Source organism: Carlito syrichta, unplaced genomic scaffold, assembly GCF_000164805.1.
Source record: "Carlito syrichta isolate Samal-C Ts95f unplaced genomic scaffold, Tarsius_syrichta-2.0.1 Scaffold166458, whole genome shotgun sequence".
NCBI classification, from domain to species: domain Eukaryota; kingdom Metazoa; phylum Chordata; class Mammalia; order Primates; family Tarsiidae; genus Carlito; species Carlito syrichta.
In genome coordinates, this window is record NW_007110554.1 from 7,753 (window position 1) to 150,684 (window position 142,932).

Genomic DNA, 142,932 nt, shown 5'->3' on the forward strand with positions numbered 1-142,932 from the left:
AGGACTCTGGGGCCTGGTGAACAATGCTGGCATCTCTGTGCCCTTGGGCCCCAATAAGTGGCTGACGAGAGAGGACTTTTAGAGCATCCTGGACGTGAACGATGCTGCCCTTAGTGAGGAAGGCAAGGCGCCACATGGTCAATGTGTCCAGCATCATGGGCCAGGTGTCCCTTTTTGGTGGAGGCTCTTGCATCTCCAAGTACAGCATGGAAGCTTTCACAGACTTCCTCAGGCAATGAACCTGTGTTCTCCTGCTCTTATTCCTCAGGGAAAGACTACCTGGGATTCACTTAGTCATAGCCTTTGGAGACCCTTATCAATATCTTTCTCTTATTTCATTTGTGACCCCTCTCTTCCTCCTCTTTCTGGACATGGCTGGCTACTCACCATGTGCACATTTCTGTGTAAAAGGTGGCTGGAACAGACCAGGCCACAGAGTTTAGTTAATGATCCCTCTGCCCTGAAAGAGGCCCTCGGGCAGAATTAGACCCAGACAGTCTGGTTTCAGAGCTAGTCCCAAGGGTAGAACAATATTTGTGAAGGACTACTCTAGGGGAGGCCTCTAAATACTTCCTTCCAGTGCATCTAGGTATCCGACTCACAACCGAATCTACCCAGTTAGTGCTGGATGGAACGAGGTTTCCCTCGCTTCCAGAAGAAACACAGCAAGATCAGCTACAATAGTGTGCCTTGGTTTCCAGGCTCTGGCAGCATCTCCTAGGAACACTCAGTCTGAAAGACATTCTCACCCAAGGAAATGAGCCCTGCCCAGGATTGTGAGCTCCTCTTTTCTAGGAAAAGATTGTTCCAGGCCCAAGTCCCATCCGTATGTGACTGAGCAGGAAAAGATGACATGCAGACACCACTTTTCCCAGAATATTCCACGTCCATAGCTCCCATGACATTCAATTGCAGGGAGTCCTTGCAGGGGTGGGTGGAGCTTCTGACTCAATACCACACATACTTTTAGACACTCATTTGAGTGACCAAGAAATGTGTCTGAGGTTTTGTCCCTGACCTTAATCTCTGAGACCTGGGAGAAGGACAAGGAGATCCAGAATCATTTTTGTCAACCCTTATAGGAGTGTGACCAAATCAGCCATGGTGGCTGTGGCAGCCACAAGACTTAGGGAGGGTCCTGGAGAAGGGGTGTGAGCTGAGTGAGGATCTTACATGGCAACTTGGTAGGAGGGTGGGAAAGGCTCCTGGATGAGGGAATGGCGTCAGCCTGGGCCCAGGGTTAGCATGAGCCGATTGCCTATGCTTGTGGAGTACTCCTGTAAAAGACAAGACCAGACCTGGGGGGGAGGTAAGATGAGGCAGGTAGGAATGGGAGGGCTTAAGGAGGGTCTGTAGGCCCTGGACAGGGTCTATTCTTCATGCTATTGTCAGTGGAACTCCATGGAAGGGATTCACTCAGGGCAGCCATTTGGTCTCATGGGCATCTAGACACCCCACTGACTATAGGGAGCAGCATGGTTGTGAGTGTGGGGAGCTAAGAATAGGGCAGAGGGTGCTCCTCAGAGGACAGTTGGAGTCATCCAGCTAAGAGATGTCCAGGGAATTTCCTGGGGAGTTGGAGAGACAAGGGATGAGGGAACTGAGGAGTGCAGAGGAGGTAAAATGTGCAAGGCCAATTGACTCATTGGATGAGAGGGATAGAAGTAGATGGGACTGAAGTGGTGTCTTGCTGGAGAATATGTAGAATTAAAGCTAGTGACCTTAACATGAACATTTTACATAGAGGCAACGTCATCATCATAAATGTTGCCCGTTAGTCCATGCAAAACTTTCTAGCTTATCCCACCACCATCCTGTGTTGGGTTACTGGGTTTCCTTATTTGTTGTGAATTCCTGCCCAGATCTTTGAAGTCTTGCCTCTGCCTGTCTGACTTACAGGAGGGAATTGTCCTCCTTTGAGGTGAAGGTGGCTATGACTGAACCCAGTTTTTTCAAGACCAACATGACCAAAACTCACAGCATTTTGTAGAACATCCAGGAGTCAGGGGACTGGGCCAGCCCCGAAGTCCAGGAGATCTATGGCGAGAAGTTTCTGACATCCTGTAACTGAGCTGTGGACATCAAGAGAGAAGCAAACCCTTGTCTGCACCTGGGTCTATCATGAGGCCTCCAATACCATGAGGGTCTGTTCTTCTGGGGTTAGGATGAAGAACATCTGCTCCCCCAATTTGGGAACCTTTAGCCCCATTTCCATTATCCCTGTGGTCAACCAGTCACCTAAAGAAAAGGTTCAAGCTTCTTATAACTTGAGACCTGTATCAATCTGAACACCTCATTATTTTGAGGAGAAAAGTGGAGCTTCCCATGACCTCATAGGAAGCTGGAACAAGAACCAGCTGGTTTGAAGCTGCTGAGATTTGAAGTGTGGGTAGACACCTTCAATTTGTGCAGCCCGAATATCTCATCAAAAAACAACAGTGATGGTTGAGTATGGAGCAGTTGTTCCTCATGAGGATGGGACTTCCCTCAGGGAATCTGGATGAATTAGATATGGGGCATTGATGTGTTGGGGAGGGCTGAGTTCTTAGAAATTTTCTCTTTAAGTTAAATCCAAAGAATACTGTTTTTGGATGGAAGTAGGCATGGATCGTTTCTCATTTGAACAGACATGAAATATTCTGAATTAATAGAGAAAAAGTGCACAGAGGATTCGTTCTTGGTGATGAACTGCATGGAGCATATGCTGACCACTTGCCACTCCTGCACACACTACTCCGCTGGCTGGGATGCCAAACTTCTCTATCTTCCCATTAGCTACATGCCCACCTTCTTGGGGATGCCATGGTCTACTGGAGCTTTCCAAGGCCAGCCAAGGACCTGTGAAGTCAAGACCAGGTTGCATTGGAGGTAGTGTTGGGTGCTGTGTGAGGGATGATGCATCAGGGGTTTGCATGGGGTGGAGGGAGGTAGCAGAGCGTTTAGTCCATCCTCTTCTTCATCCCCTGCACAGGATTTGGCTGCGATCTTACTCCAGACTTTGGCAATATTGCGTGTAAGTGACCAAGGTATTCTGCTGAAGAATTGGGACCCAGTAGCACTCATTGGTCCCCTGATTCCTTGGGCAGACACTCAAGGCTTTGAGTCTCTCAGTCAAGTCTGAAGAATCCACATTACTGAGGACAGTGAGGGCCGAGGCTCATTCCACACTGTCCCTGCCTCCTGTCTGCTACCCGGGGTGTGTTTTTGCAGGACCAGTCTCTACTTCTCACCTGGATGGAAATGGTCCGGAGGAAGTGAAGGCTCATCATTTGCAGTACCCAGGGTGGAGCTGAGAAGACCACCTCAGCCTGACCCTCAACTTAGGTGCCAGGGCCAGAAACATTGGCTGGGAGATGGAGTCTTCAACAGGGATCCTGAGAGAAGACACAGGAACCCATTTTTGATCTCTCCGGAAGCCATGCATTTCCTTTTATTTAAGAATAAAAGTTCACCCATTCACTGTGGTTCATACTATGGCCTTGGGATGAGTAGGATTGGACCTATGAGGGGAAGAAGAAGGTGCCTTCATGGAGGTCGGGGGTGAGGAGAGGGTTGAGGTGGGGAGGGATTTGACAAGAAGAGCAGGATTATCCATGCATCTCTCAGCCCTTCCTGTCACAGAGTTGAGGGCAGTCATATCATTTCCTGGGGTCAGAAGAAAGACAGAAGATTGAGCAGGTAAGGAGATGCCAATAAGGGACTGCCAGGCCCCAGATGACTTCCATGGGGATACTGACAACTTCATTCCCTCAACAGAACACTCTCCATGGTCCTCAGTGTCTGGTCCTCACTTTAGAGTCATTGCACTTCCCTCTTGTGCCATCCCACAGGTCCCACACCCAAGATGCCTCATAACCACCCTCCACTGGCAAGAACGACAGTCACTTCTGAAATCATCTTTTATTTTCTGCTGATCTTGTTGAGGGTCTGCAGCTGCTGGACAAAGTGCTGGACAGAAATTCCCAGCTCTTTCTGAGGCCATGGTTCTCAATTTCTTCAGTTTTCTGATGATGGTGTAAGCATGCACTCTCAGAGAATACATTAGCAGACAGTGATGTGGATTCCGGGGCTCAGAACAAATTATAGTTGGGAGGCGTCTCTCCAGGTGTCTTGGTTTACTTTCATTATCATAAAAAGTGAGGGTTTGGATTCTTCAAGGAAATTTGTGTTGTTGAACAAATCGGTGTTCATTGTACAAACAGAGAGGGTGGTTGGATTCATGGAAAGCATGAAGTGAGTTAGTGTTGGGCATGTGAATGCTGAAGATACAAAGATGACCAAGAAGGGTCCTCAAGGAGGTCTAAGCCTGTGTGTCCTCTAGTGTTAGGACGCTGCGTGTTCCACTGCGTGTCCACCTGAGTTGCCCCACCTGGACGCAAAACAAGAGTTCCACTTGTAGTTGGAGCCTCCAGACTTTCGTAATCTTCTGTCTAGTTACACTCACACACACACACACACACACACACACACACACACACACACACACACACACAGAGAGAGAGAGAGAACTAACTAAAATGAAATAAAAGATTGCCAATTTATTTTTTATTTTTCATTTTGAGACAGAGTCTCACTTTACTGCCCAGTCTGGAGTGTAGTGATGATGCAATCATGGATCACTGCACCCTTGAACTTCTGAGCTCAAAATATCTTCCCATCTCAGTCTCTTGATTAGCTGGGACTACGTGTGGGTGCCACCATGTCCTGCTATTTTTAAAAAAACTTTTTGTAGAGACAGGGTCTCATTATGTTGCTCAGGCTGATCTGGAACTCCTGGCCACCATCAATCCTGCCATCAGTGTGTAAAATGTGCTGGGTTTACAGACGCCAGTCACCCTATCAAGACAAAGATTGCCAATTCAATTTATGTCCCACTGAGGCAAGTGTTCATAAGGATTGATTCACGTCCAGGAGTCTTCTCCCAGGTATTAGATGGCTGAGGGTACAATCCCCTGGCCTTCCATATGAGGAGCTGCACCAAGGCTGAACCTAGCCTCCCCAACATGCCCTGTGAGTCAAGGAAGCCAACTTGACCACCACAAAACTCTAATGCTTATATAAGTGCAATGTAAGCCAATCCACTCCCTTCCCTAGACTCTTGGCAAATCTCCCACTTTTTCATCTTCCAGTTTTCTTTCCTCAGTGAGGGAGCCTGGTCCAGACCCATGAGCCCACTTTGGGACTGGAGCCCAATTCCACAGAACCTGTGGGAACCACAGAATCTGCTTTGCTCCTTAACGGTCCTGGTCCTCCTGAGAAGAACAAGGCCATTGTGTCCCAACCTCAAGTCTGCCCTCCAAATCTTGATCTCCAGCAACTGCAGGGTGTGTGTGGCCCTTGCTTCCTGGGACTTCACCCTATGATTAGGGCTGCATGGCTGTAGCACTGAAAACAGGTTGCACGATGAAACTCACTTAACCTGTCTTTTCTGGGTCTGCTTCTTCTTGTCTATACCACCCCTATTCGTAAGATCCATGTTGGATGGAGGACGAATAATGAGTGGGGACACTTTGACACAGGTGAGAGAGGTCACCAGGTGGGTGAGCGAACCCCAGCCGGAGTTCCCGCGGAGAACAGGCATGACACCACCAGGGGGCGTATGTCCACCCGTGTGCGCTGAGGCCAAGAGCAGCCCTGTAGCCTGGCCAAGCTCTCTCCTCTCCCAGGGAGTGCGTGGGGTTGTCACTGTAAGGACGTCTTGTGCAGGAATCTCTGTGGAAGGTGTAAAGAAAAAGAAAATTCTCAGAATCTCCCAATTAAGCCTGGAGGGCGAGACATGCCACACACCCTCTTGCAAGTAAATATCTGTTCCTCAAGTTGAGCCCAGCCTGTTCCCAGGAAGAGGCAAAGGTCCCCAGGCACCTACACAGGGCTGCCAACAGGTCACTCAGAAGCCAATTCTTGCTGACTTCCCATGAGCAAAGGACAGGCCAGCGGTATCTTTAGTTCTACAACCTAAGTCTAACTCCTAAAGCTCATGTCTGTTCAAGTCTACACTGATAACATTGATACAAACTTATCTTTCCAGGCACAGAACAAGTCAGGACTCTTCACCTTTCCAGAGACATCTGTGTGATGACTCTTCCTTTCAAACTGTTTTGATCATGCGCCTCTTCCTATTAAAAATGTAGATTTAAGGGCACTAACAAAAGTTGCACAGGAATGTGAGACCATTGCTCCTCTTCTAACATACCTTTTCCACTTTCAAGAAACGTATAAGCACTAAACTTCCTAAAACCTCCTCTAATAGGAGTCTCTGACTCTTATTTTTCCTGGACACACCCTTGTGTTTGAGTGGGACCCCCTTAGGGACCTGCAACACTCCCTCCCGACTTGCAAATAAAGAAACATTTTGAGTTCCTTCAAATAACATTCCAGGACCACTTTTGGAGCAAGAAGGGAATCGTTACTTAAAACTACAGTTAAGGAGATTGTGTCTCGAGATATTTGGTTCCCTGTAGATACTAGAGTTAACATCTTAATATGTGCCCTGGCTGCTTTTAAGAAACCCAGATGCCCACCGAGGGGCTCCTCTGCCACATAGATCTCAGATAAGGTGCAGGGAGGGTTGGACTCACACCACTGTTCTTGGTTCTCAGTTTCCTTCAGTAGGACCTGGAGGAGATCACGCCCATGAGACAGAGCTAACATTCTTTTTGCGCAACCCAAGTTTTTGGCAAAGCTTTGCCTCCTTAACCAATCATGTCAGAACTTCTTTGAATCCACCTAAGGCCTGTGGGCTCTACTAGGAGGAGTCCTGACTTCTTAGGTAAAGCAATGCAAATGCTCCATGGCTTGCTGCAAGGCTTTGCCTACAACCTCTCCCTTCCACCTTTAAAACTCTTACTTGTGCCTGAGCCCGCGGGTTCGTGACTCGTCTAGGCAACTTGGCGAGACCTCATCTCTACAATAAATCAAAAATTAGCTGGCGTGGTAGCGCGCACCTGTAGTTCCAGTTACTTGGAAGGCTGAGGCGGAAGGATCGCCAGAGCCCAGCAGGTAAGGCTGCGGTGGCCGGGAGTGGCCACTGCACTCCAGTCTGGGTGACTCCAACTCAAAAACAAAACAAAACAAAAAAACTCTTACTTGTGTGTCATCAGGGAGCTTCTTTTTAAAAAAATTTATTTATTTATTATGAAGATTTGGGGTACAATTCAGTGTCAGGTATACAAACATTGATCATGCAGGTACCCTTGTTGATGAGGTTTGTCCATCCCTCCCCTAGCAGTTTCCCTCAATTGCCAGTCCCACCCCCCCTTACCCTGATAGTTTTCCGCTACTGCCAATCACTTTCTTATAGCATTATAATTGTTCAAGGTCACCCTATGAGTGAGAACATATGGAACTCAGTTCTTTTTTTTGTGATAAATCACTGACTATGATCGACTCCAAATCCATCCAATTTGCTGCAAAGTTCACATATTTACCCTTCTTCATGGCTGCATAATATTCCATTGTGTATCTGAATAGACACTTCTCATCAAGGAGCTTCTGTCTTAACCCCGAGTGAACGACTCTCCTTGCTTGGTGCCCTGCAGTGCATGTCTCACTTCCCCTCACTGCTATCCCAATATCAGTGCCTGAGTTTTCTGTGCTGGGTAAGAGGACCAAGTTTGGTTTGGTAACCCTAAATTTGGCTTAATAAACCTTGATGATTGAGATTTGTGTCTCAGTTACTCATTTCGGTTGTTAACGATTGGAAGTGGGGAGCAGATTCTCCAAACTAAAGAAGATTGAAGAATTTCACCTTCTTTTGGGTCCAGGTGAGGGAGTGTCACCCTCACTCCTCCTCCTCTGACTGCCCACTCTGGGACTTCCTGGGATTGACTGCTCCAGACTCATGTGGATTGGGACTCACCTGCCTGCCCAGGAAAGGATCCTCTTACTCTTAGGATGAACAAGAGAGAAGCAGTAGGTATGGGGATTAGGAAATGTCTCTGTGCATGGCCCATGAAGATTCATGGTTGAAGGAGACTCTGGTCACCGAGAATGTTCTGGTTGTGTGAACATACAGGGAAGGGCAGAGGGCAATGGACCCAGCACCCAGAGCTGGGGAAAGGGCATTTTCAGGGTTGTAAACAGTGAGGTTGTAAACACTGTCTCACCTACTTTGTGCAAGTCATTTCATTCCTCCCTCCCAGCAGCCCTGGGAGTTTCCTTCCTGTGGGTTTCGTGTCCCCATTCCTTCTTTCCCCTTTCTTTTCTTCTGAGGTCAGAACCCTCCTTAGGATCCTGTCCTACTTTCTGGAAAGAAGCTACTATAGCAAGACGGGACATATCCTGTCCACTCTTTGGTCATCTTTTTCTAACCTTAGAGAGACTGAGAGAGACCTACTCTTCTGCAGAGTGATGCTGAGTGCTGACCGAGAAGAAGAAATCTAGACAAAGAGATGGCTTTCAATATAATGTGCCCCCAAACCGACTATCGCTTCCCGGTAAGATCTCCCTGTGTTCAGCACGACCAAGGTCCAAACATTTTGGTTAAAGAGATGTGGAAAGAGAGTTTTGAGCCTTGTTCTTAGATCACAGTGGTGTGTGTTATGGTGTGTGTGTGGGTACCTGTGTTTACAACTGCCTGGACACCTGTGTGTGCATAGCAGGACAGAGAGATCAGGGAAAATGGCAGCATTGCTGAGCGGTGATATGTCCCTATTGACAGGACATGGGATTTTCAAGCATGTGTGTGGGTATTTGGTAAGGAGTTCAGAGAGCAGAGAGGTGGAGCCAAAATAAAAAGCATAGCAAAAGATAGTGTTCAGGAGCGGAGGACGCGATGCCAGAGAACCTATAGGCTTAGCTGCCACGGTAACCCTCGTGTACTTAAGTCCTCCTGTGTGAACAGGAATTAGACTCTCATTTCACCCCAGATTGTGTGTGTCTGTCCTCTGCAAAGCCATGTGGCTCTACCTGGCGGCTCTCACAGGCCTGTTCTATATTGTGCGCTGGTACCGGGAGAGGCAGGTGGTGAGCCACCTCCCAGACAAGTATGTGTTCATCACAGGCTGTGACTCAGGCTTTGGGAACCTGCTAGCCAGACAGCTGGATGCGCGAGGCTTGAGGGTGCTGGCTGCGTGTCTGACGGAGAAGGGGGCCAAGCAGCTGAGGGGCCAGACGTCAAACAGGTTGGAGACGGTGACCCTGGATGTCACCAAGACAGACAGCGTCACTTCAGCAGCCCAGTGGGTGAAGGAGCACGTGGGGGACAGAGGTACCACCCAGGTTTCTCAAGTATGTCTGTTCTTCCTTTGGTGTGAAGAGGAAGCCTCCTGTCTGCTCTCTGGGAAGATTCCTAGAGTGTTTGGGTTAAAGTTACACTGCTGTACAGTAATTCTCAGTGACCAGGCCAGTCTGAGCCCCTTCGCTTTCTATTTTCAAGTCCCTCTTTACCTTGGAGAGGTCTAGTTTTGGAAAGCGTGTGCACTGCTGAGAATTTGCCCTCTAGAATTCCTCTCTGTCATCTCACCTTGTTTGAAGTCCTGGGTCGCTTGATGTTGAGGCCCTGGGTTGGAGAAGTGGAGACTCTCTGGAGAGGGTGGAGTTCGGGGCTGTGTGCTGGTGGTGTGCATAATTGGGTGGGTCAGAGCTGGAACCAGGCCCATGCTCTTAGGAGTTCAGCTTGTTCCTGCGAGAGCCATCAATGTCCACCCAGAGCTAAGACCATCCTCATTTCTAAAGGAGGACACAAATTTAAGGACTGGTTTAGGAAGGCACAATTTGTAAGAGGTTACCTTTTCTTTCTTTTTTAAAATTATACTTGTTTTCCTTTCTTATTATGAGAGAAAAGAAAATTGATTTATTTTATCTAAGAATAAATGCAGAGCATGATCACTATGGAAAATATTGAAAAATGTAAAGTTAAAAACTCAGTTCACCCTGAAATAGCTATCCACACATAAATACTTTGTACTTTTTACTCAATTGGGAATTTACTAAATTTATGGTTTGCATTATGTTCTATCCTCTCAGAGAAGATGAACATTTTCCCAACATAATGAAAAATTTGAAGCTGTATTATTTAATGATTTAGAATAATCTTTCATTGATATAGCATTATTTATTTAAACCATACTGAGTGACTGCATTTTGGAATTTTTTCCTACTTTTCATTGTCATTAATGCCATTTGAGTCTCCTTTTATTTACTTGCACCCCTTTAAAGGTGAATATTGATTGGACTCTTAGAAAAAGGATATTTTGTTGGTGGAATGTCATTTTCTATAAAGGCAGGTGAAGTGTCTGAGCAGGGAAGGACTGGTTTCCCTTGGCCAGTTCTTTCAGACCAACAGTCCTCTCCTGCCCTAACTCAAGGGATGATCTTTTCTGGCTCACTGAGGTCTGGAGCTTGAAATGTCTGTGACCTCTAAGCCTTGAAATCGTGTATTTGCATCTTCCAGAGAGATTCTCCCAGAGCTGAGTGAAAGGGAAGGCTGGAGGTTGGCCTTCTGTTGGGGTGGGAGGACAGGGGGACATTTTCTGGCTCACAGGGTAGAGTCTGTGTCCTAGTGGTTGAGGTGCAGTGGCCTTGCCTCCCCCACAAAGCCTGTGCACTGGCATTCCCAAGAGCTTTCTGTAGAAATGCTGTTCATATTGAAGGAGATGTCTCCAGGCCAGTTCCTGAGGTCAAATACAGGACAATTCTCCACCTTTTCCCAAACCTGGGACTTCAGGACTGTTTCCCAAGAGAACTCTACTCAGATATTGACCTTGTCTTTTCTATTCTTATGTCTTTTTCTCTTCCTGTCTTTCATCACTTCCTCATTTTCTTCTCTCCTGTCTGTCTTATTCCATTAACTGATAGTTACTGAATACTCACTATATAGGGTGTCCAGGAAAATCTGAAAATGTAGGTGAACGTAGCATCTGCAAGGACAACGTTAATGTGTAAATCACAAACATTGGTCTCCATATTTCCAGAGTTGCAACAGCACAATATTTCTTCAACCTGAGTCCCTGCAGCCCTCAAATATGAGGTGAAATGCCTGTTGTCCACCAGGCTGTGGGCTGGGCTCCAAGGAATCCAAGGACTGAGGTTTGGGTTCTGTCCTCCACATGCTGCAGGGTGTGCAGCTCCCAACCCTGCAAACCCCATGTCGTCTTTGTTCTACCTCTTCCCCATTCCACACCTATCACGAAGCCCTTACTCTCCTGGGGTGTGAACTTGCGCCCTAATGTGTCCATACTGCATTGACACAATACAGTGTTGCTCTCTCCTCTTCCCACTATCCAGGACTCTGGGGCCTGGTGAATAATGCTGGCGTCTCCATGCCCATTGCACCCAATGAATGGCTGACGAAAGAGGACTTTGCGACCGTCTTGGACGTGAACCTGTTGGGGCTGATCGATGTGACTCTGAACCTGCTGCCCTTAGTAAGGAAGGCGAGGGGCCGTGTGGTCAACGTCTCCAGCATCATGGGCCGGGTGTCACTTTGTGGTGGGGGCTACAGCATCTCCAAGTATGGCGTGGAGGCCTTCTCGGACTCCCTCAGGTACTGAACTGGAATAGGGTCCGCCCTGAGTCCTTCTGCCCTTGTTCATCAGGAAAGTCTTGTTCAGGGGCTTTATGTAATCACAATTTTTGAAGAACCTTTTCAAGATTCTTTGCTGACTTGACTTGTGACCCTTCTTTTTCCTCTTTCTGGATTTGGCTGGCCATTCCTGGCCATTTATGTGAGTCTCAGGTCACAGAGTTTAGCTAATTTTTCCTCTGTCCTGGAAGAGACCTTCAGTCAGAAACTTTCTTTAGTAGATTGGACCTGGTTAGTTTTGCTCCAGAGTCGACCAAGTAGAACACAATCCCAGAGCTGGAACACCATGTACTGAGTATTTTCTAGGGGCAGACACTTCTTACCAATGCATCTTGGTGTCAGACTCACATAGGAAACATTGCAGTCAGTGATTGATAAACAAGGCTTTCATCACATCAAGAAGAATCAGAGCAAGATCAGCTACAACAGCATGCCTTGATTCCAAAGGGCAGAGAGTGTCTCTCTGCAGCTGTGACCTAGCCTTGGCTTGGCCAGTCCTCTCTCTTGCTGTGTAGATGAGCCTCCTGACCCCTCTGTCCTGGAATCAGAGGACTAATAGTTGGCACATGCCTTAAGGCCATGGACACACACATGCGGAGGCAGAACCCAGGGAAACTCACTGTGTCTGAGCCAGGAAAGACATTCTCACAAAAGATGAGCCCTACCAGCCTTGTGGGCTCCCCTTTTCTAGGGAAGGAGTGTTCCCAGCCCCGGGCCCATCCTTATATGGCCGAGCAAGCTTCAAAGGACGGCATGCAGGGACCACCTTTCCCAGCAGAGCCCATGTCCAAAGCTATCGTGACATACAGTTGCAGGGACCCCTTGTGGGATTGGGTAGAGCATCTACTTAATACCACACATGCTTTTAGATACTTGTCTGAGTGCCAAAGAAATGTGACCAAGTACAAGAAGGTTTTGTCCCTGACCTAAAAATAGTGCAATTGAGAGAGGGACAAAGAGATCTAGAATTTTTGTCACGAATCTTTATAGGTAACAAGCCAGCCATGGAGGCCATGGTAGCCACTTGGGGAGGGGCCTAGAGATGGGGTGTGAGCTGAGGAGTGATGAACTCCACTTGGCAGCCTGGTGAGGAAGGTGGGAAGGGCTCCTGGATGAGGGAGTGGCATCAGCACAGGCCCAAGGAGAGTGTGAGCCGACTGCCTGTGCGATGGGGTCCTCCTGGGGTAATGGTCAAGGCCAAGCCTGGATGGGGAGGCAGGGCAGGGGGCACAAGTGGACTCATGGAGGGTCTGTGGCCCCAAATGCCCTCTGTAGTCCTGGCAGTGGAACCCCATGGAAGGGATTTGCCTAGAGTAGCCACTTGGTCTCACAGGCATCTAGATTCCCACTGACTGCAGGGAACAGCATGGCTGTGAGTGTAGGGAACTCAGACTAGGGCACAAGGTGTGCCTCAGAGGACAGTTGCAACTGCCCAGCTCAGAGATGATGGGGGAGTTTCCTAGGATGAAAGAGGGAGGGAGGGGACTGGTGGGCATAGAGGAGGTGAAATAGGTGAGTTCTGGTGATGCATTGGATGTGAGATGGCACTGAAGTGGCACCTTGCTGCAGAATCCATAGGTGTTGGAGCTAGTGAGTTCAGGTATAGAAAACATGTCAACCCTAGAGAAAGTGAATGCCACTATCAAAATGTTTATTTACATCCTGACTCAGTACATTAAATATCCCAAGTGTTCTAGCTTATGTCACTGTAATCATATAGTATGGTATATCATTTTATTATTTTTGTTTGTGTGTTGCCTTCCAAGACCTCAGAAGTTTGCCCTCTGTCTCTGTGTCTTGCAGAAGGGAGCTGTCCTACTTTGGGGTGAAGGTTTCCATGATCGAGCCTGGTTACTTCAAGACTGGTATGACCAGTGTTCAGAGACTCATAAAGAATCTCCAGGAGATATGGAACCGTGCCAAGCCAGAGATCAAGCAGATCTATGGAGAAAAGTTTTTTGCATTCTGTGAGTGCGTTGTGGACAGTGAGGAGGGAAGCAAACCCTTGTCTGCCATTCTTAGCCGACCATTACTACCTCCAGCAACATAGGAGTTTGTCCTCCAGGCTCTGGCTTCCCCATACAGTCAGGGTATTTAGCCCCACTCTCATGATGGGTGCTGGGTAGTCAATTGGTCACACCCAGCAAGTGCCCAGCTTATTGGAACTTGGGACCAGTGTCTCTCTGAACCCTTCATTATCTTGAGGAGCAAAGTGAAGCCAGCCTTGTGGCCTCAGGGAAGCTGGCACTAGAGACAACTGGTTTGCATGTGCTTAGATTTCGAGTGTGGGAAGAGACCTTCCATTTGTGCAGTCCTGATATCACAGGAAGAGAGTCAGAGGTGGGTTAGTATGGTACAGTTGTTCCTTGGGAAGGTGGGGGCTCTCATCAGGAAATTTGGGTGAATTTGGTTTTGGGGCATTAATTTTGTGCAGGAGGGCACGAGTTCTTAGAAACTTTCCAGTTTAGTTGACCCCTAACCAGGACCATTTGCAGGGGGAAGTAGACATGGGTCATTTCTCATTCTGAGCAGACATGAAAGCAACTGAATTAATGGAGCCACAGTACTGGCAGGATCTGCCCTTGGTGACGGACTGCATGGAGCATGCGCTGATTGCCTGCCACCCCCGCACGCGCTACTCCCCTGGCTGGGATGCCAAGCTTCTCTACCTTCCCATGAGTTACATGCCCACCTTCCTGGTAGATGCTTTGTTCTACTTAGGCAGTCCAAGGCCAGCAAAGGCCCTGTGAAGCCAAGATTGTGGTGCATGGTGAGTGATGTTGGGTGCTGTGTAAGGGGTGATGTATCATAGGGAAAGAAATGGGGTGAAAGGAGCTCTCATATCAGCAGGGCACCTATCCTCTGTCTTTTTCATCCCCTCCACAGTACTGTGCTGGGAGACTACTCAAGACTCTGGCAATCGCAGGTGGAATGAACCAAGGCATTCTGCTGAAGACTGGAGACCCAGTAGCCTTCACTGGTGCCCTGTTTCCTTGGGCAACCACTCAAGGCTTTGGGTCTTTCAACCAATTCTGAGGATTGTGTGAGCAGGTGGAAGGAGCCTCCATCTACCTCGTCTCTTCTTCCTGCTTAAAACACAAAATCAGTTTTCCTGTTGGGCATGTGAATGTTTAAGACACAAAGATGACCAGAAAGGGCCCTCAAAGAGCTTGGAGTCCCAAGACACTCCAGGGCCAGCCCCCTCCAGGTCAATCCATGTTGTCCCTCCAAGCAATCCAAGAGCTTCATATTCACTCTGAAGCCTCCACACTTGTCTTTCACTCTCTCGACATACATTTGCAAGTGTGTGGGCACAAGTAGAGACACACAAACGTACAGCAGACCACGTGCTAAGAAGAAACTAAGTTGGCCTAACAGATCGATGACTTAAAGTGCATCCGTCTGGGGTAGGTGTTCGTGAGGACTGAATCACCTCAGGGGCCCTCTCCTGAGTGTGAGACAGCTGGGACGGTACAAAGCCCAGACCCTCCATGCTGGGCCCACGTGCAGTGTGGCACTGTGCCAATGCTGGACCTACCCTCCTCATCATGGCCTGTGATCAAGGTGGACAATTTGTTGCCAACAGAGAATAATGATAACCATAAAATAAATAAATAAATAAACTCCCACAGAGCCCATGGAAGTCACAGAAGCTGCCTCCACTCCTTGTCTTCTCTGTCCTGGTCCTCTTGAAGAGTACAGGGCCAGTGAGTCCTAACCTCAAGTCTCTTCCCCTCCAAATCCTGATTTCCAATGCCTGCAGAGCGTGGGTGGCCCTTCCTTTCTGGTACCTCACTCCAGGGTTAGTAGGGACTGCATGCCTGTGGTACTAGAAACCAGTTGCACGATGAACCTCACTTCCTGTCTTTTTTTGCTCCGAGTGTCCTTTCCTACACCTGCCCATCTTCAGAAGACCCATACTGGATGGAAAAGGGGCCATAGGTGGGGTCATCAGGACGCTGGAAAGAGTGGTTTCCCGGTATCTGAGCTGGGCTCCCCTGGTTCACTGGTCCCAACAGGCTTCCTCCCAGACAGCAGGACGAGCACCACTGGGTAGCACACATTCACCAGCATGCACAGGAGCTCAGGAGAGTAGCCCTGGAGCCTGGCCAAGCTCTCCCCCCCGCCCCCCAGGGGGACTGCAAGGGTTTATCACTGTCGGGGCATCATGTGCAGGAGTCTCACTTGAAGGTGTAAAGGAAAACAACAACAACAACAATCTCAGGACCCACCAATCTTTTAAGTGTCAAAGCAGGAGTTACTGAGAGGACAGGAAAGCCCCCACAGCGAGAGGGGACCCGAGGGGATTGCCCAGGACCCCCAATCTTAAACCCAGAGGATGAGTCAAGCAACACCCTCTTGCAAATGAACACATGTGTAACAGCCGGATCCCAGGGAAAGGGAAAGGGAAAGGCTCCCAGGCACCTACACAGGGTTGCCTACAGACCACTCATAAGCCAATCAATTGTTTCTGGTCTCTCACAAACATGGACATGTCAGTTGTATCTTTAGGTCTCCAACCTAGCTGACTTTTAAATTTCAAATCTGTTAGATTCCACACTGATAATATTGACCAGAAGCTTATTTCCCCAGCTGTAGCACGAAGACAGGACCTATTCCTTCACCTGCCCAGGGACATCTGCGGGAATGCTTCTTCCTTTACTCCCTTGTTCTCGTCAAACATTCCCCGTACTCTATTGAAAATGTAGGTTTGGCCTGGCTTGGTGGCTCAACCTGTAATCCCAGCACCTTGAGAGGCCAACGTGAGTGAATTGCCTGAGCCCGAGGGCTCGAGATCAGCCCGGGCAACTTGGCAAGTCGTCATCTCTACAATAAATAAAAAATTAGCTGGATGTGGTAGTGTGTGCCTGTAGTTCTGGGTACTTGCAAGGCTGAGGCGGAAGGATCACCTGAGACCAGCAGGTTAACACTGAGGAGGCTGTGGAGGTGTGTGCCACTGCACTCCAGCCTGGGTGACAGAGTAAGACTTCAACTCAAAAAAATAAAATAAAATGAATAAAATAAAATAAAATGTAGGTTTGCTGGGCACTAACGAAGTTCTCACAGGAATGTAACTTTCAGCCTTACTGCCCACCTGCTTTCCCCCACTTTCAGGAAACTTATAAATATTAAACCCCCTAAAACCTCTAAAGAAAACAACCAAGATATGACTGCAGCTCTTTTCTTTTCTGTTTCTTTTTTGAGTTGGAGTCTCACTCTGTTACCCAGGTGAAGTTCAGTGGCATGCTCCCAGCCATTTCAGTATAGTCCTGCTGGGCTCTGGCAATCCTTCCGCCTCAACCTTCCAAGTAGCCTGAACTACAGGCGCGAGCTACCATATCCGGCTAATTTTTTTATTTATTGTAGAGACGAGGTCTCACCACATTGTCTGGGCTGGTCTCAAACCCATGGGCTCAAGCAATCTACTCGCCTCGGCCTCCCAACATGCTGGAATTACAGGCAGAGCCAACGTGCCTGACCTGCGGCTCATTTGCATCTCAGACATAAACTTGAGATTTAGCAGGGAACTTTCTTAGGGGCCTACTCATCACTGCTTCGGCAAACAAAGGAACATTTCACAGAAAATTCTAGGCATCTAGCTAGTCCTGAGAAGCAAATGAGCAACTTGAGGAGCAAGGAGGGAATAATAACTTAAAACAACAGCCAAGGAAGTTATAGATCCTTGTAGACATGAAAGTTAACATCTTAACATATGTCCCTGGGATTGTTTTTCAGAAATCCGGACCTCCACCAAAGAGATCCTCCCCATGTAGACCTTAGGTGAGGGGCAGGGAAAGTTGGATTCAAACCACTGTTCTTGGTTCTCAGTTTCTTCCTGCAGGGCCTGGAGGAGGTCACGCCCATGAGCCAGACGTAACATTATTTTCTGCTCATCCCAAATTCTTGGACAAAGCTTTGTCTTCTTAACCAAGTACAAATCAGAACTCCTTTGTATCCACCGATGACCTGTGAGCCCCCTCCTTGAGATGGCCCCCTTAGGTAGACCAAAGTATACCCTCCATGGATTGATGTATGACTTTGCCTCTAACCTCTGTCTCCCCACCTGCAAAAACCTTTACCTGGGAGCCATTGGGAATTAACCCTAAATAGTCAATTCTCCTTGCTTGGCAACCTGCAGTAAGTACCTCACTTCCTCTCCCTGCCACCCCAAATCAGTTTCGCTTTGTGTTGCCAAGAGGACAGACCACAGTTTGGTTTGGTAATGCTCTACAGGTGGCTTAATAAACCTTGATGATTGAGACATGCCTCAGTCCCTCATTTCAGTTGTCAAAGGATTCTGGGTGTAGCTGGGGGGGGGGGGAGGATCTCCCAGCAGAAGGAGTCCTTGAAGAATTTCATGTTTTGCCTTTGGGTCCAGATAAGGGAGTGTCACCCTGACTCCTCCTCCCTCTGGTTGCCTTCTCTGGGTCTTCCTGGAATTCATTGCTACAGACACTGGAGTGAACTGGAGTGGACTGGGAAGCACCTGCCTGCCCAGGAAAGGGCCCTCTCAGGATGAACAAGAGAGAAGAAGTAGGTGTGGGGATTGGGAAGTATCTCTGCACGTGACCCTTGAAGATTCTTGGTTGAAGGAGATGCTGATCACTGAGAAGGTTCTGGATGTGTGAGGGCAGAGGGCAATGGACCCAGCACCCAGGCTGGGGAAAGGACATCTTCAGGAGGTGAAAGGGTGAGCACTGTTTTCTGCTTTCTGTGAGTCAAACCATGCTTACTTCTCAGCAGCTCTGGGAGTTTCCGTCCTGTGGGTTCCCAACCCCCTTCCCTTCTTTTTCCTTTCTTTGTCTCTGAGCTCAGACTCCCCGTTTGGGATCTTGTCCTTCTTTCTGCCCCAGGAAACTACTATAGCAGAAAGGGACGATTCCTGTCCACTGTTTTGCTTCTTGTTCTTCCTCTAGAGGGACTGACAGTGACCAATTTTCTGCAGCTTGATACTGGGTACTGAGCTAGATGAGAAAACCTAGGCTCAGAGAGAGATGTCAATCTAATGTGTCTTGAAACCAAGTGTAGCTTCCCAGTATACTCCTTCTCTGTTCAGGAGACCTAGGTCCAGGAGCGTTGCCATCGGAGATATGGAGGGACAATTTCGACCCTTATACTTAGATCAGAGTCGTGTGTGTTATGGTGTGTGTATGTGTGTGGAGGAGAGGACCTGTTGGACGCCTGTGTGTGCACAGCAAGGCAAAGAAACCAGGAGACAAGGAAAGCATTGCTGAAGGGTGATATGTTCCTACTCGGCAGAACATGGAATTTTCAAGGTGATGTATGAATACTTACATAATCGGTTCAAAGAGGAGAGAGGAGGAGCAAGAATAAAAAGCCTCTTTGCAGAAAGACAGTGATCAGGAAGGAAGTGAGGACTCCATGCTAGAGAACCTGGAGGCTTAATGGCCATTGTAGCCCTTTGTGTACTTAAATTCTTCTATCTGAACAGGGATCAGACTCTGGTATCCCAGTCTGAGTGTGTCGGTCCTCGGCAAAGCCATGTGGCTCTACCTGGCGACCCTCGTGGGCCTGTTCTACCTTGTGCGCTGGTACTGGGAGAGGCAAATGGTGAGCCACCTTGCAAACAAGTATCTGTTCACCACGGCTGTGACTCGGGTTTTGGGAACCTACTGGCCAGACAGCTGGGCACGTGAGGCTTGAGGGTGCTGGCTGTATGTCTGACGGAGAAGGGGGTAAAATGGCTGAGGGACTAGACATCAGGCAGTCTGTGGACAGTGATCCTGGAAGTCACCGAGACAGAGAGCATCACAGCAGCCACCCAGTGGGTGAAGGAGCATGTGGGGAACAGAGGTACCACCTAGGTTTCGCAAGTGTGTGTCTGTTCTTCCCTCTGTGTGAAAGGGACACTACCTGTCAGCTCCTTGGAAAGAGTCCTAGGTGTCTTTGGGTTGAAGTAGCACTTGCTGTCTCCTATTTCCCACCCACCAGGCCATCCTGAGCCCCTTCTTCTTCTCTTCTCCGGCCCCCTGACCTTGGAGTGCTCTAGTCTTGAGGAGAGTGTGCCCTGTGGAGAATTTTCCCTCCAGATTTCTCTGTCTTCTCCTCTCCTTTGTAAGCAGAAGTTCTGAAGTGCTTCGTACTGAGTGCCTGGGAAGATAAGGGGTGACTTTCTGGAGGGAGTGGAGAAGGGGTAAGTGGGCTGGAAGTATGGATGGGTGGCAGGAGTTGGGGGACAAGCTGGAACCCAGCCAAGTTCTCAGGACTTCCTTGTTCCTACAGGTGCCACCACCCTCCAGCAGCTAAGTCTGTCCCTGCTTTTGGAGGACACCAGATAAGGACTGGCTTAGGAAAGCACAACTAGTAAAGGGTTGCTTTTTCTTTCCTTTATCTTTTATCTACACTATTTGTCTGTCTTACTAGGGGAAGAAATGAATATTTATCTTGTTTATCTAAGAATGAATGTACCACACGATGATTGTGGAAAATAATGAAGAGTTTAAAGGTAAAAACAAAATTTGTCCTTAAATTGGAAGGTAAATGTCCCCCAAATAAATGCATAAATCTTTTCAAATTTGTATGGAATTGAAATATTTCCTGCATGGTTGGTGTCACATTCTATTCTCTCAGAGAAGATGAACATTTTTCAATAATAAAAAAATTTTAATGTATTATTTAATGATCTAGAGTACTCTGTCCTTGATACAGCAGCACTTATATAAGCCATACAGCAGCACTTATATAAGCCATACAGCAGCACTTATATAAGCCATACAAGGACTGACAATTAAACTTGTGAACTCGTCCCAGAAAAAGGGCTACATAGTTCATTGCTGAATATCACTCTGGTCACCTTCAAAGTACTCTTCCTGGGAAGATATGCACCAACGCCAGTGCCTAGTCTACCTGTCAAAGCAATTTTTGAACTCTTTTTCTGGAACGGCCATCAGAGCTGCTGTCATATTATCCTTGATGTCCTGAATGTCATCAGAATGTCTTCCTTTCAATGTTTCTTTTATCTTCAGGCAAGGAAAAAACTCACTGGGGCCAGATTAGGTTGACTAGGGAGGGTATTCCAATACAGTGATTTGTTAACTGGCTAAAAGCTCCCTCACAGAGAGTATTGTGTGAACTGGTGCATTGTCATGATGAAGAGCTCCTTCGGGACCATTTTTACACACACGTATCTCATGCCAAAATTAAAGTTTTCCTAACTGTTTCTCTATCAATGTTTATTTGGTCTGTTATGCTTCTCACAGTCAGCTGACATTTACAGGCAGTGCTAAAGGAGGGTAGGGATAAGGCAATTTCCCTTTCCAAATCCCTCCCCAGCTCTTCCTTCTCATCCACTGACCACCATGAAGGTACGTGCCTCCTCCTCTTATACTTCCATACCCCGAATTTATTCTAAAGCAAAGAAATCTGGAGAAATCCGTGGTTTCAACAGAAATCAAAAACTGCTTTCTGTATCCTCTGTCAGGGTCCCCGTTAAAGACACCACCACCCAGCCAGTATCTGCATAGTTGCCACATGAGGTCTGAGGGAATCAGACTGACGGCTATCTTCTAACTTTCATTCAGGGTATCTCAGAGGTGGGGGATCCACCAGGTCATTTCCTCCAGGTCATTTCCATCCAGAAGGAGATGTAGACTGGCCTAGCTATGACATACTCCAGGAGGCAGGGACGGTGTGGGCCGAGACTCCTTCCACTTGCTCACATCCTCTCCACATATCACTTCTTACACAGCACCCAACTCCACCCACCATGCACCAATTTCACACCCTCTGCCCTAGCCTGAACTTCCCACCCTCACAGTCAAACTGCTCCCAGCAGTCAGTGGGTGTCTGGATGCCCATGAGACCCAGTGGCTGCCCTGAGGAGGGTTCCACTGCCAATAGTATGAAGGGCAGCACCTGTCCACAGACCACAGACTTTCCCTGAACTCTACCTGCCCAACTGCCCAGCATTACCTTCTAGGCCTGGCCTTGTCTTTAACCCCAGGAGGACACCGCAGCACAAGCAGTCAGTTTGTGCTCACCCTGGGACTGGGTTGAGGCCACTCCCTCATCCAGGGGCCCCTCCCACCCTCCTCACCAGGCTACCAAGTGGAGTTCTTCTCTCCTCAGCTCAGATCCATCTCCAGGACCCGCCTCAATTCTGGTGGCTGCCATAACCGCCATGGCTGGTCACACACTTATAAAGGTTGGCAAAGCCGGGCTCGGTGGCTCAGCCTGTAATCCTGCACCTTGGGAAGCTGGGGTGAGTGGATTACCTGAGCCCGTGGGTTCGAGACCCGCCTGGACAACTTGGAGAGACCTCATCTCTACAATAAATCAAAAAATTAGCTGGGAGTGGTAGTGCGCACCTGTAGTTCCAGCTACTTGGAAGGCTGAGGCAGAAGGATCGCCGGAGCCTAGCAGGTCGAGGTTGTGGTGGCTGGGAGCAGCCTCTGCACTCCAATCTGGGTGACAGAGTGAGACTCCAAATAAAAAATAAAATAAAATAAAATAAAAGTTGGCAAAATGATACTGGACCTGATTGTCTCTCTCTCAGTTCTCAGACTTTGAAGTCAGGGACAAAACCTTATTGTTGTTCTTGCACCCATTTCTTGGGCACTTAGACAGGTATCCAAAAGGGTGAACGTGATATTGAGTCAGATGCTCTACCCACCCCCTCAAGGGCTCCCCGCAATTGAATATCAGGGTGGTTATGTACATGGGCTGTATTGGGCTAGACAATTTCCTGTATGTGGTCTTTTCACCACTGCTCAGCCACATATGGATGGGCCTGGGGCCTGGAACATTCCTTTCCTAGGGAGGAGTAGCCCAGAAGCTTTGTGCGTGTGGGTGGGTGGGGGTGAGGGATCAACTCTTTGTGTGTTCATGTCTTTCCAGGCTCAGATCAGTGATTGTTCAAGGGTTCTGCTTCAGAATATGTGTGTCTATGGCCCTTAGACTTACCCAACTTTAGTATTTCAGGCTCCAGGGGAGAGAGGTCAAGTTCTTCTGTGCAGCAGAGAGAGAAGTGACCAGGCCAAGACCTGATCAGAGGCGGGAGAGACTCCCTGTCATGGACCAAGCCATACTATTGGAGCTAATCTTGATCTGTTTCTTCTGGATGTCAGGAAATCCATGTTCCATCCAGCAATGACTGTGTGGTTTCCATTGGTGAGTTCGACACCAAGGGGCATTGGGAAGATGAATTTAGAGACTGTCCCTAGAGTAGTACTTGGTACATGGTGTTCTCCCCCTGGGTCTAGTAACATGAGCACTGTGTTCTGCTTAGCAGGTTCTGAAGTCAAATAATGTGTCCAATGTTGCCTTAGACAGTTTCTGACTGAGGACCTCTTCCAGGGCAGAGAGGTGATTAAATAAACCTTATACCCTGGGGCCCTCCTGCCACCCTTCACACAGAAATGTGCTTCCCAGTGAATGGCCAGTCACATCCTGAAAGAGGAAGAGGAGAGAGGTCACAAATGAAGTTAGAGAATGATCTCAATAAAGAGCCTTCAAAGGCTTTAATAACGTGATTGCCCAGGAAAAGTCTTCTCCAGAAGAACAAAAGCAGGAGGACTCAGAGAGGGCCCTATCCTAGTCTAATACCTGAGGAAGTCTCCGAAGGCCTCCACGCCATACTTGGAGATGCAGTAGCCCCCACCGAAAAGGGACAACTGGCCTGTGGCACTGGAGACGTTGAACACATGGTCCCTGGCTTTCCTCACTAAGGATAGCAGGCTCAGGTTTACATCAACCATCCCCAACAGGTTCACGCCCAGTATGGTCACAAAGTCCTCTTGGTCAGTCACTCACTGGGGCCCGAAGGCTTGCCAATGCCAGCGTTATTCACCAGGCCTCAGAGTGGGACAGTGGGAAGATGAGAGAACAACATTGTGTTGTGCCCGTGTAGGGTGGACACATTAGTGCTCAAGTTCACACCCCAGTAGAGTGAGGGCTTCATGATAGGTAAGGGAAGGAGAGTGGTTAGAACAGAGACAACACGGGGTCTACAGGGCTGGGAGTTGCACACCCTGAAGCAGGTGGAGAGCCATGAGCCTTGCTTCTTGGATTCCTCAGGGTCCAGCCCACGGCCTGGTGGACAATGGGCATTTCACCCCATATTTGATTGTGGAAGCTCAGGTTGAAGAAATGATGTCCAGTTATTACTCTGGAAACACTGGCACTAATGTTCGTTGTTTACACATTAAAGTTGTCCTTGCAGACTTTGGCTACATTCACCTGCATTTTCAATTTTCTGGACACCTTATACAGTGAGTATGCAACAATTGTTGTTGGAATAAGAGAGACGGGAGAGAGGGAGAATGATGAAGAGAGGGAAGAGAAGAGAAAGACAAAAGAAATTAAAAAGATAAGTCTAATGTCTGGGTACAGTTGGATTGGAAAGACAACCTTAATTCCTAGATTTGGAAAACTTGGAACACAGTCTTGTATCTGAGTTCTGACTATTAAGTTCATTAATTTATCCTAGAGCAAGTGCTACCTACCTCATTGCTGAATATCACTGCGGTTACCTTCCAAGTACTTCCTTTGGGAAGTTGTGTACCAAGGTCAGTGCCTAGTTCACCTGTCTAAGCAGTTTTGGAACTCTTTTTCTGGAATGGCCATCAAAGTTTTCGTCATATTACCCTTGATGTTCTGAATGTCATAAAAATGCCTTCCTGTCAATATTTTCTTTATCTTGGGTAAAGAAAAAAGTCTCTGGGGCCAGATCAGGTGAGTAGGGAATGTTCTAATACAGTGATTTGTTTACTAGCTAAAAACATCCTCACAGACAGCACCATGTGAGCTGGTGCATTGTTGTGATACAAGAGCTCCTTTGGGACCATTTTTGCACACACCATTCTCATGCCAAGATTTTCAGTTAACATTTTCCTAACTGCTTCTCTATTGATGGTTTTTGGCCTGCTATGATTCTCACAGTCAGCCGATGATTTTAATGCATAATTTGACAAATTTTTTGCAGTGTTTTCATCAGTTCTGCTCATTACTGGCTGTCCTGACCTCTCTTCATCAGTGACACTTTCTCTCCACTCAGAAAAACACTCAATCCATTTTTACATTGCCATTTTTCTTAATGGCATTATCCTCAGAAACCTGGACTAATGTGACCCTGATTTCAATCTACTCTTGCCAAGTTTAACAAGAAATGCAATGTTTGTTTATTACACTAATTTAAGCTGCAACATTCTCATGACAGCCCCCCCAAAACACGAAATAACAATAATGAACGCTCTCAGCAAGATGCTGCCATGTGTCAATATAAACACAGCTGTGAGACATTGCTATACTAAAGTTATGAAACCTTATCAAGTTATTTGTACAGTGCTGCCAATGTAAGCGCACAGTGGCAAGTTCACAAACTTAAATAGTCAGACTTTATAATAGTTTGATATAGACCCTTTTCCCTACTTTTTATTGTCACTAATGTCATTCTGGTCTACTTTTATTTACCCAGATCTCTATAAAGATGTAGATTGATTGGATTCTTTGAAAAAAGATATTTTGGTGGGGAACTAGGATTCCCCATAAGACCTGGGCATGTTTCTCATCAGGAAAGGCATTTGCCTTCCTGGGTCAGTTCTTCCAGATCAAAAATTGTCACCTCATATCCTCACTCAAGGGATCCTTTGCTTCTCTGTGAAGTCTGAAGGTTGGAAACTCTGTTGACTCTAAGTCCTTGGGATCATTTATTTGTATCTTCCTGAGAGATTTTCTCAGAACTGAGTGCACCTGCTACTGAAGAAGGTGGGAGGGTGACTTTCGAGTTGATTGGGAGGAGAGGGTGACATTTTCTTTCTTTCTTTGTAGAAAGCAGAAGTTATTGAGAGGACAGAAAAGTTCCCACAGTGGGAGGGGACAAGAAGGGGTTGTCCCTCCACCCCTTTTTTTGAGTTGGAGTCTCACTCTGTTGCCCAGGCCGGAGTGCAGTGGCACACTCACCCCAGTATCGACCTGCTGGGCTCTAGCGATCCTTCCACCTCAGCTTTCCAAGTAGCTGAAACTACAGGCGCACACTACCACACCCAGCTAATTTTTTATTTATTGTAGAGACGAGGTCTCGCCAAGTTGCCTGGGCTGTTCTCTAACCCGTGGGCTCAGGCAATCCACTTACCTCGGCCTTCCAAAGTGCTGGGATTACAGGCCGAGTCACTAAGCCAGGCCGTGGGTGATATTTTCTAGGTCAGATGCATAAAGTGCTACGTGGTGAGTTAAGGCTGTCTTGCCCCATCCCAAAAGAGTGTCCATGGAACTCCCAAGTGCCTTCTGTGGAAATGTTGCTCAATATTGATATAGGATCTTTCTTTTTTTAAAACTTTTTAATTCTGAAGATGTGGGGTACAATTCAGGGTTAGGCAGACAAATGTTCATTATGCAGGGACCCTTGTTGATGAGGTATGCCCCACCCTCCCCTGGCAGTTTCCCACTACTGCCCATCCCGCCCCCCCCCCCCCCGCCCCGACTGTTTCCCATTACTGGATACAGAAGCTTTCAAAACCAGTCCCCTAAGGTCATACGTGGGCTGCCAATTAAGTTTGTGAACTTGCCACCAGGCATTTACGTTGGCAGCACTGTACAAACAACTCGGTGAGATTTCATAACCTTGATATATCAGTGTCTCTCAGCTCTGTTCATGTCGACATGTGGCAGTGTCTTGCGGAGTGGCGTTCATTATCGCTGTTGCATGTTTTTGTGTGTAGTTGCGAGAGTGTCGGAACTTGAACTAGAGAAATGGGCAAACATTAAATTTCTTGTTAAACTTGTCAAGGGTGGAAGTGAAATCAGGGACATAGTAGTCCAAGTTTCTGGGGACAATGCCATTAAGAAAACGGCCGTGCACAAATGGATTAAATGTTTTTCTGAGGGGAAAGGAAGCGTCACTGATGAAGAGCAGTCAAGACAGCCAGTATTAAGCAGAACTGATGAAAACATTGCAAAACTTTGTCAGATTGTGAGTCAAGATTGTCGACTTGCTGTGAGAATCACAGCAGACCAAAAAACACTGACAGAAAAATGGTTAAATGGTCGTGAAGGAGCTCTTGCATCATGACAGTGCACCAGTTCACACAACACTGTCTGTGAGGGCGTTTTTAGCCAGTAAACAAATCACTGTATTGGCACACCCTCCCTGCTCACCTGATCTGGCCCCAGTGACTTTTTTCTTAAACTGAAGATAAACAAAATATTGACAGGAAGGCATTTTGATGACGTTCAGAATGTCAAAGGTAATATGACAAAAACTCCAATAACCGTTCCAGAAAAAAAAGAGTTCCAAAACTGCTTAGACTGGTGGACTAGGCACCGACAGTGCACAGCTTCCCAAAGGGAGTACTTTGAAGGTGACTATAGTGATATTTAGCAATGAGGTATGTAGCACTTTTAAAAGAATAAGTTCGTGAACTTAATTGTCAGATATTTTATACAGGACTGTGCTCTGAGTTTTCCAAATCTAAGAATTCTGATTGTCTTTCCAATCAAATTATGTCCAGATATTAGACTTGTCTTTTTACTTTTTTCAGTCTTTCTCTTCCTCTCTTCCTCATTCTTTCTCTCTCCCATCTTTTTTATTCTATCCGCAACTGCTGAATACTCACTATATAATGTGTTCAGAAAAAGCTGAAATTGCAGGTGAATGTAGCTAAAGTCTGCAAGGACAAAATTAATGTATAGACAACAAACACTGGTGTCTTTGTTTCCAGAGTCATAAGCGGGCAACATGTCTTCAACCTGAGTTCCTGCAACCCTCAAATATGGGGTGAAATGCCCATTGTCCATCAGGCAATGGGCTGGGCCCTGAGGAATCCAAAGAGTGAGGCTTGGGTTCTGTCCTCCACCTGCTGCAGGGTGTGCAGGTCCCAGCCCTGCAGCCCCCATGTTTTCTCTGTTCTAGCCACTCCCCATCCCTCACCTATCCTGAGGCCACCACTCAACTGGGGTGTGAACTTGTACCCTAATGTGTCCACACTGGATAGGCACAACACAGTGTGGCTCTCTCATCTTCTCATTGTCCAGGACCCTGAGGCCTGGTGAATAATGCTGGTATCGGCATGCCTTCGGGCCCCAGTAAGTGACTGACCAAGGAGACTTTGTGACCATACTGGATATGAACCTGTTGAGATGACTGATGTGACCCTGAGCCTGCTACCCTTAGTGAGGAAGGCCAGGGACCAGATGGTCAACATCTCCAGTGTCATGGGCCAGGTGTCCCTTCGCGGTGGGAGCTACTGCATCTCCAAATATGGCGTGGAGGCCTTCTCAGGCTCCCTCAGGTATTAGACTGGGATAGGGCCCTCTCTGAGTCCTCCTGCTTCTATTCTTCTGGGGAAGACTGTTCCTGGGAGATCACTTAATTAAAGCCTCTGAAGGCCCTTTATCGAGTCCTTCTCTGACGTCATTTGTGACCCCTCTCCTCTTTCTCTTTCTGGACGTGGCTGGCCATTCACTGGGAAGCACATTTCTGTGTGAAGAGTGAGGAGAGCCCCAGGTCATAAGGTTTATTTAATCACCTCTCTGCCCTGGAAGAGGTCCTCAGTCAGAAACTGTCTGAGGCAACACTGAACACTTATCATTTGGCTTTAGAACCTACTAAGCAGAACACAGTGTTCATGTTACTAGACCCAGGGGGAGAGCACCATGTACTGAGTACTGCTCTAGGGAACATCTCTAAATTCTTCTTCCCAATGCCCCTTGGTGTCGAACTCACCAATGGAAACCACACGGTCAGTGCTGGATGGAATGTGGATTTCCTGATGCCCAGAAGAAACAGGTCAAGATCAGCTGCAATAGTGTGCCTTGGTCCCCATGGCCAGGGAGTCTCTCCCAGCCTCTGATATCAGCTCTTGGCAAGGTCACTTCCCTCTCTGCAGCACAGAAGAACTCGAGCCCTCCTCCCTGGAACCTGAACTACTAAAGCTGGGTAAGCCTAAGGGCCGTGGACACACACATGTTGAAGCAGAACCCTTGAACAATCACTAATCTGAGCCTGGAAAGACATGACCACACAAGGAGATGATCCCCTCCCACCCACACACACAAGGCTTCTGGGCTACTCCTCCCTAGGGAAGGAGTGTTCCAGGCGCCAGGACCATCCTTATGTGGCTGAGTGGTGGTGAAAAGACCACCACATACAGGAGACTGTCTAACCCAACACAGCCCATGTCCATAGCCGCCTTGACAATCAGTTGCGGGGAGCCCTTGAGGGGGTGGGTAGAACCTCTGACTCAATATCACACACACCCTTTTAGACACTTGTCTGAGTACCCAAGAAATGTGTGCAAGAGTGAAAATAAGGCTTTTATCTCTGACTTAAAAGTTTGAGAACAGGCAGAGAGACAAGTAGATGCAGAATCATTTTTGTCAACCGTTATAGAGGTGAGAGCAAGTCAGTCATTTGGCCATGCAACTACCAGAATTGAAGAACTCTGCTTGGCAGCCTGGTGAGGAGGGTGGGAGGGGCTCCTGCGTGAGGGAGGCGTCAGCCCAGGCACGGGGTGAGCATGAGGCAACTGCCTGTACTGTGGGGTCCCCCTGGGGTCAAGGACAAAGCCAGTCCTGGAAGGTGATGTTGGGCAGGAGGGCAGGGAGGCCTCAGGGAGGATCTCTGACCTGTGGACAAAGGCTGCCCTTCACTCTGTTGGCAGTGGAACCCCACAGAAGGGGTTGACTCAGAACACCCACTAGGTCTCATGGACATCTTAGATACCCACTGACTGCAGGGAGCAGCTTGGCTGTGAGTGTGGGGAGCTAAGACTAGGGCAGAGGGTGTGAAACAGGAGATTCATTGAATGTGAAGAGTGGGAGGAGATGACACTGACATGGAAACTTGCTGCAGAAAACAGGATTTGGAGCTGGTGAGCTCAGGTATCAAAAACATGAAAATCCTAAAGAGAGGTAAAGCCACCATCATAATTTTTACTCCCAGACTGTTGTACATGATACATCCCAAGTTTTTTTTAGCTTATCTCAACCCAATGCTATGTTTTAATGTTTTTGTTTCAATGTTATTATTTGAGTGTTTCCTTCTAAGTCGCTTTAAGTTTGTCCCAGGTCTCTATGTCCTGAAGGAGGGAGCTGTTCTTCTTTGGGGTGAAGTTTTCCACACTTGAGCCTGCTTTTTTCAAAACTGGTGCTATCAGCAAGGAAAGAGCCTTAAAGAACTTATGGGAGGTGTGGGACTGTGCAGGTCAAAGGTTAAGCAGATCTATGGTGAGAAGTTTCTAGCATCCAGTGTGTGAACTATGAACAGTGGGGGACACAAACCGTCATCTGCAATTCTTGGTTGACCATTGGTGCCTCCAATAATATTGGGGATTGTCCTTCAGGCTCTGTCTTGCCCACAGAGTCAGGACCTTCAGGTCCACTCTTATTTGGGGTGCTGGGAAATACATTGGTTTTGATCAGCAAGTGCCCAGGCTTATTAGAGCTTGGGACTAGGCTGGGCATGGTGGCTCACACCTGTAATCTCAACACTTTGGAAGGCTGACACAGGAGGATTGCTTGAGTCCAGGATTCAAGACTAGCCTGAACAACATAATGAGACTGTCTCTACAAGAATTAAATATATTAGCTAAGTGTGGTGGTATGCACCTGTAGTCACAATTACTTGGGAGGATAAAGCAAAGGGATCACCTGAGCCCAGGATGTCGAGGTTGCAGTGAGCCAGGATCATGTTACTGCACTCCAGCCTGGGTGACAGAGTGAGATCTGGACTCTAAAAAATTTTTTAAAAAGAACTTGGGACCGTGTCTATCTGAAATCCACGTTACTGCCTCCTGGGAAGCTGCCTTTAGTCCCACAGATGGTTGCATGTGATTAGATTTCTAGTGCGAGTTGAAGGCTTCAATTTGGGAAGTCCAGATTTCCTAGGAAGAGAGCCAGATGTGGTTCAATGAAAACAGTTTTCCCAGCCAGAGCCAGCTTCACTCAAATCGATTTGAGTGAAATCGATTTGGGCAGTGCTTTGGTGGAAGGGAGAATAAAATCTTAGACACTTTCTGCTCAGTGTTGACCCCAAAGTAGGACTGCTTGCAGGAGTACATATGGATAGTTTCTCATTCCTAACAGACATGAAAAGAATCCATTGAACAAAAGCGCTCAGAGGATCTGTCCTTGGTGACAAACTGCATGGAGCACGCACCAACTGCCCGCCACCCCTGCACGCGCTACTCCACTGGCTGTGATACCAAACTTCTCTACCTCCCCATCAGCTACATGCCCTCCTTGCTGGTGGATGCCGTGTTCTACTAGGACTTTCCAAGGCCAGCCAAGATCCTGTGAAACTGTGACCGGACACATGGTGGGTAGAGTTGGGAGCTGTGTGAGGAGTGATATGTTATGGGGAGATAAGTAGGGTGGAGGGAGGGAGCTCCACTGTCATGAGGGGACTTAACACACCTTCACTCTCATCCCCTTCCCAAGCTTGTGCTGAGATACTACTCAAGACTGACACCATTTGTTGAAAAGAACCAAGGTATTGTACTGAAGAATGGGAACACAATAGCACTCATGGTGCCCTGTTGGCTTGGACAGCCACTCAAGCTATAAGTCTCTCTCAGTCAGTTCTGAAGAATCCACTTAACTGGGGATGATGTGAGCAGGTGATAGGGTCCTCACCTCACCCTGCACAGTCCCTGCTTCTTACCTGCCTCCTGGAGCATCCTGCTGGATGGAAATGACCTGGAGGAAATGGGGATTCTCCTTTGAGATATACTGAAGAGGGAGTGAAAAGACCACCATCAGCCTGACCCCTCAGACCACAGTTGGCAGATATGTAGGCACTGACTCGAGGTAGTGTCAGGGGTCCTGACAGAGGAACCAGAAACCAATTTTTGATTTCTTCTGAAACCATGGATTTCTTCAGATTTTGTTTCAGAATAAATGTATTCATGTACCTGGTTTAAACCGTGGCCTTCGGGAATGGTGGAGTGCAGACCTATGGAAGGAGGAGACAGGTGCCTTCATGGAGGTCAGTGGAGGAGAGGGAAGAGCTGAGGGGGGATTTGGAGATGGAAATTGGGTTATCCTTGCCTCCTTCAGCCCTGCCTGCCACAGAGTTGAGGGTGGTTGTTTCTCGGTCATGGTTTATTAAGTTTCTTGAGTCCCTGGAATCGAAAGGAGAACAAGCAGGCAAGGAGACACCAACACAAGATGCCTTTCCTGGGGACTATGACGCCTTCCTTCCCTCACCACCACCCTCTCTGTGGCCCTCAGTGCCCACCCTCACCTTAAAGTCACTGCACTTCCCTCTTGTGCCCTCCCTCAAGTCTCCCACCCCAGATGCCCCCCTTCCTCCCCCTCAGTGTCAGGGAGTGACAGTCACTTCCTGACCCATATTTCTTGCACAAAATACAGTTGGGAGGTGCCTGCCCGGTGTCTTGGTTTTCTTCCCTCAGGATAAAATCAGGGATGCGAATTCTTTGGGGTGTCCTTGTGTTGCCGCACAAGTCAGTGTTCATTTTCAAAGCAAAAATTGAGAGAAGATGTTTCAGAGTCTTTCAGTTTAAAACATGAAATCAGTTATCCTGTCTGGCATGTGAAGGTTTAAGATGCAAAGATGTCCAAGAAGGGCCCTCGAGGAGCTCCAAGTCCCAGGATGCTCCAGTGCCAGCCCCCTCCAGGTCAATCCATGTTGTCCCTCCAAGCAATCCGAGAGCTTCATATTCACTCTGAAGCCTCCACACTTGTCTTTCACTCTCTTGACGTACATTTGCAAGTGTGTGGGCACAAGTACACACACACACACACACACACACACACACACACACACACACACACAAATCATGTGCAGAGAAGAAACTAAGTTGACATAATAGATTGACGACTTTAAGAACATTCCTCTGGGGTAGATGTTCTTGAGGATTGAATCATCTCAGGAACCCTCTCCTGAGTGTGAGATAGCTGGGAAGGTCCAAAGCCCAGATCCTCCATGCTGGGGTCACATGTGGTATGGCACTGTGCCAAGGCTGGACCTACCCTCCCCATCTTGACCTGTGAGTCAAGGTGGTCAATGTTGTCACTACAGAATAGGATGGCCATAAAAAGAAATCCAATGTAACCCAGTCCATGCCCTTCCCCTAGACTCTTGGTGAAGTCCTCCTCTGTCCTCTTTCCATGCTTCTCTCTTCAGTGAGGGAGCCTGGTCCAACCTGTGGACCTGTTCAGGGCAAGGAGCCCAATCCCACAGTGCCCATAAGAGCCACAGAACCTGCCCTCACTCTTCCTCTTAGTTGTCCTGGTCCTTCTGAGGGGCACAGAGTCAGTAAGTCCTCACCTCAAGTCTCTTTCTCTCCAAATCCTGATCTCCAGCATCTGGAGGTGTTTGTGGCTCTTCCTTTCTGGGACCCTGCTCCAGGGTTGGTAGGGGCTGCATGCCTTCTGAGCTGAAAACAGGTTGCACGATATACTCCACTTCTTGTCTTTTCCTGCTCTGCATTTCTTTCTCCACACCTGCCCACCATCAGAAGACCAATGCTGGATGGAGAAGGGGAAACAGGTGGGGTCATCAGAAAGTTGGAAAGAGGGATTTCCAGGTGACTGAGCTGCACTCCCCTAGAACACTGGTCTCGAAGCGGGTAGCTGCTTCCAGAGGGCGCATTTTCACCAGGGCCTCAGGCATGCAAAAGCGCAGTCCTGGAACCAGGTCAGGTTTTCCCTCCCTGGGAGTGCACGGGGTTATTGCTGTCAGGACATCATGGGCAGGAGTTCATTTGAAAGGTGTAAAGGAAAATGTAAAAAATCTTAACCCCCAATCTCAGGCCCGGAGGGTGAGCCATGCAACACCCTCTTACCCGTGAATAGCTGTTCCTAACATCATATAACAGCTGGATCCCAGGGAAAGGTAAAGAACCCAGGTGTCTACCCAGGGCTGACCACAGGTCATCATAAGTCTGTTTTCACTGGTCTCTCACAAAAACATTCTCATTGTATCTCTAGATCTACAACCTAAGTCTGGTTCCTACATTTCAAATCTGTCCGAATCCACACAGATAATGTTTAGAGGCTTATCTTCCCAGGAACAAGCAAAGTCAGGACTCATTCCTCTACCTGTCTGGAGACATCTGTCTGTATGATCGCCTCTTCCTTTCCTCCCTTATTCTCTTCAAACGTTCCCCTCATTTTATGGAAAGTGTAGTATTACTGAGAACTAACGGATATCTCACAGGAATGAAATCATCAGCTTTGCCACCAACCTGCTCCTCATCCAGCAGGCCTTCCACCACGTTCAGGAAACATATAAATACGAAAACTCCAAAAATCTCTTTTTTTATTATAAAGATGTGGGGTACAATTCAGGTGGGAATGCAAAAATCTCTTTTGAAAAGCAGCCATGAGCCGGCTCGGTGGCTCAGCCTGCAATCCCAACACTTTGGGAGGCCAAGGCGAGTGGATTGCCTGCGTCTGCAGGTTCAAGACCAGCCTGGGTACCTTGGTGAGACCCCGTCTCTACAAATAAATCACAAAAACAAGCAGGGGATAGTGTCGCACATCTGTAATTCTGGCTACTTGGAAGACTGAGGCAGAAGGATTACCTAAGGCCAGCAGGTCAAGGCTGCGATGGCCATGAGCGCACCATTGTACTCCAGACTGGGCGACAAGAGTGAGACTCCAACTCAGAAAAAAAAAGCAACCATGGATGTGTTGTGGCTCCTGTTTTTCTAGAACACACAAATGAGACTGAGAAAGGATCTCTCTTTTGGGTTCACATACCCCTGCCCCATAAATAAAGAAAATATTTGCATTCTTTAAAAAAAATTCCGGGCACCTACTAGTCCTGAGAAGTAAATGAGTTACTTGAGGAACAAGAAGGGCATAGCAACTTAAAACAGCGGCGGAGTCGTTTAGAGCCATGAGGATGTTTGGTTCCCTGAAGACAAAATAGTGTCCATTTTAACAAATAACCCTGGGTTATTTTTCAGAAACCCTGGCACTCAACAAACGGAGCCTCTGCCACGTAGACCACAGATAAGGGGCACTGAAGGTTGAGTTCAAATCACGGTTCTTGGTTCTCAGTTTCTTCCTGCAACCTGGGGAAGATCATGCCATGACCAGAGCTAACATTCTCTTCTGCTCTTCCCAAATTTTTAGACAAATATTTGCCTCCCTAATCACTTGAAAATCAGTGCCAGTCTCGGTGGCTCAGCCTGTAATACCAGCACTTTGGGAGGCTGAGGCTAGTAGATTGCCTAAGCCTGTGGGTTTAGAACAGCCCGGGCAACTTGGTGAGACCTCATCTCTACAATAAATAAAAAATTAGCCAGTTGTGATAGCACATGCCTATAGTTCCAGTTGCTTGGAAGGCTAAGGTGGAAGACTCACCAGAGCCCAGCAGGTCGACACTGGGGTGGCTGTGAGTGTGCCATTGTATTCCAGCCTGGGTGACGGAGTGAGACTCCAACAAGAAAGAAAAAGAAAGAAAGAAAGAAAGAAAGAAAGAAAGAAAGAAAGAAAGAAAGAAAGGAAGGAAGGAAGGAAGGAAGGAAGGAAGGAAGGAAGAAATAAAGAAAACCCGAACATCTTTGACTCCATCTATGAACTGTGAGCACCCCTTTGAGATGGTCCCCCTTTTTAGGTAAACCAAGGTACACCCTCCGTGGATTGATATATGACTTTGCTTCTAAACTCTGTTTCCCCGCTTTATTTATTTATTTATTTTATTTTTTGAGTTGGAGTCTCACTCTGTCACCCAGACTGGAGTGCAGTGGCCGGTCCCGGGCACCACAGTCTCGTCCTGCTGGGTTCCGGTGATCCTTCCACGTCAGCGTTCCAAGTAGCCGGAATTACAAGCGTGCGCTATCACACCCGGCTAATTTTTTTATTTATTGCAGAGATGAGGTCTCACCAAGTTGCCCAGGCGGGTCTCGAACCCGTGGGCTTAGGCAATCCACTCACCTTGCCCTCCCAAAGTGCAGGATTATAGGCTGAGCCACCGAGCCCAACCTCCCTCGCTTTAAACACCTTTACCTGGGAGCCACTGGGGAGTTGGGGTCTTAACCCTGAGCAGTAAATTCTCTTTGCTTGGCACCCTGCAGTAAGTGCCTCACTTCCTCTCCCTGCCATCCCAAATCAGTGTTTCCCCTTGTGCTGCCAAGAGGGCAGACCCCAGATTGCCTTGGTAACATCCTGCAGTTGGCTTAGGAAACCTCGATGATAGAGACTTATGCTTCAGTCGCTCATTTCAGTTGTCAAAGAAAGAAGAGTCCCATGCTATCCCCATGGGACCAGATGAGGAAGTGTTCCCCTGACTCCTACTCCCTCTGACTGTCCTCCCTAGGGCTTCCTGGGGTGCCTCCAGAGTCCGGAGTAGAGTTGGAATCAGTTGCCTCCCCAGGAAAGAGTCCTATTACTCTCAAGATGAGCAGGAGAGAAGCACAGGTGTGGGGATTGGGTAATGTGTCTGCATGTGGCCTCTTGGGTGAAGAAGACTCTGGTCACAGAGAAAGTTCTGGATGTGTGACTTGGCAGAGGAGGACTGAGGGCAATGAATCCAGCATCCAGGGCTGAGGAATGGGCATCTTCAGGGGGTGAGAGGGTGAACAACACTTCACCTACTTTCTGTCACTCATTCCCCTCTTCCTTGCGGCAGCACCTGGAATTTCCTTCCAGTGGTATCCCTGCCACCCTTCCCTTCTTTCCGCTTTCTTTTCCTTCTCTGAGGTCAGACTACACCTTTGGGATCTTGCCCTCCTTTCTGCCCCAGGAGGGGGCAGGAGGGGATCTAGTCCTGTCCACTCCTTTGCCTTCTCCTACTTGTAGAGAGATTGACTGGGACCAATTTTCCACAGCGTGATTCTGGGTACGGAGCCAGAGTTTACTCATCTGGCTCAACTAGATTGAGAGATCTCAACCTAATGGGTCTTGAAACCAAGTGTAGCTTTCCAGGATGACCTCTCTCTGTTCAGAAAGACCGAGGTCCAGGATCATTGGTATAGGAGATGTGGAGAGATAGTTCTGAAACTTGTACTTAGATCTGAGTGGGGTGTGTTTTGGTATGTTAGTGGGCACCTATGTGTGTACCTGCCTGGACACCTGTGTGTGCACAGCAAGGCACAGAGAAGCCAGAGAACAAGATAAGCATTGCAGAATGGTGATATGTCCATACTGGCCAGGACATAGACTTTTTTGCATTGTATGAAAATTTGTATAATCAGTTCAAGGAGGAAGGATAAGAATAAGCAAAACTTTGCATAAAAACTGATCGGGAGGGGAGGACTCGATGCCAGAGAGCCTGGGGCTTAGCTGCCACTGCAGCCCTCATGTACTTAAGTCCCTCTGTGTGACCAGGAATTTGACTCACAATTCACCCCAGTGTATGCGTGTCTATTCTCTGCAAAACCATGTGGCTCTACCTGGCAACCCTCGTGACCCTGTTCTACCTTGTGCGCTGGTACCGGGAGAGGCAGTTGGTGAGCTACCTCCCAGACAAGTATGTGCTCATCACAGGCTGTGACACAGGCTTCGGAAACCTGCTGGCTAGAAAGCTGGACACGCGAGGCTTGAGGGTGCTGGCTGCGTGTCTGACGGAGAAGGGAGCTGAGCAGCTGAGGGGCCAGACATCAGACAGACTGGAGACGGTGATTCTGGATGTCACCAAGCCAGAGAGTGTCGCAGCAGCTGCCCAGTGGGTGAAGGAGTGCGTAGGGGACAGAGGTAATACCCAGGTCCTCAAGTGTGTCTGTTCTTCTCTCTGTGTGAAAGGGATTCCTCCTGTGTGCTCTCTGGGAAGATTCTTGGAGTGTAATTTGGGTTGGAATAACACTTGTCTAGTATTTCTCACCCACCAGGCCAGCCTGAACACCTTCTCTTTCTATTCCCAGGCCCCTTCTGAAACTGGAGAACTTTAGTGTTGGGGAGAGTGTGCCCTGATGAGAATCTGCCCTCCAGATTTCCTCTCTGTCCTCAACTCTACTTTGCAAGCACATGTTCTGGATTGCTTGATGCTGAGTGACTGGCTTTGATAACGGGTGACTTTCTGGAGGGTGTAGAGAAGGGTGCAGCAGGCAGGGAGTGCATGGGTGGTGAAGTCATGGGCGAGCTGTAGCCTGGACATGATCTCAGGACTTCAGCTTGTTCTTACCGGTGCCATCACCCCCCAGATAGCTAAGTCCTTCCCCTTTTTCAAATGACGACTCCAGACTAAGGACTAGATTAAGAAGGCACAACAGGCAAAGGCTTTCTTTTTCTTTCCTTCATCTTTCACCTACACTTACTTTGCCTAATTACAGGAGGACTTAGACATTTATTTTGTTTTATTTTGAAGCAAAATATGTGCCACATGTTGATTATGGAAAATAATGAAAAGTTTAAATGTAACAATTTACCCTTAAATTGGAAGATGAATACTCCAAATGAATACAGACATACTTTTGGCATGTTTATGAAATTGAAATATTTTCTGCATAACTTGTGTCTCATTCTGTTCTCTAAGAGAAGGGGAACTTTTTTTCAACATAATGCAAATGTATAAGATGTAGTATTTTATGACTTAAAACACCTTCTCCTTGATACAGCACTATTTATTTAAGCCATTGTTAGTAGTTCTAGATCAATCTTTTTTCTACATTTTACTGTCATAAATGTCATTTTGGTCTACATTTATTTAAGTGGATCTCTATAAAGTTGTATATTGATTGATTTCTTTGACAAAAGAAATCTTGGTGAAGGAATAGGGTTTCCCTTAAGACCTGGGCATGTTTCCCTGCAGGGAAGGTATTTGCATCCCTGTTCTGCCAGATCAGCAACTTGTCACCTCCTGCCCTCACTCAGGGGATCCTCTGATCCTGCTGGATGAGGTCTGGAAACTTTATTCTTTAAGTCCTTGGGAATCATGTATTTGTGTCTTCCAGAGAGACTTTTCCAGAACTGAGTGAACTTGGTACTGAAGAGGAAGGAGGGAGAATAACCTTTCAATTGGTTGGGAGGAGAGGGTGACATTTGCTAGGTAACAGGGGAGTCTGTGAATTAGGGGGTGAGGTGAGGCGGCCTCGCCTCTTCCCAAAGAGTTCCATTGGGATTCCCAACTACTCAGTATTGATATAGGTCCCCCAAGGGACTGTGCTCCAAGTTCTCTAAGCGTAAGATTTCAGGTCATTTTTCCTACCAAACTAAACCCAGACATTAGATTCTCTTTTTAAATTCTTTTGTCTTCTCTTCCCCGACTTCCTCATTCTCCCTCTCTCTTATTCCATCCACAGATAATTGTTGAACACTCACTATATAACATGTCCAGAAAATCTGAAAATGTGGGCGAATACAGTATCTGCAAGGTCAACTTTAATGTGTAAAAAACAAACATTGGTCTTGTGCTCCAGAGTAGTAACTACACAAAATTTCTTCAACCGGAGTTCCTGTAATCCTCAAATATGGGATGAAATGTCTGTTGTCTACTAGGCAGTGGACCGGGCCCTGAGGAATCCAAGGAGCAAGACTCAGATTCTGTCCTCCACTCGCCGCAGGGTGTACAGGCCCCAGTCCTTCAGACCCGTGTCATTCCTGCTCTACCTACTCTTTGTCCCACACCCTTATTGAAACCCTCACTCTCCTGAAGTGTGAACTTCACTGCATGGGCACAACATGGTGTTACTCTCTTGTCTTCCCACTGTCAGGACTCTGGGGCCTGGTCAATAATGCTGGCATCACCATATTCTCAATTCCCAATGAATGGCAGACCAAAGAGGACTTTGCGACTGTCTTGGACGTGAACCTGTTGGGGCTGATCGATGTGACTCTGAACCTGCTGCCCTTAGTGAGGAAGGCGAGAGGCCGCGTGGTCAACCTCTCCAGCGTTGCTGGCCGGTTGTCCACTTTTGGTGGGGGCTACTGCATCTCCAAGTTTGGCGTGGAGGCTTTCTCAGACTCCCTCAGGTATTGAATAGGGATAGGGCCCGTCCTGAGTTCTCCTCTTTCTAGGGAATACTTTTCCAGGGTGATCACCTCATCACAGCCTTTGAAGATCATTTTCAAGATTCTTCTCTGGCTTCATTCATGATGTCCCCATCCTCTTCTTTCTGGATGTGGCTGGTCATTCACTGGGAAGCATATTTCTGTGTGAAGGGTGGCAGGAGGGTCCCAGGTCACTCACTTAAGTTATCATACCCCTGGCCTGAAAGAGGCCTTCGAGGTTGGGGGTCAAGGGGTGGAAAGAAAGAGGCCCTCAATCAGAAAGGGTCTAACCCTGAATAGTACCACACTTCTTTAAAATGAAAAAAGATGAGAAAAAAAGAAAGAAATGGTCTAAGGCAGATTTGGACACTGATAATTTGTCCCCAGAGCCTGCTAAGCAGAACATGGTGCTCATGTTACCAGTCCCAAGGTTAGAACACCTTAAAAAGAGTCCTTCTATAGGTGGACTCTTAAACTTCTTCCCAGTATACATTGGCATCAAACTCACCTATGGAAACTACAGTCAGTGCTGGGTGGAATGAGGACTTCCCATTGTACAGAAGAAACAGTGAGATCAGCTGCAAAAGCATGCCATGGTCCCCATGTTCAGGGAAGTCTCTCTCTGCCTCTGAGATCAGGTCTTGGCATGGTCACTTCCCTCTCTGCAACATAGAAGACCTCAACTCCTCCCTCGAACCTGAAATACAAAAACTTGTGAGCCAGAGGGCTATGGACACACTCATACTGAAGCAGAGCCCTGGAACAATCACTGATCTGTGCCTGGAAAGACATGATCACACAAGATGACTCACACAGGCTTGTGGGCTGCTCTTCTCTAGGGAAGGAATATTCCAGGTCCTAGGCCCATTCTTAGGTGACTGAGCAGTGGCAAAAAACCATATACAAGAGACTGTCTAACCCAATGCAGCCCTTGTGGGGGTGGGTAGAGCATCTACTTAATATCACACACACACTTTTAGACACTTGTCTGAGTGTCCAAGAAATGTGTGCAGAAACAACATTAAGGTTTCGTCCCTGACGTAAAACTCTGGGAACTGAGGGAGAGACAATCAGATCCAGATACACTTTTGCCCAACTTTATATGTGTGTGACTAGCCACGTTGGCTATGGCAGCCACCAGAATTGAGGCAGGTTCTGGAGATGGGTCTGAGATGAGGAGTGTAGATCTCAACCTGGCAGCCTGGTGAGGAGGGTGGGAGGGCTCCTGGGTAAGGGAGTGACTTCAACCCAGGCCCAGGAGGTGCATGAGCTGACTGCCTGTGCTGTAGTCTGTAGGGTCCTCATAGGTAAAGACGAGGCCAGACCTATAAGGTGGTGCTGGGCAGGTGGGCAGGGAGATCTCATGGAGGGTGAACAGGTGCTGCCCTTCATACTGGGGGGAGTGGAACCCCATGGAAGGAATGTACTCAGGGCAGCCACTGGGTCTCATGGGCATCTAGAACCCCACTGACTGCTGGGAACAACTTGACTTTGAGTGTGGGAGCTAAGACTAGGACAGAGGGTGTGAAATGGATGAATTCTGGTGGTCCATTGGATGTGAGGGATAAGAGTGAGATGATACTGACATGGTGCCTTGCTGCAGAAAACAGGATTTGGAGCTAGTGAGCCTGGGAATGGAAAACATGAAAATTCTATAGAGTGGCAAAGCCACCATCATAATTTTTACTCCCAGACAGATGTACATTATACATTCCTTGTTTTGTTTAGCTTATCCCAACCCAGTGCTACATTTTAGTGTTTTTGTTTTAATGTTATTGTTTGTGTGTTTCCTTCTAAGTCGCTAGAAGTTTTCCCAGAGCCTCTGTGTCTTGCAGGAGAGAGCTGTCCTACTTTGGGGTGAAGGTTTCCATAATCGAGCCTGGTTTCTTCAAGACTGAAATGTTAAGTAAGGAGAGATTCTTAAAGACCCTTCAGGAGTTTTGGGACCGTGCCACACCGGAGGTCAAGAAGATCTATGGCGAGAAGTTTCTGGCATCCAGTGAGTGATCTGTGGACAACGGGGAGGGACGCAAACCCTCATCAGCAATCCTTGGTCGACCATTGGTGCCTCCAGTAGGATTCGGGCTTGTCCTTCAGGCTCTACCTTCCCCACAGACTAGCAACCTTTAGCTGCACTCTCATGGTGGGTGCTGTGACATATGGTCACGGCCAGCAAGTGTCTGGGTTTATTAGAACATGGGGCCAGGCCAGGCATGGTGGCACACACCTGTACCTTTGGAAAGCCAATGCAGGAGGATTGCTTGAGCCCAGGATTTGAGACCAACCTGGGCAACAAAATGAGGCCTCATTTTACAAAAATAGAACTATTACATAGGTATGGTGATGCATGCCTATAGCCCCAGTTACTTGGGAGACTAAAACAGAAGGATCACCTGATCCCAGGAATTTGAGGTTGTAGTATGCCCTGTTCATGTTGCTGCACACAGCACACTGAGTGGCACAGTGAGCTTTGGACTAAATAAAAAGAACCTGGGACCTGTGTCTAACTGTTCCCCTTGTTATTTCAAGGAGCAAGGTGAGTCAGTGAGGGAAGATACCCGTGTCCTCATGGGAAGCTGGCTTTAGAGAAAGATGGTTGCATGTGCTCAGTTTTGAGTGTGGGTAGAGAGCTTCAATTTGTGGAGTCCAGATGCCCCAGGGAGCCAGGTATGGCTCAGTGAAAACAGTATTCCTTGCCAGGGTGAGCTCCCCTCAGAGAATTTGAAGGAATCTGACTTGGGGCATTGCTTGGGTGGAAGAGGGGAATCCGAACTCAGGCATTTTCCACTCTATGTAGACCTCCAAGTAGGACTGCTTGCAGGTGGGTGTAGACATGGATTGTTTCTCATTCCTAACAGACGTGAAAAGAGTCGAAAAACTCGAGCAAAGGTGCACAAAGGATCTGTCCTTGGTGACGAATTGCATGGAGCATGCGCTGACTGCCCGCTACCCCCGCACGCGCTATTCTGAAGCTTGGGATGCCAAGCTTCTCTACCTTCCCATGAGCTACTTGCCCTCCTTGCTGGTGGATGCCGTGATCTCCTGGGGCTCTCCAAGGCCAGCCAAGGCCCTGTGAAGCCAAGGCCAGGTGCATGGTGGGTGGAGTTGGGTGCTGTGTGAGAGTGATATGTTATCGGGAAATAAAAATGGGGTGGAGGGAGGGAGCTCCACTGTCATGAGGGGACTTTAAACATTCAGTCTCATCTCCTCCACAGGCTTGTGTTGAGATATTATTCATCTGATAATATTAGATGGAAAGAACCAAGGTATTGCTGAAGAATGGGGCTCCCATAGCATTCAAGTGTCCTGTTGGCGTGGGCAACCACTCAAGCTTTGAATCTCTCAGCCAGTTCTGAGAAATTCACCCAACTGGGGCGGGTGTGAGCAAGTGGAAGGAGCCACATCTCACACTGTCCCTGGCTCCTGCCCACCTCCTGGGGTGTACATTGGCCAGGCCAGTCGACACCTCCTTCTGATGGAAATGACCTGGAGGAAGTGGATCCCCACCTCTGAGATATCCTGAGTGGACGTTTGAAGATAACCATCAGTCTGACCCCTCAGACCTCAGGTGGCAGCGACACAACACTGGCTGGGAGGGATCCTGACAGAGGACACAGAAACCAGCTTTTGATTTTTGTTAAAACCATGGATTTCTTCAGATCTTTTGCTTTAGAATAAATGTGGACCTGGTTTAAACTGCAGCCTTTGGGAGTGGTGGTTGTAGACCTATGGGAGGAGGAGGCAGGTGCCTTCAGAGAAGTCAGTGGATTAGAGGAAAGAGCTGAGAGGGATTTGGAGAGGGAAGTTGGATTATCCTTACCCTTCTTCAGCCCTGCCTGCCATAGCTGTGAGGATGGTTGTTTCTCTTCCATGATTTATGAAGTGCCCTGAGTCCCTGGCATAGAAAGAAGGATGGGCAGGCAAGGAGATGTCAATATGACACTTCAAGGTCCCAGATCCCTTCCTCAGGGACTATGATGTCTTACTCTCCTTGCCAGCACCCTCTCTGTAGCCCTCAGTGCCCTTCCTCAGCTTAAAGTTATTGCACTTCCCTCTTGTGCCAACCCTGAGATCTCTCACCCAGATGCCTACCTACCTCCCCCTTAGTGGCAGGGAGTGGCAGTCACTTCCTGACCCATATTTCATGCACAAAGTACAGTTGGGAGGTGCCTCTCCCCACGTATCATGGTTTTCCTCCTTCAGGATAAAAATCAAGGATGCGGATCCTTTGGGGTGTCCTTGTGTTACTGCAGAAGTCGTCCATTTTCAAAGCAAAAACTGAGGGAAGATGTTTCAGGACCTTTCCATTTAAAACATGAAATGGGTTTTCCTGTCATGCCCATGAATATTTTACATCAAAGATAACCAAGATACATATACACAATGGAATAGTATGCAGTCATAAAGAAGGACAAACATATGGGCTTTGCAGCAACTTGGATAAATTTAGAGTCTGTCATACTCAGTGATCTATCACAGCAACAAAGAACTGAATACCATATGTTCTCACTCATAAGTGGACCCTGAACATTTACCATAATACTGTAAGAAAGGGATTGGCAATAGCAGGATACTGCCGGGGTGGCAGGCGGGTGGGGGGAGCACAACATCTATAAGGGTCCCTGAGGTCAAACCAGGCCAAGTGGGGACCAAAGGAAAGCTCAAACTTTACCTGTACGATGACCACTTGTATACCTAATCCTGAATTGTACCCTACATCTTTAAAATTAAAAAAGATGACTAAGAAGAGTCCTCAAGGAGCTCTAAGTCCCCTGATGCTCTTGTGCCAGCCCACTCCCGGTCAGTCCTTGTTGCCCCCTCAAAGCAATGGAAGATCTTTATATTTACTCTTCACACTTTTCTTTCACTCTCTCAGCATATATTTGTAAGTGTCTCCACACAAGGACAGACACACAGTCATATAGCCAACCATGTACAGATGAATGTACAGCCCACTGGAGTAAAGTAGGTGTTTATGCAGTTTTACTCACTTCCAGGAGTCCGCTCCCGAGTGCGAGACTGTTGTGAGTGTACAAACCCCTAGCCCTCCATGCTGACCTCCACTGGGCATCTGGCTACACAGAAGCTGGACCTACCCTCCCTCATCATGGCCTGTGAGTCTAGGGGGCCATCTTTGCCACCACATGTCCATGAAACTATCCTTCTGAAATAGGGACCGAGCAGACACCAACACCAAAAGTACAAGTTATAAAAAAGGAGAGGTTTTTATTAGCCAAGAGCTGGGCTGGCGGCCACTTGCCTGCTGGACATAACAGTCCCACAGCAAGGGGCGCTCATTAGCTGTAGGGGCTTGCTTAAATGGGGCTCAACCACATTGGGACTTTCCAAGTGGGCCAAATTGCAACATCCTGGAGGCCTAGGCACCTTTCAAGCAATGCAAGCGGGGTTCACAGAAGCAGGAAAAAAAGCTGTTAAACAGTTTAACCTAGCCAGCAGGTGATGTTGCCAGTTTCCAGGAAGGGAACTCTTTTAACTGTGCAAAGGCTGAGTACATGCTTAACTGTACAAAGGCTGAGTTTATGCTTAGCCTGATGTTTGACATTGTAGATGTCTTTTTAAGCCCCCTTCCACACTTCAACCTAGAAAAGTCCCCCTCTATGTTCCTCCGCCGGCGAGGGAGCCTGGTCCAGACCTATGGGCCTGTGAATGGCTGGAGCCCACCCCCACAGAGCCCACAGCGGCCACAGTAGTTGCCTTCACACATTCTCTTTACTGTCCTGGTCCTCCTGAGTGGCACAGGGTCACTGATTCCTAGCTTCATGTCCCTTCCCCTTAACTCCTTATCTGCAAGGGGGTGGGTGACCCTTTCTTTTTGGGACCCTACCCCAGACTTAGTAGGGGCTGCATGCCTGCAGAGCTGCAAACAGGTTGCATATGAACCCCACTTCCTCTCTTCCAATTCCACTTTTTCTTTCCTACACCCGCCCCTCTTTGGAAGAGTCACACTGGAAGAGAAGGGGCAATGGGTGGGTCGCCATGACACCGAGAAGAGTGGCGACCGGGCTGCTGATCTGGGCTCCCCTGGGAGGGACACCAATCCCAACAGGCGCCCCCGCGGAGATCCGGCGAGGCTCCTCCAGGGGACACACGTCCGCCGCAGCGCGCAGGAGCTCCGAAGTGCAGCCCTGGAACCGGGCGAAGCTCTCTCCTTTCTCGGGAGTGCGCGGGCTGTCACTGTGGGACGTCTTGTGCAGGTATCTCAGTGGAAGTTGTACAGGAAAATAGAAAATGTCACGAGCCTCAAACTTAAACCTGGAGGTTTAAGTTTGCAAATGAATAGCTGGCGCCGCCCCACCCCTTCCTGATTACTTTGGTGGCCTGCTGGCTGCGCCGCTGTCGCCGCCGCCTCTGCCCGCCCTCGCTGCCCCCCCCAGGGGACCAAAGAGGGAATGAGGGAGAGGACTCCTTCAGGGCTTCATCCCTGCCACCCGCAGGTCGGTGAGGGAGAGAAGAGACGGGCCACTTCTGTGCGCCCACAAAACGGAGGCCGCAGCCACCCACTGCCGCGCGGCTCCCTGCAGGTGGGGTCTCCTGGCACCCCGCAGCTGCCTCTGCCCTGCCTGAACATGGCAGCGGGTCAGCGCTGCCCTGAGGACGCGAGGAGGAGAAAACATTACGAAGCCCATCCCAACGAGAAACTTTAAAAAACAAAAAGAGAAGAGTCTGCCCGCACAGGAAAGAAGGGAACGCTGCAAGAACACGGGCAAACCTGAATGCCAAGTTGTTTCCAGAACTACAAAGGATCCTGCCAGCTTCCGACCCATGGATCCTAACCAGAACGAACTGTCCCTAATGATAAATACAGGAATGTAAGCGTTATACTCAAGGGATATATGCATAGGTTTGTTACCTAGGTATATTGTGTGATGGTGAGGTTTGTGCTTCTATCAAGCCCATCACCCAGGTGGTGGACAGGGTACCCAGTGGGTGGTTTTTCCACTCACCCACACTTCCCCTCTTTAGGAGTCCCCAGTGTGTGTGTTGTCCCTATTCATATGCCCATGTGTATTCAGTATTTAGCTCCCACTTAAAGTGAGAACACGCAGTATTCAGTCATCTGTTTTTGTGATAATTCACTTAGCTGCATCCATGTTTTTTCTTGTCAATTCTTTTAATTCCTTATTTGAGGGGGATTCCCCCCCCAAAAAATGGACTTGTGTTTATTTTTTGGAGGGCAGGCTCCTTGTAGTACAGACTTTCCCCACTAGGTAAGTGTTCTAGGAATCCAATCCATTGATTTTTATGTGGACATTCATCTGGGATTTGAGGAAGAAACGTCCTGGGCTGTGGCAAACAGGTGACTGGTTCTTCCACCATGACAATGCACCTGCTTACACCACACTGAATGCTCAGCAGTTTTTGACCAAAATGGCATTACCTCCATGCCCCACCCTCCCTATTTATCTGATCTCTCCCTGAGCAACTTTATTTTTTTGTTTCCTCGGATGAAAAAAAGTCCTCAAAGGGAAACGTTTTGCTAGTGTGGGAGAGGTGAAATTAAAAATGGCAGAAGCACTAAAAGGCATCAAAATTGATGAATTCAAAAATTGTTTTGAGCAGTGGAAAAGCATGTTGATAGATATATTGCATCAAACGGATGGTACTTTGAAGGTGACTAAAGTTTAGACATGTAAGAATAAATATATGCTTAAATAAATAAATTCCAGGTTTTTTGGAGTCCCCCTCATAGATTCTGGTTATCAATCCTTTGTCAGATGCATAGTTTGCAAATATTTACCCCATTCTGTGGGTTGTCTCTTTACCCTGTTAATAGTTTCCTTTGCTGTCAGAAGCTTTTTAACTTGATAAGGTCCCACTTGTCAGTTTTAGTTTTTGCTGCATTTGCTTTTGAGGACTTGGTCATGAATTCATTGCCTAGGCTGATGTCCCAGAGAGTGTTTGTTAGATTTTTCTGGGGTGTCTATACTTTGGAGTCTTATGTTTAAGTCTTTAACCCATTTTGAGTTAATTTTTTGTATATGGTGATAGGTAGGGGGTCCAGCTTCCTTCTGTATATGGTTAGCCAGTTTTCCTAGCACCATTTGTAAAATAGAGAGTCCTTTCTCCAATGTTTGGTTTGTCAACTTTCTCAAGGATGAGTTGGTGGTAGGTCAACGGTTTTATATCTGAGTTATCTATTCTATTCTGTTGGTCTGTGTGTCTCTTTTTGTAACAGTACTGTGCTGTTTTAACTCCCAAACACTTAATAAACCCTAGAAAGGACAAAAAATTACCCTCACTGGCAGGAAGTGCTGAGAGAGGGCAAGGCTAATCAATCTTTCCTCTTCAAATCCCTCCCCAGCTCACCCCTGTCATTCCCTGACCTCCATGAAGGCACCTGCCTCCTCTTCTCAAGGTCCACACCCCAAGGCCACTGTTTGAACCACAGGTCGTGAGTGACTTTTGAATTTTATTCCAAAATGAAGGTAATGCAAAAAAACAAAAAAACCCCATTGTTTCAAGAAAAATCAAAAATTAGTTTCGGTGTCCTCTGTCAGGATCCCTATTGAGAACACCATCCCCCAGCCAATGCCCATGGAGCTGGCACAAGTTCTGAGGGCAGTCTTCTCACCACCCCCTCCCCACACCACAGGCACAAGAATCTCAGGGGAGAGGCCCCATTTCTTCCAGGCCATTTCCATCCGACAACAGATATAGACTGGCCCAGCTAATGCACACCCTAGGAGGCAGACAAGAGGCAGAAGTGGTGAGGAGTGGGCTGAGTCTCCTTCCACTTGCTAACACAATCCTCAGTTGTGTGGGTTCCTCAGATTTGACTGAGAGACTCAAAGTCTTGAGCGGCCGCCCAAGGCAACGGCACCAATGAGTGCTATTGGGTCCCCATTCTTCAGCAGAATACCTTGGGTTTTTTACACCTGATAGCCAGAGTCTTGAGTAACATCTCTGCAGAATCCTGTGGAGGGAATGAGGAAGAAGGTGGAATGGGTGTCCTGCTGACATGAGAACTCCCTCCATTCCATGTCTCTCCCCATGATATATCATGCCTCACACAGCACCCAACTCCACACACCACATATCCCAGGCTTGACTTCACGGAGTCTTGGCCGGCCATGGAGAACCCCAGAGGGTCACAGGTGGATTCAAATATGTTCTGATTAGTAATCAGTTAAGGAGGAGAAAGTCTGTCTAAAAATGTGTGATAAGTAGAAAACAATGTCAACTCTGGCTCATGGGTGTGACCACCTCCGGGTCCCACAGGAAGAAATTGAGAATCAAGATCAGTGGTATGAATTCAACCCTCAGCTCCCTCATCTGAGGTCTGCATGCCAGCAGATTGCCTTGGTGGAGGGTTGGGTTTCTGACATACAACCCAGGGACATATGTGAAGATGCTAACTTTAGTGTCTACAGGGAACCAAACAACCTCTGGCTCCAACCTCCTTGGCTGGTGTTAGAAGTTACTATTGTCTTCTTGCTCTTCAAGGTGTTCAGTTACTCCTCAGGGCTTGCTAGGTGCCTGGAATTTCCCTATAAGGAACTCAAGATTCTCCTGTATTTCCTGATTGAAAGATGCTCGCAGGCCTCCAAGAGGGTTCTCTGCTCCATCTTAGTGGTGTATCCAGGAAAAAGAGGAGACACAACACATATGAGTCTTTTTTCCAAAAGAAGCTTAGGAGGTTTAGCATTTGTATGGTTCCTGAAAGTGAGGGAAGGGTGAAGGGCACTAGGTGGTAAGGCCGATGGTGACATTCTTGTGAGACTTCAGTTCGTGCCTGTTAATTCTACATTTTTCCACAGGATACTGTAAATGTTTGCAGAGAAAACAAGAGTAAAGGAAGATTCAATCATGCAGATATCTCTGGGTAGGTGGAGGAAAGAGTCCGGCTTTGTTCTGTACCTGGGAAGACGAGCTTGTAATCCATATGATCAGTGTAGAATAGAACAGACTTGAGCTTTAGGGTTAAACTTAGGTTGCAACCCTAAAGTTACAGCTGCATGTTCATGTTGGTGGGAGACCAGGTAAACCGACTTATGAGTGATCTGTGTAGGTGCCTGGGGTCCTTTCTCTTTCCCTGGGTATCTGGCTGTTGCATAACGTAGGGAACTGCTATTCATTTGTAAGAGGGTGTAGCACGACTCACCCTCCAGGCTTAGGTTGGGAGGTCTTAAGATTTTTTTCGTTTCCTTTACACTGTCCACTAATACTTCTGCAAAGATGTCCTTACAGTGAGAATCCCGAGTACTCCTGGGGAGGGAGAGCTTAACCAGGCTCTAGGGCTGCACTTCTGAGTTACTGCACGCTCTCATGCAAGTGCGCACTCCGATGGTGCCCTGCCTGATCTCCCGCCGGGGTGCCTGCTGGGATCATCTCAGCCTCTGGTGACCACTCTTTCCAGCATCATGACAACCCCACACATTACCCTGTCGCAGTCCAGCATGGATCTTTCAAAGAGGGGTAGGTATAAAAAAGAAAAAGCAGAACTGGAAAACACAGGAAGTGGGGTTCATTGGGCAACCTGTTCCCAGCTCCACAGGCATGCAGCCTTTACCAAGCCTGGGGAAGGGTCACAGAAAGGGAGAGCCACCCACACCCTGCAGGTTCTGGAGATCAGGAATGGGAGGGGAGGAGGTTGAAGTTGGGGCTCAACGACCCTGTGTGCCTCAGGAGGACCAGGGCAGCTAAGAGAAGGAGTGAAGCAGCTTCTTTGGCTCCCGTGGGCTCTGTGGGAATGGGCTCCAGGTCAAGCATAAGCCCATGGGTCTGGAGCAGGCTTCCTCGTTGAGGAAAGAAGCCTAGAAGTAGGACAAAGCAGGAGCTTTACCAAGGGTCTAGGGGAGACATGTGGGCTGATTTTCACTGCATTTTTTAACGGGCATTAATGTTCTGTGGTGACAAAGTTGGCCCCCTGGAATCATAGGCCATGATGAGGAGCATACATCCAGCATCACTGTAGCTTCCCAAACAGATTCAAGTCACTGGCCATGGGTGAACTCACAGTTCTTTCTAGAGCAAAATAATCAGTGGAAAGCCACAATTTCTAGACTGATATAAGTTTAGCTCATTTGTCCTCTTCAGAGATACCTATGGAAGGCACCACCTTCTTGCAATGCCTGCTAAGTTGACACCTGAGGCCTATGGGCCGGGTGATGAGTACCCTTCAAAGTCCCACCCTATGGACATAGGATGCCCAGACTGTCTCAGAATATACCCATCCTGCAGGAATTAGACTGGCCAATGTACACCACGGGAGGCAGAAGGAGGCAGAGCAGGTGTGGGTTGAGCCCCCTTCCACCTGCTCATACAATCCCCAGCTGTGCAAACTCCTCAAAATTGGCTGGGAGACTCAAGGCCCCGAGTGACAGCCCAAGGCAACAGAACACCAAGCTCTTGGGTCCCTGTTCCTCAGCTGCATAACTTGGCACTTTCCTGCAAATATGTCCCAGTGCTGAATAGTATCTCAGGAGAATAATGGCCAGGAGGTAAGAAAAGAGGGGGAACAGGTGCCCTGATGGCATGAGAGCACCCTCCCTCCACCCATTTATCTCCCCATGATACATCACTCCTCACACAGCACCCAACTCCACCCACCATGCATTCCGGTAGTGGCTTCATAGAGCCTTGGTTGGCCTTGGAGAGCCCCAGTAGAACATGACATCCACAAGAAAGGTGGGCATGTAGCTAATGGGTACGTAGAGATACTTGGTGTGCCAGCCGGGGGAGTAGCGGGTATGGGGGTGGAAGGAGGTCAACGCATGCTCCATGCAGTCCGTTGCCAATGGCAGATCCTCTTTACATTGTTGCTCCAGGAATTCAACTGATCTAACGTCTGTTCAGAACGAGAAACAATCCATGCAACTTCTCTTACTGTTGGGTCAACTTAGAGTGGAAAGTTTCTAAGAACTCATGCTCCCCCCCACCAAAAGCAATGCTCTGAAACTAATTCATTTCAATTCCCTGAGGAGATCCCCACTACGTGGGAACAACTGTTCCACACTAAATCCCCTCTGCCTCTCTTCCTGGGATATCAGGACTGCACAAATTGAAGGTTCCTACCCATACTCAAAATATCAGCATGTGCAAACCAGCTGTCTCTGGTGCTGGCTTCCCACGAAACTACAATGGTCTTCACTTGCTGGATCTACCTTCCTCCTCAAAATAACGAGGTGTTCAGATCAACACTGCTCCCAAGTTATAGGAAGCTTGCATTCTTACTTCAGGTGATTAAAAACTGTGAAAATGGGGCTAAAGGGACCCCCTTTGTGGGGAGGCTGTGCTGCTTCCCAGCACCGGGAGAACAGACCCTCATAGTGTTGGAGCCTCCTGATGCCCATAGTTTACTTACAGGATGTCAGAAACTTCTCGCTGTAGGTCTCCTGGACCTCGGGGCTGGTCCAGTCTCATAACTCCTGATAGTTCTGCCAAATTCTCTGAATGTTGCTTAGGTTGGTCTTAAAATAACCAGGCTTAATAAGGGCAACCTTCACCCCAAAGAAGGAAACTCCCTCCTACAAGACAGACAGGCAGAGACAGGACTTTAAAGGTGTAGGGAGACAAAATACAGGAAACAAACCCAACATGAGATGGTGATGGGATAAGCTAGAAAGCTTGGTGAGTTGGGAAGTGCAGCAGCTAGCTGGAAACATTTATGATAATGGTGTTGCCCGTGTATAGGGGGTACATATTTCCCATACCAGAGCTTACCAGATCTAAAACCTACACTTTCTGGAGGAAGGAGCCACTTCAGTGCCATCTCCTCCTATTCTTACATCTAATGGACCACCAGGACTCACTCATTTCACCTCCCCTGCATTCCTTAGTCCTCTCTCATACCAGAAAACTCCCTGGTCATGTCTCAGCTGAGTGATTCCAACTGTCCTCTGCGGCGCACTCTCTGCTCTAGTCTTAGCTCCCCACATTCACAACCACTCTGTTCCCTGCAGTCAGCGGGTGTCTAGATACCCGTGAGACCAAGTGGCTGCCCTGCGTAAATCCCTTCCACGGGGTTCCACCACCACCAGCATGAAGAGCAGTACCTGTCCAGGACCCACAGATCCTCCTTGAGTCCTCTCATGTTCACCTGCCCAGCTGTCCCCACCCGGGCCTGTCTTTGTCCTTTACCCTAGGGGGACCCCACAGCAGAGGCAGCAAACTCAGCCTTCCCCTGGACCTGGGCTGATGCCATTCCCTCCTCCAGGAGCCCCTCTAACCCTCCTCACCAGTTGCAGGTGGCATTTCTCACTCCTTAGCTCACATCCATCTCCAGGCTTCTCCCCAATTCTGGTGGCTGCAAGGGCACACCACCATGGCTGGTTTACACACCTTAAAAAGTTGGCTAAAATGATTCTGGATCTCCTTTTTCCTCTCTCAGTTGCCAGACTTTTAGGTCAGGGAAAAAACCGTGTAGTCTTCCTGGGACAAATTTCTTGAGCACTCATTCAAGTACCTAAAAGTGTGTGAGAGATTGAGTTAGATGCTCTACCCACCCCTCAAGGGCTTCCTGCAACTGAATGTCAAGGTGGTTATGGATATAGGCTCTGCTATGAAAAGTTGTCTCCTGCATGCTATTATCCTTTGCTCGGCCACATAATGATGGTCTGGAACACTCCTTCCCTGGAGAAGAGGAGCCTACAATCCTGGGCAGGGCTCATGTTTTAAGGGGGGGGGTGTCTTTCTGTTTGAGACTCAGTGAGTGTTTGTGGGAGACTCCCTGGCTATGGGGACCAAGGCACTCTATTGTAGCTGATCTTGGTCTGTTTCTTCTGGATATGAGGAAAGCCTTGTCCCTCCAGCATTGACTGTATGGTTTCCACCTATTAGTTTCAGACCAAGGTGAGTTGTGAAGAAGTGGCTAGAGTCCTTGCCTAGGGTAGTACTCAGTACACCATATTCTACAGCTGGGACTGGTAACATAAGCACCGTGTTCTGATTAACAGACTTTGGAGCCAAATTATCAGTGTCCAATTCTGCCTCGGATAGTTTCTGACTGAAGGCCTCCTCCAGGGCAGAGGGATAATTAATTAAACTGTATGGATGAGTCCTCCTGCTACTCTTCACACAGAAATGTGAATGGCCAGCCACATCTAGGAAGAGGAAGATGAGAGGGGTCACAAATAAAGTCAGAGAATGATCTCAAAAAAGGACCTAGCCAGAGCAATCAGGCAAGAAAAAGAAATAAAGCATATTCACATTGGAAAAGAAGAAATTAAAATATCTCTGTATCCCAACAGTATGATCCTATACCTACTGAATCTTGAAGACTCCTCCAAAAGTCTCCTGGACTTGATACGTGAATTTGGTAAAGTTTCAGGATACAAAATCAGTACTCACAAATCAGTAGCACTGCTATACACCAATAGTGACCGAGTTGAGAATCAAATCAAGAACTCAATTCCATTTACAATAGCAGTCAAAAAGCTAAAATACTTAGGAGTATATTTAATCAAGGAGGTGAAGGGTCTGTACAAGGAGAACTACAAAATCCTGATGAAAGAAATTGCAGAGAACACAGATGAATGGAGAAACATTCCATGCTCATGGACTGGAAGAATCAACATTGTTAAAATGACCATATTATCCAAAACAATCTACATATTCAATACTGTCCTTATCAAACTACCATTATTTTTCACAGAATGAGAAAAAATAATCCTAAAATTCACATGGAACCAAAAAAGAGCCAGAATAGCCAAAGCAGTCCTAAGTCAAAAGAATAAAACTGGAGGCATCACATACCTGACTTTAAACTATACTACTACTGTAGTAACCGAAACAGCATGGTACTGGTACAAAAGCAGACAGAGCAAAAAATCCAGAAATAAACCCAAATACCTACAACCAATTGATCTTTGAAAAAGCAGACAAGACTGGGCTCTGTGGCTCAAGCCTGTAATCCCAGCACTTTGGGAGGCCAAGGCAAGAGGATTGCCTGAGCCCGCGGATTCAAGAACAGCCTGGGCCACATGATGGGGCTTTGTCTCTAGAGTAAATCAAAAAAATCAGCCAGGCATGGTAGTGCACACCTTTAGTTCCAGTTACTTGGTAGGCTTAGGCGGAATGATCACCAGAGCCCAACAGGTCGACACTTGGATGGTCATGAGCATATCACTGCACTCCAACCTGGGCAATTGAGTGAGACTCCAACTAAAAAAAAGCAAGAAAAAATGATAAAAACATACACTGGGGAAGGGACATTCTATTCAACAAATGGTTGAAATAAAACAGAATCACTGAATAGCTACATGCAGAGAAATGAAATTTCATCCCTATCTCTGCCAGTATGCAAAAAATTAACTCAATGGATTAAAGACTTATATGTCAGGTCTGAAACCATAAAAATCCTAGAAGAAAACCTAGGAAAAACTCTTCTGGAAATTGGCCAAGGTAAAGTATTTATAGCTAAAGCCCCAAAAGCAAAAGAAATAATCAACAGAGCAAATAGGCAACCTACACAATGGAAGAAGATACAAACTGTATATCTGACAAAGGACTAATATTCAGATCTACAAAGACTTCAAACAAATCAGCAAGAAAAAATCAAATCGCCCCATTAAAAAGTGGGCAAATAACATGAACAGACACTTTTCAAAAGAAGATATACAGATGGCTAAAAACCATATGAAAAAATGTCCAACATCACTCATAATGAGGGAAATGCAAATTAAAACCACAATGAGATACTACCTTACACCAGTCAGGATGGCCATTACTTTTAAAAAATTTAAAAACAATAGATGCTAGTATGAGTGTGGAGAAAAGGGAACACTTATACACTGTTAGTAGGAGTGCAAATTAGTACAATCTCTATGGAAAGTGGTATGGAGATTTCTCAAACAACTAAAAGCAGATTTTAGTTGATCCAGCAATCTCACTACTAGGTATCTACCCAAAGGAACCGAGATCATTATATTAAAAAGACATCTGCACTCGGATGTTCATCACAGCACAATTCAGAATTGCAAAGATATTGAATCAATCCAAATGCCCATCAACCAATCAGTGGATAATGAAAATATGCTCTATATACACCATGGAATACTATTCAGCTATCAAAAAGAATGAAATGTCTTTTCCAGCAACTTGGATGGAATTGTCCAAGTGAACTAACTCAGGAACAGAAAACCAAACACCGCATGACCTCACTTATAATTGAGAGCTAAACCAAGGATATGCAAAAAACATAGAGAATGGTATACTGAACACTGGAGACTCAGAAGGGAGATGGGGGTTTAAAAAATCACCTATTTGGGTACAATGTGCACAGGTGGGGGGTGGGTACTCTTAAAACCCAGACCCAAACTATTTGCTCCCTCCAAAGCTATTACAATAAAAATAAAATTTTAAAAGAATTATATAACTTGTGAAGAGATATAGTTTAGCCTCCTCTCTTCCTATTTGGATACCTCTAATTTCTTTCTATTGCCTGATTGCTCTGGCTAGAATTTCCAGTGCTATGTTAAATAGGAGTGGTGAGAGTGAGCATCCTTGTCTTATTCCAGTTGTTCGAGGGAATGCTTCCAGCTTCTGCCTGTTAAGTATGATATTGGCTATGAGTTTGTCATAGATGGCTCTGATTATTTTGAAGAATGTTGTTTTGATGTCTAGATACTTGAGGGTTTTTATCATGAGGGCATGTTGGATTTTATTAAGTGGCTTTTTTCCTGCATCTGTTGGTGATAATAATCATGTGGTTCTTGGTTTTACTTCTGTTTATGTGGTGGATTGCATTTATTGATTTGCCTATCTTCAACCAGCCTTTCATCCTTGGAATAAAGCCCACTGTGCTGTTGAATATGGACTGCTAGTATTTTGCTAGTATTTTGCTAGTATTTTGTTGAGAATTTTCTGCTAGCATTTCGTTGAGAATTCTGTGCTAATTAGAGATTTTGGCCTGTTGTTTTCTGTCTTTGTTTTGTCTTTTTTTAAAAATTAGGATGATATTGATATGGGTTTTTAATGCAATCGGCTGGCAAGCTGGGCCCCCAAGGGATGTTGCAGAAACCGGAGCCACACTGCCAACCCAGAATTCGCTTGAAAGCTAGGGACGCGATGGCCTCCAAATGGAAAAACGTGGTGGCACCCAATGTGAGGGGCCCTCAAAGAATGTTGCAGATTTCTTGGTTTGGAGGTCAATGAGCCGAGCCCTTAGAAAGTGTCTGCTCGATGGGCTGGCAAGCTAGGCCCCCAAAAGTGCAGCAGCTCTGCTCATTTGCTGGTTCACTGGGCCAGGCAAGCCAACCACTGGTAGCTCCACCAGCCTCTGGCATGTGCAGTTTCTTGTCTTGCCCAGGAAGAATGAGGGACATGGATAACCGAGGAAGAGTAAGTAGGAATTTAGTCAGAAGATCAAAAAACTCCTGGCAGCGGAAGGGGAAATGGAAGAGGGTTGCCAGGTTGCCTCTACAGGCAGGAGTTTATATAGTCTCCAGAAGCTGCTGATTGGTTGGCAATAATACCAACCAGAGAGAGGGACCATGGTGTGACCTTGGAATTTCACCATTTGGGGGAGGGCTGGGAAGCACAATCAGGAAAAAGCACGTGAAAGATAAAGTCCATGGACCTGGAAGTGAGTGTGTTCACTCCAGTCCAAGGGGCTTGCGGGAAGTTTATTATTGGGATCTGCCCTAATTGTCTGTCCATCAGGTTTTCTAAATTTCTCCTCTTTCAATATTGAGTTCATAGAATCAGTTAGGGAAGAGACCTCCCTTCTCAATTGCTTAGAATACTTTCCAAGAAATTGGTACCAGTTCTTCCTTATATATCTGGTAGAATTCATGTGCGAATTCATCTGGTCCAAGGCTTTTATTAGTAGGCAGGTTTTTTGTTTTTTAACTGGTTCAATTTCATAGCTTGTTATTAATCTGTTCAGAGTTCAATTTCTTCCTGTTTCAGTCTTGGGAGCTTGTGTGCTCCAGGAATCTATCCATTTTCTCTAGATTTTCTAAATTACACACATTCAGATGTTTTTAATACTCTCTGATAATCTGTTTATAATACTCTCTGATAATCTTTTGCATTTATTCAAGATTAGTTGTAACATCCCTTCAATTTCTGGTCATATTTATTTGAATTCTATTATTATTATTTTGTTAATCTGGTCAATGGTCTGTCAATCTTGTTTATTGTTTCAAAGAGCCAACTTTTTAACTCAATTCTTTGTATGTTTTTTTATCTGTTTCATTTAGTTCTGATCTGACTTTAGTTATTTCTTTTTTTTCTTCTAGTTTTGCATTTAGTTTGTTCCTATTTTTCAAGTTCTGTTAAGTGTAACATTAAGTTATTTGGGATCTCTCTATTTTCTTGATGTGGGCATTATGTTATAAACTTCCCTCTCAGCTCAATTTTACTGACATCCCAGAGCTTTTGATAGGTTGTGTCTTCATTTTCATTTGTTTCTAATAATATTTTTATTTCTGTCTTGATTTTGTTGTTTACCCACAAATTGTTTAGGAGCAAGTTGTTTAATTTCCATGTATTTGTGATGTTTGGGGGGGTTCTTGGTATCAATTATCTATTTTTATTATGCTGTGGTCTGAGAAGATGATTGGTATGATTTCAATTTTTTGAAATTTATTCAAGTTTGATTTATGACTGAATATGTGGTCGATCTTAGAGTATGTCCCATATGCAGATGAGAAGAATGTATATTCTGTGATTGTATAGTGGGATGTTCTGCAGATGTCTGTTAGATCTAATGGGTTAAGTGTCCATTTTAATTATATGATTTTTTTGTTAGTATTCAACCTCAATAATCTGTCTAAATCTATCTAAAAAGGTTAGCATGGGATTGAATTCTTCCACTATTATTGTGTGACTGTCAGTGTCTTTTCTTATGTTAGGTAGCAATTGTCTTATAAATCTGAGTGCTTCCATGTTGGGTGAATATATACTTAAGTCTGATATTTTTTTCTTGTTGAATTGAGTCCTCTGCCATTATGTAGTGTCCTTAATTGTCCTTTTTAACTTTTTTTTTTTGAGTTGGAGTCTCACTCTGTCGCCCAGACTGGAGTGTGGTGGCCACTCCCGGCCACCACAGCCTCGACCTGCTGGACTCCGGCGATCCTTCCGCCTCAGCCTTCCAAGTAGCTGGAACTACAGGCGCACGCTACCACACCCGTCTAATTTTTTTTGATTTATTGTAGAGATGAGGTCTCACCAGGTTGCCCAGGCAGGTCTCGAACCCGCGGGCTCAGGCAATCCGCTCACCTCAGCCTCCCAAGACATGGGATTACAGGCTGAGCCACCAAGCCTGGTTTGAATTTCTTATACCTACACGGTGATCTCTCTAGCAAGATAAATAAGTTTTCCTAGGTAATGTCTTAAAAAGCATGTTTCAGGTTGCTCTCATTTTCCCCTTGTCTCTCAGGAATGGTGCGCAAAAGTAAGTTTAATCTCTTTACATAGTCTCTTACCTCTTGAAGTCTTTGTTCATTTTTTAAAATTCTTTTTTCTTTGTTTTTATCTGTTTGGGTTAATTTAAAGATTGTGTATTCAAGCTCTGAAATTCTTTCTTCTGCCTGGTCAAGTTTACTATTGTGCCTTGCAATGGTATTTTGAAATTCCTGAAGTGGATTTATCATCTTCATAAGTTCAGTTTAGCTCTTTCTCAAGATGGCTATATCAGCTTTCAATTGGTGGACTGCATTGTAGCCTATTTGATTTGGGTATTAATTTTCTCTAGGATTTCACTGAGTCTCTTGCCATCCACATTCTAAATTCTACAACTTTTTATAGTTTGAGGTCTTACATTCAAGTCTTCGATTCATCTTAAGCTAATTTTTGTGTATGGTGAAAGGAAGGGGTACAGTTTCATTATTCTGCATATGGTTAGCCAGTTTTCCCAGCACCATCTGTTAAATAGGGTATCCTTTCCCCAGTGTTTGTTTTTGTCAAATTGTCAATGATGCATTGGTTGTAAGACAGCAGTTTTATTTCTGGGTTCTTTACTCTGTTCCATTGGTCTATCTGTCTGTTTTTGTACCAGTACCAGGCTGTTTTGGTTACTACAGCTTTGTAGCAAAGTTTGAAGTCTAGCAATGTGATGCCTCCAGCTTTGTTCTTTTGCTTTGGGGTTGCTTTGGTTATCTGGGCACTTTTTTGCTTCCACATGAATTTAAGTATTGTCTTTTCTACAACTGTGAAAAAGGATGCTGGTAATTTGATAGAGATTTCATCAAATCTATAGATTGTTATAGGTGGTATGAACATTTTAACAATATTGATTTTTCCAATCCATGAACATGGGATGTTTTTGCATTTGTTTATGTCATCTTTTATTTCTTACAGCAATGTTTTATAGTTCTCATTGTAGAGATCTTTCAACTCTTTGGTTAGATGTATGCCAAGATACTTTATTTTTGTGTGTATGTGACTGAGATTGCATTCTTCACTTCGTTTTTGGCCTCTTTGTTTTTGGTGTGTAGAAATGCAACTGATTTGAAAATCCTGAGATTTTACTGAAGTCATTTATGAGCACTAGGAGTCTTTTGGTGGAATCTTTAGGGTTTTCTAGATATAAAATCATTATCTGAGAAGAGATATAATTTAACTTCCTCTTTTCCTATTTGAATATCTTTTATTTCTTTCTTTTCCTGATAGCTTTGACTAGGACATCCAGTACTATTTTAAATAGAAGCAGTCAGATTGGGCATCCTTGTCTTATTCTGGTTCTTAAGGGGAATACTTCCAACTTCTTTCCCTTGAGTAAGATGTTGGCTGTGGTTTGACATAGAGAGGTCTTATTATATTGAAGAATACTCCCTCAATGCCTAGATGGTCAAAGGTTTTATGAAGAGAGGTTGGATTTTATCAAATGCTTTTTCTATGTCTATTGAGCTAATCATGTGGTGTATAGTACTTGTATAAGCAGTTCAAAGAGCAGAGGTGGGGTCAAAATGAAAAATGGAAAGACAGTGATCAGTAAGGAAGTGGGGACTCCATGCCAGAGAGCCTGGAGGCTTAGCTGCCACCACAGCCCTCTGTGTACTTAAGTCTTCCTGTCTGAACAGGGGTCAGAGTGTCTTTTCACTCCAGGTTGTGTGCGTCTGTCCTCTGCAAAGCCATGTGGCTTTACCTGGCGGCCTTCCTGGGCCTGTTCTACCTTGTGCGCTGGTACCGGGAGAGACAGATAGTGAGCCACCTCCCAGACAAGTATGTGTTCATCACAGGCTGTGACTCAGGTTTTGGGAAACTGCTGGCCAGACAGCTGGATGCAAGAGGCTTGAAGGTACTGGCTGCATGTCTGACAGAGAAGGGAGCCGAGGAGCTGAGGGACCAGACATCAGACAGGCTGGAGACAGTGATCCTGAACGTCACCAAGACAGAGAGCGTCGCTGCAGCCGCCCAGTGGGTGAAGGAACGCGTGGAAGACAGAGGTATTGCCCACGTTCCACACATTGTCCTTCTCTCTTTATGAAGGGGATGCCTCCTGTCTACTCTCTGGGAAGATTCTTGGAGTGTCTTTTGAGTTGAAGTATCACTTGTCTAGTATTTCTCATCCACCAGGCCAATCTAAGCTTCTTCTCTTTCCAGTCCCCAGCCCCTCCTGGCTTTGGAACACTCTCATTGGGGAGAGTATGCCCTGCTGAGAATTTGCCTTCCAGAATTCCTATCTGTCCTCTCTCCCTATCTATCCTCTCTCCTCCTTTATAAACAGGAATTCTGAGTGTCCAGGTGAGAGAAGAGGACACTTTCTGGAGGGAGTGAAGAAGGGGCAGTGAGTGGGGAAGGTGAAGAGAACTGGATCTGGGTCCATGACCTTAGGACTTCAGCTGTCACCCTCCTTCCAGCTAAGACTGTTTCTGTTTTTCAGAGCAGGACACCAGTATGAGGACTGTCCAGAAAGGCACACTTGTAAAGGCTACCTTTTCTTTCCTTCTTTCCATTACACTAGTTTATCTGTTTTACTATAGGAGAAGAAAAGAACATGGATATCTTTTATCAAAGAACAAATGCAGAACGTGATCATTGTGGAAAATAGTGAAAGTATAAAGATAAAAACAAAATCTGCCCTTAAGTAGCCATCTGCACATAAATACTTTTTGCATATTTATGAAATGGGGATATTTTCTTCATAGTGTGTATCACATTCTATTGTCTCAAACAAGTTGACCACTTTTTCAACATAATGAAAAATAATAAAAAACATAATATTGACTGTTTGAAGTAATCTCCTTGATACAGCATTATTTATTTAAACCATATTGAGTGTCCGAATTCTGAAATTTTTTCCTGCTTTTTATTTTCATACATAGCATTTTGGTCTACTTTTACTTACTGGCATATCTGTAAAGGTGCGTGTTGATTGGATCGTAGAAATAAGATATTTTGGTGAGGGAATATGTACTCCCATAGAGCATGGTATGTTTCTCTGCAGAGAAGGAATTCATTTCCCTGGACCAATTCCTACTGATCGACAACTGCCACCTATTGTCCTCACTCAAGAGATCCTCTGCTCCTTCTCCCTGAGGTCTAGAGGTTGGAAACTGTGTTGACTTTAAGCCTTGGAATCGTGTATTTGCACATTCCAGAAAGATCTCCCCAAAGCTCAGTAAACTTAAGACTAGAGGAGAAGGATTAAAGGTGATCTTCTTGTAGGCTGGGAGGACAAGGCACTATTTTCTGGGTCAGATGGTAGAGTCTGTGTATTAGGGTTGAGGTAAGGGTGTCTTGTCTCCTTCCAAAAGCCGATTCACTAGAAGTCCCAAGTATTTTCTGTAGAAATATTGCTGAATATTTATGTTGGGTGTTTCAAGGCCAGTCCTCTGAGATCAAATACAGGATTTTTTCCACATTTCCCAATCTTAGATTTCACATCTGTCTTTCACAGCCAAACTCTACCCAGATATTAGCCTTGTCTTTTTAATTTCTCTTGTCTTTATCTTCCTCTCTCTCCTCATTTGTTTTTTTCCTCTCTCTCTTTCCTGTTTCTGTCTATTCCATCAACAGATAGTTCAACATTCACCATGCAGATCAATGTAGCTAAAGTCCTCATTACAACATTACTGTGTAAATAATTAAAATTGATCTCTGTGTTTCCAAAGTAATAAGTGAATAATATTTTTTCAACCCTAACCCTAAAATCCTCAAACACAGGGTGAAATGGTAGAATACAGCCGTTATCTACCAGGCTGTGGGCTGGGACCCAAGAGACCCAAGGAGGGAGGCTCAGGTTCTGTCCTCCCTTCCCCCCCATTCCTCCACTGCAGGGTGTGCAGCTCCCAGCCCTGCAGACCCCATGTTGTCTCTATCCTACCTGCTTTCCGTCCCACACTTATCATGAGGCCCTCACTCTCCTGGGTGTGAACTTGCGCCCTAATGTGTCCACACTCCACGGGCACATAACACAGTGTTGCTCTCTCATCTCCCTACCATCCAGGACTCTGGGGCCTGGTGAATAATGCTGGCATCTCTTTACCCACGGGCCCCAATGAATGGCTGACCAAAGAGGACTTTGTGACCATCTTGGATGTGAACCTGTTGGGGCTGATCGATGTGACTCTGAACCTGCTGCCCTTAGTGAGGAAGGCGAGAGGCCGCGTGGTCAACGTCTCCAGCATCGCGGGCCGGGTGTCCTTTTTTGGTGGGGGCTACTGCATCTCCAAGTATGGCGTGGAGGCCTTCTCAGACTCCCTCAGGTATTGAACTGGGATAGGACCCACCCTGTGTCCTTCTAACCTTGTTCTTTCAGGAAAGCCTTTTCCAGGGGCTTCCTGTAATCACAACTTCTGAAGACTTTTATGGACATCTTTCTCTGACTTGATTTGTGACTTCTCTCCTCTTCCTCTCTCTGGATGTGGTTGGCCATTCACTGAGAAGCACATTTCTGTGTGAAGGGTGGCATGAGGGCCTCAGGCCATAGGGATTAGTTAGTCATTCCTCTGTCTTGGAGGAGGCCTTCAGTCAGAAACTATCTAAGGCAGAATTGGACTCAGAGCCTGCTTAGCAGAACACACTGCTCATGTTACCGGTCCCAGGCGTAGAACACCATGTTTCAAGTACTACTCTAAAGGAAGACTCTAAACACTTCTTCCCATTGAACCTTGGTATCCAACTCACGTGAGAAATAACACAGTTGGCACTGGAGGCAACAAGGCTTTCCTTACATCTAGAAGAATCAGAGCAAGATCAGCTACAAAAGTGTGCCTTGTTCCCTATGGCCTGGGAATGTCTCCCAACAGGTAAGATGCAGACTTGATGCAGTCACTCCTCTCTCTTGTTGCATAGAAGGACTGGACCCTTCTATCCTGGAATGTGAAATACTAAAAGCTGGGGCATGCCTTAGGGCCATGGACACACACGTGCTGAAGCAGACCCCAGAAGCACTCACTGAGTCTGAGCCGGGAAAACCATTCCGACACCAGGAGATGAGCCCCATCCAGGCTTGTGGGCTCCTCCTCTTTAAGGAAGGAATGTTCCTGGCCCCAGGCCCATGCTTATGTGGCTCAACAGGGGACAACAGACAGCATGCAGGAGATGACCTTTTCCAGTAGAGTCCATGTCCATAGCCATCAAGACATTCATTTGTAGGAAACCCTTGAGGGGGTGTTTAGAGCATCTAACTCAATATAACACATACTTTTAGGTACTTGCATGAGTGCCCCCAAATACATCTTAGGATACAAAAAAAGGTTTTTGTGGCTGACCTAAAACTGTGACAACTGAGAGAGGGACAGGTTATTTAGATTGGTAGTTGTCAACCTGCACGGGTATGTGACCAAGTCAGCCACAGTGGCCATGGCAGCCACCAGACTTGGAAAGGGCCTTGGAGATGGGATGTGAGCTGAAGGGTGAATGATTCCACTTAGCAGCCTGGTGAGGAGGGTGGGAAGGGCTTCTGGAGTGAGGAAACAGTGTCAGCCTAGGCCCACACTGAGCATGGGCCAACCACCTGTGCTGTGAGCTCCTCCCAGGGTCAAAAACAAGGCCAGGCCTGAGGAGAGATGCTGAGCAGGTAGGGACAGTAGGGCTCGTGAAGGGCCTATGGGCCTTGGACAAGTGCTGCCCGTTACAGTCTTGGTAGCAGAATCCCATGGAAGGGATTTACTCAGGCAATCACTTGGTTTCATGGGCATCTAGACACCCAAGACTGCAGGGGGAAACATAGCCATGAGCGTGGGCAGCTAAGACTAGGGCAGAGGGTGTTCCTCAGAGGACGGTTGCAATCATCTAGCTCAGAGATGTCCAGGGAGTTTCCTAGGATGAGAGAGAGAGGGAGGGAGGGACTGAGGAGTGCAGAGGGGATGAAGTGGGTGAATCCTGGTGATCCACTGGCTGTGAGCAGTAGGAGAGGATAACACTGAAGTGGTGCCTTACCAGAGTATATGTAGGAGTTATAGAGAGTGAGCCTGGGAAAGGAGCACATGTAAACCCTGTAGAGAGGCCATGGCACTATCATAAATGTTATCTGCTAGCCAAAAACTTCATTTCCCAACTTAGTAAGTTTTCTAGGTCATCACACCCTAATCCTACACGGTGGTGTTATTGTTTTATTGTTATGGTTTGTTTTTGCCTTCAAACACCTCAGAAGTTTGCCCTCTGCCTGTGTGTCTTGCAGGAGGGAACTCTCCTACTTTGGGGTGAAGGTTTCCATGATTGAGCCTGGTCACTTCAAGACTGCTGTGAACAGTAAGGAGAGATTCTTGAAGAGCTTTCAGGAGTTGTGGGACCGTGCCAAGCCAGAGGTCAAGCAGGTCTATGGCGAGAAGTTTCTGGAATCCTGTGAGTGCATTATGGACAGTGGGGAGAGAAGCAAACCCTTGCCCACAATCCTCAGTCAACCATTACTACCTCCAACAGTATTAGGATTTGTCCTCCAGGCCCTGCCTTCCCCACACAGTCGGGATTATTAGCCCTACTCTCATGGTGGGTGCTGGGTGGTCAACAGGTCATGGTCAGCAAGTGCCCAGGTTTATTAGAACTCGGGACCATTGCTTATCTGAAACCCATGTTGGTTGAGCATGGTGACTCATGCCCATAATCCCAGCACTTTAGGAGGCAGAGGTGAGAGGATTGCCTGAGCCCAGGGATTCAAGACCAGCCTGGGCAGCTTGGTGAGACCTCATTGTTGCAATAAATCAAAAAATTAGCTGGGTGAGGTAGCACGTGTCTGTGGTTCCAGCTACTTGGAAGGATGAAGTGGAAGAATTGTCTGACCCAGTAAATCAAGGTTGCAGTGGATGGCTGTGGGTGTGCCACTATACTCCACCCTGGGTGACAGAGAGATGCTGATGGAAGGAAGGAAGGAAGGAAGGAAGGAAGGAAGGAAGGAAGGAAGGAAGGAAGAATCCCATGTTATTTCAAGGTGGATATGAAGCCAGCAAGGGAAGACCCTCATGGTCTCAAGGGAAACTGGCACTAGAGACAGCCAGTTTGCATGTGTTTAGATTTTGGGTGTGGGTAGAGACCTTTAATATGTGCAGTCCAGATGTTCCAGAAAGAGAGACAGAGGTCTCTTAGTGGAGAATAGTTGTTAGTGGCAAAAGAGGGGCTCTCCTCAGGGAATTTGGATGAAGGTGGGGCTCTCCTCAGGGAATCTGGGGCACTGCTTTGGTAGTGGAGCATCAAGTTCTCAGATACTTTCTACTCTAATTTGACCCCAAAGCAGAAGCAGTTGCAGGTGGAAGTTGACATTGTTCTTTTCTCATTCTGAACAGACATGAAGAAAACTGAAAATCTTGAGCAAAAGTGCACAGAGGATCTTTCCTTGGTGACAAACTGCATGGAGCATGCGCTGACCGCCCACCACCCCCGCACGCGCTATTCCGCTGGCTGGGACGCCAAGCTTCTCTACCTCCCCATGAGCTACTTGCCCTCCTTGCTGGTGGACGCCATGGTCTACTGGGGCTCTCCAAGACCAGCCAAGGCCCTCTGAAGCCAAGACCGGGTGCATGGTAGGTAGAGCTCGATGCTGTGTGAGGGGTGATATGTCATGGGCGGAGGAAGGAAGCTCTCAAGTCAGCAAAGCACCTAGTCCATCCTCTTCCTCATCCCCTCCACAGGATTCCGCATAGAAATTACTCAAGACTCTGACAGTATTAGATGGAAAGAACCAGGGTGTTCTGCTGAAGAATGAGGACCCAGTAGCACTCATTGATGCCCTATTGCCTTGGGTGGCTTCTCAAGACTTTGTGTCTCAGCCAGTTCTGAAGAATCCACGCAACTGGGGATGGTGTGAACAGGTAGAAGGAACCTCAGCCCACCCTACACCATCCCTGCCTCTTGCTCACCTCCCGGGCTGTGCATTGGCTGCCCCAGTCTACACCTCCTGTCGCCTGGAAATGGCCAGGAGGAAGTGAAGCTTCCTCCTCTGAGATATCCTGGATGGGGATGAGAAGACCACCATCAGCCCGATCCCTCAAACCTCAGGTGCCAACTCCACAGGCACTGGCTGGGATGTGGTATCCTCAACAGGGATCCTGACAGAGGACACAGAAACACATTTTTGATTTCTCTTGAAACCACGTATTTCTTTGAATCTTTTAAAATTTTAAAATAAAAATTCAAAGTTCATCAAGCGATTTAAACTGTGTTCTTGGATAGCAGGGGCATAGAACCTATGGGAGAAGGAAGCCGGTGCTATCTTCAAGGTTGGGGGGTAAGAGAGATGAGCTAGAGAAGGCTGTGAAGAGAGAAGCTGGATCACCCTTGGCCTCTCTCAGCCCTTCCTGCCATAGAGGTGATGGTGATTAATTCTCTATTTTTGTTTATTAAGTAGCCTGGGGTCACAGGAATAGATGAAAGAACAAGCAAGCAAGAAGACATCAATAAGGGACTGCCAGGCCCCAGATTCCTCCTCAGGGGACACCGATGGCACCCTCTCTGTGGCCCTCAGCGCCTGTCCCTCACCTTAAAGTCATTGCATTTCCCTCTGGTGCCGTCCCTCAGGTCTCACACCCCACATGCCCACACCCACCCCTCCAGTGGCAGGAGGGACAGTCACTTCTGGACTCATCTTTCATTTTCTGCTGACTTTGTTGAACACCTGCTGTATACTGGACTGAAATTCCTTTGAATTCTCAGCGCTTTCCGAGGTCCCGGCTCTCAATGTCTTCAGTATTCTGATGATGGTGTAAGTGGGCACTCAACAGAGAACGCATTAGCAGGCAGTGATGTGCATTCCAGGGCTCAGAACAAAGTATAGTTGGATGCCTGATGCCAACCAGGTATTTTAGTTTACTTTCACAGAATAAAAATCAGTGATATGGATGCTTTGAGGGTCCCTGTGTTATTGACAAATCAGTGTTCATTGTACAAACAGAAAGTGAAGTCAGATTCTTGGAAAACATGGAGTAAGTTAGTGTTAGGCATGTACATGTTGAAGGTACAATGATGACCATGAAAAGTCCTTGAGGAGCTCCAAGTCCATGCGTCCTTTAGTGTCAGGCACTGTGCATCCACCCATGTTGCCCCACCTGGAAGCAAAGCAAGAGTTCCATATGCAATCGAAGTCTCCTGACTTTTCATCATATTCTCTCTATATACACACAAAGAGAGAGACAGAGAGAGAGAAAAACATAACAAATTGCCGATTCTATTTATAGCTCACCGGGGTAAGCATTCATGAGGTTTGTCTCATGTCTTGGAGTCTTTCCCCAAGACAGCTGCAAGGGTACAAAACCCTGGTCCTCCATGCTGGGCCCCCTTGCAGTATGGAGATGCCGGGAGGCTGGACCTGTCCTCCTCATCATGGGCTGTAAGTCAAGGCAACCAGCGTTGCCACCACAGAACAATGGTGGCCATAAAATGTCTGATGTAAACCAGTCACTCCCTGCCCCTTGGCAAAGTCCCCTTTTGCCCCACTTCCAGGTTCCTTTCCTCAGTGAGGGAGCTTGGTCCAGACCCGTAGGCCTGTGCAGGTCCTGGAGCCCAATCCCACAGAGCCCACGGGAGCCACAGAAGCTGCATTCACGCCTTCTCTTAGCTAGCCTGGTCAGCCTGAGGAGCAAAAGGTCATTGAATCCCAGCCTCAAGTCTCCTCCCCTACAAATTCTGATCTACGGCGCCTGCAGGGTGTGGGTGGTTCGTTCTTTCTGGAACCCCACTCCAGGCTTAGTAGGGGCTGCACGCCTGTGGGGCTGGAAGCAGCTTGCACGATGAACCCCACCTCCTGTCTTTTCCACCTCTGCTATTCCTCTCTTACACCTACTTCTGTCCGTAAGCTCCATGATGGATGGAGATGGGGTAATGCTTGGGGTCGCCGTGTCGCTGGGGACAGTGGTCCCCCCAGGTGGCTGAGGAGGGAGGATTCCTGGGCTACGATCCCGGCGGATTGCCCCAGGACGCCACCAGGGGGCGCACGTCCTCCAGAGAGCACAATAGCTCAAAGGTACAACCCTGGATCCTGGCAAAGTTCTCCCTCCCCCTGAGTGCCGAGTTGTCACCGTTGGGACATCATGTGCAAGAGTCTCTGTGGATAGACTTGGTGAAATGGGGTCGCCTCCACGCCGGAGACACCTCTAAAATTTCACGTTCTGCTCATGGCTTCAGGTGAGGGAGTGCCAACCAGATTGATTGCTCCTCCCTCTGACTGCCTCACTGCCTCTCTTGGACTTTCTGGGATTGCTCCAGACTCTGGATTGGGAATCACCTGCCTCTCCAGCAAAATGCCCTATGACTCTCGGGATGAACAAGAGTTAAACAGCAGGTGTGTAAATTGGGAAATATCTCTGTGCGTGGCCAGAGGATTCATGGTTTGAAAAAGACTGATCGCTGAGCAGATTTTAGGTGTGTGACCAGGCAAAGGAGGCTAGAGGGCAATGGGCTGGGGAAAGAACATCTTCAGGAGGTGAGAGGGTGAACACTGTTGTACTTGCTTTCTGTTAGTTAAGCCATTCTTCCCTCACAGCAGCTCTGGAGTTTTCCTTCCTGCAGGTCCCCAGCCATCATTACCTTCTTTCCTCTTTTTGGCCTCTGAGGTTCGACTCTTCATTTGGGATCCTGTCCAGGAAACTACCTAACAGGTGAGGACCTATTCCTGTCCATGCTTTTGCCTTCTCCTTCTAATCCTAGAGAGACTGGTAGTGATCTAGTTTTCCAAAGAGTGATTCTGAGAAACCCCAGGCAGACAGGGCTAGGTCACCTGCCCAAGGTCACTTTAAGTTTGTAGCAGAGGTGAATTTTGAACCCACCTGTGTCTTGATTCAAAGTGCATCATCTTAATTAGATGATTTGGAGCCAGGTGCAATGGCCCACTCCACTTTGGGAGGCTGAGGCAGGCGGACCACTTGAGTTCAGGAGTTTGAGACCAGCCTGGGCAACACAGGGAGACCTCAACTCTACATAAAAATCAAAAACTTAGCTGGGTGTGGTGGCACGTGCCTAGAGTCCCAGCTGCCCGAGAGGCTGAAGCAAAAAGATCACTTGAGCCACTGCACTCCAGCCCTGGCAACAGAGTGACACCCTAACTCACAAAAAAAGTGTCTTATCAAGATCAGAGTATGGATTCTGAGCAGGAAAGGCATAAGTAAGACAGTTCTAACAGTGGGATTTAAGACTGGAAGGCTCCCATGTGTGTGTGGTAGGGATTGGAGCTGGACTAAGGGCATCAGTGAAGACTGGGAGACCAGGAAATGGTGATGGGAGATGTGCCCTCATGTCAAGGCATCCTTTGGAAAGCCAATGGCATCTATTATAAACTACACGAGTGGATACAGGAAGAAACGTACCTGCCTATTGCAACCCTCTGTGTTCTTAAGTCCTCCTGTCTGAACAGTGGCCAGACTCTTGTTTCACCCCAGCCTGTGTGTGTCTATCTCCTGCAAAGCTGTGTGGTTCTACCTGGAGGCCCTTGTGGGCCTGTACTACCTTGTGAGCTGGTACCTGAAAAGGCAGGTTACAGACTTCTTGCAGAAGGTCATGCTGTCATATTGCTCCCTGCCAGTTTGTCCTTCTGGACCAACTCATTTTTATAATCATCACTTGTTCTGTGTCTGGAGTAAGTGACAGTAGACAGAATGAACTCAGCAGTTTAGGGGTGTCTGAAGTGAGGCTGGGACTCTGTGCCAGGATCTTGATGCTCACAGACTCTGGCATCATTTTGAGTCTTTGCCTCCCGTGCCACTGCTCACCCAGTTAACCCCAGTGGCAGCTGTTGCATGGCCCTTCCCCTTACAGTCACCTACTTGAGTTCCTCACTCAGCTTATCATCGGTGGGTGCCTGGTCCCGGGGGATGAGGGAAAATACTCTTAGGCACAGACTTCTGGGGAGGCTGGTGCGTCCTCAGTCCTTGACATTCTCCAGTCACCCGGTCACACCACGAGCCTCCCTTGTAGGAGGACCCTGCTGCCTCTTTCTTCAGGCCAGGGGAGGGACAGCCACGCTGGGGCAAAACCCTTTTTCTCTAATAATGGAGGCTCAACTAGAAGTAGAGACTTCCAAAGAAGGGAGGACATGGAGTGCACTTCTTTGGAGGTTTGAAGAGCCCAGGACTAGTCTTCGCTTTATCTTGACACCATGAATTTATCTGAATGATCTTTGCCTCAAAAATGTAAGTTCAAAAGTGCATAAGAGAATCAGGAAAGCATGAGGTGTGGCTCCAAAGAAAAGGAAGCAGGCGCCTTCATGGAGGTCAGGGTGTGACAGGAACAGACTGAGGAAGAGTTTGAAGGCAGAGGTGGGATTATCCCTGCCCTCCGTCACTCAGCCCCTCCTACCACGGAAGAATGGGGCAACGGTTTCCTTTCCCGGGATTTATCAAGTAGTCTGGAGTCACAGGATTAGACACAAAGATGGGCAAACAAAAGAAGCTTGATAAGGCATGGGCAAGGTCCCAAATCCCAGGTGGACATCAAGGCTTCCTCTTCTTCCTAGCAGCCTCCCTGTGGCCCCAGCGCCCCTCCCCTCTCTCAGCCACTTTGCACTCCTCTGTCCTGCCATCCCTACCCATCCCATTCCTCTACCCCTCCGATGACATTTTCTGCCAGCCTTCATTGAGCATCTATTGTATGTATTCCCTCGAATTACCCAGTGCTTCCTGAGACCCTGGCTCTCTGTCTTCACAATTTTGAGATGGTCTAAGGATGGACTCAACAGAGAAAGCATTTTCAGCAAGTCATGTCGATTCCCAGGCTAAGAATAAATTGGAGTTGGGAGGTACCTCCCAGTCTCCTTAGTTCACCTCCCTCAAAAAAAGCAGAGTTATGTGAACTTCAGGTAATTTTAGACCATTGAACAATATGTAATAATATTGCGCAATTTACACTGACAATCGTTTGGAACATTACAAAAGCAAAATTTCCTGAGGGAAGGACAAAAAACCAAAGAAAGTTCTGAAGTATAAGATCTGGATTAGAGGGGTGCTCCCATGTGACAGGGTAGGGTGGAGTCAGCAGGAAGTCTGGGTTGAGTGGCTGGGAGGGGTAGGGCTGGGAAAATCAATAGCGTGTCTGACCAACCCTCTTAGGATTTGGTCACAAAATCACTGAAATAAAAATTCAAAAGTGATTGATTTCAGGAAGACATCTGAAAACTACACAATGGAGAGTGCTAGAACTCGAGCACACTGTCACCTTCAGACACTGTCCTCTGCAAAGCCATGTGGCTCTACCTGGTGGCCCTCATGGGCCTGTTCTACCTTGTGCACTGGTACCGGGAGAGGCAGGTGGTGAGCCACCTCCCAGACCAAGTACGTGTTCATCACCGGCTGCGGTGCTGGTATTGGGAACCTGCTGGCCAGACAGCTGGATGAGAGAGGCTTGCGGGTGCTGGCTGCGTGTCGAACACAGAAGTCAGCAGAGTAGCTGAGGGACCAGACGTCAGACAGGCTGGAGACATTTGTCCTGGATGTCACCAAGACAGAGAGCGTCACTGCAGCTGCCCAGTGGGTGAAGGAGCGTGTGGGGGACAAAGGTATCACCCGGTTCTTGTTTGTGTCTGTTTCTTCTCTCTCTCTCTGTGATGGGGAGACCTGTTTGTGTTTGTTTCTTCTCTCTCTCTCTCTCTGATGGGGAGACCTGTTGTCTGCTAACTAGGAAGATTCCCAAGATGTTTTGATTTTCAAGGACTTGAGCTTTGCATTTTCTGGAGCAGAAGTCCTAGTGATTTTTGGCTGAGCCCCAAGGTGGGATGATCCCAGTCTGTGTGTAGGGCTCACTTTCTGGAGGTCCTTGAGCTGAACCTTGAGGGTTGGCACAGGGCAGGGTAACGGGGAATGGGCCGGGCTGGATCCAGGCTCATGATCTCATGATTTTCTTACCTTTTTTAATGTAATCCTTCATGAAATTGCATGTCATTCTTGCTCAGGGGCTGAGCTAATCTTCTCTGTATCATTCCAGTCTTAGTATGTGTGCTGTTGAAACAAGAACTCCACATTTTCTTATTGGTACCTTCATACCTGTCCTTCTTGAGGGATTTCAGATTATCCTTACTTGACTCAGGAGGGCATTGGGGCTGGGAAAGCTGAAGGGTCTTTCCATCAAATACCAAGTGATAAATCCTGCTCTTTCTGTTCTATTATGCTGCCTGTTCTTTTGGTGAAAAGGGAGATCATTAATTTCTTTGTTCTGATTATACATATAAAACATGTTGGGTCAGGCATGGTGGCTCAAGCCTATAATTCCAGCACTTTGGGAGGCCAAAGTAAGAGGATTGCCTGAGCTTGCAGGTTTGAGACCAGCCTGGGCCACAAGGTGAAACCTCGTCTCTACAATGAATCAAAAAATTAGCCTGGCTTGGTAGCATGTGCCTGTAGTTCTGGCTCCTTGGAAGACTGAAGCGAAAGGATCGCTGGAGCCCAGCAGGTCGACGCTGGGGTGGCTGTGAGCTTGCTACTGCATTCCAGCCAGGGCAATGGAGTGAGATTGACTCAGAAAAAAAAAAGGTCATTGTAGAAAACATAGAAGAGGATAAAGGCAAAACAGTCTAATCCCAGTCTCCAGAGCTAATTACTCTCTACATCGTGTATTCTGGCATCAACATTTTCATCAAGTGTCTTCCTAAATGTAATATTCGGTGTCTATACCTTTCAGCATGTTGAGAGATCATAATTGATTTCAGCCAACCTATGCTGTTGGATGCTAAAGTTTGATTCCCACTTTTCCTGACATAAATGACATCTTGGAAACGATTCTGTAATAAAGTTTGTTCACATGCTTAGCAATGTTATTCAAGTAAAGTAAAATAATCGGATCAAAGAATACTATTTCTTTAAGGCCAGGGAAGTTCTCTGAGTAGAGGAAGGACTGATATTGCAGACCTTATTCTTTTACCAGTATTCCTAAGGTCAAACTCTGTCTCCCCTCACATCCTCCCCCAGTTCTCACACACTGAAAATGCTGCCCTGTTGACCTGAGGTCTCTAGGTTGGTAACCCTGACTACTCCAAGTCCTTGGTGTTTTGTCTGTTTTCCTCTGTATCTTCCATAGAGTCTTCCTGAAAGCTATGTGGGCTGGAGAGCTACAAGAATAGAGCAGCAGTGACCTTTTGAATATTCCTTCCGTGCTCTGAAATTTCTGGGTAAACTGGGTGAGCTTTTATTCCTGAGCAGGTGTTGTCTTGGAATTGAGGCAGATTATATCACAGCTTGTCCCCTGATGTTCAACACAGGGCCTGTTCTCTAAATTTCCCCAGTCTTCAGATTTCAGGAGTGTCTTTTCCAACTAAGGTGTAGAAAGCAATTATCTGTATTTTTTATTTTTCGTCTTCCCCTTTTTCTTTTTTGTTTTGTTTTTTTGAGTTGAGTTGGAGTCTCACTCTGTCACCCAAACTAGAGTGCAGTGGCACACTCCCGGCCACCACAGCCTCGATCTGCTGGGCTCCAGCGATCCTTCCACCTCAGCCTTCCAAGTAACTGGAACTACGCTACCATGCCCGGCTAATTTTTTTGATTTATTGTAGAGATGAGGTCTCGCCAAGTTGCCCAGGCAGTCTTGAACCTGAGGGCTCAGGCAATTCACTCACTTCAGCCTCCCAAAGCGCAAAATTACAGGCTGAGCCATCGAGCCCAACAGTCTTCCCCTTTTTTCTTTCTCTTCTCTCTTTTTCCCTTGATTTCTGTCTCTTACTCCATTTCTCTCATTTCCTGTCTCCATCTCTCTCCTCTCAAGAGATATTTCTTGGGCACTCACTATGTCTTCTCAAACTCTGTCCAGGCACTTGTATTGCCTGCTAGATGCAGGCACTGGGGGCAGAGATGAAAAGGACCATCGCAAACCCCCACAAGCTGGAAAATGTGCAAACCTTGACACTCCAAAACCACCACATCCTTATTTCCCCTCCCCTACTCTTTTCCCTTATACCATGTAGCACATTCTTGTTGACTCAATAAATAACATTTAACTTGAAGGTGAGCTTGCACCCTAATGTGTCCACACTGCACGGGCACAACACAGTGTTGTTCTCTCATCTTCCCACCATCCAGGACTCTGGGACCTGGTGAATAATGCTGGCATCTGTCTGCCCACGGGCCCCACTGAGTGGCTGACCAAAGAGGACTTTGCGACCATCCTGGACGTGAACCTGTTGGGGCTGATCGATGTGACTCTGAACCTGCTGCCCTTAGTGAGGAAGGCGAGGGGCCGTGTGGTCAATGTCTCTAGCATCACAGGCCGGATATCAACTTGTAGCAGAGGCTACTGCATCTCCAAGTTCGGTGTAGAGGCCTTCTCAGATTCTCTCAGGTATTGGACTGTGATAATACTCCTGCTTCTATTCTAACCATGTGCTGCTTGGTCTCATGGTTATCTAGAGCAAGGAAGAAATACCCAAAAGGTCACTGTTGTCCTATCCTTATAGGCCCCCAGCCCACATAGCTTTTGGGAAAGCCTTTGTGGATTCAGTTTCATCACATGCTTAGAGGCCCCTTCTTGGAGATTCCTCCCTGTCAACAACCTTTTTTATGGTTTTGAGAGCCATGTGTTGGGAATCACTCCTCCATGTTCTGGTAGAGAGAAGGGCCTAAAAGTTTATATAACAGACCTCTGACCCTACCAAGGAGGCACGCAGGCAGAAAATGTCTGAAGCAGGTTGGAACTGAAACAAGAAGATCAGAACTGAAACAGCATTGCTCCCTGGTCCATGTCCACAGCCACCATGATATTCAGTTTCGGGGAGCCTTTGTGGAGGTAGAAAGAGCATCTGACTCAGTATGGCACACATTTTCAGGCACTTGTCTGAGAGCTCCGGAAATGTGTCTTAGTACAACATCAGGGTTTTGTGCCCGACCTAAAACTTTGGCAATGAAGAGAGGAACAAGAGATTTAGATTTGTTGTTTCCAACCCTTATAAGGGTGTGACTGAGTCAGCCATGGTGGTTATGACAGTCACCAAACTCCAGGGTTCTGGAGATGGATGTGAGCTGAGGAGTAAGAACTCCATTTGGCAGCCTGGTGAGGAGGGTGGGAAGGGCTCCTGGATGAGGGAATGGCTTCAGCCCAGACCCAGCGTGAGCATGAGCCGATTGCCTTGCTGCAGGGTCCTCCTGGGGTAAAGGACCAGGCCAGGCCTGAGGAGAGAGAGGCTGGGCAGGTGGGCACAGGAGGGCTCAGAGAGGGTTCATGGGCCCTAGACAGGTGTGGCCCTTCATGCTATTGTCAGTGGAACCCATGGAAGAGATTTACTCAGGGCAGTCACTTGGTCTCATGGGCATTCAACACCCACTGACTGCAGGAAGCATCTTGGCCATGAATGTGGGCAGCTAAGACTAGGGCAGAGGGTGCTCCTCAGAGGACAGTTGCAATTGCCCAGCTGAGAGATGATCAGGGAATTTCTTGGCAGGGGAGAGGGAGGGAGGGACTGAGGACTGTGGAGGAGGCGAATCCTGGTGATTCATTGGAGGTGAAGAATAGGAGGAGATGACACTGAAGAGACACCTCGCTGGAGAATACATAGGATTTAGAGCTAGTGAGCTCAAATATGGAAAACATGGAAACCTTACACAGCAGGAACGCCCTCATCATCAATGTTACCTGCTAGCTGCTGTACTTCCCAGTGCGCCAAGGTTTCTAGAGTATCCTATCACCATCCTGTGCTGGGTTTGGGAGGGTTTTGAGGGCTTTTGCTTGTTTGTTTGGCATTTTTTGTTGCATTTTGCCTCCCCAAAACTCAGAAGTCCTGCTCTCTGCCTGTCTTGCAGAAGGGATCTCTCCTACTTTGGAGTGAAGGTGGCTGTGCTCGAACCTGGTTATTTCAAGACCAAGATGACTTGCACTGAGACATACTCACCAGGCATCCAGAAGTTATGGGAGCAGATCAGGCCAGAGATCAAGGAGCTCTATGGCGAGAAGTTTCTGACATCCTGTGAGTGAACTGTGAACAGTAGGCAGAGAAGCAAATTCTCAACTGGAAGCCTAAGTTCACCATTCGTTCCTCTGACACTATTAGAGGCTGCCTGTCCTCCAGGCTCTGCCTCCCTATTCAAAGTGAGGACAGGTAGCCCCATTTCCAAGGTGCTGTGTGGTCAACTGATCACCTAAAGAAAGAATCTAAGCTTGCTAGAATGGGAACCACTGTCTCATCCAAATCCCCTATTATTTTGAAGGAGAAACTAAAGCCTATGAGAGGAGATAAAGATAAAGCCGAGGACTCATGGCCAGCTGAGTTTAGAGACAGTTGATTTGTATGGGCTTAGATTTTGGGTGTGGATAGAAACCTTCCATTCGTGCGGTCCTGATATCCCAGGAAGAGGGACAGAGGTAGCTTAGTGTGGAACAGTTGTTCCCTCTGGGATGGAGGAGCACTTGCTAGGAAATGTGGATGTATGAGACTTGGAGCATATCACGGGGCGGGGGGGGGCTGGGAACTGTAGAAACTTTCTTCCTACTTAAGAGCTGCAAATGGGAAAGGAGGGTGTGTGTTAGTACATTACGGATATTTTTTTTAATCCTGAGCAGACATCAAGAAACTATCAGAAGCATTTTTGTCAAAATGCAGTATGAATCTGTCCTTGGCAACAGACTGCATAGAGCACGCACTGACCGCCTGCCACCCTCGCACGCGCTACTCTGCGGGCTGGGATGCCAAGCTTTTCTACATCCCTATGAGCTACATGCCCACCTTCCTGTTGGATGCCTTGCTGACCTGGGATTCTCCGAGGCCAGCCAAGGCCCTGTGAAGCCAAAACTGGGTGCCTGGTGGGTGGAGTTGGGTGCTGTGTGAGGGGTGCTGTGTCATGGGGAGAGACATAGGGTGGTGGGAGGGAGCTCCATTGTTATGAGGAGACTTAACACACCTTCACCCTCATCCCCTCCACAGGATTGTGCTGAGACGTTACTCAACACTTGGGTATTCTGCTGAAGAATGGAGACCCAGAAGTACTCATTGGTGTCCCACTGCCTTGGGTAGCCACTCAAGACTTTGGGTTTCTCAGCCAATTCTAAAAAAGTCCACATAACTGGGGATGGTGTGAGCAGGTAGAAGGAATCCCCACTTTGAGGAGTCCTCACTTTGGGGAGGGCATGAACAAAGGTGGTAGGGGAAAACCCATACCGACCATGTCTTCTGTCCACCTCATCAGGGTGTGCCCTGGCCCTGGCCAGTCTACACCCTCGCACAGGATGGAAATGGCCTTGAGGGGGAGACAGCGCCTCTCCTCTGGAACCATCTGCACACATGGGGTGGAGATGGGGAAGGCAGCCAAAACATGACCTATGAGGCCTTAGGTGCCAACTCAGCAGAGACTCCTGTCATCTGAGAGTGGGAGGCATTGCCAGCCTGGGAAGAAGAGCCTTCCATGTGGTCCCACAACCCTCAGAGTCCCCACTTTCATGGCCTGTAGCTTTGGTTTGAGGTCAGGGGAACACTGCCTTGGCCAACAGTCAGCATAGAGCCCCAGGAGGTACTGAATCAGGGCAGTTCTGAGTCATCCTTATCCAGGTCCAGAGCCAACCTCTGGATCTTACATGTGAACTCAAGAACTGGGATACCTGCCGCCCCTGGACCTGCTCAGCACTGAGTGACATGATCTGACTTCTTGCAGCCAAGACTCCCCTGTCCACTCACCCAGGAAGCAGGCAGAAACTGGGAGGTGCTTCCCAGATCCAGTAGAGGAGATGCTCTGCCTGGGAGTGTGGATGAAGCAGGTGCCTTTGGTCACTTCCCACCTCCATCCCCTGTGAGCTTTGGGTCTGTTCTTCAGGGATGGATCCAAGGTCTGACCTCCTCCACCTCTTGGTATAGAATGCTGGGTTTTCCCAAGTTGACACCTGTTTTATCTGATTCTGGGATTGGCTGAAAATATTGGAGCGTGGAGATGCATTCTTGACCCTTTAGGGAAGTTTGTGTCCTGGTATCTCTGTCAGACCCTCTGAGACGGGAAGTTGTGAGCTGGTAGCCAGGCTCATCCTAGGAACGGTGACCCTGAAGGTTGTTCCAAGGAGCCACCTTAGGCTCCAACATCATCCTGGTTTTGCATTTTATGCAATTATGGGCGTGGCCCCTCAGAGATGTGAATCTCTGGTTTCCTTATTTCCTTTACCTCTGTCCCTCCCACCCTTCTGTGAGTTCTTTGCATAATCTCTTTTCCTCCAAGTACTGACCCTGAGAATTTCAAAAGTCTGGCACCAGTTCTCTGTCCCCCTACATCTCGTCCCCTCTCAGAGTCAAGGACTCTGTGCAGACCCTTCCCTCAGCTGCCCAGTGAACTCATGACCCCTCCTTATCATGTGACTGGAGAGTCCTCATGGATGCCCTGAGTATCGCCTCCCAAGGAGTCAGGCTTGGGTCGCCCAGAGCTTTCTGCTTTCTGATAGTTGGGGGTCTGGCATCCCCAGGCTCCCCTACAGGAGGCCTGCTGCCTCTGGCCTCAGGACAATGAAGACATGTCCATTCTGAGCGAAATCCATTGTTTTTCATCCTTTCTCATGATTAAGACTTATGTAAGAATTCCAAAGAGTTGATGAGCTGGAACTTGTTCCTCTTGGGGTTTGGAAGGCACCGAACCAATTTTTGCTTGTTTCTGCTTAGTATCTTTCTTTGAAAATAAAAATTAAATTCACTTGCAAGTCTGCATTCATGACAAATAATTTTTATCCCTGGGTCAAGGGTAGGGCCAGGGTGGAGGATTTCGAGGGGGGTTCTCTGGGCTGAGTCCTCCTTTCTCACCTGCCCCCCTTACACCAGCCAGACGAGTCGCCTTCCATCACCAACACTGCTGTTGGGGTCTTTTCCATTCTTGACACCTTCACCCATCATGGCAGTGGGAGAGAGGGAGGCAGCCGCCAGTTCTGTCAGAGGTGACAAGTCTTCAGGTTGGACTTGAATTTCTTGCATCTGGGCTAATTGGTGTGGTGATGCATCCACCTATAAAAATTACAGAGTGGCTCACCCAGGGCGCTTCATCTATTGCAAACAGGAGAAGGGAAGAGAGCTCTTCTTCCCAGTGGGTTCCAGCATACTGCCTCTGGGGCTCAGAGGACCAGCCTCTACTACTGTCTTTCGAGCCCAGTCTTTCTGGGCCATCGAGGTCCCCTGCCCCATGGAGGCTCTCACAGACCTCTCCTTTATGTACCGCTGGTTCAAGAACTGCAATCTGGTCCGTGACCTCTCAGAGAAGTACGTCTTCATCACGGGCTGTGACTCGGGCTTTGGAAACACGTTGGCCAAGCAGCTGGTTGGTCGGGGCATGCGGGTGCTGGCTGCTTGCCTCACGGAGGAGGGGGCCCAGAAACTGCAGCAGGACACCTCCTATCAGTTGCAGACCACCCTACTGGACGTCACCAAGAGCGAGAGCATCCGGGCAGCGGCCCAGTGGGTGAGGGCACAAGTGGGAGAGCAAGGTGGGGAGAATCGCATTCTTTGGCTTTCTCAGTGTCTCTTTCTCCTCTCTCTCTCTCTCCCAAAGCCTCTGACAGGATCAGAGACCTTGATCTCGGGATGGGACAGGTGATACAGGGAAAGACTTGGGCACTGGCTCAGTCACATTGAAAGCCACCATGGTGTGTTCTGTTCGCATGGAGAGGTGGTTTCTCAAGGAAATTTTCTCTCCTGGGGGATAGGAAAGAAGTTGCTATAGGAGGTGGTGAGGGGACGGTGTGTTCTGTACGCTCAAAGCTCTAAAGATCGAGGTGCATCTCTGAGACATCAGTAGTCCTAACCATCACCTCCTATAGAAATACAAGCACATTTCTTGTTGGGGTCAGGTTGGGAAGAGGGGGAAGGAGACTGGATCCCATGCATGGATACATTTGTTCTCCTTCATGTGCCAGGCAGAGGAGAGAGAGAGATCTCTTCCTTACATCATGATGGGTGTTGATTTGATGTCAGGGCAAGTGCCTGTGTCACAGTGGCTGCTCCTATTGTGGCCTGGGTTTGGAACAAGACTGCATGGGGACTTGCCCCGGGAAGTCCCATCACACAGGGCATGGGTGTGGGAACAGGAGGAACAGGACAGCTGAGTTGCAGAAGCAGCAGTCTAGAGGAAGTCCTCACTCCTGAAAGGGGTTCATGCATGGGTGGGGGTTGCCTTGAGGTTGGGAAGAGCCAGACAGTAAGTGCTTGCTTTATTTTTCTCCTTAGCACTTATCACTAGTCAATATACAAGATATTTTACTTATTTTTCTTATTTATTGTCTGTTTCCTCTGCTAGAATAAAACTTCCTGGGGCTTTTCATCTCTCTTATCTACTGCATATCCCTAGTACCTAGAATAGTATCTGACCTAGTAGGTGCTCAATAAATATTTGTTGAGTGAACTAATTAATAAATGATCCAGCAAGAATGAGCCTTTTTCTTCAACAAGGGTGTCTCAGCCAGCTAAGTCCAGCCTTGAGCCACTTATGTTAATGACTCAGTGGGCATATTAGTTTCCTTTTGTTGCTTTAATAAATTAACACAAATGTAGTGGCTTAAAGCAACCCAAATTTATTGTAGCTCTGGAGGAGAGAACTTTAAAATGGGTCTTGGGCAACCCCCTTGGGTCCCCTCTCACTGATGGAGCTTTTCTGTCCTCTCGATAAATCCTGCTTTTAAAAAATAAAAATAAAATGGGTTTCACTGGGCTAAAATCAAGGTGTCAGCAGAGCTGTGCTGCTTCTGCAGGTGCTGGGATGAAGCCATTTCCCTGCCTTTTGTAGCTTCTGGAGGTCCTCTGCATTCCTAGGCTCATGGCCCTTCCCCCATCTTTGAGGCCTGTACAGTTGGGCAGAGTCCTTTTCACGCTTTTTCCGTCTCTGATTCTCTGGCTTCTGCCTCCTTCTTCCACTTAGAAGGGCCCTTGTTATTACATTGGGCTCACCACGCAAATCCAGACAATTCTCCCCAATTTAAAGCCAACTGATTAGCAACCTTAATTCCCATGTACTCCAACATATTCACAGGATCTAGAGATGATTAGGGTGGGGACATCTTTAGGAGGGCCATATTCTGGCCCAGGCCTCTGGGAAACATCCTTGGTCTAAAAAGCACTGGGAACTGGGGTGGAGGGGGGAGGCAGTCCTTTTTTTTATCTTTTTGAGTCATGTCTCACTCTGGAGTGCAGTGACACACTCACGGCCACAGCAGTAGCGACCTGCTGAACTCAAGGGATTCTTCCGCCTCAGTCTTCCAAGTAACTGGAACCACAGGCATGCACTGCTATGTCCAGCTTGTTTTTTGATTTATTGTAGAGATGAGGTCTCACCAGGTTGCCCTGGCTGGTCTTGAACCCCTGAGCTCAGGCAATCCTCTCACCTCAGGCTCCCAAAGTGCTGGAATTACAGGCTTGAGTCACCATGCCCAGCCGGGAGGCAGTTCTTATACGCTTTCTTGTTGCCCTTGAGAGGCCCTGGACGTGAGAGGATGGTATAGCTCTACAGTTGTTAGTGCTACTCTGGCCTCTGGTTGCTCTTGGCAGAAAAAAACAGTAATCAGGTTGTCCTGTTTCCCCAGAAAGTAGAGCATACTCGCCGGAGCCATTTACCAGGATGATCAGAGGTGGTGGTAAGGGTGCGTCCCTTCTCCAAAAGGCAGAAACCACTTAGGTTTTATAGTCTTTGGGCCTCTAAAGTCTTATTTTCTCCTCCATAAAAGAAAGAGTTCCCTCTAACTGGGAAGGTTCTGAGTCCTGCCATCCAGCTGGTCTCCTGGCTAACAAGAGGAAGGCAGGAAGATTGGGTGGCAGCGTGGACTGGTTGGGAACCCCAGACCTAGGAGGAGGGGTGGACCAGAATTGGTATTGGCATCCAGACCTGCCCTCAGGAGAGTGGAACATACTCAAAGAGTATCTTGAGGTTGAGAAGACCAATGGAGGGATAGAGGGAAGGGAAGGAACCAGGGCAGTAGATTTGGGGAATCCTTGAGGGAAAGAGCTAGGAGGGGTCCTTGAGGACCCTTTAGAGGGTTTTCCGAATGTATTCTTAGCATCAGCCTCCCTCCCGTGGAATGCTACTTGGAAGCCTGATATGTGAAAGGAGAATGCCTGCATCTGCCTGCCCTAGCAGGCTTGCAAATTACAGTCTGGAAACAACAGCTTTAGTCCAGTCTGATGAAGAACCTGAGGTCCAGAGAGGGGAAGTGGCTTGTCCAACGAAGGAGGTGGAATCAGGCCTAGAATTTGAGCTCTTCAACCTTGGGCCTCTGCGGAACTGACAATATGCCAACCTAATTTAAATATCTCCAAGAGAACCCTTTCATATTTTTCCAAAATTATTTTATTTAAATTTTATATATTTATTTGTAAATATTATTCTTTCCTCCCTGGTTTGTGATCTCCTTGAAGGATAAGACCCTGGGTTATTCATTTTATGTCTCCCTCACCCTGTGATTGGCATAACTAGAGGCATGTATGAATATGTGAATGGATAGAGGAATTAATGGCTTGATTTTGGGTAACATATGAAATGCAGTTGGTTGCACTTAGATGAATTGAGAGGGGGAAGTGGATATTAATTCCTCAGAGCCCACAGCTGAGGAGCTATTGGCCAATGCTGAATTGTAACTGGATCAGGGCCCCCAGCTAGCTGGCAGGCTTTATGTTAGTTGGGGAAAAGTGCCCCTTCAGGGAAAACTGATTATTAAAAGGTACACCTTTCTTCAGGCTGTTGTAGCCTGACCACCTGTGTCTTATGCGCCTGCTCCGTCATTCAGGGTGGCCCTGAGCTGGTAAGGAGTGGACCCTGGTCCTTTCCCAGGGACACTGCTGATTTCTGTATGGCTTTCTCTCCCTCTATATCACCCCCAGGCCTCTGGGCCCTGGTGAACAATGCTGGTGTGGGCCTGCCCAGTGGTCCCAACGAATGGCTGACCAAGGAGGACTTTGTGAAGGTGATCAATGTGAACCTGGTGGGACTGATCGAAGTGACCCTTCACATGCTGCCCATGGTCAAGAGAGCCCGGGGTAGGGTCGTCAACATGTCCAGTTCCGGTGGTCGTGTGGCGGTCATCGGTGGCGGTTACTGCGTCTCCAAATTTGGTGTTGAGGCCTTCTCCGACAGCATCAGGTGACTGGGCCCTGGTACCAAGTCACTCTGGGTGGGGATCCTGGGGGTTGGAGAGGGCTGGGAGTGACAGCATGTGGGCAGGGGAAGTCCACAGGAAGAAAGCTGAAACATTTAACAGAAGGAAGGTTAGACCTTAAGGCGCCCTCCACAAGGACCAAGAGAAGAAGGGATGAGAAGAAATGGGGTGGAGACAGGTGGCATTGGGGGCCTTCTCTTGAGCTGTCCCAGGGTGAGTGAAACTTTGTTTGGGCCTATGGGAATAGCAGAGAGAGTTCCCCAAACAGACAGACAGACCTGGGGGCAGAAGTGGATACAGGCCTGTGTAGAACCTTCACTCCATTTACCTGCAAGTGTTGGGTGTGGGACCGAGAGTGGGAGGGACCTGGTGGCAGGCAAGGCCTTGGCTTAGATTCTCTGTTGACTCCTTCCCCATTGTTTCTGCCTGATGCAGACTCCCCAGAGAAAGGGTCAGCATGGGAAAGGGTTGAGGGCCTGAGGAAGGGCTTATGTGCATGAAGGCAAGGTCAGGGCCAGGAAGAGGGACTGGGAGAGCATCACCAGGCTCCTGGAGAAACAGCCCCTCCAGGGGTGACTATCCCTGATGACTGCCATCTTGGGGCCCAGACTGAGTGCAGCTCTTCTTTCTCAGGCGTGAGCTCCACTACTTTGGGGTGAAGGTCAGCATCATTGAGCCAGGGAACTACCGGACATCCATTCTGGGCAAGGAGAACTTGGAGTTGCGCATGCAAAAGCTTTGGGAGCGGCTACCTCAGGAGACCCGGGACAGCTACGGAGAGGAGTACTTCCACATCTGTAAGTTCCTGGGGGCAGAAGGGTGTCTAAGAAGGACAGACAGGTCTCAGGGCTCACTGACCAGCTTTCGGTTTACAGATGGAGAGACAGAGGCTCAGAGGAGTTCAAGGTCACACAGTGAATGGCAGAGCTGGGGCTTGAGAATAGAGACCAAGTAGCAGAATCATAGTGGCTGGGGACATAGGGGGAGTTGAGAGAGAGGCTGCCCACTCCTGGTACCTCTCCCTAAACCATCATTATGCAAGTGAATCCGGTGAAAAGACACTGAGATGAGTATAGAGAAGTGATTGAGAGCACGGTTGCCGGAGCCAGACTGTCTGGGTTCCAATCCTGGCCCTACCATTTTCTGGCTAGGATACTTTATCTAGTCTCCGTATGCCTCAGTTTTGTCCTCTGTAAAATAGAGCTAATAACAGGGTTGCCATGAGAACTAATACATGTGAAGTGTCTTGCGCACTTTGAGCGTTTGTTAATAAAGAAGAAAATGAGCACGTGGATATTTAAAAGCAAGGGTCTCTAGGCAACCCCCTCTCTTTCCCTGAGCTAAGGATCTCCTGTGAACTTTAGGTGTTTGGGGAGGGTAGAGGCGGGGCATGTCACCTGTTGACATGCCCAAACCTTGGTACAGCAAAAATTATCTCCTGGATACATACACCAACCGAGGAAAAAGCCAAGACAGCCACTGTTTTCACTTAATACATGCTTTATTGTGAAGCTGCCACGTGTCAGACACATACAGGGTTGGGAATTAGGGTGGGCAAAGCAGTCTGCCTCCCCCCACTGCCTGTAAACTGACAGCCCAGCAGGGGAGACAGACACTAATAAAAGCACATATGTTTAATGACAAATGAGGGTAAGTGCCACAAAGGAGAAATGCAGGGCTGTGGAAAAGGAGCAGGGCTGGGAGTTGGGGCCCCGATTCAGATAATGGCTTCGGAGAGAGAGTCTCCAAGTTACTTTGAGGAAGAATAAGAGTTGGTGGTTGCTGGAAAGGGGGAAGGAGGTTTGAACAGGGACATTTTTTTCAGGGAAGGCTCTGAAGCAGGAAACTCCTTTTGAGGAAATTTAAAGAAACCAACGTGGGGAGCTGTGGGGTGGTAACTGGGTGTGCAGGATAAATTAGAGTATCAAACTACACTGTGGATGGAGGGTATGGCCTGATTTGCGATTAGAAAAGACTACTCTGGTTGCTACAGTTGTCGAGGCTAGACCTGACAGTGGTTTGGACTAGAGAGAAGGTCAAGGAGTTGGAAAGAAGTTGATGGATGCCTGGTGTATGTTAGACCTGCTGCTACTGGGGCTGAGGGAGATGGAACTCTCAAGGGTGAGTGCTGGGAACCTGGTGGATGGAGGTATCATTCATCCATTGATTTAGTGATGCCTTGGAGAATGTATTTGGAGATGCATTCCTTGGAGAAAATAATCTTTAATTCTGGAAACATTAGAATTCTGTGAGGAGAAAAAAGTCTAAGGATTTACATTAGTTGGAACTTTCTCAATTACAACTGATTGAAAATCCAACCTAGCCAGACTCGGTGGCTCAGCCTGTAATCCCACGCCTTGGGAAGCTGAGGTGAGTGAATTGCCTGAGCCCACGGGTTCGAAACCCACCTGGGCAACTTGGCAAGACCTCATCTCTACAATAAATCAAAAAATCAGCTGGGCGTGGTAGCACACGCCTGTAGTTCCAGCTACTTGGAAGGCTGAGGTGGAAGGATCGCCGGAGCCCAGCAGGTCGAGGCTGCGGTGGCCGGGAGCAGCCACTGCACTCCAGTCTGGGCGACAGAGTGAGACTCCAACTCAAAAAAAAAAAAAGAAAGAAAAGAAAATCCATCCCATATTATTTCAGCAGAAAAGGAATTTCTGACTCACATGACTAGAAAGGAGTAAGACAGGCTTCAGATGCAGTCTGATACAGGCCCAGAAAGGATGTTGTTAGGACTTGGTTTCATTCGATTTCTTGGCTCTGCTTTTTTTGTACTGACTCCAGTCTTACAAGATCTCTCTGCTGGGGTCCACGTGGCTGTAGTATCTCTCCACCTCCTCCCAGGGTGAGGTCTACCAGGAAAAAAGGGAAAGTCCTTTTCAATACCACTCCCAAAAGTCTTAATGTTTATGCCAACTTCGAGTGTCTATGGTGGCTGGATCAGAGGGACTGCAGAAAGTACCCAACCTTAAACCAATCACTGTGCCCAGGGGAATGTGAGGGTCTGATCAGCTCAGGCTGGACCATGTGCTCTGCCCAGACCAAAGGACTGAGAGTGAAGAAGGCATAGATGCCCAAAGAAAAATCTGCAGCTGCTGGAGATAAGGGGAGTAGATGTTAATGGGCCGAGGGAATAATATATATCCAGTGTGTGAACTCCCTATAACATGCTTAGCAAAGAGTGGTTCAGATTATTTATGGGGCTGCTATGAGGCTGGTTGAAGCAATTTCAGTCAGTGCCTGGAAACTTCACAAAGTCATTTTCTAAGTAAGTATTCAGTGCAGAGAGAGGTAGTAGAGTCTTTAGTGTGGTTCGTGAAACAATACATATAAAGGCAAACTTCCTGTGAAAACCACTGGCTAAAAAAGCTGGTCCTGTTATACCAAAGAAGTTGTAGGGATTGGGTTTGTATGTCATCAATTGTCATAGACATCAATCGTCCACACCACAGTGTCAGAAGATGACTTCCAGGCGGGTGTCAACTACTTTCAGATAAACGTTTTCCCCACGTGGTTATACTCTAATTTTCACTTCGGTTATCTAGTGTTTATTGGGATTCAGGGATGAGACAGTCTCCAGGAATCTAGCAGGGGAGATCTGAAAACAAATACAATACGACCTGGAGAATCCTGCAATGATGGACATGAGGACAAAACAAAGAAACAGTACGGAGACTTAATTCTGCTGTCCCAAAAGCCTCACAGAGGTGACAGTGAATGCCTTAGTGAGTTTTGAAGGATGACTAGGAGTTTACCAAATGGAAAAGAGATGGTGGGTGTTTCACGCAGAAGGAAGAGCAGGAGCAACTTTTTGGAGTCCTAACATGGCATTGCATGTTTCTAGAGGCAGCGTGGATTCAGAACTTGGACTCCCGCAGTCTCTCTAGTTATGTTACACAGCTCTCTATTTTTCAAGCATACTTCACCTCTCAAGGACTGTTAGGAATGATAAACCCATGAAGATGGGAAGTGGGGAGGGGAGCCGTGGGACAGACTGAAGAAATATTTAGGATTTTTCATACAGCACCACTGGCACAAACTCTAACAAGTAGCTGTGGCCAACCAAACAGGCCCCTGGCTTGCGAACCCCAGAACCAGGCCCCAGATTTCTCAGAGTGATTTTTAACTAGACCCCCAACAGAATCATATTGGAAATGGCTAGCTAAATGGAGCACAGTGTCCTGGGGCAGATCTAACAGACCTCACGGTGAGCCACAGACCGGTGTGTTCAGTGCTGCTTAGGAGAAGTACAGCTACTTGGCCAAGTTTCTTTTATCAACTCTGCTAGGAAGGTTATCAGAAGTTCCCCTTTCTGTCCCCCTTTCTTCTTGGGGAAGGTCTACATCAGAAGCCCAGAACCTGTCCCTGACAAAGGAAAAGGGGACAGAAATTTAGTATGGGGCCATGTGAGGGGACCAAAGTTTGGTCCCTGATACTTAATTCTCACAGTAACAAAACAATGTCCTCCTAGGTGCCCAGATCCAAAGCCCATGTCCCTCCTCATTGTCGAGGAGAGTGACAGGGCTTAAGAGCATTTCTGCCCACCTTTCCACACCATGCCCAGTAGGGTGTCCAGCACCAAGAAAACAATGAAAGAATGTGCCTCACACCACAGCTGGGGTAACCTCTAGTACCCCACTTCCTGCCTTTCAGAGCCCAGTCTCCAGCCCATCTCATCATGTCAGCTGGGCTTGACCTCTTCAGCCCACAAAGGTTTCTCTGACTCTGAGGAAGAGCACATAGGCCTGGGCATCCCAGACAATTCTTTGATCCTTGACCCTGCCAGTGGTGGACTCCATGCCAGGACCACCGTCAGAGGACAGGATGTAGCTTCCTACGACATTATTGCTCTCTAGACAGTTTGGCTTTAAGTTCTCATGGCTATGCTGGAGACCCCAAAATGTAGTTTGCCTTTTTCCTGCAGCAGTTTTCTCTCCAGGAAACAGAAAGGGTCTGGGATGAAGGGAACTTCGGTGACCCTGCCCTGACCCCAAGGAGGTGAATTCCCTGCCTGCCTAGACCATTCTCAAAGTCAGGGCAGCTTTTGCTCCTGTTCTGTTTTCTTTTTTTTTTTAATTGGAGTCTCGCTCCTTCGCCCAGGCTGGAGCGCAGTGGCACGCACCCTCACGGCCACCTAAGTGTCAACCTTCTGGGCTCCAGCAATCCTTCCACCTCAGCATTTCGAACAGCTGGAACCACAGACATGCGCTACCATGCCCAGCTATTTTTATTTTATTGTAGAGACGAGGTCTTGCCATGTTGCCCGGGCTGGTCTCAAACCCGTGGGCTCAGGCAATCCACTCACCTCAGCCTCCCAAAATTCTGACATTACAGGCTGAGCCACCAAGCCCGGCCATCCACTCTATTTTCAAGTCTTCATCCTTCTTCAGGGAAGTCTGACTCTCAGGCACCCTTTTCTCTGGAGTCCTTGGGCCTCTCATGGAAGGATGATCTCCCTGTCACAGAGTCCTGGGGCAAGGGTGCAGATGAAGGCCCCATAAGTGCACTGTATGGCCTGTTTTTGTTGGAAACTTTGGCAGACTTATCCCACTCAGGTGCTCTGTGGCCTTCTCCACACCTGTGTGCGCCATGTAAACAGAGCCAGGCCAGGTGCCTTTCTGTACCTTAGATTATTTGAGTCCACAGTGGCTTTATGACCAAGGTGAGGCAGTATTACTCATTTTTAATAACATTTTCCTCCCACGTGCTTTTGTTTAAATGTGGGGACCCTGGAAGTAAACAAAAGAAGGAGAAAATAGCCCCCAGCAGCTAGGAATCCCACCAGTCAGACAATGGTTTTATTTCCTTCCAATTTTTCTATGCTTGTTTGTGTATGTTTTCTACTCTGTCCTCTTCCACTAGCTACCCTGCTATTAATCATCTTTCTTATTCTCCAGGGCAGATATTATTATCTTTGTTTCACAGATAACGAAAGTTCAAGTTCAAGGTCATATAACTAATAAGTGGCGCAGTTACAAGGAAAACTGTGCACAGTTCTTCTCATTGCTAGTCTAAAGCAGTAGTAGGAACTTAGTATACAGATGCTGGTTCAGGAAGAGAAATAAGATTATTTATAATAACCTTATAAGTAGGTGTTTGCATAAGGGACCACGTGGAGGGTGTGGCAGACCTGCCTGAAATATTAGATCAGGACATCTGTTGCAAAGGGAGCTTGGATGGAATTCGGAAGGAAATGTCTTTTATGAAGAATAACAGAGCATTTCCTTCCCCACTCCCCCCACCCCGTTTCTCAAACAGATACTGACAAGTTAAAGAACATGATGCAGCTGGCAGAGCCAAGAATCAGAGATGTCATCAACAGCATGGAGCACGCCGTTGTTTCCCGGAGCCCCCGCGTCCGCTACAACCCTGGACTGGATGCCAAGCTACTTTACCTCCCGCTGGCTAAGTTGCCCACTCCTGTGACAGATTTCATCCTGAGCCGGTACCTCCCAAGGCCAGCGGACAGTGTTTGAGCTGGGGAGGCTCAAGGGGTGGTCAGTAGAGCGTAGAAGAAGGACTGGGAAGAAGGACTGTGGGATCACAAGAGGGGGTATCAGATATCCTGGGGGCACCAGATGCAAAGGGACACTTGGCTCAGCTAACACCCGCTGCTGGGAAATTTGCTGGTAACTGCTAACAGATGATGAGTATCTCTTCCCACCTGCTGGAGCCCCCCAGAAACCTATGGTAGGCTTTTCAGGTTCCGAGACCTGCAGCATGGTCCCAAGGACGTCTGTCATCCAATCAGGATATGGCTTTTTCTGGACCTGGAAAAGTCAAGGAGAAGAAAACCAGCTCCTGCTGAATCATGAGCCCCTTTCAGTTGCCACTGCCACTGGGAAATACTGGGGACAGTCTAAAACCAGGAGACTCTCAGCCACCTTCTTATTGGGTCTCTCAATAGGCACTAACCTCATTCTCATAATGCATTATTGAAGTATGTAGTAACCTCATTCTCATAATGCATTATTAAAGTATGAAGTTGCACAGGGAGTACAAGATGTTATCAGATAAAAGTTTAAAATATTTTCTCTCTTTATATTTCTCTATCCTTGGGTGATTGGGAGCCACATGAAATAACATTCACTTATTTAATCACCATTGATTCACTCTTCAAATATTTAGCGAGTGCCTACTACCTGCTGCAGGGATATAAAGATGATTAAACCACAGTCTTGGTTATTTATTGCTTGTTTCATTTTGTCTAACATGATATCCAGTAGCATAATTAGGAAAAACCATGATAGAAGGAACAGAAATCAGAAAACAATTTTTAGAGCTGTGAGAATCTGGAAGACGTCATCCATCAATAGTTCCCAAACTTGGCTATATGTCATAAACACCCAGTTTATTAAAAATACAATTGTCCCAGTATGAGAAAACCTGATTCAGTCGGCCTGGAATAAGGCCCAGGTATATGTATTTGTAATAAGGACCTAGATAATTCTTATGCACCTGGGTACTCAGGAACCACTGATAGTTCCACAGAATTAACTAACACTCAGAGAAGGAAGTGACCTGACCTAGGTCCCTCAGCTTAGTGACTAAAACAGGGACAGAACTCAAGCATTCAGACTTTCAGACCACAGTTCTTTTTTAGTTATGGGAAAATCAATTTCTGAAATTAGTATCATTGTCCAATAAGTCATGGAACAAAATTTTGTAAAGAGGCTTCTGGGTCATATGTGGAAAGACTCTTTTTGGATCTTGAAGAATGGTCAAATAATAAAGTTCAAATGTGAATTTTAAAATTAAAATGTCTTTAACTTGTGTCTCCTCAATGTCTGGCTGAACTTGCAAATAATAAAAGGTAATTTAAATATATCTGTAAAGACTCTTTTTTTTCCCAGATTCCAAGGGTTAGCATGTAGACATACCTTTTAGGGGGCCACCACTACAATCTGTTATTTGCAGCACTTGTATTTGGGCATCAAATTCTGAATCAGGTAGAATGCATTGAACAGCAAGTAACAGAAAAGCCAGTCCGCAGTAGCTTAGACAATAAAGAGTGAGGGCCAGCCCAGTGACTGAATGATGGCATCGAGGACATAGGCTCTTTCTACTTGTTTGCTCTGCCATCCACAGTTTGGGGTTTGTCTTTTACTGTTGTAGTGTGACTGCCAGTGACAATGAGAACTCTGTGTTTCCTCATTCACAACTTAGAGGAGAAGAAAGAGCCTGCCTTTCCATTGCATTCAAGATTGAGGAAGTTTCTTTCCCAGATCCCCCATTAAGGCCCTCCGTGAATCTCGGTGAGCCAAATTGTCCATCCCTGAATCCACCATTGACAAGGGGGTAAGTTGCCATAAATGGCTTAGATTAATCCTGGGATAGAATGGGATGCTGGGGAGTCGGTCGCAATGCCTACTGCCCTGGAAAACTCAAAAGTCGGACATGTATGCTGTTGAGAGAGTTGAACAAAGATTTTTAAAAAGTCCTTTGTTGAAGGTACAACAATTTACTAAGGATAAACTATGGCTAGGTAATATTTGGAGAGAATAATTTACACTTTTTTGTTCCTCTTTGTTTTCCTACTTATCCTTTCTCCACTAAAGTAGGGAGCCAATGTGATACTTCTTTACCTAGGGTGAGATGTTTGACAGGATCATATACATACATTTCCTGCACTCTCTCCAGTTTTAGTTTGTCCCAACCCTAATATCTTTAGAAAATTATAGAGTTTGGAGAAAGAAGCAAAAGGAAATGTGATCTGTGGTTCAGAGAAGCGGGACCTTTCCCCTAAGGCAAAAAGATTAACTCTGGCTGATTGGAGCTTCCACAGCAGAATGAACCAGAGTTCACTTTCTGGAACACCTCAGGGAGGTGACAGGACAGTCACAGCTGTATTGTGTGTTTAGGCATAGGAGAGCATGGATAACCTCACAGAAGACTCCTGGCAGAAAGGCAGTAGCAATTCACCAGATATAAAGGTCATGTAAGAACAGCAGACATCCCTCCATCTTATAATTAATAACTGAGGGGTTTTTTTCTTTTTTGTTTTTTTTGGGATTTTTGTTTTTTGTTTTCTTGTTTTTGGCATGTGGTCAGCCAAGGGCGAGCCTGCATGTTTATTTAACTTTTAGTAAAGTCAATGAAAGATATACTGGAAACTTCTTGCTTGTCCACTAATCACCCAGATGGGGCTTGGGCAGTCAAAGGAGGCTGAGGCAGGCAGAGGGCCTGAGGAGAGAGGCAGGTCCCAGCACACACACTTGCCCACCCCACGTCTTTGCTTTTCTTGCTCTGTTGAAACTGACCATGAAGGCAATGAAGCCAGATTCCACCTTGACCTTGAGCTTCTGCTCCTTCTTGAAGAATACCCTTGTAGCTTGAAACCTAGTCTACGCCGGGCTCGGTGGCTCAGCCTATAATCCCGCGCTTTGGGAGGCCGAGGTGAGTCAATTGCCTGAGCCTGCGGGTTCGAGACCCGCCTGGGCAACTTGGCGAGACCTCATCTCTACAATAAATCAAAAAAAATTAGCCGGGCGAGGTAGCGCGCGCATGTAGTTCCAGCTACTTGGAAGGCTGAGGCAGAAGGATCGCCGGAGACCAGCAGGTCGAGGCTGCGGCGGCCGGGAGCGGCCACTGCACTCCAGTCTGGGCGACAGAGTGAGACTCCAACTCAAAAAAAGAAAAAAAAGAAACCCAGTCCATAAGGGCTGTAGACTTCCTGAAGCCTTGAAGCTGGGATGAAGGAACACAACCTGGTCAACATCTGTTGGGTTTTTAATAAGAGCCATTCTGGCTGGTGTGAGAGAGTATCTCATTTGTGGTTTTGATTTGCATTTCCCTGAAAATTAGTGATGCTGAGTATTTTTGCATATGTTTGTTGGCTTCCTGTATGTCTTCTTTTGAGGAGTGTCCGTTTGTGTTCTTTGCCCACTTTTTAATGGGGTTGCTTTGTTCTTGACAATTTAAGTTCCTTGTAGCGTCTAAATATTAGTTGTCAGATGCACTATTTGTAAGTATTTTCTCCTATTCTTTGGTTGTCTGTTTACTCAACTGATAGTTTATTTTGCTGTGTAGTAGTACTTTAGTTTAATTAAGTCCCAATTGCTTTTGAGGATTTGATCATAAATTGGTTGACTATGCCAATGTCCAGAAGACTCTTTCCTAGGTTTTCCTCTAGGATTTTGTAGTTTGAGGTCTTACATTTAAGCCACTTCTTTGCCCTGACTCTTGTGCAAGCCCCCATGACGATCAGGGTCTTGTGGGCAGAGCCAGTCTTGCCAGCCAAGTCCTTGAACTCAGAAAGGGAGGAGGGCCTTGGAAATGCCTCATCCGCGGGGTACTTATTCTCAGAACTATTTGGGCACTGTGCCCACAGATGGTCAGTTTGCAGGCATAGCTGTAGCACTCTTTGCTGGTGGAAACAGAGAAGATTTGCTGGCCTTCTTGGCCTTTTTCTTTCTTTTTTTCCTTTTTGGTCCCAAGCAGCAGCCGGTCCCCGTTGGGCTTGCCTGATTCCTTCTCCTGCTTCTGGACCATAGCTCCATTGGTGGTGATAGTGGTGGTTATAGCCAAGTCGACACTGGCCACCTTCTTGGCTTCCTTTTTCCACTTCCTTTTCTTTCTTGTCTCCTTCTCCTTCCTGACAGGGCTGTGGATGGCTGACTCCTGGAGGATGTCGGATACTGACACAGCTGCCTCCCAGCACCGCTGCCACTCCTCGTCACTGTCCTCGCTGCTGCTGGAGGTAAAAGGCTGTCGCCTGCAGCAGGGTTGGGGAGAAGCTTCCTTCTCAGGGACTCCAGGAATGGACGTGAAGAAAAGGTGTAAGCCATCATCCTCTGAGGCGATTTTCTGAACTTCAGCTTTTGCTGGCTCCTTTGCTACTTCGAGACGGTAATGAAGCTGTCCAGTAGGGCTCCTAGCTTCTTGGCTACGTGGGCTTGGAACTCAAGGGTGGTCTGTAGCTCGTTGCCATCTTGTTCGTGCTCATCCACCTTGTGCCTGAGGCTTGGCTGGGAGGTTGGCAACTGGTTATTCGCAGCACCACTTTTTGGTTTCTCTGGTCTCTGCAGGTGCTTCTTCAAGTCCCAGTCTGGCATTGCCGCTTCCCCAGCACCATGCCAGCTCCTCCCCATCCCTGCTGCCGCTACTGCTTTCTGAATCGCTCGTGGCACCATTGAGCGCCACCATCTTGAGCCACTCCAGTTTTGTTTTTAATTCATGGACTTAGATTCACGTCTGCTTCAGTGTTACATTTTAGCTTCTTTCATGTTAGGACCATGACCTTTCTCATACAGCTTTTGTATTTTCCTAGAGTTTTATATTGCCTTTCCTTTTCTTGTTCACTTATTCATCCTCTTAATTATTATGTCTCCAATTTTTTCTATTTAAATTTTAAAATCAGGAATGCATGTGCAGGTTTGTTAAATGGGTATATTGTGTGATGCTGAGGTTTGGGGTCCTGTTGAACTTGTTACCCAAATAGTGAACATGATACCCAATAAATGGTTTTTCAACCCTTGCCCCTCTCCCTCTTTCCCTGCTTTGGGAGTGCCAAATGTCTGTCTTTATATCCGTGTGTTCACAGTGTTTAGTTCTCACTTATAAGTGAGAATATGTGATATCTGGGTTAGTTTACTTAGGATAGTGGCCTCCAGTTGCATCCATGTTGCTGCAAAATACTTGATTTTGTTCTTTTTATGGTTGCATAGTATTCTGTGGTGTATATGTACCACATTTTCTTTACCTAATCCATCATTGATAGGCATCTAGGTTGGTTCCATGTCTTTGCTATTTTGAATAGTGCTGCAATTAACATATGAGTGCAGGTATCTTTTTGGTAGAATGATTCATGTTCCTTCAGGTATATATTCAATAATGGGATTGCTGGGTCAAGTTGTAATTCTATTTTTAGCTCATTCTGTAATCTACAAACTGCTTTTCACAGGGACTGAACTCGTTTGCATTACCACCAGTAGCATATAAATGTTCCCTTTTCTCCACAACCTGGCCAACATCTGTTGGGTTTGTTTTTTTTTTTCTGACACTTTAGTAAGAGCCATTCTGGCTGGTGTGAGATAGTATCTCATTGTGGTTTTGATTTGCATTTTCCTGATTATTAGTGATGCTGAGTATTTTTGCATATGTTTGTTGGCTTCCTGTATGTCTTCTTTTGAGGAGTGTTCGTTTGTGTTCTTTGCCCACTTTTTAATGGGGTTGCTTTGTTCTTGACAATTTAAGTTCCTTGTAGAGCCTAGGTATTAGTTGTCAGACGGATCATTTGTAAATATTTTCTCCTATTCTCTAGTTGTCTGTTTACTCTGTTGATAGTTTATTTTGCTATGTAGTAGCACTTTAGTTTAATTAAGTCCCAATTGCTTTTGAAGATTTGATCATAAATTGGTTGACTATGCCAATGTCTAGAAGACTCTTTCCTAGGTTTTTCTCTAGGATTTTGTAGTTTGAAGTCTTACATTTAAGTCTTTAATCCATATTGAGTTAACTTTTGTATATGTTGAGGGGAAGTAGTCCAACTTCATGCTTCTGCACATAGTTAGCTAGTTTTCACAGCACCATTTACTGAACAGGATGTCCTTTCTCCTAATGGCTATTTTTGTCAACTTTGTCAAGGATCATTTGGTTGTAGCTGAGTGGTTTCATTGCTGGGTTCTTTATTCTGTTCCATTGTTCTCTGTGTCTATTTTTTGTACTGTTTGGGTTATGTGGCTTATAGCAAAGCTTGAAGTCTAGAAGTGTGAAGACACTGGCTTTGTTTTTTCTTTTTCTTTTCTTTCTTTCTTTTTTCTTTCTTTTTTTTTTTTTTTTTGCTTGCATGTGAATTTAAGTATTGCCTTTTCTAGGTCTGTGAAAAATGTTACTGGTAGTTTGATAGAGATTGTGTTAAATCTGTAGATTGCTTTGGGTAGTATGGACATCTTAACAATATTGGTTCTTCCAATCCATGAGCATTCCATATATTCTTTCATTTGTTTGTGACGTCTTTGCTATCTTTCAGCAGTGTTTTGTAGTTATCATTGTAAAGATCTTTCACCTCTTTGGTTAGATTAATTCCTAGAGTGTGTGTGTGTGTGTGTGTGTGTGTGTGTGTGTGTGTGTGTGTATCTATTGCAAATGAAATTGTGTTTTTTTATTTGGTTCTCAGTCTGCTTGTTGATGTAGAAATGTAACCAATTTTTGCACACTGTTTTTGAATCCCAAGACTTTACAGTGCTAGCAGGTTTTTAGGTATAGAATCATATAATCTGTGAAGAGAGATAATTTAACTACCTCTTTTCCTATTTGGATATCTCTTATTTCTTTCTCTTGCCTGGTTGCTCTGGGTAGGACTTCCAGTACTTCCAGTTAAATAGGAGGAGTGAGAGTGGACAATCTTGTCTCGTTCTAGTTCTTAAGGGGAATGCTTCCAACTTCTGCCCATTAAGTATGATGTTGGTTGCAGGTTTGTCATAGATGGCTCTTATTATTTGAGAAATGGTCCTTTAATGCCTAGATGTGTGAGAGTTTTTGTCAAGAAGGGATATTGATTTTTTTTTTTTTGAGTTGGAGTCTCACTCTGTCACCCAGACTGGAGTGCAGTGGCTGCTTCCAGCCACCGCAGCCTCGACCTGCTGGGCTCCGGCGATCCTTCCTCCTCAGCCTTCCGAGTAGCTGGAATTACAGGCATGCACTACCATGCCTGGCTGACTTTTGATTTATTGTAGAGATGAGGTCTCGCTGCCCAGGCAGGTCTCGAACCCGCAGGCTCAGGCAATTCACTCACTTCAGCCTCCCAAAGGCGCGGGATTATAGGCTGTGCCACTGAGCCTGGCTAGGGATATTGAATTTTATCAAATGTTTCTTCTGCATCTATTGAGATAATCATTTGGTTCCTGGTTTTACTTCTGTTTATGTGGTGAATTACATGTATTGATTTGCACATGTTGAACCAGCCTTTCATCCTGGGAAGCCTACCTGGTCATGATGAATAATCCTTGTAATCTTCTGTTGGATATAATTCGATAGTATTTTGCATCTATGTTCATTAGGGATATTGGCCTGTAGTTTTCTTTCTTTTGGGGGTCTTTGCCATTTTGAGGTATCAAGATGATACTCGATCCATAGAATGAGCTGGGGAGAAGTCTTTCCTTCTTCATTGTTTGAAATACTTTCAGTAGGATTGGTATCAGCTCTTCCTTGTGCATCTAGTAGAATTCACCTGATAAACCATTTGGCCCCAGGATTTTTTGGCAGGAAGGTTCCTATTACAAAATCAATTTGTTATCTTGTTACTGATCTGCATAGGGTTTCAATTTCTTTCTGTTTCAATATTGGGAGATTGTGTGTTTCCAGGAATTTATTCATTCATCTAGGTTTTCTAGCATACATGCATACAGATGTTTGTAATAACATCTAATAATATTCTGTATTTCTTCAGGATTCCTTGTTACATCACCTTTTTCATTTATGGCTATGTTTATTCAATTTCTCTTTGTCTTTCTCTATCACCCTGTCTCTATCTCTCTCTCACCATGTTGCCCAAGCTAATCTTGAACCCCTGGGTTCAGGCAAACCTCTCGCCTCAGCCTCCCAAAGTGCTGGGATTATGGGCTGAACCACCATGCCCAGCCGAGATCTCTTTATTTTCTTAATTTGGACATGTAACTTCCCGCTCTGCACCACTTTTATGGTATCCCAGATACTTTGGTATATTGTGTCTTTATTTTCATTTGTTTGTCGGAAACTTTTTATTCCTGTCTTGATTTTTGTGTTAATCCAAAAGTCATTAAGGAGTTTACTGTTTAATTTCTATGTATTTGTTTGTTTTTGAGGGTTCCTTTGTTGTTGACATTTATTTTTATTCCACTGTGGTCTGAGAAGATGCTTAGTATGATTTTGACTTTTTGGAATTTGTTCAGGCTGATTTAAGGTTGAGTATGTGGTCAATCTTAGAGTATGTTCCATGTGTGAATGAGAAGAATGTATATTCTGTGGTTGTTACGTGGATTGTCCTATAGATGTCTATTCGCTCTAATTGGCCAAGTATCAAATTCAAGTCTCAGATTCTTTGTATGTTTTCTGCTTTGATGATCTGTCTAAAGCTGTTAGTGGGATGTGAAAATCTCCCACTATTGTTGTATGACTGTCTATGTCTTCTCTTAGATTAACTAGCAATTGTTTTGTAAATCTGGGTGCTCCTATGTTAGGTGTGTACACATTCAGGATGGATATTTCTTGCTGATGAATTGAGCCCATTGTCATTACGCTGTGCCTTTCTTTGTCCTTTTTAAGTTTTGTTAAAGTCTGTTTTATCTGATAGAAGAATGATAACTCCTGCTTTTTTTTGTTTTCCATTTGCATGAACGATCTTTCTCCATCCCTGAACCTTGACACTATCAGTGCCATCTGCAGTGAGATGGGTTTCCTGAAGACATCAGAAGAATCAAGTTAGTTATTGATATGTGAGGGGTTTTTTTTCTGTCATATTGTTGTGAAGAAGTTGCTTTGTGTTCTAAGTTTTGGTTGATTTGTGTAGTCTGTAACCTATGTGTTTGCATGTGCCTTTGTGATGGGTGATATTATTATTTTATTTCTATGTTTAAAACTCCCTTAAGCATCTCTTAAAGGACTTGTCTGAAGGTAGCATATTCCCTTAGGGATTGCTTGTCTGGGAAGGATTTTAATTCTCCTTCATTTATAAAGCTTAGTTTGGTTGGATAATCAATTATTGGCTGGCATTAATTCTCTTTAAGAATGTTAAAAATGGTCCCCCAATCACTTCTGGCTTACAAGGTTTCTGCTGAGGGGTTGGCTGCCATTCTGATGGGTCTTTTTTAGTAAGTGGACTGTCCCTTCTCTCTAGCTGTCTTTAAGGTTTTCTTCTTTCATGCTGACCTTGGCTAGTCTGATGATTCTGTGCCCTGAAGATGATCATCTCATTTAGTATCTCACAGGAGTTCTCGAAATTTCCTGTATCTGCATGGCTGCCTCTCTGGTAATATAGGGGAAATTTTCTTGGATAATATCTTCAAATACTTGTTTCAGGTATTTCTCACTTTCCCTTCTCTCTCGGGAATGCCAACCAGCTGTAGATTTGGTCTCTTGTTTTTCCAGATTCATTTCTCCTTATTTTTGTCAAACTTCGTTAATTCAACTGATCAATCTCCAAGCTCTGAGATTCTTTTCTCTCTCTAGCCAAGTCTGCTTTTTTTTTGAGTCAGAGTCTCACTCTATCGCCCAGGCTGGAGTGCAGTGGCATGCTCACGGCTACCACAGCCTCGACTTGCTGGGCTTAGGTGATCCTTCTACCTCAGCCTTCCAAGTAGTTGGCACTACAGGCACGTGCCACCATGTCCAGCTAAATTTTTGATTTATTATAGAGAAGAGGACTCACCAAGTTGTCAAAGCTGATCTCGAACCCCTGGGATCAGGCAATCCTCTCTCCTCCACCTCCCAAAATGCTGGGATTATAGGCGTCAGCCACCACACCAGGCTCTGAGTCTATTAAGGCTTGCTATTGTGTTTTAAAATTCCAGAAGCAAATTCTTTATTCCAGGGTTTCGGCTTGTTTTTTTCTTGGGTTGGCCAGGTCAGCTTTCACTTCCTGTATTTTTTTTTGTGTATGTGTGTGGCTTGTTTGATTTCATTGTCCACTTTCTCTTGAATCTCACTGAGTCTTTTGTCATCCATATTCTGAATTATATGTCTGTCGTCTGGGACAGATCTTTCTAGTTAGGTTCCATTGTTTGAGTATTGACGGGATCCTTAGCAGGTGTTCAATTGTTTTGGTTTTCGGATTTGCTAGTATTTTTGCACCTGTTCCTCCTTATCTGTGGGGGCAGGCTCTTCTCTTTTTATTTTATTCATTTAAAAAATTTTATTGTTAAAATTGCTATTCTCAGTGTGATGGTTTGTATTGTTTTCTTGCATTTTAATATTTTAAAATTTTTTCCTTAAGGGTGTGTCTGTGGTATGTGCTGTAAATGGTTTATTGGTTCCCTTTAGTGACCTGCCTCCCCATTCTCTCCCTGCAGGAGCAGAGGCAGTTGTAGCTTCTTTGGGGGGAGGTCCAATGGTGACCTCTTGAGACCATGACCTCAGGGGAGCACTGCTCCACAGCTGTGGTGTTTAGGCATGGCAAGGCAACTGTGTGGCACCAGGGGTCCCTGCCTGGTAGAGAGCCATGGGACATGTGTTTGGATGTGAGACCTGCAGGCATGCAGAAGCAGCCTGTCTCTTCACATCCTTCCTGACCCATGGTGTCAGTGGTGGAAACAGTTGTGCTGGTCAGGAGCTGTGGCCGTAACCTCCTTCCTTTGCCTTCACAAGAGGTCCTCTCTCAGTCTTATACCAGGGCCACTTCCAAAGGTGGCGTAAGCTTAGTTCCATCTACTCTCAGTCGTCCCAGATGTCTATCCAATGTACCTGAGTTTGGGCTACCAGGCAGTTCTCTAGAAGTGTTATTTTATTACTAACTTTAAAATCACAATATTTAAAAACTATGTTTAAAAATGGAATGTTGCAGATAAAACCAAAAACTCTTGACCATTTTCCATAATTCTCTACTTCTCTTTCTCCAGAAATAACCCCTCGTGTTACTAGTTTGATATGTACCCTGCTAAACTTTTAAAAACAATTTCATAATCATGCATGTGTTCCCAAAGAAAAAATATGCATATTGATTTTTAGATTTTACTCTCCATTTTAGGAAAAGCCATTGAGACCGGAATACTTTCCATATGATGCAAAGTCTCCTCTTCCTTGAACAAGGTTTACCCAGAGCATGAGTTGGGACTTTTGTGATTGTTGGTGACAGAAATCCAACTCAAAGTGGCTCAGACAAAAAGGGAATGTATTGGCTAGCATAATTGGGAAGCACAAGGTACAGGAACACTGGGAAAACAGCACAACCATGTGCATCTAGGTCAGCAGTCAGTGCAACTCCACCCAGAGCAGTGGGAGTGAAAACAGCAGAAATAGCAAGATATCTACCTCCTGGCATTATACAATCACATGGAAGAAGTGTGTGATAAACATCTATCAAAGAGAGATTTTGTAAATTCTAGTTAGAACAAGTTTTTGGTTTTGCTAAATTGCACATTATGCAATTCTAGGTGTCAATTCAATGGTCTGGATTCCCAGTTCTTTCCCAGAGCATTCCATTTCAGTCAGGATGGAGAACAGCAGTTGAAACTCCAAAGGTTAAAAACCTCGGTACACAGCATTATGTTCAAAGAGAAAACATTTAAGGAAGAAAATGCACAGATAGGTTCAGGACTTTAAACCGTGTCATTAGTATACTGACCCTCTCCATCTCATAGCTCCACTCTCTGTGTGTTGATGTCATTCTCAGTCAAGCTCTCTCCTTGGCGTGGCCAGGATGGTTGGTAGTGAGACCTACATTCTACTAGCACTGAAAGTTTCCTAACAGTTCCAGGATTGACTCTCATTGACTCTCATTGGCCTGGTTTGGGTCATAGCCCATCTCTGAACCAACCACTGTGCACAGGGGGTAGAAATTAACATGTGTTTTCTTCTTTTTCTATAGTAAAAGGAATTTTCAGTGTCCGGCATATCACCGCTCCACTAAACAGATAATTTTCCAGCCTCTCTTTAGTTGAGGTGTGACCTAATGACTAAATTCTGGCTAATGTTATGCTAGTAAAAGAAATTGTGCAACTTATAACTCACATCCCTAGAAGAAAGGAGTATTGTCTTCCTCAAACCTATTATTCCTTTTCTGTTGGTTGGAATGAAGACTTGGCAATGAGCCATACTGGATCATGTGAACAAGGATAACACCGAGGGATGTCAAAACAGCAAGGTATAAGGAGCCAAGGCTTCTGATGTAGGGAAATGACGGGATTCCCTTCTTTAAAAAGGCTGAATAGTATTCCACTGTGTACATACACCACATTTTAAAGAATCTGTTCAAACATTGATGGATCATGACAGTTTTTTCTACAATTGATTATTAACTCAGCAACCTTTGAATTTATTTCTGGTGACAAAAATAGAGATAGCTTTTCCGGTTAGTCTCCAAGTCAACTTGGAACCTCATCTGTCAATTACAGCCTTGTATCCAGCCTCTTTGGGCTGCATTCAGAGGTTTAGTGCTTGGTGTAACCTGCCAGACACTTGGAAAATGAATGCTCATCTCTCTCTTGCAAAAATTTTAGAATCCTTGAGATGCAGGTATTAGGAGCTGCTATTGAGGTTCCGGAAGGTGAATGGTGAGTGAGAAGCAATAGAATATATACAAATCAAAAACAAACAACATAAAGAATCAACTAAAATAACCCAAAGTAGTGTCTTCCATGTAGTGGCAAATGGAGGGAGAGAGGAGAGGAGTTGGAGTCCTGTGGGTTTTCACAGCAGCCCTTATAGCACTATTTGACTGTCTCTGTGCCCATACGATGTCTCCCCCCGCCTTTTCTTTCTCATTAACAAACCAGCACTGTACTTATTGAAGTTAATCCTTCTGAAAAGAGAAGAAACTCACCAAGGCAAGTAGCATGCTTTCAAAATGATATACATGAAAGCTAAGCAGGAATTTTCCAAATTTAATTCTTATGATGTACTTATCACAAGAGCTTATGGACCTTGACCTTGGATGACATAAGTGAGAGTGACTAGTTATCCTTGATGTGGCTTCAGTACAAAGGCTGGGGCACTACAGTTGCCTGGTGACCCCAGGTAGCTGAGTTCTTCCAGCTTTATAATCCCAATAAGAAAAATTAAATTCTGCATGCCTAAAGCCCAATTCGTGTAAAGAAAGCCATCATTTCTTTTCCTGTTCAATCTGATGGAAGAAAAAATTAAACAAGGCAAACAACTGACCAAATGCTTTGCATCCGAGCTGTTTGGTGGACTTCAGGCTCTCAAATCCACTTATCTCTGCAGTTGGCAATCCTGTGTGGAGGTAGGAGACGGCAGCATCTCACAGTGGTTCGCCGCATGTCTCTGTAGCCTGATTGTCCAGGTTGGAACCCCAGCTCTCCTCTCACTCAACTCCTCATCTATAAAAAGGCATACTAATAATAGCAAAGAGTTGGTAAGGAGGATTAAATAAGTTAGTCTTTGCAATGCACATAGAGCAGTGCCTAGCATTTAACAGGGGCTATGTAAGCATTTCCTGTATAATAAAATAAATCTTCTCTGAATGGGCTAAAAAAAGAGTCTATGCCCATTACCCTCACAGAAGATTATTGACTTAAAAATTAGCTAGCAGGCAGGCGCAGTGGCTCAAGCCTGAAATCCCAGCACTTTGGAGACCAAGACGGGGAGATTGCCTGAGCTCAGGGGTTCAAGACAAGCCTGGGCAACTTGGTGAGACCTCGTCTCTACAATAAATCAAAAAATAAGCCAGAAGTGGTGGTGCACACCTGCAGCTCCAACTACTTGGAAGGCTGAGGTAGAAGGATCGCCGGAACCCAGCAGGTTGAGACTATGGTGGCCGTGAGCATGCCACTGCACTCCAGCCTGGGTGACAGAGTGAGGCTCCAGTTTTTAAAAAATAGCTAACAATTCCTTACATTCTTTATGTCAGCTACTTAAGCTGGTTGGCTTGCCCTTTCCCATGTAATCCATGAGAAATAAAATAGTCCACAACTATTATCAGATGATAGATATTCTATCACATAATAATATAATCGCAAATGTGGCAATTACTATCTATCAGACACAGTGGGTTTTTTTGTTTTTGAGTTGGAGTCTCACTCCATTGCCCAGGCTGGAGTGCAGTGGCATGCTCACGGTCATCCCAGCGTGGACCTGCTGGGCTCTGGCGATCCTTCCGCCTCAGCTTTCCAAATAGCTGGAACTACAGGTGTGAGCTACCATGCCCGGCTAATTTTTTGATTTACTGTAGAGGCGAGGTCTTGCCATGTTGCCCAGCTGGTCTTGAACTCTCAGGCTCAGGCAATCCTCTCACTTCAACCTCCCAAAGTGCTGGTATTACAGGCTTGAGCCACCACACCCGGCCCACAGTTTTAATCGATGTGCATCATCTCATTTAATTTTAACAACAACCCATTTTACAGTTAAGGCATCCAAGGCATGGAGAAGCTGAGTTACTTGCCCAAGGTTATACAGTTGCGCACGGTGGAGCCCGAATTCAGTTCTAGGTGAGATGGCTTCAGAGTCCATGTGCTTCCCCATGACACTGGGCTGCCCCTCAGAGAGCGTGCTGTTAGAAGTAACATGTAACTTCAGCTGCTACAGATCTTTATGTCTTTGCTCTGGAGACAAACCTCCTATTCCCCAAGCCTTGCCAAGACTCATCACTTCCCATATGATGGCATTTCCACTGGCTACACAATCACCAACTTCTTCTCTGGTTTTTCCTTTTCGCTTCTGTCAAAATTGATTTCATTCCACAGCAAGGTCAGGATCTGCAAATTCTGATTTCTATGTCCACCAGATCCATGGTCAAAGTTTAGCTCAAGAAGGTCAACTGGATGGTTTGGGCTCCATCAATGGGCTCTGCTCTGCTTGATGTAGGAGCCCTCAGGCAATGTGTGTGCTTCAGCTCTGCAGGTGTTCCCATCTAATTCTAGCCTTAACTCCAGGAGATCAAGCTCTGAGAGGAAGCTGATTTATAAACCAAGAACCCAATTTACAGAGAAAGCTACTTCTAGGTATAAAACCTACCTATTCTGAGTGAGACCAAGAACACCAAGAGTACCTAGTATAGACCAGAAGGTTTTTTGGGTGGGAACAGGTTTACAGCCATAGGAATTTGATGTTTTAAAGAATATCTCCAAGTTCCCTACATGAACTGACTTGCCCACTTTAGTAGTGTGGTGTCCAGAGGACCAGGAGTGGTCTTCGGGACCAGAGTAGCCTCTCTCCTGGGCAGGCAGCAGACCACCCAGCCTGGCCCTTCTCTCTCTTTGGCTTCTTTCTACTAGACTCAGGTATCCCATCACTCTTCAGTCAGACTCCACTCTACTCATACCTGCTACAGTGTGTGTGGAGTACATGCACGAAATGTGCACACACTACATTCCAGGCCTGCTTTCTTAGGGACTTGCCTTACCCCAATGAAGCTCTGGAATGTCTCGTGATACTTCAAAGTGACACTTGCAAACCATCTCTTGGGTAGGGTCACGTCTAGATGACTCACCTCACATTTGAGTGACAATCTTTCCAACCTTATCCCAAATTCTGATCTCATCTCCTGACTTAGAGCCAGTAGCTGCCTTATCATCAACTAGGAATTTAACACTGATAAGTGAAGTGAGAATACATGGTTGTGATGGTTTGCAGAAGAGGAGAGAAAGGAAGGAGGATGGAAGGAAAGACCTTGTGGGGGAGTTAAACCTAGCTAATTGCCAGATTATTCAAAAACTTGTACACTTTGTACTTAACTTGCTTATTTTGCCTTAGTCAAAAAAAAAACTTTTAAAAAATGTGTCATCACTAGAATGATGTTAGAATTGTGACCCTAGAATCAGACCTAGATTGGACAGAATCTAAATGGATGTCATTTGAGTATCAGTAAGAATTGTGGCATTACAGATAGGAAGAATGGGGAAATAATTCAGCTTTGATTATGACTGGAAATGATCCATTGGATCCAATCAGTGAAGCAACCTGGATGAGATGTGAGAATTAGGGGCACCTACTCCAATGCAGTGGTAGTGGTATAGGGACATTAAAAGATGCTTCTAGTGATACTTGTCCCCTATCTTTGTGAAAAAACACTAGATGTCTACAGCTATAAATATTCTTATCCTAACCAAAATCTCAGGGCTGTCTATAATCTCAGCCATCCTAGAGGGCGATGTCAAATGACTTGGAAGAAAATAATTTCTTCCTTAGTGGGAAAATGTCTGAAGAGATGTAGAATAGAGTATAGAGATGGTAATTATTAATTGTAGAGACAGTCAGGTAAACCAATCCCTGGATTATTATTATGGGTTAAATTTGGGGATAAGCTATGCTCTATAGTATTTTAAGTATTTAAAAACATATAAGAGGATTTGACATGTTATAAACAATTTCACATAACAGACTAACAATTTTAAATATATAAAGAGTACTTGACTAGATTTGTGATTTTAAGATAAAAGAAATTGTGCTATATTCACACACTGCATTAGAAAGTTTAAGATAATTTGGCTTTGCCATATTTATTTATTGTATTATCTGATTTATAAGGTTTATTTAAGATATGATTATCAATCACACAATTGATGAACTTTAAAAGAAAATAAAATATATTAAATTTATAAGCACAGTTTAAATTTTTCAAGGGAATTTGATGAACAGAAGAAATATTAATCAAAGTCTCCCATAATAAGTTGATAAAAATTTGCTAAATTTTTTTTTGAGTTGGAGTCTCACTCTGTCACCCAGGATGGAGTGCAGTGGCACACTCACAGTCACCCCAGCATTGACCTGCTGGGCTTCAGCAATTCTTCCACCTCAGTCTTCCAAGTAGCCAGAACTACAGGCGCATGTTACCATGCCCAGCTAATTTTTTATTTATTGTAAAGACCAGGTCTCACAAGTTCCCCGGGCTGGTCTCAAAACATGGACTCAAACAATCCACTTGCCCTGGCCTCCCAAAGTACTGGGATTACAGGCTGAGCCACTGAGCCCAGCCTGCTAAATTTTATAAATGAAAAAAAATATATAAAGTGTACAAATCGCCGTTACCTTGCTAAGCTATGGTCTGGCCATGTGTTCTTTCAGCTATGGCCAAGCCATGTTTTCCTTGGCTTTGGCCCCTTCCTGTACCTTGGGGAGGTGAATCTCCGCTCTTTCTCTCCCTCTCTCTCCCTTTCCCTCCCTCTCTCCCTCTCTCTCCCAGTCTCTCTCTCTCTCTCTCTAATTTACTTTCTACTTTCTAAATAAACTATATTTGCCAATTTATCTTCTGTTTAATTCTTTGCATCTTTCTTGTGGCACTGGATCACAAACCAGACACGCACACCCTTTGTGGGTCTGGCCTAACATTTGGAGGCCCTACTGGGATTTTAACCTAATACATGCTAAATCTTATATGTCTGATATTAGTCTCTTTTTTAAAAATAAGAAGATTGCTAGGATTATTTGCTGAAGGATCCATCTCAAAGGTATATATAAACAGTTTATCCTTGAGCTCTCCAGTAAAGTCAAAAAAAATTTCTTGTGTGTGTGTTGGAGTCTCACTCTGTCACCCAGACTGGAGTGCAGTGGCCTGCTCCCAGCCACCACAACCTCACCCTGCTGGGTTCCAGCAATCCTTCCACCTCATCCTTCCAAGTAGCTGGAACTATAGACGCATGCTGCCATACCCGGCAAAATTTTTTTTTTTTTAAAGAAAAAAAAGTGAACAAATGATTAAAGAAAATTTAGTCTTTAAATTTAAATGTTATGTTTAATTAAATTTAAATGTAGTGTTTAATTTAGCAAATCAAACATTAATTTTAATAACCAAAGCAGCCCCGGAAAAGACTTTTCTACTCATAAATTTTCTGCTCAAGGACACATGTATAAATACATGCACGCACACAAACCTCACTTCACATCTAGGCTTCTAGTTGGAGCGATCTTGATGTGACTCCCACAGGCATTTAAGTTACTCAATAGAAAAACAAGCAAAAGACTCAGATACTTGCTTTATAAAAGCATCAGTAAACATATGAAAATAACCTTTACCTCCCCTGTGATTAAAAAATGCCAAGTAAAATAAAAATGACTTTGTCATAACCAAATGTCTTGTTTACTTTGTTCCAGTTTTGAAACACATCTCCAGAGCTGGCAAGAACTCAGAGACCAGAGTGCTCTGACAGTGATAGTGAGGGTTGGGAGTAATTTGGTAGCTCTCAGAAAAATTTTAAAACCACATAAAATATGAATGCCCATTGGACCAGCATTTTTATTTTCAAAATGTTATCCTATAAAAGATAACAACAAAATAACCACTTAAAGAGTTCACTACCTTGCAGTGCTATGAATAATTGCTAAAAATTGGAAACAATCTAACCTGTCAAGAAAAAATAAAAGGTGGCACGTTCATATAAGAAAAACGATGTAATCTAAATGTCATAAAAGATACTTCATACTTAAATATATATTAAAAGAAAAAAGTATATGAGTACTACGACCCACTTTAAAAACAGACATGTATGATCATAGAAAAGTCTGCATGTATGATCACAAAATATTACTGATTATCCCTGAGTAATAGAGATATTATTCCTCTACTAGCTATATTTATCAGTACTAGTATTATCTTCTCTACTTCAGCTAATGAGATTGTTGCAGAAAAACAGAGAGACCATGACACAGAGGCTGTCTTAGGAAGTAGCAGTTTATTAGCACCAGTGCAACTCAGTGGGCTAATGCTCCAAGGCTGAGCAACCCGGAGAAAGAGGAGAGGGGTTTTATCTGTTAATTTAGGTAAGGGAGGGGTTGGGTTGTATGACTATACATTTTTCCTTGGAATTTACAAGATGCTATTTAGCAAAACTAGATTTTTTTTTTTCTGATTTGGAGTCTCACTCCGTCTCCCAGACTGGAGTGCAGTGGCATGCTCCTCCTGGCCACCGCAGTCCAACCTGCTGGGCTCTGGTGATCCTTCCACCTCAGCCTTCCAAGTAGCCAGAACTACAGGCACACACTACCACACCCAGCTAATTTTTGATTTATTGTCAAGACGTGGTCTCGTCAAGTTACCCAGATTGGTCCCAAATCCGCAGGTTTAGGCAATCCACTCACCTCGGCCTCCCAAAGTGCTGGGATTGCAGTCAGATTTTCCAAGAACAAATTGTCTCCATAGTACACATGACAAGCAGGGGTTGTAAACCAATAACTTCACAAAAAGAGGATGTGGGGGTCAGGTTGTTTACTATTTTGCATTTCTAGGAAAGTGACCTTTGGTTTTCTTAAGCCCCATGTCTAGCAGGTCTGGAGCTTGCCAGCTGGTTTTTAAAAGGGATGATTTTAACTGTCTTCAGCCCCTCTCTGTCACATTCCCCTCTTTGATGGGTCAAGAGCAACATCTTTAATTTGGTGCATTAACATTATGTGGGCTGCAGTTTTTTGCTTAACAACTGTTTTCACAAATTTAGAGATGGTGTTTATAATTACTGGGGTATGCAAGGGAGGATAAGACAGAATTCCAACAATGGGATTACAAATTCAATAATGTACCTAAATCCTTCCAGACCTGAGAGCATGTTTTTAAGCCAATTGCCAGTTTTTATGCCATGGCATTTTTGTACTGGGACAGGGGCAAGCTTTTCAATATAAGAAAGAACAGAAATGCTAGTAAGACCTGTTCCAACATGTTCAATTCGTCAGTCCTATAGCAAATAAAGTCAGTCCTATAGCAAATAAAATGACAAACAGTAAGCACTTGGCAAATACAAAGACTGACAAAGCAAAACAATGGCTTATCAGTAAGGTCTGCTGAATTCTCAAGCTGAGTTCTCAAGCTTCTGCCATAACTACTGGACCTGGTACTAAATGAGTTTTTGGCCTGATACTGAACTCTTTCCCATAGCAGAGACTCCTATTTACCTCCCTTTTGGAGGAGTTTTGCCATGATGGAGAAATTAGGTATCCAAATTTTATAGAACCTTGCAGCCCCCCAATCTTCCAGATCTGATGCCAGGGAGTTGGGACTGGTTTGAACACACTGCCTGTTTTCTTAATGGGCCATTGCTGAAAATTAATCCTTGTTAGGTTGTTATTATTAGCTGTTTGACTTTTCATTTTGAACTCTTGAATGTACAAATCTAAATGCTTCCAGTTAGTCCCCTGGAGAGGTGAGACCCATCAGAGAAGCCCAGAGGCTCCTGAGACTAGAAGTTGTCCACAAATCCAACAACTTGGGTGATAGAATGTACTAACATAGGAATAGGACCATTTTAAATATACATTTAGTAAGAATTATTTTGTTGCTTAAATAGCAGCCTTAAGTCCTGTACCAGCTCTACTGTCCATTGAGGCTGTTGCTCTGGTCTGGGAACAGGGTCTCTCTGTTCAGGCATATACTTTTCCATTCAGAAATGGTGCATCCAAGGCTTGATGTTTGCAGGCTTTTAATGCAGTAGATGAGTAGTGACCAGGATGCCTTAGGGTCCTTTTCTCTTTTCTTGCAGCTGTTGGTTGGATCCTTCCCATCTTCAATTTTTAGCAGCATTTACTCCCCTGGGATGTCTGGGTTCTCCATGGTCCAGTAAGTTACTAAGGGAAGCAAGCTTATGAACTGTGGTTAAAATTTGTCCCAAATGGACAATATATTTCCTTATGAGCACCTATGTCTGTGGCCCCATTTCCTTCAGTGGTGTAGGAAAAAAGCTTACCAGTCGGGTTCGGTGGCTCAGCCTGTAATCCCAGCACTTTGGGAGGCTGAGGTGAATGGATTGCCTGAGCCCACAGGTTCGAGACCTGCCTGGGCAACTTGGCGAGACCTCATCTCTACAATAAGTCAAAAATTAGCCGGACGTGGTAGTGCACGCCTGCAGTTCCAGCTACTTGGAAGGCGGAGGCGGAAGGATCGCCGGAGCCCAGCAGGTCAAGGCTGCAGTGACCGGGAGCGGCCACTGCACTCCACTCTGGGTGACAGAGTGAGATTCCAACTCAAAAAAAAAAAAAGAAGAAGAAGAAAAAAGAAAAAGGCTTATCATAAATAATTTTAAAGATACTTAAATTTATTCCATTTCAGGGATTGACTCAGATTCTGAGCAATGCAATACCAAATACCTGTGTTTGGTTTGCTTGTGTCTCCAAAAGATGTTCAGTGATTATTATACTAAACCGCAAATTGAAAGATTGAACTGTCCTAGTCTTACATCTGATGGAGTTTTCTATTGATTTGTTGAGGGGTGCGGTAGGCTGCCACTTGACTTGCAGTAGAATGTAATTTTTTAAATGTCTGAACATCTATTAAAACCTACCTATGGGAAATTTATTTGTGTCTAGCCTGTGCTAGCTACCCTACCTTCATTATTTATTTTTTAGAGATTTTCAATCCCATAATCAAATGGGGTGCTGAGGGGTGAAGGTCCGTTTTCTGTAGCTTCTTCAGAGCTGACAATGGGTGTAGTCCTGCCTAGCCAGAGATCGAAAATCTCTCCCTGTCTGACTAGGGGCATCCAGATCTGTTTCAGCAGTGGCATCGTTTGCAGGCACTGACTGGAATCCAGGCATGACCGTTATGTGGGCATCAAATTGCTAGATTCTGACTTAATAAAAGGAATAAATGAGGGAAACTTTTCCTTCTAGAAGTAAAACAATTAAGTGAAGCCAGGCATACATTTTGGCAATTTTAAGTGGTGGGTGATCACCTTTTGTACAAAAACTGCAAGGCCTGAGGTTACCAGCATAACTTAAATGATAAACTTTAATTTCTGTGGCTTTATTACGAGTACCAGCTTTTGGAGTTTTTAATGCATTTCTGGACTATAGTGGCAGCCTGTTAGATTGTTCTAGATTACAATTTGAACCAGGCACGCGAGTTAATTTTATATAAAATTTGAAGAGGAATCTGAAAATGTTTGGAGACTTGCACCCAGAAAAGACTTTATAAGGTCTAGATTGTTTATAGAATTTTTCTTATACATTTTTTTGATAAACCTTCCACATACTATCTTTGGCATGCTTATACTATTTTTGACATGCTTGAACCTTTTATTTTTGTTCTATACATTTTTTTACTTTCAGGTAACTACTTACTTTGTTATAGGACAGAAATTTACCATACAAGATCTTTTTTTTTAGATAAAATCTTTTTTATATTCCTTTTTTCTTACCAAAATTACATTTGTACACCAACAACCTTTTTCATTTTTCCTTGCTTTTTTTTAAACCATTTTATAAATAAGCTTTTGCAGTCAATTTGAATTAACCTTTTAGTAACTTCTGATTAGAGGTTGGGTGAAACATTTAACTCTTGGAACACCTATAACCCCCACTAGAGAACAGGTGTCAGGAGAAAGAGGTTCAGTATGAGCACATGGGCTAAAAACTTAGCCTTAGCATTAATCAAGAAGTTAATTTGGACCCCAGCCACATTACAGACTCAAGGATTCTCTGGGGTGATGGCAAACAGAGAGCTGGACTGGACTGTGGCCCCAAGTCCCTTTAGTCAGTGGCCACCATCACCGAACTAGGTGACACCTCCCTCCTTCGGGAGAGGCTGCACCGGCTCTTTCAGTGACCTTTTAGTTCGCATATTAGACAAGGTCCTGGGGGCTTAGGCCATCAAGAACAATTGCGCTTTAAGTGCCCAGATTGACCACATTCATTGTAGCTGATACCATCCCCCTTAGCAGGTTTATTCTTACCAGGTCTCTTGGGTGGCTGGAGCTTTGCCATTAATGGCAATTGCCAATAGGTTTGTCGACTTTTCATCTCACTGGTGCTCATCCTAGAGTCCTTCTCTCCTTTTTTTCTTAATGTCTCAATTGCTAAGAACTTCAGAAGTTTTCTGTAATTGGGAGTTTGGTATTCATAATCCTGAGTTAAGCCTCTGGATTTGGGTATTCAATATCCCATAGGATATAATTTTGTTTGCAAAGTAGTGAAATAAATTTTTTGAATGCCTCTACACATGGAAATTTTGACCATTTTCCTTCAGGTCTACAAAGTGAATTTAATTGCCAGACGGTATTAAAGCAAAGTCTTGTGTTTTTTTTCCAAATCTCTTTATCTGTTAACTTGCAGTGAGTTCAAATTTGATCTCAATAAAGCACTATTTAAAAAAAATTTTAAACCACATAATTTTAATTTGCTCTAATTATTTTAAAATCTGTCCCATTGGGATATCTGAGGGTACAGATTATTACACATTTTCTTCTCACGTTCCTTGAAAACCCAGAATTTGCCTTTGAACACTTGCAATTTATTGTGCCTAGTATTCCACCTGTCCCTCAGGAGAAGTACCAAGCTTAGCAAGGTGACTTAATCAGGTGGGAATGGCCATGCCTCACTATGTCCTGCAAAGTATTCAGCATTTAAAGCTTTACCAGTCTTGTAAGAGGTGTGCTAGTCAGACATAGCAAAAACAAAAACAAAAACAAAACACCAAGCAGTAGTGTTTTATCTATCACCACATTTTAAAGTAGGGACTTAGCATACATTACAGACCTCTAAGAGACTTCCCAACAGTTTTACAGGGACAAGCAGTTGATTACGATCTTAGGCAAAGCCTAAACCTTTAGAAATAGATTAACTTTCAAATAACTTGGCTTCTAGCATTTGAAAACAAGAACAGTCTATTCAGTTCTTTGGTTGCCAGAGAAAGATTACAAAATTATTTCCTCCAAGGTTAGCAACAAATTGCATTGAGTTAACAAAAGGCTAAGTAGCATATAAAAGAGGTTTCTATATTTCTTTACAGGTGGATTAGAATGAACTCCTTCAGAATCCAGTTGAACACAGGCTAAGGAAGAGAGAGGGTGTGGACCCAGGAAAGAATTCAAGACAACCGGTAGCATTTCACATACACGGCAGGCAAATTTCACACATCCTTGACAACAAAAGACAGGCTTTTTTTGACTTTTTTTTTTTATAAAGATGTGGGATACAATTCAGGGTTAGGTATACAAACATTGATTGTGCAGGTACCCTCGTAGGTGAGGTATGCCCCTCTCTCACCTAGTAGTTTTTCTCAACTGCCAATCCCAACCCCCCTCCCCTGACAGTTTCCCACTACTGCCAAATGCTTTCTTATTGTATTATAATTGTTCAAGGTTCACTTATGAGTGAAAGCATATGATATTCTGTTCTTTGTTTCTGTGATAAATCACTGAGTATGATCGACTCCAAATCCATCCAAGTTGCTATGGTGTCCATATATTTGTCCTTCTTTATGGCTGCATAACATTCCATTGTGTGTAAGAATGGCATCATTAATAAAACAAACAAAAACAGATGCTGGTGAGGATGTGGAGAAAAAGGAGCGCTTCTACACTGCTGGTGAGAATGCAAACTAGTGCAGCCTCTTTGGAAGACAGTGTGGCGATTTCTGAAAGAACTAGAAATTGACCTTCCATATGACCCAGCAATTCCCCTATTGGGAATATACCCACAGGAACTCAGATCATCTACAAAAAAGATACCTACACTTATTGTGAATAGAGCTGTTTGTTGCAGCTCTATTCACAATAGCAAAAACATGGAACCAATCATGTTGTCCATCAAAGCTGGACTGCAAAAAGACAGGAATTTTAACAGTGTCAATGGGTTGGGAGAAACACTATACAAATAAAGGGAGACAGCAATACTTAGGAAAACATAAGATGACATAAGGGAACATGCACTGGCTGGGCTCGGTGGCTCAACCTGTAATCCCAGCACTCTGGGAGGCTGAGACGAGTGGATCGTGGGTTCGAGACCCACCCAGGCAACTTGGCAAGACCGCGTCTCTACAATAAAACAAAAATTAGCTGGACACAGCAGCGGATGCCTGTAGCTCCAACTCCTTGGAAGGCTGAGGCAGAAGGATCGCTGGAGCCCAGCAAGTCGAGACTACGGTGGCCAGGAAAGTGCCACTACACTCCAGTCTGGGTGACAGAGTGAGACTTCAACTCAAAAAAAAAAAAAAAAAGAAAAGGAACATGCACTAATAAAGTATTTAAAGTATGACATGTCCCATTAAACAAAGTATAATAACCCAACCAGTTTTTTTAGCAAATTCAAAGACAGCAGACACACACAAATGAGGGACCGAGGGGTATGGGAAACATCTGTTTCATCCTCCTCTAGCCATATTCCTTGCAAAGATATTTCAGATACCTCTTAGCAATTGACAGGTTGGTACAAACCCCCAATCCAGACCAACTTTATGCAGAACTCTTCTGCCATTCGTCTCATTTACATGTAATCACACAACACATTCTTCAACCCTCTGCCCTAATTCTAGGCGTCTACAGGTTCATCTTCAGACAAGTGTTACCTTCCACTGTCTTTCAGTCCTTTTCTTTGGACTGGAGATTACTAACAGACTCTGGGAGGTGATCAAGCTCCCCTTCTGGCATCCATTGGCAGGTCTATGCAAAAGCCCTTGTTCCTACCCTTTCCATTGGGTGGTCCTTTCTATCCTTTCCATTGGGTGGTCCTCCTCATGCCAGTTCCTCGCCTCTTTTTGGGTTCCTGTGCTTTCGGGATCTGAGCATCAGTATGTGGGGAAGGGCCTCCCTCCTACGGATCAAAAGGTCCAATGTATGGCAGGTGAGATTGCCTCTCCCATCACCCTGGAGGTTGGACCCCAGTGACAAAGGAGGTGGAACACACTCTCCAAACTCTCCCTTTCATGGCCAACACACCAAGAAATGTTGCAGGAAAACAGAGAGAACATGACACCAAGGCTGTTTTAGGAAGTAGCAGTTTATTAGCGCCAGCACAACTCATGGGCTAATGCTCCAAGGCTGAACAACTCGGAGAAAGAGGAGAGGGGTTTTACCTGTTAGTTTAGGTAAGGGAGGGGGTTGGGTTATATGGCTATACATTTTTATTTGGAATTAACAAGGTGGTATTTAGCAAAACCAGATTTTCAAAGAACAAATTATCTCCAAGGTACACATGACAAGCAGGGGTTGTAAACTGATAACTTCACAAAGAGAGGATGTGAGGGTAAGGTTGTTAATGGATTGCTATTTCGCATTTCCAGGAAAGCAACTTTTGGTTATTTGGTTTTCTCAAGTCCCGTGTCTAGCAGGTCTGGAGCTTGCCAGTTGATTTTTAAAAGGAATGATTTAAACTGCTTTCAGCCTCTCTGCCACAAGATATATATGCTATTATTATTTACTCCACGTGTATTATTATTTTTTATCCACGTGTTTTAATATCTTTACAATGAGCATGTATTAGTTATACAATAAGGAAAGGCAAAAAAAACCTTGTGTGTGTGTGTGCATATTTGTATTGGACTTGCTTGTTCATTTGTCTTAAGGTAAACAGTAGCTTGGGGAAATTATAAGACCTCAGGATCTATAACACTGGAGAGGTTTACTAAATGTATATTCAAACACTCCCTTTGACATCTGCTCAGGAACAGCATAGACAGCATTGCTATAAGGGGAAAATATACCTGACAAACACACCTTTCCTTTAGGAAGCAAATAGCAAGTAGGACATTCATTCATTCCACGAACATGATTGAGTGCTAAGGTGAGTGCTAAGGGTATTCCTAAGAACAGAGAGCATTGTGCTATGGGCCGAGGATACAGAAATGAAAGACAATGACCTTGCCCTCAGGGAGCACAGAGCCTAATGAGGAAGACCATCAGGCATAATGACAATAAAGGATAATAGACACTCAAGCTATGAGAGTTGAGAGGACTTCAGAGAAGGCTTCCTGGAGGAGATGACACTTAAAGGAAGTTTCGAAGGACTAGTGAGGATTGCTTGGTGAAGGTAGGGAGGACATTCCAGGACCTGCCTTCCCCTTCTAGGAATATTGTCTAGGGCAGGTTTCAGTCTCTAGGATAAGTTGATTCTCACCTGAGCTGCAGATCCTGCTTATGGGAGAGGTTCTCTCTAGCCTTCCAAGTCCCCACCTACAACCTTTCTTAAAACAGGTGAACAATATGGAGACAAAACCAATCTGTTGGGAGCCGGCCAGAGGCCCACTGAGCATTAGGGATCAGGAAGGGCCACTGACCTCGAGACCACTAGGATGCGTTTGGGAGCTATTGACCCCATTTCCTCCCCCTTTCTACTCAGCACTATAATCAGAATAAGTTCCTAGAAGCTCAAAACATAAAAATTCTGAGACCAGGATGAACACAAGCTAACTTTAGAAGCTCATTATTCCCATTCTTCCACAAACTGCAGTTTTGGCTTTCACACAACTTATAATTCAAACTCGGGTCACATCTAAGAGCCTTAGTATTGGCCACAGGCTTCTGGGTCATGATCTTAGGATTTATTGAAGTTGAATAAGGTGTAAATTGTAGAATATAGTTTTAGAAGACAGCCATTTTGTTGAAAGAAAGCGGCTAGGTTACTTGATGAACTCTGCACTGGGCCATGTTCCAAACATTCTGGGATGGGCCACTTTAGGTTGTAAGTAAGTACTTAAGTTTCTATAGAATTGTTTAACTTGGTATTAGTATAAATCAGCTTAGGATGAAAAAGGTTTATAGGATAGGTCAGTCACAGATTAAGGTTAACTTTGTTATGGAATTTTTAGGTTATCGGGTTAACTTGGTATTAGTATAAATTAGCTTAGGATGAAAAGGGTTTATAGGCAGTCATGGATTCTGTTATGGGATTTTCTTCCTCATACCTGAAAGAATATCTGGTGGGTGGGGGACGCCCCTCACACACCTGGCTTTGTGTTCACGGAAAGACATAATATAAAAGCCCACTGTTGACACTCAATAAAGGTCTTCTGCTCAAATCTAAGCAGTTGTCCAAGCCTCCCTCTCTCTCTCTCTCTCTCTCTCTCTCTCTCTCTCTCTCTCTCCTCTCTCCTCTCTCTCTCTCTCTCTCTCCTCTCTCTCTCTTTCCCTCTTTCTTCTTCCCCCAAATTGCTGATGCCGTCTCTACCTTTGGGGTACCCTGAACCTGGCAGGAGCTGGACTCCCACACCAATCATATCATGTTTGTAGGTTTGCAAACCATTTGGTTTAACTAGAACAAAAGAAGTGCAGTGGCTTGACAATGTGCATATGTATTAGGGCAGATAAAAATTATTTGTATTTTTTAAAGCTTACTCCAGAGGCCAATTAAAAAAAAAAAGTCTCATAACCTTGATGCAGAATTGGTTTAGAGAACAGAAGTGGAGATAGAAATATAAACAGTGAGCTGGGCACAGTGGTTCACGCCTGTAATCCCTGCACTTTGGGGGATGGAGGTGAGAGGATTGCCTGAGTCCGGGGTTCAAGACCAGCCTGGGCAACTTGGCAAGACCTCGTCTCTGAAATAAATCAAAAAATTAACCAGGCATACCAGTGGTGCATACCAGTAGTTCCAGCTGAGGCAGAAGGATTGCCAGAGGTCAAGGCCATGGTGGCTGTGAGTGTGTCACTGCACTCCAGCCTGGATGACACAATAAGACTGTGACAAAGAAAGAAAGAAAAAGAAAGGAAGGAAGGAAGGAAGAAAGGAAGGAAGAAAGAACGGAAGGAAGGAAGGAAGGAAGGGAGGGAGGAAGAAAAGAAGGAAGGAAAGAAAAGAAAAATATAAATAGTGGAGAACAGAACTCAGTAATAGGACAATCTATGCTTATTCCAAGTTTATCATGATGCCTTCCTCTGAGATAAACACTTGGCTGACATTACTTAATCCTCAAAACAATTCCGAGAGAAAATATATAAGAAGTCACATTCTGCCACTATGCCCTGTGACATCTGGGAAATGACAGTCTGAGAGGAAGGGGTGTCGTGAGCCCTCATAAAAATGCCACACATGGCCACGCAGCTGGAGCCTCAGCAGGGAATGTTGCAATGTGGAGGGACCAGGCCCCCTAGACTGAGAGGGTAGAGTGACCTCAGAATATTTGCTCGTGATGAAAGTACAGAGTGTTATCCAGAGATAAAGGTTCAATGACTTACATGAGGCAGGTTGAGGTCAGATCAGGGCTCTGGCTGTGTGACCTTGGTTATATAGCCTCTTTTAATGGGTTTCCTCTTCTACGAAATAGGGGAAGTATTACTTTGTAAACTTTAAGGTGATAGTGTGTGTAAATATATATAAGTATATATGCTAATACTTAACCCAGGGCTTGGCACATAGAAATGCCTCAATAAATGTTTGCTGTTAGAATTATTTTGTGTTTTCTCCTATATTCTTGAAGGTTTTCCGACCTGGGACAGTATTAAACTCCCACTTTGAGACAGCTAGTGATCTGCCACTAGCTTTAAAGTATCCTTCTCTTCTAGTATAGAGAACACCACCTTTCACAGGTTGGAATGCGTCTGTGGTGAACTGTACCTGTGCCTGTATCATTTCTTTTTGGGGCGGGGGCAGAGTCTTACTCCGTCACCCAGGCTGGAGTGCAGTGGCATGCTCACAGCCGCCCCAGAGTCAACCTGCTGGGCTCCGGCGATCCTTCCACCTCAACCTTCCAAGTAACCAGAACTACAGGTGTGCACTACCATGCCCAGCTGATTTTTTTATTTATTGTCGAGACAAGATCTCACCAAGTTGCCAGGGCTGGTCTCAAACTCGTGGGCTCAGGCAATCCACTCGCCTCCCACAGTGCTGGGTTGACAGGCTGAGTCATCAAGCCTGGCCACCTGCATCATTTCTGAACAGGGAAAGCATACACATTTCATTATCCCCAAATGAGATTAAAACCAATGTGACAGTCCCTGCTCCCACACCACACACACACACTATACACAACATGCACACGCACAACACACATACCAAACAAACAGCATGCACACCATACACATACCACACATACACTCCACACACCACACACAAACAAGCACACCATACCACATACCACAACAACATGCATAACACACACATATACACATGATACACATACCATGCACACATGTCACACACACCCCATGCACATACCACACACACAACATGCACACTACACATCAAACACATCACACTACACACACACAACACAAAACAAACACATACACACATCATACTACATACAACACATACACATCACAAAATGTACACACATCATACATACACCACATCACACAACCACATACTACACATACATACACACCACACCCACATCATACACACACACAAACTACAAATACACACACATCACACACAATTCACACTACATCAACACGTACACACAACACACACATACACACAACACATCACACATCACAAAACACACATACCCTATCCATTACACATACAACCTCACACCATACAAACACACCAGATACACCACACAACTATACATGCACACACACCACACACACACTCTATTGGCTGTGTGGATGTGTCACATCCTTGGGCCACCCTTCTCCTGCTCCCTGGATGAAAGTGTTATCCACCACCTTCCCTTCCCAGGACTGTTCAAAGAGAAGTCATCTATTCCAAACACAACATTGGAAACCAGAACCTGGCTTCCAGCATACTGAAGACCTTCGTATTCAGCTGAAACTTCTGAGTCACGTTGCTATAGAATTTGTCAGACTAGAACTCGTCATTGTATCAGAGGTAGTGGCCACCAAGTGCTTGGCTTAAACTTGCATGTAGCATTTCGACACCAGGAGTGGGCTCTGGAGTGGGTCTGCCTCACTCACTGAAGGTTTGTGTTTTGAGTTGGAGGCTCACTCCGTTGCCCAGGCTGGAGGCCCGTGGCACACTCACAGCCACTCCAGCGTTGACCTGCGGGGCTGCGGCGATCCTTCCACCTCAACCTTTCAAGTAGCCACAACTACAGGCATGCGCTACCATGCACAGCTAATTTTTGATTTATTGTAGAGACGAGATCTCACCAAGTTGCCTGGACTGGTCCCCAGCCCGCGGGCTCAGGCAATTCACTCGCCTTGGCCTCCCAAGTGCTGGGATGACAGGCTGGGCCACCAAGCCTGGCCTACTGAAGGTTTTTGCCTAGACCTAATTAGAAGCAGGGGTTCTTCCAGGAAAGCCAGTCAGTGGGAGAGAGGAATGTAACATAACTCGGCAGAGCAGCAAATGTGGGCATATGCAGAAGTCGATATGTCTCTTGCTGTCTGTCCTTAGAGACAGGTCTGGTTGGCTTTAATCAGTCACATTTATAAGTAGGTGCAATCCACAGGGGCATAGGGAAGCCTTCAACCCTGTGGAGGAAAGAGATCTCAGAGGGAAGCGTGGCATAAGCCTGGGCAAGCTACTGGGGTGGATTGCAGCCCACTAGCTCTGCTCCTAAACACTACTGTGGCACTTACATGGACTCTTTCTCACTTTAGTGAGGACCTCGGCTTGCTTCCTATGGCACCTCCCATCCAAAAACGATGTCTCTTTAACTTTGCAAAAGCAACAACAACAAACCAAAAAACCTTGATTCACTTCCCACTATGGTGGAAGGCAACTGGAGATGGACTCACCCCTCTCGACAAGGAGACAGCCCAGCATCACATGATGACTCAACAGACCAGAATTTCAGGTTTATCAGTCCAACTCCCATCCCTGGAGCTCTCCCAGAGAACCTCAGTCAACTGGTTTGATATATCATGCTCAGAAACTGCCAGGAATTTGGGGGTTTTATTTCTCAATCATTAGACCAAGGATTGTTTTTTACTGCTACACATTTATTTGCCTTTCTAAACTGCAATGACTCGAATAAATATAAATATAAACTGGCAGCCCTGGAACATCACATACCAGATTGCATAGGGGGGTGAGGCGAGGAGGCCAGGTAAAGAAGGTGACCCAGAAGCAAGGCGAGTGGGTGAGAGGTTGAGTTAAGTTTGTCTGGGCTTGAACATCTGTGAATAATGCACAGTGTAAACCAACTAGCTGCCTGCCTAGTTCTGACTCATTCCTTAGTCTTGGCTCAGACATTACTTCTTCCAAGAAGCCTTCTCTGATGCCTCAAATGTAGACAAATTGTCTCTGCCTCATGTGAGTTCCTATAATAGCCTGTTCCTCTCCTGACATTTTTCTTACCATACTTTACCATAAGTGATCTTTACTTGTGTCTATTCCTTAGCACTGAAAGTTCCTCTAGGGTGAGGGCTGCGATGTGTTCTCCTCCATATCCCCAGGCCCTCACATGGTTGCTGGCTCACAACGGATTTGGTTCCAACACAAATCAGTTGAGTGAATAAATAAGCTATATTTGCCACTTGGGGGAAAATACTTTCAGCAGTCCCTTCCAGGGCCTTCATTGGTATACCTTAGACATAGTTTACTGGTCTCACTGAAGCCAGAGGTGGATTGCACTGGAAGGAAAATCTCCGGTGTATACATGACCACACACGGGTGTATAAGATGCCGTGGGGAAGATAGGACAGTGAGGAAGCCTAACACTCTAGGAAGAAACAGCTATTACATTGTAAGAACTTAGGAAGCTGGTTGTCTGGGGATAAGACCAGCCAGCTTCAAGGGACTTGTCCTCAATAAATCTGTCAAAGTTAAAATTAAAATGTACATTTTGAAGTGGTTTTTGAATTTCAGAACATTGTGGAATAAATAAATAAAATGTAGAGACAAATCTCTAAATGTAACTTTTCACTTGAGAAGAAAGAATTGCAAAACCAACCATACTGCAATCGAAAGTGGACAGGATTTTTTTAAATGTGATACATATACATGATGGAATATTATGCAGCCATAAAGAAGGACAAAATTATGGACTTCGCAGTAACTTGGATGGATTTAGAGTTGATCATACTCAGTGATCTATCACAGAAACAAAGAACTGAGTACATGTTTTCATTCATAAGTGGACCCTGATCATTTATCATAGTACTATAAGAAAGGGTAGTGGGAAACTACCAGGGAATGGGTCACACACAATATCAATAAGGGGTCCTGATCTCAAACCAGGCAAAGTAGGGACTAAAAGGAGGCCCAAACTTTACCTGTACAATGACCACTTGTATACCTAATCCTGACTCATACCCCACATCTTTAAAATTAAAAAAAAGAAAGAATTGCAATTTGGTACATACAAGCAGACTGAGTGGTCTTCAGTATGTCCAAAAAACACGGAAAAGGTTAGAGATTTTATTAAAAGAAAAATGTTCCATACTGCTCTTTCAAAAAGTTCATTGGCACTAGTAAAATTCTGGGGAACTGGGAAGTTTTTACTGGTGAGTGATGGCGGTAGGTAAAAATAGTCTTAAAATTGCAGCCAGGTTTCAGCAACTATTAAATAAAACTGGTTTCTGGTTATATTAGGCAGTTTCCGCAGCCAGACTTGCAGAGAATTACATTTTTGGAGCACTTATGTGTCCTGAGTGCTTTCTCCCCCTGTGGTCTACATGCAGGTGAAGTTTGGGGCCTCTCACTGGTCCTCATTTCCCCTGGTTAAGGATCAGGTACCATTAGTGATGTTATGTGCCCCCCTCCCCACATCTCCTGGCAGTGTCCCAGTCCTGCCAACCCCTCTCTTCTAATATTGTGATAAATATTCAGGACACACTTAGAAGTGAGAATATGCAGTACTCAGTTCTTTGTTTCTGTGATAGATCACTGAGTAGGATGGACTCTAAATCCATCCAAGTTGCTGTGGATTCCATAATTTTGTCCTCCTCTAGGGCTGCGTAATACTCCATCATGTAGAATGGTTGTCCTGAAGTTGCCAAGTTTTAAGATGCAAACTTTAACTCCAAAGTTAAAGTTTTAGTGAAGGGACTTCCAATTGTGGAGTGAAGGTGTCAACCAATCCTCTCCTTTAAAGATAAATATGAAATTGGATGACATTGTCAAAAACAATGATTTGGGGGCTGTGAAAATCAACCAAAGGTAAATAATAAAATGAGAATCATTTATTCATGAAAATTGCTAGATCTTCAGATAAGATCAGCAGGAATCTTTGGCCTCCTGGCCTGAGGCCACTGCCCATCCCCTGCTACAGCTCACTAGGCAAGAATGGCAGTGCTGCAGGTGCAAGGCTGGCCAGAAAATCAACAGCTTTGCTGCCAGAGGAGGCAGGCTCAAGTTCAGGCTGAAGGTGAAAACACACCACAGAATTATCAGTAAAAGTAACTAACTTGGAAGGGGATGAGAAGGAAAACCCACAGCTCCTCTATCCTGAATGTGTGGCTCTGGTTGGGGTAAGCAGAAGACCAGTCAGAAATTTAGCAGTGAGGTCCTGGAAAGGAGAGAGCCGTAAAAGGGCTGGGACGAGCCCTTCAGGCACAGCCAGCTGCCTGGAAAACAATTCCCATGCATGGGGACAACTGTGAAAGCCAAGCTGAAAACAAAAGCCGAGGCGACCTGAGAACTACTTGAACTCTGAATGCCCTCCCAAGCTGTCACAACCAAAAATGTCAGATATGTCAGTGTGTCTTTTGGCAGGAGTTGGGAAAGCAATATTGCTCCCCAGTTGAGAACTACCACTCTAGATCAGCCATTTAAAAAAAAAAAAGTTTAATTGTTGTACTGCTTTGATGAAAGTACATTTGAAACCTCTTTCATCTGACAACTGGGAAAAAAAAGAAAGAATAAAGAACCAAAACAGCATGGTACTGGTACAAAAATAGACACATAGACCAACGGAACTGGATAGAAAATCCAGAGATAAAACCACTGACCTACAACTAACTCATCTTTGATAAAGCCAACAAAAACAAACACTGGGGAAAGGACACCCTATTCAACAAATATGCTGGGAAAACTGGCTAACCATAAGCAGAATAATAAAACTGGACACTTATGTATCACCATATACAAAAATTAATTCAAAATAGATCAAGGACTTACAAGTAAGACCTCAAACTATAAAAATCTTATACCTGGCTCAGTGGCTCAGCCTGTAATCCAGCACTTTGGGAGGCCGAGGGGAGTAGATTGCCTGAGCCCACAGGTTCGAGACTAGCCCAGGCAACTTGGTGAGACTTCGTCTCTACAATAAATCAAAAGTTAGCCAGGCGTGGTAGCACGTGCATGTAGTTCCAGCTACTTGGAAGGCTGAGGCAGAAGGATCGCCGGAGCCCAGCAGGTCGACACTGGAGTGACCATGAGTATGCCACTGCCCTCTAGCCTGGACGACAGAGTGAGACTCCAACTCAAAAAAAAAACTTAGATGAAAACCTAGGGAACACTCTCCCAGACATCAGCCTAGGCAATGAATTCATGACCAAGACCTCAAAAGCAAAGGCAGTGCAAAAACTGAAATTGACAGGTGAGACATTATCAAGCTAAAGAGCACAGCAAAAGAAGCCATCAAGAGAGTAAGGAGACAACCCACAGAATGGGAGAAAATATTTGCAAGCTATGCATCCAAGAAAGGCCTAATATCCAGCATCTATAAGGAACTCAAATGAATTGACACATAAAAAAACAAATAACCCCATTAAAAAGTGAGCAAAGACATGAACAGAAACTTCTCAAAGGAAGACATACAAGTGGCCAACAAACATATGAAAAACTGCTCAACATCACTAAGCATCAGAGAAATGCAGATCAAAACTACAATGAGATACTATCTCATACCAGTAAGGATGGCTATTATTAAAAAGTCAAAAGCAACAGATGTTAGCAAGGCTGTAGAGAAAAGGGAATGCTGTACATGGATGGTGAGAACATAAGCTAGTTCAGTCATGTGGAAAGCAGTCTGGAGATTTCTCAAAGAACTAAAGATCGATCTACCAACAAACCCAGCAATCCCAATTCTGGAAATATACCCAAAGGAGCATAAGTTGTTCTACCAAAAAGACCCCTTGTATGTATCGTATGTTTATCACAATACTGTTCACAAAAGCAAAAACATGGAACAATCCAGGTGCCCATCAATAGTGGGCTGAATAAAAACATGTGGTACATATACACAATGGAATGCTACACAGTCATAAAAAAGAACAAAAATCATGACATTTGCAACAACATTGATGCAGCTGAAGACCATCATTCTCAACTAGTTATCACAGAAACAGAAAACCGGATACCACGTGTTCTCACTCATAAGTGGGAACCTAACACCAGGCACACGTGAGCAACATGGTAGGAACAACAGACACTGGACACAGCTAAGGGAGGGGATAAGGGATGCAAAACCATTCACTGAGTACCCTGCTCTCCACCGGGTGGGAAATGGGCAATCAGAAGTTTCAACCTCATCTTCATGCAGTGTACCTATGTAAAAATTCCTCACATGTACTCCCTGATTCTAAAGTTAAAGGGGGAAAAAAAGACCATGAATTATATTTCTGCCTCCTGACCACACTGGTGCTTTTTCCTGTGACCCTGTGTGGAATATGGTGACCCCCTTTTTTGGGGTCCGTGAGTATAATAAACTACTTCCTTCCAAGCCTCATTCTCATTTCCTCCAGTAACCACAATGACTTTACCATACCATAGCCAACATGCACATTCTTCTTTTTTTTTTTTTGAGTTGGAGTCTCACTCTGTCACCAAGGCTGGAGTGCAGTGCCACACTCGCCACCACAGCCTCGACCTGGTGGGCTCAAGTGATCCTTCTACCTCAGTCTTCCAAGTAGCCAGAACTACAGGTACATATCACCACACCCAGCTAATTTTTTTTATTTATTGTGGAGACGCGGTCTCACCAAGTTGCCCAGGCTGGTCTTGAACCCATGGGCTCAGGCAATCCTCTCACCTCTGCCTCCTAAAGTGCTGGGATTACAGGCTTGAGCCACCGTGCCTGGCCTATGTACATTCTTAAAGCACAAATTAAAAGAATAGAAATCATACAATGTTTACTCTCAAACTAGAATTAAACTAGAAATCAATAACAAAAAGATAGCAGGAAAATCCCCAAATACATGAATATTAACCACCATACTTCTAAGTAATATATGTTCAAAGACAAAATTATAAGAGAAGATTTTAAAAATGTGGTACATATACACGATGGAATATTATGCAGCCATAAAAAAGAACAAAATCATGAATTTCGCAGCAACCTGAATGGAACTAGAGTCTATAATACTGAGTGACCTCTCACAGAAACAAAGATCTGAGTATCACACGTTCTCACTCATATAGTGGACCTTGATCATCCAACGTATTACCAAAAGAAAATAACTGATAGTGGTGGGAAACCATGGGGGAGGAGGGGAAAGGAGAGGGGATTAATGGTAGTAAACATCTGTCTAGGGATGGGGAGACACGTCTTATCAACAAGGGTGCCTGAACGAAGTATATTTGTACCCCACAATATCATAATAAAAAATATTGATTATAAAAAAATTAAATAAAATATTTTAAATTAAATGAAAATGAAAAAAACAACTTATCAAAATTTATGGAATGCAGTAGAAACAGTGCTTAAGAGGAAATGTATAGCATTAAATGTATATGTTAAAAAAGAAGAAAAGTCTAAACTCAATTATCTGAACATCCACTCTAGGAAACTAGCAAAAGGAGAGCAAACCAAATCCTAAGTTAGTAGAAAGAATGAAGCAATAAAAATTAGAGCAGAAATTAATGAAATTAAAACTGAGAAATCAGTAAAGAAAAACCAACAAGACCAAAATCTAGCCCTGCAAAAAAATCAATGAAATCACTACACTTCTAGCCAGGTTAACTAAGAAAAAGAGTGAAAAGACACTCTTGAGCAATCAGAATATAGTTATATAATTTTTTATATTCTTGTCTACTAATTCTATCCTCTCTGTCATTTACAGATCTATTTGTACTGAATAGGTTTTTTTACATTATGACTCCTGTATTCCTGTCTTTTTTTGTGTGTGGTAATTTTTGATAGAATGCCAAGCAATTTGAATTTTATCTTGTTGGCAGTTGGATATTTTGTGATATATTCATAGACCAGAATTCAGTATTGCTATAAGAACAAATGACAAGCAACAATATGGATAACTCATAAACACAACCTCAAATGAAAGCAGCTAGACATGAAGGAAAATGCATTATATGATTTATATAAAATTCAAAATTAGGCAAAGTAATGCATGGTATTAGAAGTTATAACAGTGAAGACTTCTAGGGAAAAGGATGAGGAAATGACTGGACTGGGGAAGTTAAGGAAGCTTCTGGAATGATACTAATGTCCTATCTCTTCACCTAGGTTGTAGGTAGCGCTTGTAATAATTCATCAAGCTTTTTTCTTGTAGTTCTTGTACTATTCTGTATGTATTGTCACAATTCAATAAAAATTACTTTACAAAAGAATACATGATAGAAATTCTTCTGCCAGGATATTAATAGAGCTAATACTTACCAACCTTCGTAGTATCACAAAGTATTGTAAGTACCATATATCATGTAATTAATCCCCTTTAGAGTATATTTAGACTATTTTATGTTTAACTTTTTTTTGAGTTGGCGTCTCACTCCATCGCACAGGCTAGAGTGCAGTGGCACGCTCATGGTCACCCTAGCATCAACCTGCTGGCCACAGGCAATCCTTCTGCCTCAGTCTTCCAAGTAGCCAGAACTAGGCATGTGCTACCATGCCAGGCTTGTTTGTTTGTTTGTTTGTTTGTTTGTTTTAGGGATAAGATCTCTTCAAGTTGCCCAGGCTATTCTCGAACCTGTGAGCTCAGGCAATTCTCTCACCTCGACCTCCCAAAGTGCTGGAATTACAGGTTTGAGCCACCGCGCCTGGTCATGTTTAACTTTTAAAAATAATTCTATGACAAACTCATTGGGCATATATATTTATACATTTTGTCAAGATTTCTGCAGCATAAATTTCAATGGAATTGGTTGTATTAGCTGTTGCCAAATTGTTCTACAGACAATACACAATAGCACCATTTCCTGCTGTACTTGACATTCTTGATATTTTAAAATTTTGTCAGTCTGAGAGTTAAAAAAAAACTCACTGTTTTAGTTTGCTTTGATTATTTTGTACATGTTTATTCATAGCTGATATTTTTTCTTCTGTGAGCTGTCTATTAAAATCCTTTACTCGCTGGGCTCGGTGGCTCAGCCTGTAATCCCGTGCCTTCGGGAGGCTGAGGTGAGTGGATTGCCTGAGCCCGTGGGTTCGAGACCCGCCTGGGCAGCGAGACCTCATTTCTACAATAAGTCAAAAAATCAGCCGGGCGTGGTAGTGTATGCCTGTAATTCTGGCTACTCGGAAGGCTGAGGCAGAAGGATCGCCGGAGCCCAGCAGGTCGAGGCTGCGGTGGCCGGGTGCGGCCACTGCACTCCAGTCTGGGTGACAGAGTGAGACTCCAACTCAAAAAAAAATAAAAATAAAAAATAAAATCCTTTACTCGTTTTTTTCTATTAGATTGTGGTTTTGATTCTTGATTTGTAAGAGTTATTTCTAAATAATAGATATCCATTTGAATCTAAAGTACATTTTATAATTTAGACATGTTTTATGTATATGCTGTCACATTTCTTAATTCCCTTTATAACTTTTGGATATCTGTAATGCTTTAAATGAGTTTTTCCAATCCAAAACAACAAAAAAAGTCTTTCTATATTTTCTCCTAATAACTTACAGATGTCTAAATGTGTCATTTTAAATGTTTAATAATTATATTTAATTGACTTGGAATTTGTATATGGTATATGAAAGGTGTCATAATAAAAAGGAAGTCAATAAGGTTAAGAAAACCCTGACAAAAAGATCTGGGAAAGGCCATGAAGAGAGGGTTCTCACATTTGTATACCTGATAATGAAAAAGACTCTACAAAAACCACAGCCTTGCACAAAGGTCATTGCCACCTTATGCAAAAATACTTCTGCAAGGACATCTGTCCCAAAACTGCCTGTCAACCTTGCTGTCATCACTCTTATTAGTAATCCTTTTAACTAGGATAATTATTTCAAAACAATTATGTAATCCTCATTTCTTACTCTAAAAAGTTTTTTTGTTGCTGTTGTTGTTTTGTTTTTGTTTTTGTTTTTTGCTTTAGCTCCATGAATAGGCATGTATTCTCATTGCAATGGTCTATTCCCAAGTAGATATCTTTTCTTTTAGAGAACATCTCTCTGTCATTTAGGTTGGTATGAAACAGACCCCAGATGCCAAAAACTTTCAAACCAGATTCTACACCTTTGGTAAGGCAGGAGGTCAGTCATGCCTCAACATTCCCTTACCATACGAACAGCCACAAGACTGTCTTTTTTATCATTAAACAAAACCAGTTCCTGAAAAATGTCTGGGAGATTTCTCTACCAATATCATAAATTTCATAAGTTTGTGGACAAATTCCCCTCCCTTATTATGGTTTAGCCATGACCACTTACCAGTCTTACAAAACGTCCTTCTTGATAAGTGAACAGCAACCACAGATTGGCTCTGGACAGTGTAAGAGTTTGCATATGGTGCCTTTGTGCCTTGTGTTTCACCTTTTCATGTAAAGAGTCAAATTTCACTTTATTTCAGTGTTAAATCTCCACTCCAAGAGGAATACAGGATGTACATTACGTATATGCTTGCTCACTGTGCATTAGCTCACCCTCATAAGTATTCATAAGCCTCCCCACCCCTGGCTGAATATTTATGTTAAGCAAATCCTGCAAGGCATAAAAGCCAGTTTCCCCCCTTTTCGGTGGAGTGTGTACTCTCAGTTTCCCCAAAGTCACACACTACCTGATCTGTGAATCATCTTTTATTGAAAAATAGTTTCTGGGCTAGGCACAGTGGCTCAGCCTGTAATCCCAGCACTTTGGGAGGCCAAGGTGAGAGAACTTCCTGAGCCCAGAGGCTCGAGATCAGCCTGGTGAGAACTTGTCTCCACAATAAATCAAAAAATAAGCCGGGCATGGTAGCACACGCCTGTAGTTCCAGCTACTTGGAAGGCTGAGGCGGAAGGATCACCTAAGCCCAGCTGGTCGAGGCTGCAGTGGTCATGAGTGTGCCACTGTACTCCAGCCTAGAAAACAGAGAGAGACTTCAACTCAAAAAAAAAAAAAGATAAAGATAAATGCTAGACGACGAGAGAGAGACTTCAACTCAAAAAAAAAAGATAAAGATAAATGCTTTCTGGCAGTCCTGCCACCTGGGCCGAGGCGTGTGCCCTGGTGCTGGAGCCAGCAAGGGGTGGCGCGAGACCTAAAGGGCAAGGAAATAAAGATCTGTGGGGAGGTGGCGATTTGCAGGGCTAAGTGTTTTGTGTTACCTTCTTTAAAGTGGGAAACATGATGCACAGATCTGTTGAGTTTCCTAACTTGACAGTCAGGACCAGAGTAAATAATCACCTGGCCCATGTTCTATCTTGATTTGACTTTGCTTCATAGAGCAGAGAAAACAGGTGAAGAATCATAAGCAGTAAATCCAGTAGCAAAGGAGGGCAGTTTCAGTACAAATCAGTTCAAAAAAGATGCTGTAAATGATGATAATTGTGAGCCTTACTTAAGTAGCCAGGCAAGTCAGAGTAATAGCTATCCACCAGTTGACATCCATACATGCCTAGTTACTATACTCCATCCATCAGATTTCCATATTCTCTTGGGAAAGCAGCATGGTCCATGGCTGGAGACAGCCTATGGACAAATCAGTAATGGAGAACATCATCATATACCTTATGGTGTGTTTAGTCAACCTGGGGCATTAGAAAATACCCCTCCATTTGTTGGTGAACATGGATTTAACTTATTTTCCTGGTAATGCTGATTTCTTTACATGGGGGACAAGTGGATCTCAGGGACAATCAACACAAAGTTCTGCTTATAGTAGCAGTTATGGCTATCCAGCTAGTTCTCTTGAGAGAGCTATTACTGATAGGCTGGATTTGGTAATGATACTGTGAGTAAGATGGATTTCACCAGTTAATGCCCATTTCTTCTCCCGTCCTTTCCCCAATAATATGTATACTGAAAAATGTGCATTTGTCTGAGGAATTATTTTACTTGCTACCACTTAATGAATCTCAAAATTTTGAGTAAATGTACCTCAGTCTAATCAGACTTTTTATGACCTTTATAACCATATTTAAATCTGTTAATTCCTCTTTCTGGATATTTGTGAGCCCGATTGCTATCATGAAGTAAAAATTTATTACTCTAGGTATTCACTAGCTAAATAAACATAACTCTTGTTTAGCAAGCATATACTGTTCCTCAACTCTTTTCTCCAGCTTTTGCAGTGTCCTGGTATCCTTCAAATACTTTGAAAATAAGGTTTGATCCACGGATTAAATAAGTAACTAAGTGGAAAAAGAAAAGTCGTTTCTTTTTGCCTCCTCTGTAGATCTCAGCATCTTTTTGATAACAAGCATAATATAAGAATTTTTAAATTTCTTCTTCATTAGATGGTGTATCAATCTGGATCCATTCAGGAGATAGGAACCACACATACTGTTTAACAGAGTTCAACAGAAAGCCGGCATTAAACTGTCATAGAAGAGCAACTATAAATACATTAAGGCAACCCTAAAGGATGAGACTAGTACCCCAAGAGGGGATAAATTTGGAAGGAGGGCTTTTCCCCAAGGCTGGGATTTTGGTGTGACTGGAGAAGCTATCATTGTAGTCCATTAGATCAGGGGTCTCCAACCCCTGTCTGTGGTCTGTTAGGAACAGAGCCTCACAGCAGGAGGTGAGCTGCAAGCCAGCAAAGTTTCATCTGTATTTACAGCCACTCCCCATCCCTGGCATTACTGTCTGAGCTCCATTTTCTGTCAGATCAGTGGTGGCATTAGATTCTCCTCAGAGTGCGAACCCTATTGTGCACTGTGCATGCGAGGGATCTAGGTTGCGTGCTCTTTATGAGAATCGAATGCTTGATGATCTGAGGTGGAGCTGAGGTGGTGATGCTAACGCTGGGAACTGGCAGCAAATATAGGTTAACATTAGCAGTGAGGTCTGACTGCACATTTTCCTTCCCTTGCCCCCGTTCGTGGAAAAATTGTCTTCCATGACACTGGTCCCTGATGCCAAAAAGGTAGAGGGACTGTTGCACTAGATGATAAAGAAGTTGCCCAGGCCAGAGCTGTCCACAGACAGCAAGGGAACAGAAGCCACAGCATGTTCACTGCTCCCATCTCCCAGCCTGGTCATGGAAACAAGGCTCAGAGCCAGCTTCTAGTGCACAGAGGGAGCTGGAATGCTAGGGAGGCAGGCTCAAGTCCTGGGACAAGGGCTGTGAGATCACTGAGGAACAGATGCACTGGCTCCCCTTCCCCCTGTTAATGTTCCTCCAGCACCCTCTACTGACAGTTTAAGGTAACAATGTACTCACTGGAAGGGAGAAAATGCTTAATAAACAGTCCAGTCCATTGCCACAGAGCAGTGTCTGAAGGACACATTTGGAGTTTAGAAGCATTGAATTGATCATTGGCACAGATGGTCAATTGTCCCAATATTACTGAGCAAGAACACATTCTCTCCAAAGTGAATTGAAACATCAGATATTTTCACATCTTCATGGTTCTGTTTGGGATTTTGTCTTCTGCAAAACGATTTGTAGATCTCAGTGTTAGTACCTCACAGTTTTAATCACTATAGTAAAGTTGGTTTTGACATCTGGTAAGGTAATTTTCTCCTCGTTATTCTTTTTTAAATATTTTGTGATATATTTACATTATTCTAATATATATGTGATAAATTTCTAATATTATTCTATATTTCTATATTATATTCTATTATTCTGTATCATATTCTATTATTCTATAATATATTCTATAATTATTATCTATATTATTCTATATTACTATTCTATATTTCTATATTATATTCTATTATCCTATATTATATTCTATTATTCTATATTATATTATTATATATTATAATATTCTATAATTCTATATTACATTAGTCTATATTTCTATATTCTATATTTCTAATATTATATAATATTTCTTCCAGGTATACTTCATTATCAATTTGTTAAGAATCTAACTGGCCTACATTTAATTCATATGTTAACTTTGACAGATTAACAATATTCAGCCTTCCCAGCAAGGAATTTAAGAAATATTAAACTGCTTTAATTTTTTAAATAAAATGTATGGCAAAATGGTGCAACCATTGTGGAAAACAATATGGCAGTTCCTCAGAAAATTAAACACAGAATTAACACATGATCCAGCAATTCCACTTTGCATATACCCAAAAGAACTGAAGGCTGGAACTCAAACAGATATTTGTACACCCATGTTCATAAACAATAGCCAAAAATTGGAAACAACACAAATTTCATCATTGGATGGATGGATAAAAGTGTGGTAGGTACATCTAGTATTCAGCCTTAAAAAGAGATGAAATTCTGATACGTGCTACAATATGAATGAACCTTGGGAACATTATACTAAGTGAAATAATCCAGATACAAAAGTGCATGATTTCACTTATACAAGTTAACTAGAATAGTCAACTTGATAGAGATAGAAGGTAAAATAGTGGTTATCAAGAGCTGAGAGGAGGAAAAGGGGGCTTATTGTTTAATGCAGTAGTCCCCAACATTTTTGGCATCAGAGACAGGCTTCATGGAAGACAATTTTTCCACAGACAAGGTGGGGGGAGGGTGTGTATACCCTCAGATCATCAAGCATTAGATTCTCATAAGGAGCACAAAACCTAGGTCCCTCACATGCACAGTTCACAACAGGGCTTATGCTGCTATGAGAATCTAATGCCACCCTGATCTGGAAGGAGATGGATTTCATGTGGTAATGCCAGTGATAAGGAGCAGCTATAAATATAGATGAAGTGGTCACTGCTTTGTTAAACCCTGGTGTGTCCATGTGACTCTTTGAGTTATGGCCATCTTGTTTCCTAACTTTGGCCCCCTCCCCAATCTTGGGGAGGTGAATCAATCTCTCTCTCTCATTTACTTTCTAAATAAACTATATTTTCCAATCTAAAAAAAGAAACAGATGAAGCTTTCCTCATTCATCTGCTGTTCACCTCCTGTTGTGCTGCCCAAGCCAGTATCAGCCCATGGCCTGGGGTTTGGGGACCCCTGGTTTAATGTGTGTAGAGTATCAGCTGGGGAAGATAAAGTTCTGGCTATGGATGTGAACGTACTTCACGCCACTGAATCATACACTTAGAGATAGTCAAAATGGTAAACTTTATGTCATGCATATTTTGACACAATAAAAGTAAATAATAAAAATTAAGTGCTTGGAATTTATTTTATTAATTATAAATTGATATATATGTGATATGAAAATATAGAAAAGCATGAAATAAATAATCTATAACCCTACCAATGAGAGAGAACTATGATTAAATTGTTAATGTAGTTCCATCTTGTTCTGTTTTGTTTTGTTTCGAATCAGGGTCTCACTCTGTCACCCAAGCTGGAGTACAGTGGCTTGATCCCAGCTCACCACAGCCTTCATCTCAGGCAATCCTTCTGCCTCAGTCTCCCACGTGGCTGGGACTACAACCACGTGCCACCATGCCCAGCTAACGCCTTCTAGTTTTTAAATAATGTTTATATATAAGTGGTTTATACACGATTGAGATTTTACTGAATATGCAGCTTTGTTTCCTGTTTTTTTAACTTAACTGGGGTAGTTTCCTTAGGCTATTAAATTTCTTCAAGCCGGGCTCGGTGGCTCAGCCTGTAATCCCACGCCTTTGGGAGGCTGAGGTGAGTGGATTGCCTGAGCCCGCGGGTTCGAGACCCGCCTGGGCAGCAAGATCTCATCTCTACAATAAATCAAAAAATCAGCCAGGTGTGGTAGCGTGCACCTGTAATTCCGGTTACTCGGAAGGCTAGGCAGAAGGATCGCCGGAGCCCAGCAGGTCGAGGCTGCAGTGGCCGGGAGCGGCCACTGCACTCCAGTCTGGGCGACAGAGTGAGACTCCAACTCAAAAAAAAAAAAAAAATTTCTTCAAAGTCTCATTATAATGGCTACACAATAGTCCATCTTTCAGCAGCATAATTTGCTTAACTATCCTTATATTAAGAAACCTTTCATTAATTTCTGACTTTCAATATTAAAAATAATATTGCCACAAATGTTTGTGCACAAGAGTTTTTCTACATTTGCTTTTTTCCCGCAGCATAGGTACCAAGAAGTGGAATTGCTAATTTAACAGATATAATTTTCTGAAGGTTCTTGATAAATTCAAAAAGGATTTCCTGTAAGTGCTATGGTTACCTTTACCTTTAGCTGTGTTTGGACATACTCATTTCCCTCACACTTACAAGCAGTTTCTAAAAGTTTGACTTTATTATCATAAAAGGTGAAAAATGATGTCAAGGCATTTAAATGCACATTCCTTTGCCTGCTGATGAAACAGAACATACCCTCATTTCTTTGTGAAGCCATGCGTTTTTCGTGTTCATGACTTTCGCGTTCAGTTCAATTATTTCCCTATTGATATGTATGAGTGATCATATATCTTATAAATTAAAGATAAGCTTCATGAACACTTTTTTATCTTTCCAACTATCAATTTGCCCCTTCATTTTCTTCCTTCCCCGGCATTAGTCTAAATCCAGCATATGATGTAATACCATTCTGTCTGCCCCAGGCCCTTTGACTCTACCAACCAAGCAAACTCTCAAACAGAGGTAAGCAATAGCTGCCTATCTGCTCTCACATCCCCACTGCCGAGTACTTGAGTTTTGTGAAGAGTGGTGACCCTACATGGTCACTAATCACCTTCCTTTCACATCCTTTAACCACTATTCTCTCTTCCAACTCCCCCAGTTTCATGTATCTACTCATACATCTCTTCTTCTCTTGCCTTTTACTTAACTGAGAAATAAGAGCCCTTCAGTCAATCTCCTCCAACATTCTGCTCCATGTACCTCCTACCGACTTACCAGTTTCACCACTAATCCTTCTCATTTCACCCACAGTACAAGAAAAAGATATTTTTTCATCTCAGGCTATGGGCTCCATTCCCCTTTATTCTCCTCAATTGTCTTGCTCCATCTACTCTGTCCTCTCTCACTGGTAGTTTTGCTAATTTTTAGCCTCACCCTAGGATCCACCACTCCCTTTCCTCTACTTCTAGTCTTTCACATTTATCTTTTCCCTCTTTCCTTCCCCAACTCAGATCGTGCGTGTGTGTGTGTGCACGCACGTGTGTGTGTGTGAGAGAGAGAAAGAGTGTCAGGGTCTCACTCTGTTACCCCAGTTGGAGTGCAGTGGCACAATCAGGCACACTATAGCCACAAACTTCTGGACTCAGGTGATCCTCTTGCCTCAGCCTCCCAAGCAGTTGGGACTACAGGAGTATGCCACATGCTCACCTCAGATCTTTATTACATAAACTGGTTTGATGTTTTTTCCACTAAATCTTTCTCTTCTTCCTCTTTAGGAAAGGTCCTCCACTTCCCATTTTCTAGAAATACATATACATTGTTGATGTAATAAGCAAGCTTGAGATTTCTGGAAAATATACAACAAAGCTAAAACAAAATGAAAAACTATCCATATTCTTTGAATAGCAATTTTCATAAATGAGAAAATTATCTCAGGAAATCATCAGAAACTATCCAAGTAACCAGAAATAAAGAATAAACAGAAGCTCATTCAAACATCACCTTCATTCATTGATTCGTGCAACAAATATTTTTAAGCCTCTTTATGTCAAACTCTATACAGAGTGATTTTTAAAAACAGACCTAGCCCTCACTCTTGAAGAGTGCATAGTCCTATATAGAGGATGACATGAAAGAAACAATAAGCCCTTCCTCTTCTCTTCCCCTGGAGAGGCTGTGTGATCAGAGCTGAGGAGAGGAAGCTACTGGCACATTCAGAGTCGAGAAGGTGGCTGCCAGTGGACTTAGGGCTAGAAGATGGGACCTTGTGACCAAGAAGCATAGTCAGAATCAGTGGGATGAGACCCAAAATGCTAAGGAAGTACCTGGCATGTCAGGAGATTGTCAGGTGCAGGCGATAACTATGTATTTTTGTGAATATGTAAATTGAAGAAAACGAGAGCCAGGATCCCAACTGCTGGACAAGGGATTTGCAAATATATAAAGGGGAAGGCTAAGTGAAGCCTGTAGTGTTGGCCCAACAGCAAAAATAATCCCATTAAAAAGTGGACTAAGAAGATAAACAAATGGAAAACAAACATATGAAAAAGTGTTCACCGAGGTGAGTGGATTGCCTGAGCCCACAGGTTCAAGACCCGCCTGGGCAACTTGGCAAGACCTCATCTCTACAACAAATCAAAAAATTAACCGGGTGTGGTAGTGCAGGCCTGTAGTTCCAGCTACTAGGAAGGCTGAGGTGGAAGGACAGCCAGAGCCCAGCAGGTCAAGGCTGCAGTGGCCAGGAGCAGCCACTGCACTCCAGTCTGGGCGACAGAATGAGACTCCAACTCAAAAAAACAAAAACAAAAACAAAAAAAGAAAAGTGTTCAACCTCAGTAAGCATCAGGGTTTAAATACAAATTTAAACCACAATGAGATATCATCTTAATTTGTATCTTAGTAATTGCTATTATTAAAAAGACAAAAATAGCATGTTGGAGAGGATGCAGAGAAAACAACTCTTATACACTGTTGGTGGGAATGTAAGTGAATACAACTTCTGTGATGGAAAACAATACAGAGATTTCTTATAGGACTCAAAATAGAACTATCATACAGTCCAGCAATGCCACCACTGGATATCTACCCAAAGGAAAAGAAATCATAATATAAAAAAGATAACTGCACTCTTATGTTTATTGCAGCCCTATTCAGAATAGCAAAAATATGGAATAAATCTAAGTGTCCATCAAGGAAGGACTGAACAAACAAAATGTATATATACACACGATGAAATACTATTCAGCCATTTAAAAAAATGAAATTGTCCTTTGTAGCAACATGGATGGAACTGAAGGTCATTATCTTATATGAAGCAACTCAAATGCCAAAAGACAATTATCACATGTTCTCACTTATAAGTGGGAGCTAAATAAAGTGTGCACATGGAAGCAGAGTGTGAAATAATGGACAATAAAAACTCAGAGGGCTGGGAGGGCAGGACGCGGGGTAAGTGACGGGAGGTTGTTTGGTGGGTAACGTGTAGGTTGCTCCAGTGTAAGTGGGTACAGTGTGATGAAGGTTTTGACTTCACCACAATGCAATATATCAGTTTAGTAAAATTGCACTTGTACTCTCTTGACATATGAAAATTAAAATAAAAAGAATTTGGCAGCTTATCTGAGCCACCTCCAACATTATTTAATAGTTGTCACTTTGGTAGATGTCATAATAAACAAATTTAATAACTGGAAGGCAGAATAGATGACACTAAATTGAGAGCTGGGCCTCTAACTCTGGCAAATCTAACCTCTGATTGGGTAAGTCTAGAAGATTTTCCTTCTTTCTCAAGGTGGAGAAATCCCTGCCAAGTGGCTCTACCTGGCGACCCTCGGGGCTTGTTGTACCTTGTGTACTGGTACCGGGAAAGGCAGACGGTGAGCCACATCCCAGATAAGTATGTGTTCATCATGGGCTGTGACTTGGACTTTGGGAACCTGCAGTTCAGACAGCCGGAAGCATGAGGCTTGAGGGCGCTGGCTGCATCTCTGATGGAGAAAGGGGCCGAGCAGCAGAGGGACTAGACGTCAGACAGGCTGGCGACGATGACCCTAGATGTCACCAAGACAGAGAATGTCATCACTGCTGCCCAGTGTGTAAAGAAGTATGTTGAGGAACAGAGTATGGCCAAGGGGTAGAAAGGTATCCATTAGACAAGTTGCTTTGTCTAAAATGTCTTGGGTTAGCCAGATAATGTTCCAGATACAAAATGTCAGGAGTTAGGCTGGGCATACAATGGGGGACCCCCCAAAAAACAGAATGTGTTATTAAAAAATTGTATATTTATTCTTACAAGTTTAAACTTTGGTACCTTCAAAGTTCTCTCCATTTAGTGCAGTACACCTATTGAAATGCTTTTTCCACTGCTCAAAACAGTTTTTGAACTGTTTTGATGCTTTTTAGTGCTTCCACCATTTTTTGGTTTCACCTCTTCCACATTGGTAAAACATTTCCCTTTAAGGACTTTTTTCATGGGGAAACAAAAAAAAAGTTATTCGGGTCAAGATCAGGTGAATAGAGAGGGTAAGGGCACAGGAGTCATGGCATTTTTGGCCAAAAACTACTGAACACTCAACGCGGTGTGGGAAAGTTTGCTCATAAATCGCCCATCATGAAATGGGCAGACATATTGAAACAATTTTTTTTTTAAAGTTATTCGGTATATCTGACAAAGGCCGAACATCTAAGATCTACAAGGAACTCAAACATGCAGAAAAGAAAAAACAAAGAGCCCCATCACAAAGTGGGCAAAAGATATGAATAGACAGTTCTCAAAAGAAGACATACGAGCAGCCAACAGATACATGAAAAAATGCTCAGCCTCACTAGTCATCAAAGAAATGCAATTAAACTACAATGAGATACCACCTAACTCCAGTCAGGATGGCTGTCATCAATAACTCAAAAAACAACACATGCTAGAGAAGATGCGGCGAGAAGGGAGCACTTCTACACTGTTGGTGGGAGTGTAAACTAGTACAGCCTCTGTGGAAAACAGTGTGGTGATTCCTAAAAGATCTAAAAATTGCCCTTCCATATGACCCCACAATCCCCCTGCTGGGAATATACCCGGAGGAGCTCAAATCACTCTATGAAAAAGATACCTGCACTTGTATGCTTATCACAGCATTGTTCACAGTAGCAAGAACATGGAATCAGTTGAGGGACTGCCCACCAAAAGAGGACTGGATTTTTAAAATGTGGTACATATACACAATGGAATATTACACAGCCATAAAAAAGAACAAAATCATGAACTTTACAGCAACCTGGATGAACTTAGAGTCTGTATTACTGAATGATCTATCACAGAAACAAAGAACTGAGTATCACATGTTCTCACTCCTAAGCGAACCTTGAACAATTATCGTAATACCATAAGAAAAGAATTGGTAGTAGCAGGAAACTGCCAAGAGGGGGCAGGGAAGCAGGATTGGCAGTAGTGGAAGTCTGCCTGGGGAAGGGGGAGCACACCTCATCACAAGGGTACCCACATAATGAACATCTGTATACCTAACCCTGAATTGTATCCCAAATTTTTAAAATAAAAAAACTAAAAGTTAAAAAAGAAAAGAAGTTACTCGGGTCAAGATCAGGTGAATAGGGAGAGTAGGCCACAGGGGTCACGGCATTTACCGTCAAAAACTACTGAACACTCAGCACGGTATGGGCAAGTATGCTCATAAATCACCCATCACAAAATGGACAAATGTATTGAAAGAATATTTTTTAAAAATTCACTGAAGCCAAATGCAGCCTCTCACAACAATGCTAGCTGGTACATTGATGCCAATGGGTTCCCTAAAACACCTGGCAGGGAAAGCCTGTACTACAAAAGGTCCACTCTCCAAAATATAATTCTAGTTTTTTTGAGGTCTCCTCTCATATACTGGGGATGTGTTTCCATTGCTGACAAATACATTATGCATGATGACTCCTTTCAAGACTGACATATATTCTCTTTTATGAGAATAATGCATGAAGGCTTAGAGTTAAGCTTGCTTTGGAATATTCAGGTTGCATGATATATCTGTGAAGTAAGAGGTAGTAAGGGGGAATGTGTGAACAATAGGGAGGAGGTATAGACAGCAGAGGAACAGAAACAAATAACTGTGGTGTAGAAGGCGAACTCTGCAAGCATCGTGATCGCTGAAAATCCAGGTCATAGAAATGTTCACTTAGTAAATAAAGGGGGCTTATTCCTCTTATTCTTTCTTATTCTTAGAAATAAACTTGCTTCACAAAAGGATTCTTAGCTATATCCCTTAAAGCAGGAGGCAAATACACTAACCACATTTTATTTTATGTTTTCCTGAGGGATAGATCATTTGGGTGAATCGGTGTTTCCCAAACTTGCCTGATCATAAGATCAGAAAGACTTGATGAATCCAAGAGGATTCTTAAGTTTTATTATTCAAAAAGCATCCCTAGTTGAGTCTTAGAATGAGGCAATCATGTATTAATTAGATTTTCTATTCCATGTATTTGTCTCCCAAAAAACCAAAAAAATAATGAGGCAATCAAGTCATATCCACATTCTGATTACTAAGCACGCTCTGTGTTTTTCTGGATATTGTTTCCTACTGTCCGTTGTAAGTGAGACTTTTTGAGGCACCCAAGGAATCAGTGGAAACTTTGTGAGCCTACCCAAAGACTGGCATTGATTGCTAGAAGAAACTCCAAAGGAGACAATTTGGGGCCCTTCGTGGGTTGGGGAGTACACCCAGCAGGATCAGCTACAGTTGAGCTCCATCATGCCATTTGTACATACTCTCTTGATTTGTCATTGCAGATTTTTCTTTCACCCTTGCACCAATGGGACACAGGTTTCAGAGACAGCCAGCAGCCTGTACAAGTGCTCTGAGGGATGAGGGACAGAAAACCCCACAAAGGCAGCCTAAAGTGAAGAGGTTTCCTAGCCCAATCAGCCTGAGACACCAGGAATAAACCCAAAGTCCAACAAAGTCAGGTATTTTGCCCTATTGCCAAGGTGAGAATTGCACATCAGGGGATCCTTGGGTCAACTGAGCAAACAAAGGAAAAAAGAATTATTGCAGGACATGGGAATGAAGCAAAGCAATGTAGGACTCTGTGAAAAGAGGTCAACTCTGGGCCTGACAGCAAAATGGACCAACGGTCCTGTTATGTAAGAAAGTACACAAGAGTACATAGATGTAAAGTGTTTCCAGCAGCCCCTATCTAATGTTCTGCAACTGGGTTGTATATTGAGACTGCTTCTGTGTCAAAGTAACTGACTCAGACCCAAGAGTGGGTTATTCACTTTATGATATAATTGTAAACACCAAGTGTGTGATAGTTTATGCT

At 45.1% G+C, this 142,932-nt stretch overlaps 5 protein-coding genes and 2 pseudogenes across 6 annotated transcripts; 6 read left to right on the forward strand and 1 right to left on the reverse strand.

The window, feature by feature from the left end:
- Positions 1 to 8,895: 8,895 nt before the first annotated feature.
- LOC103252531 (retinol dehydrogenase 16-like) lies at positions 8,896 to 14,274 on the forward strand. The gene is made up of 4 exons (XM_008051129.1): positions 8,896 to 9,208; positions 11,227 to 11,485; positions 13,328 to 13,491; positions 14,057 to 14,274. The coding sequence occupies exons 1-4, from the start codon at positions 8,896 to 8,898 to the stop codon at positions 14,272 to 14,274; spliced, it is 954 nt and encodes a 317-aa protein (XP_008049320.1).
- Positions 14,275 to 19,027: 4,753 nt separating this feature from the next.
- LOC103252537 lies at positions 19,028 to 30,748 on the forward strand (annotated as a pseudogene).
- Positions 30,749 to 36,834: 6,086 nt separating this feature from the next.
- LOC103252532 (retinol dehydrogenase 16-like) lies at positions 36,835 to 42,455 on the forward strand. Its single transcript, XM_008051131.1, has 4 exons — positions 36,835 to 37,147; positions 39,103 to 39,361; positions 41,215 to 41,378; positions 42,238 to 42,455. Exons 1-4 carry the CDS (start codon positions 36,835 to 36,837, stop codon positions 42,453 to 42,455), a joined length of 954 nt encoding a protein of 317 aa, XP_008049322.1.
- Positions 42,456 to 60,283: 17,828 nt separating this feature from the next.
- LOC103252533 (retinol dehydrogenase 16) lies at positions 60,284 to 66,230 on the forward strand. 2 transcript variants are annotated; one of them, XM_008051132.1, is made up of 4 exons: positions 60,284 to 60,732; positions 62,736 to 62,994; positions 64,914 to 65,077; positions 66,013 to 66,230. In XM_008051132.1, exons 1-4 carry the CDS (start codon positions 60,420 to 60,422, stop codon positions 66,228 to 66,230), a joined length of 954 nt encoding a protein of 317 aa, XP_008049323.1. In that variant the 5' UTR covers positions 60,284 to 60,419. The 2 variants fall into 2 exon arrangements, with proteins under 2 accessions (XP_008049323.1, XP_021564813.1); XM_021709138.1 differs by lacking the exon at positions 62,736 to 62,994 and having other exon boundaries at positions 60,551 to 60,732.
- Positions 66,231 to 71,892: 5,662 nt separating this feature from the next.
- Positions 71,893 to 77,406, forward strand: LOC103252534 (retinol dehydrogenase 16-like). Its single transcript, XM_008051133.1, is given in 5 exon segments — positions 71,893 to 71,979; positions 71,981 to 72,206; positions 74,716 to 74,974; positions 76,429 to 76,592; positions 77,186 to 77,406. Coding segments are annotated over 5 exon segments (957 nt in total).
- Positions 77,407 to 79,635: 2,229 nt separating this feature from the next.
- SDR9C7 (short chain dehydrogenase/reductase family 9C member 7) lies at positions 79,636 to 90,670 on the forward strand. Its single transcript, XM_008051134.1, has 4 exons — positions 79,636 to 80,068; positions 83,448 to 83,706; positions 84,356 to 84,519; positions 89,984 to 90,670. Exons 1-4 carry the CDS (start codon positions 79,768 to 79,770, stop codon positions 90,199 to 90,201), a joined length of 942 nt encoding a protein of 313 aa, XP_008049325.1. The 5' UTR covers positions 79,636 to 79,767; the 3' UTR covers positions 90,202 to 90,670.
- A 3,389-nt stretch (positions 90,671 to 94,059) lies between these two features.
- LOC103252536 lies at positions 94,060 to 94,870 on the reverse strand (annotated as a pseudogene).
- Positions 94,871 to 142,932: the final 48,062 nt, after the last annotated feature.

Excerpts from the sequence above, each read along its gene's own strand:
- LOC103252533 (XM_008051132.1), top strand. The coding sequence starts at position 60,420 with ATGTGGCTTTACCTGGCGGCCTTCCTGGGCCTGTTCTACCTTGTGCGC. Across the intron at positions 60,733-62,735 it reads GGAACGCGTGGAAGACAGAG|GACTCTGGGGCCTGGTGAAT; the intron begins GTATTGCCCACG and ends CCTACCATCCAG. Across the intron at positions 65,078-66,012 it reads CGAGAAGTTTCTGGAATCCT|ACATGAAGAAAACTGAAAAT; the intron begins GTGAGTGCATTA and ends CATTCTGAACAG.
- LOC103252531 (XM_008051129.1), top strand. The coding sequence starts at position 8,896 with ATGTGGCTCTACCTGGCGGCTCTCACAGGCCTGTTCTATATTGTGCGC. Across the intron at positions 9,209-11,226 it reads GGAGCACGTGGGGGACAGAG|GACTCTGGGGCCTGGTGAAT; the intron begins GTACCACCCAGG and ends CCCACTATCCAG. Across the intron at positions 13,492-14,056 it reads AGAAAAGTTTTTTGCATTCT|ACATGAAAGCAACTGAATTA; the intron begins GTGAGTGCGTTG and ends CATTCTGAGCAG.
- SDR9C7 (XM_008051134.1), top strand. The coding sequence starts at position 79,768 with ATGGAGGCTCTCACAGACCTCTCCTTTATGTACCGCTGGTTCAAGAAC. Across the intron at positions 83,707-84,355 it reads GCCTTCTCCGACAGCATCAG|GCGTGAGCTCCACTACTTTG; the intron begins GTGACTGGGCCC and ends CTTCTTTCTCAG. Across the intron at positions 84,520-89,983 it reads AGAGGAGTACTTCCACATCT|ATACTGACAAGTTAAAGAAC; the intron begins GTAAGTTCCTGG and ends TTTCTCAAACAG.
- LOC103252532 (XM_008051131.1), top strand. The coding sequence starts at position 36,835 with ATGTGGCTCTACCTGGCAACCCTCGTGACCCTGTTCTACCTTGTGCGC. Across the intron at positions 37,148-39,102 it reads GGAGTGCGTAGGGGACAGAG|GACTCTGGGGCCTGGTCAAT; the intron begins GTAATACCCAGG and ends TCCCACTGTCAG. Across the intron at positions 39,362-41,214 it reads GCTTTCTCAGACTCCCTCAG|GAGAGAGCTGTCCTACTTTG; the intron begins GTATTGAATAGG and ends TGTGTCTTGCAG.